This window comes from Oncorhynchus nerka, linkage group LG12, assembly GCF_034236695.1.
Source record: "Oncorhynchus nerka isolate Pitt River linkage group LG12, Oner_Uvic_2.0, whole genome shotgun sequence".
Classification (NCBI taxonomy): Eukaryota; Metazoa; Chordata; class Actinopteri; order Salmoniformes; family Salmonidae; genus Oncorhynchus; species Oncorhynchus nerka.
In genome coordinates, this window is record NC_088407.1 from 36,617,448 (window position 1) to 36,761,626 (window position 144,179).

A 144,179-nucleotide genomic window follows, 5' to 3' on the forward strand; every position below is an offset into this window, starting at 1 on the left:
ATCTTGTGAAGGCGGGCTGAATTCTGTCAGTGTATTCTTTTATCAGCATGTCTACAGATTCTCCCTTTTCCCTGTTTTTGTTTGCTTGGAAATGTTGATACTGGAATATGGGGAAATCCCCAACAATATGGGGATTGTGGCTCAGATGCACAAGGCACTTTTCTCTCCAGAATGCATTCTCTCCCGCCATTTTTACATTTGACATTTAAGTCATTTAGCAGACGCTCTTATCCAGAGCGACTTACAAATTGGTGCATTCACCTTATGACATCCAGTGGAACAGTAGTGCATCTAAATCTTTTAAGGGGGTGAGAGGGATTACTTTATCCTATCCTAGGTATTCCTTAAAGAGGTGGGGTTTCAGGTGTCTCCGGAAGGTGGTGATTGACTCCGCTGTCCTGGCGTCATGAGGGAGTTTGTTCCACCATTGGGGGGCCAGAGCAGCGAACAGTTTTGACTGGGCTGAGCGGGAACTGTACTTCCTCAGTGGTAGGGAGGCGAGCAGGCCAGAGGTGGATGAACGCAGTGCCCTTGTTTGGGTGTAGGGCCTGATCAGAGCCTGGAGGTACTGAGGTGCCGTTCCCCTCACAGCTCCGTAGGCAAGCACCATGGTCTTGTAGCGGATGCGAGCTTCAACTGGAAGCCAGTGGAGAGAGCGGAGGAGCGGGGTGACGTGAGAGAACTTGGGAAGGTTGAACACCAGACGGGCTGCAGCGTTCTGGATGAGTTGTAGGGTTTAATGGCACAGGCAGGAGCCCAGCCAACAGCGAGTTGCAGTAATCCAGACGGGAGATGACAAGTGCCTGGATTAGGACCTGCGCCGCTTCCTGTGTGAGGCAGGGTCGTACTCTGCGGATGTTGTAGAGCATGAACCTACAGGAACAGGCCACCGCCTTAATGTTAGTTGAGAACGACAGGGTGTTGTCCAGGATCACGCCAAGGTTCTTAGCGCTCTGGGAGGAGGACACAATGGAGTTGTCAACCGTGATGGCGAGATCATGGAACGGGCAGTCCTTCCCCGGGAGGAAGAGCAGCTCCGTCTTGCCGAGGTTCAGCTTGAGGTGGTGATCCGTCATCCACACTGATATGTCTGCCAGACATGCAGAGATGCGATTCGCCACCTGGTCATCAGAAGGGGGAAAGGAGAAGATTAATTGTGTGTCGTCTGCATAGCAATGATAGGAGAGACCATGTGAGGTTATGACAGAGCCAAGTGACTTGGTGTATAGCGAGAATAGGAGCGGGCCTAGAACAGAGCCCTGGGGGACACCAGTGGTGAGAGCACGTGGTGTGGAGACGGATTCTCGCCACGCCACCTGGTAGGAGCGACCTGTCAGGTAGGACGCAATCCAAGCGTGGGCCGCGCCGGAGATGCCCAACTCGGAGAGGGTGGAGAGGAGGATCTGATGGTTCACAGTATCGAAGGCAGCCGATAGGTCTAGAAGGATGAGAGCAGAGGAGAGAGAGTTAGCTTTAGCAGTGCGGAGCGCCTCTGTGATACAGAGAAGAGCAGTCTCAGTTGAATGACTAGTCTTGAAACCTGACTGATTTGGATCAAGAAGGTCATTCTGAGAGAGATAGCGGGAGAGCTGGCCAAGGACGGCACGTTCAAGAGTTTTGGAGAGAAAAGAAAGAAGGGATACTGGTCTGTAGTTGTTGACATCGGAGGGATCGAGTGTAGGTTTTTTCAGAAGGGGTGCAACTCTCGCTCTCTTGAAGACGGAAGGGACGTAGCCAGCGGTCAGGGATGAGTTGATGAGCGAGGTGAGGTAAGGGAGAAGGTCTCCATTTCGTGGGTATTCATTGTTTCCCTTTATTGTGTGTATTTTTTGCTGTGTCTATCAATTCCCCATTACATATATCACCAGTAGTAGCCTACATTTGTCTGTAATTCCTATCATTTGTAATCTCGAATTGTGATGTCTATTTCCGCTCCTCCTCTCTGGTGCTCGTTGTCGCCAGTTGTCTCATCATTACGCACACCTGCCACCATCATTACGCGCACCTGCGCCTCATGACACTCACCTGGACTCCATCACCTTCCTGATTACCTCCCTTATATCTGTCACTCCTTATGGTTATTTCCACAGGTGTTATTGACTCAGTTTCTGTATCATGTCTGTTTTGTGGTTCTTGGCGCTGTACTTGCTTTCTGACTCCCAGTGTACACGTTACAGAATAATGCCTCACCAAGGGGAAGCAACAGGGGAAGCAACAGGGATTTATTTTTACTGGTGACGTCGGGGTCCGAGAGCAGCTGCCAAAGCAACCGGGGATGCCTCAGCTGGCTCGACAGGTTATCATGCCTCGGTTGGCTCGTCAGTCTTCCATTGCCTAAGCTCTCGGCGATGCCTCAGCTGACTCGACAGGTTCTTACCTCCCCCTATATCTGTCACTCCCTTTGGTTCTGTCCTCAGGTGTTGTTGACTGTTTCATGTCTGTCCGCTTGTCTTGTTTTGTTCTATTGATTTAATTTGCAGTCCTGTACTTGCTTCCCGACTCCCAGCGTACACGTTACACCAGAGTTTGTTTGGTTAATGCATTCAAAATTGTATTATTAGTCATTTACTGTTCTCATTGTCAGCTTGGACATGTGTTTTGCAAAACTCACAACCTATGCTACACTTTTTTATTACATTCATGAGTTTTAATTTATTGATTTGTCTTTTGTTTGAAATGCTCCTGTCAATTTTGAGTAAGGATGCACACCTGATTGTGCATATAGAAGTAAGACTAGTCTACTTGGCTGGCACACAAATGTAGTTCTATAAATGTGCCCAGTTGGGGATGTCTGATTGCTTTGACTCTCCACCACTAATGAATGAGCTGTGGAGCTTCTCCATGTAATATTTCTTCACCTCAAACAGCAAGTAAACAAACTGTTTTTAGACTCAATTCAGAATGATAGTTCCTCAATGTATAGTATTTGAACAATAATTCCAGCTCTCTTTTTGATAACCACTCAGCATGAAAGCGAAAAATGTAATGCTCTGATCCAGTGGAAACTAAATAAAATAACTGATTCATTCGTATCCCTTGCATAAATAGCCTACAAATAGCCTGGTGTGGGAAACTGAGGGCCCAGAATATTTTATACAACGTTGCTAGTGTGAAGTTCGCGTGAATGTAGCCAATGTGATTTTAAAGGATATTTTTGACCTGCAGGCTGCAATGTTTGTGTTGGCTTTATGTAGGCTATTTTTAGATGGCAAAAGTTACTATTAGATTTGTATAATTTGACTATAGATTAACCACAGACAATGATTTTGAGACTATAAATTAAACTTCCACAAATGTGCATATGAAAATCATAACTAGGGCAGATTGGTAGAAATTGTAAGCTAAATTGGCACTCCAAATGGAGAAGGTTGCTGACCGCTGGTGTAGGCTATTACAGGCAACTTCAGGAGCTTAATGGCAGAAGGCTCTTGATCTCTTGCTCTCTCGAGTCATTTGTGTCTTAATCAAACAGCGTGCTTAAAGCATCAGACTAGGTCAGTACATATAACCTAGTTGATCTTATTAAAACAGGGTTTGTCTATGGAAAAATACATGTTTAAAAATTGACCAATTGATATTTGGTCAACGAGATGTTTTTTGTTGTTGCCAGAGACAGCCCTAGTAGAAATGCAGGAAATTATATTTAGATGCCCAAAACAATTCTGAGGACCCCCAGGCCCACTGCCAGGTTATGCCCCCCCCACCCCACCCCACCCCACTTCTAAAACCGAAGTTGCGCCACTGATTCCTCCGGCTCCCGAGTAGCGCAGCGGTCTAAGGCATTGTTTCTTAGTGCTAGAGGCATCACTACAGACACTGGTTTGATTCCAGGCTTTATCACAACCGGCCATGATTGGGAGTCCCATAGGGAATTGGCTCAGCGTTGTCCGGGTTTGGCCATCATTGCAAATAAGAATTTGTTCTTAACCGACTTGCCTGGTTAGATAAAATAACATCACTTCAATACTTATATAAGCTATTCCAAAAACTATGGCAAACTACCAGCTTTTTCTTATAAGAGAATCATATCATCTGATGTTCAGTAGATGGCGACATTGTAAAGGAAACTATTCACCCTATGAGTGAGTATTCTGCAAAGGTCTCTGATCAGTCATAAATCACTAACTGTCCACAGAGGAAAACCATATGTATTATAATAAGTAGTCTTACAAATACAACAAAAACGCCAAGAAAGTATTTACAACACCAGGTTATATTACAGTTGTCATGAAGGAAACAATGATACTCAAGATTGGTGGTAGAGACGCACTGAGCAGTTTGTTTACAATCACTTTAAGCGGTCATCAAAATGTAACATTTTTGATTTCACTCAGTGGTTTAGTTGCCCAGTTAGCAGAAATCATACCAATAAAAATAAAATAAATAAAAAATCCAGGGTGGAAAGAATCAGTCATTACTTATCAAACATTATCAGATATGAAATGTCAAAAGGCTGACACATTTAGCTCTTTGATAAGCAGCACCATTTACTTACAACTGTCTGCTGTGGAAATACTGTGTCATAAAGTACAACTTTTTCAGCATAGCATCATTCAGGAGGATGCATTGAAATTACATTTACTCAAGTGGAGTCTGACGATAACTGCAATCTCTTCAAAGTTATTTTGGCCTAGGGTTGGGTGGGGTCCACACAAATCTTCTGACCGGTTGTCTTCAGAGTTGCGCTGTGCGTAGGACCACATCGGAGAGCATGAAGAAACAGTTATGTTAAGTCAAACGTTCACAAAAGGAAGAATGTGGAAAACAAAACTGTAAAGATGCTGTAAAACAAAGTGTGTGGTGAGTAAATTATGCACATCAATGAAGCTTACATAACCTCCAGGAAGTTGCAGGTTGGAGATGTGTACACTACAACATCGGAGATTAATTTAGCTATTCTTCCCTGCTCATTCTTGGCGCGCAGACATTCCCTGCATGAGACCGAAACAGAGACACCTGATAAAATGTCCATTTATACATTCTTCCAGTAATGATTAGGTAACTTAGTTATTCTAGCACGAAAACAAGGACAAACATTTAGTTTAGTCCATGTTATCGATAGTGTAGGTAGGTGTAGAATGGCTTGTTTGGGTAACAGCTACAGTGGAAGTCGGAAGTTTACATACACGTATGTTGGAGTCATTAAAACTTGTTTTTCAACCACTCCACAAATGTCTCATTAACAAACTATAGTTTTGGCAAGTCGGTTAGGACATCTACTTTGTGCATGACAAGTAATATTTCTAGCAATTGTTTACAGACAGATTATTTTACTTATATCACAATTCCAGTGGGTCAGACGTTTACATACACTAAGTTCACTGTGCCTTTAAACTGCTTGGAAAATTCCAGAAAATTATGTCATGGCTTTAGAAGTTTCTGAAAGGCTAATTGACATATTTTGAGTCAATTGGAGGTGTACATGTGGATGTATTTCAAGGCCTTCCTTCAAACTCAGTGCCTCTTTGTTTGACATCATGGGAAAATCAAAAGAAATCAGCCAAGACCTCAGAAAAAAAATCGTAGACCTCCACAAGTCTGGTTCATCCTTGGGAGCAATTTCCAAACGCCTGTAGGTACCACGTTCATCTGTACAAACAATAGTACACAAGTATAAACACCATGGGACCACGCAGCCGTCAAACCGCTCAGGAAGGAGACGCGTTCTGTCTCCTAGAGATGAACGTACTTTGGTGCGAAAAGTGCAAATCAATCCCAGAACAACAGCAAAGGACCTTGTGTAGATGCTGGAGGAAACAGGTACAAAAGTATCTATATCCACAGTAAAAACTAGTCCTATATCGACACATCCTGAAAGGCCGCTCAGTAAGGAAGAAGCCACTGCTCCAAAACCGCCATAAAAATGCCAGATTATGGTTTGCCAAATATCACTTCGGCACGTTTCACGTGTAAGTGGTGTATTTTCTAAAACTTAGTACCAAAGTCTAAACTGATAACACTTGTAATGCCCTCTGTTCAGGACCTTTGATTGAGCATTGAGCAGTTGAACACATCTTTAACCCCTGAGTCATTCATACACAAGTTTTACACGAAATACAATGAGAACATTTCACTTTAGTCACCAATACATCAGATAATGATAGTTAAAAGTACTAAAGTGAGCCTAACACTTAATCCAATAGCAAAAAAAGATATGATATACTACTCAAAACGGATATTTTTGAAGTGTTGATAGAAGGAATAATAGAGGGCAAATACCATTTTCCAAATAGTATTTAGCTATGTACCAGTATGAACTCTACCAAGACAGCTTCTCAGACTGGCAGGAGCTGATGGGGGCGTGGCTCAAGGAAGTCTTCTGGATGCTCTCGGGATGTTGACACCTGGTGGAAATATGTCGAAGAACTAAATCTGGTCCACACTTGCACAACAACAAACATCAGCACACCACAGCACAGCACGACACTGAACCCTGACAAGTGCAAGGTCCTATCAGGGACCTTCACAGGAAATCTACCACACCATCCTAGGAGGATACTTCAGTTATACTGAGGCACTTAAGACCCTGTCCCTAACACGGCTTCAAGACGGACACAACTCTGCACTGACTTTGCCTCCTAAAATCTAAATTCAGACTAGCTACCCCCTGCCCAATTCACAGTGACACGCAGGAACACCCGCAGCCAAAACAAACTGACTCGACTAAGTCTAGAACTGAACGGTACATTAGGTCACCAATCCCATGAGTTCCTTTAGGACAGCAGGACATTATCGATTTAAAGACTTGTACTCTTATTGTTTGTATTTTGTTGCTCTTAACCATCAATATTTTATATGCTAATGGTTTTCAGTTTGTATTGACTGCTATAAATGTAACTTTAAAAAACTTGAAAAAGGACACATTTTTTCAAGTTTACTGTAAACCAATTGTATGTTTGTATCCAATGTAAAGTTTGAAGCATGTTGAAAAAAACGTACAATTTCAGTGTCCTTATACAGTGCATACTGTTCGTAGAAAAAAATAATCTGATATAGGTTTTATTGTGGCAGTTATCAAACTATACACTCTTTGGCCAGTTAATTAGATACAGAACCCTGTTCACAAAAATGGTTAGCTCCTACAGACAGTGAGTAAGGCAGACAGGCATCAAGTTACTGTTCGATTGAACATTAGAATGGACTTAACCAGTGACCTATCTCAGAAATGGACGGCCTTCGGAGCTTTTCACGCACAACAGTAGGATTTACCGAGAATGGTGCGACAAACAGAAAAACATCCAGTCAGTGGCAGTCCTGTGGGGGAAAACAGCTCACAGGCAATAATGGCGCAGCACAACAGTGGTGAAAATTGCAACAAAGTGATTGAAAAAAAACTGCAATAAAACTGTAATACCAAGACTATTTAGGATAGATCAGGTAGACTTTTTTTGACCTGAGATATTATCAGGGTCCCTGTGGCCAGTAAAGACAGACCCATCCCTTATTCTCTCTGATTGACTCTATAGCTAAAATGACACTGATGATCGAAGATCTATTTGAGTTAATAAGAATAGAAAACAGCTTATATGGCTATGCCATTGCCAGCCCTGTGCCCACAAATGTGGGCTTCACTAAATGTGTGGTTTGACCTAAATAAACATTACAGGATTTCATAGATATGAGGTTACATACTATGATGGATATAACAAGAAAATCAAATGACATCCAACATGCTGTATAAAAAAACAAGCCATACAAAATGGTAAGATTGATCAAGAGCCTGTTGTCTCAGTATTGTTCATACATGCTAAATGTTTGTGAGAGAAGAAAAAGTCAAAGCTTATAAAGAAAAGTGATACAATGTATAGAGTTAAATTATGAAAATCCAACAAAAGGGCTACCAAGAAAAACATCCAAAGGGTCTTCCTCAGAGTGAACTAACAATTGCACTTAGCTCCTATTTATAGCCTAGTGGGACACACAATGTAAAAAATAAAAATAATGTGTAGTTCAAGGTAAGGGCTTTTATAATTGAGTTGCCTTGATTTTTAAAAATCTCTGTGCCATCCTTTCAGACACTTAAATATCCCCTATGTATGTACTTTATTTTAACATGGCCTATTGATCATTGCCTATTGAACATGGCATACACATAGGATTTCCAAGATGGCGTAGCAGTCAGACATCTTTGTCTTGTCTCGTCCCATGTATATATTTTTATCTCTTTTCCTTCACATTCTTTTTAATATTTATCCTTAAACCTCAACTTCAAAATAATCTCCTGCAACCCGCCTCACCCAATGTGGTGTGGATTTTGTTTTTTCCCCCTAAAGTATTTCTATTTAACTCCAAACTGGAATACATCAACTGAAGCTAGCTAGCTAACCGCTATCAGTCAGCTAACCTTTAGCTCAGAAAGCTCTCGTCAGTTCGTACAACACGTTTCAAACCAAACCCGAACTATTTTTCTCTCCATATCCCCGGATTCCAACCTCAAACTCTGAACCTTTTCATTTGGATCATGGCAGCTAGCTAACCGCAACCCGGGTTGACTACTCCTGGCTAACGTTTCCGTCCCAGTACAAGCACCAACTAGCCTGGAGCTAGCCAATGCTAGACCCATCTCCCGGCTAGGGCTCCTGGGCTACTCCTGATGCCCACTCCATATCCGGTCCCCTTCTTTTGCCGGTACGGGGCATGGAATCCCGCCGATCCTTCACGACTGGCATACCGCCATAATCTGCCCAAGGATTCCAACAGGCCCCTCAGGCGCGACGTCCCCTGAAGGCCCATTCTGCTAATTGGACTGTTAGCTGATCCATCGGCGAGTTTCTTGGACCACTATACCCATTTTGCCACTTGGACTTGGACCCCTCTGCTACTTGGAACCCTACTAATTTCACGACTGGTCTATCAACGTCACCGCACAAGGAGGCAAAAACAGACTTTCCCCCATCACGACGTCCCTCTAAGGCTCTTATGCTAGCTTGCTAGCCCCGGCCTGCTAACTGCTAGCTTGCTAGCCCCGGCCTGCTAACTGTCTGAATCGCTGTGTCCCCAGCCAGCCGAACCACTCACTGGATCCATACGATCACTTGGCGATGCATGCCTCTCCCAAATATCAATACGCCTTGTCCATTACTGACCTGGTTAGTGATTACTCTCTCATTTCACTGTAGAGCCTCTAGCCCTGCTCAATATGTCTTAACCAACCATGTTGTTCCACCTCCCACATATGCGATGACATCACCTCGTTTAAACGTCTCTAGAGACTATATCTCTCTCTTCATTACTCAATGCCTAGGTTTACCTCCAATGTCCTCTCCTCCTACCATGCCTTTGTCTGTACATTATGCCTTGAATCTATGCTATCGTGCCCAGAAACCTGCTCCCTTTGCTCTGTTCCAAACGTGCTAGACGGCCAGTTCCTATAGCCTTTAGCCGTACCCTTATCCTACTTCTCCTCTGTTCCTCTGGTGATGTAGAGGCTAATCCAGGACCTGCAGTGCCTAGCTCCACTCCTACTCCCCAGGTGCTCTCATTTGTTGACTTCTGTAACCGTAAAAGCCTTGGTTTCATGCATGTTAACATTAGAAGACTACTCCTTAAGTTTGCTTTATTCACTGCTTTAGCACACTCTGCCAACCCAGATGTCTTAGCCATGTTTGAATCCTGGCTTAAGAAAACCACCAAAAACCCTGAAATTTCCATCTCTAACATTTTCTGCCAAGATAGAACTGCCAAAGGGGGCGGTGTTGCAATCTACTGCAGAGTTCTGTCTTATTATCCAGGTCTTTACCAAAACAAACGTCTCTCACCGTTGCCGCTTGCTATAGACCACCCTCTGCCCCCAGCTGTGCCCTGGACACCATATGTGAATTGATTGCTCCCCATCTATCTTCTGAGCTCATGCTGCTAGGTGACCTAAACTGGGACATGCTTAACACCCCGGCCATCCTACAATCTATGCTTGATGCCCTCAATCTCACACAAATGATCAATTAGCCTACCAGGTACAACCCCAAATCCGTAAACACGGGCACCCTCATAGATATCATCCTAACTAACTCGCCCTCCAAATACAACTCTGCTGTTTTCAACAAAGATCTCAGCCTCATTGCCTGCATCCGTAATGGACCTGCGGTCAAACGACAACCCCTCATCACTGTCCAACGCTCCCTAAAACACTTCAGCGAACAGGTCTTTCTAATCGACCTGGCCGGGGTATCCTGGAATGACATTGACCTCATCCCGTCAGTAGAGGATGGCTGGTTATTCTTTAAAAGTACCTTCCTCACCATCTTAAATAAGCACGCTCCATTTAAAAAATGTAGAACTAGGAATAGATATAGCCCTTGGTTCACTACAGACCTGTCTATCCTTGACTAGCACAAAAACATCCTGGCGTTCTGCATTAGCATAGAATAGCCCCCGTGATATGCAACTTTTCAGGGATGTTAGGAACCAAAATAAACTGGCAGTTAGGAAAGCTAAGGCTAGCTTTTTCAAACAGAAATTTGCATCCTGTAGTACAAACTCAAAAAAGTTCTGGGACACTAAAGTCCATGGAGAATAAGAACACCTGCACCCAGCTGCCTAGTAAACACTGTCACTACTGATAAATCCACAATAATTGAGAATTTCAAAAAGCATTTTTCTATGGCTGGCCGTGCTTTCCACCTGGCTACCCCTACCCCGGTCAACAGCCCTGCGCTCCCCACATAACTCGCCCAAACCTTCCCCACTTCTCCTTCACCCAAATCCAGATAGCTGATGTTCTGAAAGAGCTGCAAAATCTGGACCCCTACAAAACAGCCGGGCTAGACAATCTGGACCCTCTCTTTCTAAAATGATCTGCTGAAATTATTGCAACCCCTATTACTAGCCTGTTCAACCTCTCTTTCATATCGTCTGAGATTCCCATAGGTTGGAAAGCTGCCACGGTCATCCCCCTCTTCAAAAGGGGGAGACACTCTAGACCCAAACTGCTACAGACCTAGATCGATTCTACCCTGCCTTTCTAAGGTATTTGAAAGCCAAGATAACAAACAGATTACCAATGATTTCGAATCTCACCGTACCTTTCCACTATGCAATCTGGTTTCAGAGCTGATCATGGGTGCAACTCAGCCACGCTCAAGGTCCTAAACAATATCATAACCGCCATCGATAAGGGACATTACTGTGCAGCCGTATTCATCGACCTGGTTAAGGCTTTCGACTCTGTTAATTACAACATTCTTATTGGCAAACTGAACAGCCTTGGTTTCTCAAATGATTGCCTCGCTTGGTTCACCAACTACTTCTCTGATAGAGTTCAGTGTGTCAAATCGGAGGGCCTGTTGTCCGGACCTCTGGCAGTCTCTATGGGGCTGCCACAGAGTTCAATTCTTGGGCTGACTCTCTTCTCTGTATACATCAATGATGTCACTCTTGCTGCTGGTGATTCTTTGATCAACCTCTACGCAGACGACACCATTCTGTATACATCTGGCCCTTCGTTGGACACTGTGTTAACTAACCTCCAGATTAGCTTCAAAGCCATACAACATTCCTTCCGTGGCCTCCAACTGCTTTTAACCTGTTACTCCTACCCCCTACTTTTTCGAACATTCTGTTAAAAATCGCGCAACATTTCAGCGCCCTGCTACTCATGCCAGGAATATAGTATATGCATATGATTAGTATGTGTGGATAGAAAACACTCAGACGTTTATAAACCTGGTTAAATCACGGATGTGACTATAACAGAACGTGCGTTTCATCGAAAAGTGCAGGAAAATCTGATCACTGAAAATGGAAAAATATATCCATGCGCCACTTCAACCAATTGATAAAGGTGAACCACATTTAATGGGGCCGAGGTTGCAATACCTACAGCTTCCACACGATGTCAACAGTCTTGTCATTTGCCTACTTTTTGTTTCTTGGTCAAACAGACGCAAGGCAACGCCTTTCTTCCGGTCTCCGACCGGATATTTTGGTTGAGATTTACCCGGACATTATTTCCAGACGTACAGCTAGAGAATATACATCGCCTCGTGATCAATTTGATCGCTTATTAACGTTTACTAATACCTAAAGTTGCATTACAAAAGTATTTCGAAGTGTTTTGTGAAAGTTTATCGTCAACTTTTTTAATTAAAAAAAAATGACGTTACGTTATGAAACGCTATTTTTTTCCTTGATCACACAGTCTTCATAGATCGATATCTAGGCTATATATGGACCGGTTTAATCGGAAAAAAAGACCCAATAGTGATGTTTATGGGACATCTAGGAGTGCCAACAAAAAAGATGGTCAAAGGTAATGAATGTTTTATATTTATTTGTGCGTTTTGTGTAGCGCCGACTATGCTAATTATTTTGTTTACGTCCCCTGCGGGTCTTTTGGGGTGTTACATGCTATCAGATAATAGCTTCTCATGCTTTCGCCGAAAAGCATTTTAAAAATCTGACTTGTTGCCTGGATTCACAACGAGTGTAGCTTTAATTCACTACCCTGCATGTGTACTTTAATGAACGTTTGAGTTTTAACTAGTACTATTAGCATTTAGCGTAGCGCATTTGCATTTCCAGATGTCTAGATGGGACGCCTGCGTGTCAGGTAGGAGCAAGAGGTTAAATGCAAGTAAAACTAAATGCATGCTTTTCAACTGATCGCTGCCCACACCTGCCCAGCCGTCCAGCATCACTACTCTGGACGGTTCTGACTTAGAATATGTGGACAACTACAAATACCTAGGTGTCTGGTTAGACTGTAAACTCTCCTTCCAGACTCACATTAAACATCTCCGAATCTAGAATTGGCTTCCTATTTCACAAACAAAGCATCCATCACTCTACCAACATACCCTCGTAAAACTGACCATCCTACCGATCCTCGACGATGTCATTTACAAAATAGCCTCCAACACTCTACTCAACAATTTGGATGCAGTCTATCACAGTGCCACCCGTTTTGTCACCAAAGCCCCATATACTACCCACCACTGAGACCTGTCTGCTTTCGTTGGCTGGCCCTCGCTTCATACTCGTCGACAAACCCACTGGCTCCAGGTCATCTACAAGTCTCTGCTAGGTAAAGGCCTGCCTTATCTCAGCTCACTGGTCACAATAGCAACACCCACCTGTAGCACACGCTCCAGCAGGTATATCTCACTGGTCACCCCCAAAGCCAATTCTTCCTTTGGCCACCTATCCTTCCAGTTCTCTGCTGCCAATGACTGGAACGAACTGCAAAAATCTCTGAAGCTGGAGACTCTTACCTCCCTCACTAGCTTTAAGCACCATCTCTCAGATCACTGCACCTGTACATAGCTCATCTGTAAATAGCCCATCCAATCTACCTCATCCCTCAACTGTATTTATTTATCTTGCTCCTTTGCACCCCAGTATCTCAACTTGCACATTCATCTTCTGCACATCCTACCATTCCAGTGTTTAATTGCTATATTGTAATTAATTTGCCACCATAGTCTATTTATTGCCTTACTTCTCTTATCCTACCTCATTTGCACATGCTGTATATAGATTTTTGTACTGTATTAGTGATTGTGTGTTTGTTTATTCCATGTGTAACTCTGTTGTTGTATGTGTCGAACTGCTTTGCTTTATCTTGGCCAGGTCGCAGTTGCAAATGAGAACTTGTTCTCAACTAGCCTACCTGGTTAAATAAAGGGGGAATATATATATATACACTGCTCAAAAAAATAAAGGGAACACTAAAATAACACATCTTAGATCTGAATGAATGAAATATTCTTATTAAATACTTTTTTCTTTACATAGTTGAATGTGCTGACAACAAAATCACACAGAAATTATCAATGGAAATCAAATTTATCAACCCATGGAGGTCTGGATTTGGAGTCACACTCAAAATTAAAGTGAAAACCACACTACAGGCTGATCCAACTTTGATGTAATGTCCTTAAAACAAGTCAAAATGAAGCTCAGTAGTGTGTATGGCCTCCACGTGCCTTTATGACCTCCCTACAATGCCTGGGCATGCTCCTGATGAGGTGGCGGATGGTGTCCTGAGGGATCTCCTCCCAGACCTGGACTAAAGCATCCTCCAACTCCTGGACAGTCTGTGGTGCAACGTAGCGTTGGTGGATGGAGCGAGACATGATGTCCCAGATGTGCTCAATTGGATTCAGGTCTGGGGAACGGGCGGGCCAGTCCATAGCATCAATGCCTTCCTCTTGCAGGAACTGCTGACACACTCCAGCCACATGAGGTCTAGCATTGTCTGGCATTAGGAGGAACCCAGGGCCATCCGCACTAGCATATGGTCTCACAAGGGGTCTGAGGGATCCTTACCCGGTACCTAATGGCAGTCAGGCTACCTCTGGCGAGCACATGGAGGGCTGTGCGGCCCCCTAAAGAAATGCCACCCCACACCATGACTGACCCACCGCCAAACCGGTCACGTCTGTCACATGTGCTCAGTGTGAACCTGCTTTCATCTGTGAAGAGCACAGGGCGCCAGTGGCGAATTTGCCAATCTTGGTGTTCTCTGGCAAATGCCAAACGTCCTGCACGGTGTTGGGCTGTAAGCACAACCCCCACCTGTGGACGTCGGGCCCTCATACCACCCTCATGGAGTCTGTTTCTGACCGTTTGAGCAGACACATGCACATTTGTGGCCTGCTGGAGGTCATTATGCAGGGCTCTGGCAGTGCTCCTCCTTGCACAAAGGCGGAGGTAGCGGTCCTGCTGCTGGGTTGTTGCCCTCATCCACGTCTCCTGATGTACTGGCCTGTCTCCTGGTAGCGCCTCCATGCTCTGGACACTACGCTGACAGACACAGCAAACCTTCTTGCCACAGCTTGCATTGATGTGCCATCCTGGATGAGCTGCACTACCTGAGCCACTTGTGTGGGTTGTAGACTCCGTCTCATGCTACCACTAGAGTGAAAGCACCGCCAGCATTCAAAAGTGACCAAAACATCAGCCAGGAAGCATAGGAACTGAGAAGTGGTCTGTAGTCACCACCTGCAGAACCACTCCTTTATTGGGGGTGTCTTGCTAATTGCCTATAATTTCCACCTGTTGTCTATTCCATTTGCACAACAGCGTGTGAAATGTATTGTCAATCAGTGTTGCTTCCTAAGTGGACAGTTTGATTTCACAGAAGTGTGATTGCCTTGGAGTTACATTGTGTTGTTTAAGTGTTCCCTTTATTTTTTTGATCAGTGTATTTTTTAATCAACTAGGCACCTGATTTGTCTTCTTATTGTGTGCTAAATTGCAATTTATTTACCTTGAATCGTGATATTTGCATTTTTACCATGTTGTGTCTCAGAAGGCCACTAGGCTATAAATATAAGTGCAATTGTCAGGTTGCCTTGAGGAAGATGTCAGCTTGATGTCAAAATGTCAGTCACCTGTACTCATCCTGAACAACGGACTAAAGAACAAGAAATTAATCAGACTTTTTGTGTTAAGAGCGGCAACTATTTTCTGCCTCGAATTAGGCTTTTTAAAGTTGTTCTTGGTAAGCCCTTTTGTTGAGTTATACAACATATATTTACATTTAAGTCATTTAGCAGACGCTCTTATCCAGAGCGACTTACAAATTGGTGCGTTCACCTTAAGACATCCAGTGGAACAGCCACTTTACAATATTGCATCTAAATCTTTTAAGGGGGGGTGAGAAGGATTACTTTATCCTATCCTAGGTATTCCTGAAAGAGGTGGGGTTTCAGGTGTCTCCGGAAGGTGGTGATTGACTCCGCTGTCCTGGCGTCGTGAGGGAGTTTGTTCCACCATTGGGGGGCCAGAGCAGCGAACAGTTTTGACTGGGCTGCGCGGGAACTGTACTTCCTCAGTGGTAGGGAGGCGAGCAGGCCAGAGGTGGATGAACGCAGTGCCCTTGTTTGGGTGTAGGGCCTGATCAGAGCCTGGAGGTACTGAGGTGCCGTTCCCCTCACAGCTCCGTAGGCAAGCACCATGGTCTTGTAGCGGATGCGAGCTTCAACTGGAAGCCAGTGGAGAGAGCGGAGGAGCGGGGTGACGTGAGAGAACTTGGGAAGGTTGAACACCAGACGGGCTGCGGCGTTCTGGATGAGTTGTAGGGGTTTAATGGCACAGGCAGGGAGCCCAGCCAACAGCGAGTTGCAGTAATCCAGACGGGAGATGACAAGTGCCTGGATTAGGACCTGCGCCGCTTCCTGTGTGAGGCAGGGTCGTACTCTGCGGATGTTGTAGAGCATGAACCTACAAGAACGGGCCACCGCCTTGATGTTAGTTGAGAACGACAGGGTGTTGTCCAGGATCACGCCAAGGTTCTTAGCGCTATTTCATGTTCATAACATGTTCATTACATGTGTCATACATCTAAGTGATTATCATGATTGCTAGCATATAATTTAAAACTTTTTGTCACTACATGTCAAAGTAAATCAGTTATTCTAAGCAGAGCTGACAATGAAGTAGGTGCCGGAGTTTATACATGTTCCGATTTTAGACTTCTTACAGCGAAGTGGAATCTACTCTCATCGATGGCCTTCATGATCCTGTCAATCAAAGGCTCATCTGGATTGGCACAAATGGTTTTTGTGTTTGATCAACCTGGAAAAGAGACAATATCAAAATAAATATCACTACTGTAGGTGTAGTGTGTGTGTGTGTAAAATATGTATGACAAGGAAACTTATTTTAGGCTACATACATGACCCCCTTATGAGTGCAGTCAGATCTGGTCATTTCATATACCACAATTAATTGTTTGGGGATTCTTCTTTGGTAATACTGGAAACAGCATTCATCAGGAACATTTCCATCTGTATAAAAAAGACAATCTGTCAGTTTCCTATACTTTTTCTAACATACTATAAGTCAACATGGAATATTTCACTTCAGCTCATAATGCAACAATTTCCCAAAACAAAACAAAAAAAAGCAATTTTGGACTCACCAATGTAGACATGTTCGAATATATGCAACTTAAAAGTTTAATATCACAAAATTTCAGCCCGAAAGCTTTTGGACATCAGAGCAATATTGAGGGAATCCTATTTGACTCACATGATAGGTAAGATATACAAAGCCTTGCAGATTGTCATTTAAATAGGCTCTCTCTTAGAAGAAAATAACTAATCTAGGAACAAGATCGAGGGAAATGACTCTTAAGAGACAAAATTCACAAATTCTACAGCACAACAGCAGAGTCAGGTCTTAAGTGTAAAACAAATCAATAATTCATGGCTTCTGGGAGCGCAATAAAGTCATAAAAGTAATGGGTGGAGTTAGAAATGTGGCTGTCAGAAGTTTGATTAAAGGTAAACTTACATTGTCAATCAAATAAAATTTTATTAGTCACATGCTGTCACGCCCTGACCTTAGTTATCTTAGTTTTCTTTATTATTTTGGTTAGGTCAGGGGGTGACATGGGTGGTTTGTTTGTTTTTGTATTGTCTAGTTTTTTTGGTATGTCTAGGGGTTTTTAATAGTCTAGGTGTTTATATGTCTATGGTTGCCTGGATTGGTTCTCAATCAGAGGCAGCTTTTTATTCGTCGTCTCTGATTGGGAACCATATTTAGGTATCCATATTCCTTGGTTTATCTGTGGGTTATTGTCTTTGTATAGTTGCCTGTGTCAGCACTAGTGTTTATAGCTTCGCGTTCGTTTTATTGTTTTGTTAGTTTGTTTAAGTATTCTTCGTTTAATAAAGAGGAATGTATTCTCATCCCTCTGTGCCTTGGTCTCCTCGTTATGACGAACGTGACACATGCGCCAGGTGTAGACCAACAGGTCTTACAGTGAAATGCTTACTTACGAACCCCTAACCAACAGTGCAGTTTAAAAAAATAAGGATAAGAATAAGAGATAAAATGTACAGAGTCAATGTGCAGGGGCACCGGTTAGTTGAGGTAGTATGTACATGTAGGTAGAATTATTAAAGTGACTATACATCGATGACAACAGAGAGTGGCAGTGGTGTGGAGGGGCAATGCAAATAGTCTGTGTAGCCATTTGACTAGATGTTCAGGAGTCTTCTGGGGCTTGGGGGATAGAAGCTGTTAGAAGACTCTTAGACCAAGACTTGGCACTCCAGGACCGCTTGCTGTGCGGTAGCAGAGAGAACAGTCTATGACTGGGGTGGCTGGAGTCTTTGACAGTTTTTAGGGCCTTCCTCTGACAACACCTGGTATAGAGGTCCTGGATGGCAGGATGCTTGGCACCAGTGATGTACTGGGCCGTTCGCACTACCCTCTGTAGTGCCTTGCGGTCGGAGGCCGAGCAGTTGCCATACCAGGCAGTGATGCTGTTGATGGTGCAGCTGTAGAACCTTTTGAGAATCTGAGGACCCATGACAAATCTTTTCAGTTTTCTGAGGGGGAATACATTTTGTCGTGCCCGCTTCACGACTGTCTTGGTGTGCTTGGACCATGTTAGTTTGTTGGTGATGTGGACACAAGTTGAAGCTATCAACTTGCTCCACTGCAGCCCCATCGATGAGAATGGGGGCGTGGATGTCCTCTTTTTCCTGTAGTCCACAATCATCTCCTTTATCTTGATCACATTGAGGGAGAGGTTGCTGTCCTGGCAGCACATGGTCAGGTCTCTAACCTCCTCCCTATAGGCTGTCTCGTTGTTGTTGATTAGGCCTACCGCCGTTGTGTCATCAGCCAATTTAATGATGGTGTTGGAGTCGTGCCTGGCCATGCAGTCATGAGTGAACAGGGAGTACAGGAGAGGGCTGAGCACGCACCCCTGAGGGGCCCCTGTGTTGAGGATCAGCTTGGCGGATGTGTTGTTACCTACGCTTACCACCTGGGGGCGGCCCGTCAGGAAGTCCAGGATCCAGTTGCAGAGGGAGGTGTTTAGTCCCAGGGTCCTTAGCTTAGCGATGAGCTTTGAGGGCACTATGGTGTTGAACGCTGAGCTGTAGTCAATGAATAGCATTCTCACATAGGTGTTCCTTTTGTCCAGTTGGGAAAGGGCGGTGTGGAGTGCAATAAAGATTGCATCATCTGTGGATCTGTTGGAGCGGTATGCACATTGGAGTGGGTCTAGGGTTTCTGGGATAATGGTGTTGATGTGAGCCATGACCAGCCTTTCAAAGAACTTCATGGCTACAGACGTGAGTGCTACGGGTCAGCAGTCATTTAGGCAGGATATCTTAGTGTTCTTGGGCACAGGCACTATGGTGGTCTGCTTAAAACATGTTGGTATTACAGACTTGGACAGGGAGAGGTTAAAAATGTCAGTGAAGACACTTGCTAGTTTGTCAGCGCATGCTCGCAGTAGACTGGTAATCCATCTGGCCCTGCGGCCTTGTGAATGTTGACCTGTCTAAAGGTCTTACTCACATCGGCTGCGGAGAGCGTGATCACACATTCTTCCAGTACAGCTGGTGCTCTCATGCATGTTTCAGTGTTATTTGCCTCAAAGCGAGCATACAAGTAGTTTCTCTCATCTGGTAGGCTCGTGTCACTGGGCAGCTCTTGGCTGTGCTTCCCTTTGTAGTCCGTAATGGTTTTGAAAGCTCTGCCACATCCGACAAGCATCAGAGCCGGTGTAGTACAACTCGATCTTAATCCTGTATTGGCGCTTTGCCTGTGTAATGGTTCGTCTGAGAGCATAGTGGGACTTCTTAGAAGCTTCCGGGTTAGAGTCCCGCTCCTTGAAAGCGGCAGCTCTAGCCTTTAGCTCAGTGTCGATGCTGCCTGTAATCCATGGCTTCTGGTTGGGGTATGTATGTACGGTCACTGTGGGAACGACGTCATCGATGCACTTATTGATGAAGCCAATGACAGATGTGGTATACTCTTCAATGCCAGTGGTGGAGTCCCGGAACATATTCCAGTCTGTGCTAGCAAAACAGTCCTGTAGCTTAGCATCTGCTTCATCTGCCCACTTTTTTATTGATCTAGTCAGTGGTGCTTCCTGCTTTAATTTTTTGCTTGTAAAATTTGCCAAATGGAGGGCGAGGGAGAGCTTTGTATGCGTCTCTGTGTGTGGAGGATAGGTGGTCCAGAGTTATTTTCCCTCTGGTTGCACATTTAACATGCTGATAGAAATTTGGTGAAACTGGTTTAAGTTTCCCTGCATAAAAGTCCCCGGCTAATAAGAGCGCCACCTCTGGGTAACAGGTTCTTGTTTGCTTATGGCGGAATACAGCTCATTCAACACTATCTTAGTGCCAACTGCTGACTGAGGTGGTATGTAAACAGCTACAAAGGATACCGATGAGAACTCTCTCGGTAGGTAGTCTACAGCTTATCATGACATACTCAACCTCAGGCAAGCAAATAGCTCGAGACTTCCTTAAATATCGTGCACCAGCTCAAATAGACAGTCTGCCACCCCTGGTCTTACCAGACGCCGCTGTTCTATCCTGCCGGTACATCGTATAACCAGCCAGCTGTATGTTGATATTGTCGTCGTTCAGCCACGACTCCCTGAAGCATAAGATGTTACAGTTTTTTATGTCCTGTTGGTAGTTTAAATCTTCCCCGTAACTCGTCGATTTTATTGTCCAAAGATTGCATGTTTGCTAGTAGAATTGAGGGAAGTGGGGGTTTATTCGATAGCCTCCAAATTCTCAGAAGGCAGCCCGCTCTCCGGTCTCTCTTTCTCCACGCAGATCACTGGGGTCGGGGCCTGTTCCCGAGGGAGCCATATATCCTCCGCCTTGGGCTCGTCAGTCTTGAAAGAAGAAAAAGGATTCTGCTAGTCCGTGGTGAGTAATCGCAGTCCTGATGTCTAGAAGTTATTTTTGGTCATAAGAGACAGTGGCGGCAACATTATGTACAAAATGAGTAAAAAAATAAGTTAAACAACGCAGATGAATATTATTTTTTTGAACTATCGGTTGGGGGCACGTAAAACGTCTGCCTTCTGCTCCAGCGCCATTAATCCGTCTATGTGCATATTTCAAGACATGGCATATGAGGGTGCTGTGGGATACCCAATGGGGTGGACCAATATTTTTTTTCAAAATCATTGAGGAAGAAAAGTATCTACTTAAAAACTGGAAATCAAATGATTCTCCATCACTACGAGAGTAGATGAATCAAATGTACTATTATTTAAATATTGAAAATGTGTGTGCTACGAAGAAAAATAGAACAGTGCAATTTGAGGCCATATGGCAGAGTGCTACACGCACTGGAAAGTTCCAAGGGATGAAGGAGGAGTGTGGTCGAGACATATGTGATATGTAATGGTTGTGGTAGGAACATGTGGGTCTGAGCAGGTATGATGTCATTGATGTTTGTTGAAATGTGTGTGTGTCGGTCTTTTGTTCATGTATGGCTGTTGTTTTATAAAAATGAATAAACCAGTTCCACTGCATTTAAAAAAAATGTTCCCCTCTAATCACGGGGACCGATTTTAGACCTGGAACACCAGGTGGGTGCAATTAATTATCAGATAAAACAGAAAAACAGCATGCTCCGGACCTTGTTGTGTTAGAGTTGAATACCCCTGCTCTACACCACCTTTGGCTATGAAGCGATTTCCTAGCGATCACTTGCTCTGCAACTATGGAAAAACAATGACAACACACACACACACAAGTAGTAGAGATAAAAGTTAACATGGGTCAGTCAAGTTAACCGGTATGAATAGATCATTTATTTAATAAAACAGTAGTTATATATAGCTCCAGTTGACCTTGCTACCCTGCCACCCAAGTCCAACTCAACAGAATACAACAGAAAAGGGTCCGTTGGACATGTCACACATTAAAACAAGAGGACATAGGTCAAACTGACAAATCAAAACAAAGCATAAAAAGCAGATTTACTACAAAAATGTTTAAAAAAATGTATTCAATCATTTAAAACGGGGGCCATTTATACTTACCAGGTTGCACTTCTGTGATATAAGGCGTGTTCACATGCTATCGGAGTTGCCGGAAGCTCTTCAAAAGCACATACACACAACAAACACACATACAAGGATCCTCGATGGTCATGCGTGAGGGACACTGATAACAGTAAATACTAAAGACAAAATAAAAATCGTAAAAACATGGGATAAATTGTCTAAACGACAGTATGAAACGACAGAGGTGAAACTGCACGAGGTGACAAGAAGGATTGTTATTTTTTATTGCAGTACTGCAGTGTTCACCGCAAAAAGGGAGCAGGGGGAATGGAGTGCATCCGTCCTCGTACAGTGATCTGAATGTCTACGTGCACAGGGGGGTGAGGAGTGATCCCCAACAGCCAAAGGGGATCACTAAATGCTTGGGGGCTCTAGAGTACGGAGCGTTCTGTACAGTACCTGCATTTGGACCTAGCCTCCAATACATTCAGAATCATCTACAGAGGAGTTATCTTTTTGGCAGGTGGTGGTGGTGGCGGCAGACATGAAAGCAGTAGTAGGAGCTGTGAACTGAACACCACACCAAAGCATCTTGTTGAACAACTCTCTCCCATTGAGCTCACACCTTGAAACCAAGGCTGGTGTGTTCCGTTAGTTTGAAACGGGGTCAATCAGAGCTCCTAACATGACTCAGGTCTTTCAGCTACATGACGAAAGGCATTATGGGAACAGGGAACATACATCGTACAATAGACCTGAGCCACTCTGCTCCTCACAAAGGAGTAAGACCTCCAATTGAGGAAGGGCATACTGAGGCCAAATAGGGATACCAGCATTTTCAATAGTAGGGACACAGAAGATCCTCAGCAATCTCTTTTCATTTCCGGAGTCTTCTATTGCACACATTGCAAAACACATTCGGTGAAGCAGCTTCAAAATCAAACCGTTACATATATTAAGATATGACACTTCAAATGAAACAAAGAAAACAGAATAACTCATTGATGACAAATGAAATGTGCAAAAAAGAAAATAACAGAAAAAAAATGCAACCAATATGCTGTGTGTGTCACACACAGCGACACAGAAGATTCTCATAATCCACCTTAGCTGTTCCAGTTTAAAACCACTTTAGTGTATGTGTAGGACATCATTAAATATCACTTCATTTATTTTTCCAAGTAGCTTATTTCCTCTTTGAAGAGGTTTGGTCAAATGTTTCTTTAAAAAGTGAACCGTAACATTGTGGTGCCTCAAACAATACTACATACCAAAAAAAAGAGGCTATTTGTTGTATTTCTGATGAATCTTCAGAAGAATAAAATCAATTCACTACCCCCTCTTTTCAAGACGATGAACAGTTGTCCCCAAATCACAAACACCCACGGCTTCTCATTGGGATTCTTTACCTCATAGAATGGTACGGAAACAAATAAAAACAAACGAATAAACGGCAAACAAATTAAAAACACATTGAAACCAAAAAAAACAAAAAAAAACAAAGGCTAACAGTAAAAATCGCAGCTGATTTGTAGGAATGACCAATGGCAACAGAGGCTGGGAGTAGAGGTAGAAAGAGAGGAGAAAGTGAGAAAGAGGAGAGACACAGGGAGTGAAAAAGTGAGAGAAAGAGGGAGGAGAGATCAAGAGGAAAAAGAGGAACATCCGTGCAGTAGACATTTGGGAGTGTACAGTACATTCGAGAGCATCCTTCGTCTGCCCGGTTCGATTTGGGGAAGGGGTACACAGCATGTGTTGAGGGGGGATCATAATAAATCCTCGTACCCCCTTACCCCAGTCTTTTCCAGACCTCCAGTGTCTCTGCTCCATGAACCAGGTCCAGGGGGAACACAGTGGCTGGTTTTCCCCATCCGTGAGCACGCCGAGCCTGGGTAGGTCCATGCCAGGGAGGGCATGTCTATCTGGGGCCCAGAGGGCAGCTCTCACACACAGCCTGGCCTGGGCTCGTCTAGTGTTTCATATGGTCAGGTGGAGTACTGGATCGGAGAATGAGCTAGTGTCTTGTGTCGTTTTGCTCCTGATTAACTGGACTCAGCGCTTTAGGACTGGACTGTTCCACTCCTGCAAGGCCTGAAGAACCTGAGGACGCCAAAAGGAGAAACAAGGAAATATCAGTCATGTTAAGCAAGGGGCATGGAGTTCATACCATACTCAAAAGGAAGAAGGATGGCGTGACCTCATCTATTCAAATCACATAGGAAAGGGCTTCCAGGAAATTCCATCAAGCCTCATTCTTTAGAATGCTGGACATAGGCAGTGGTGCTAACCAACAAAGCACAAACCTAGAGCTGACATAAGTGTCTCTTCCCCCACCTTCCTAACTCTGTTGCGCCGCACCTGAAAAAATGTCTATTTTGAAGTCAGCTTCCTCAGAAGGCTTCTTAGCACATCCCTCCAAAAACTAAAATAAAAAAATCGAGGAAAACCAGAGATGTCCATGTCTATGTGTGTCATCTCACCTGCCCCCATTTCCTGTTCTTGCTTGTCATGTGGACGGCGTGGATGTGTGAGAAGAGCTGGTCGGGGGAGATGTGGTCAGGAAGGCGGGTGAGGAACTGGGCGTTGTGGATGAAGTCCATGCGGGTCAACACGTCTTCGTATAGGCGCAGGATGCCCAGGGCCACCCGGAACAGGAACTCGTCACCGTCGCGACAGAACACGTCCCACACCCGACACGCCAGGTCCAACGGCAGCGACTTACTGTACAGGGTGAAGATCCTATAGATAGATAGAAAGATAGATACTTTATTTGGTTCCACCTTTCCATATTGAAGCATTGAGGTACAAAAGGTATCATACAGACAGAGGCCTGCCGTTATTTTCACACCCAAACACATTCACGCAAACACACCAAGCATACGCTGACGAGCACAAAACCACACACAGTCCAATGCCCAAAAATATAACAATGAGCAAGAAGAGAGAGTGAGAAAGAGAATGCAGATAAGGACAATGGCATTTGAACAGACAAGGCTCTGTAAATCAGAAAATTCTCAAACTATCTACGGATTAAATGCATTTTCCTGGGGCGCTTTTGGTTTGTATGGGATTTATTGACATGGTACAATAGCTTTATGTGCAGTGCTTCTCTCTGGACTTCCACCTCCCCCTCATCTCTTAATCTGTGTATAAGCAACTGATGTGAAAACTGGCAGCTGAGTGGTGAGAGCACGGGGTGGGAGAGGAGACCACCAGTAAAGCCACTCACACGTCCGGTCTTCTCAGTACACAATAACACATTCTAAAGGGCAAATATTACACAGAGAAAAAAAAGTACCTACAAAACGTGCCAATCTTTTAATCAATATCTTTTTTCACATTCGTAAATGGTGGGTGATCTTTCATTTCATTTATGTGGCACAAAAATACAGATTGTACACATATTTTACATGAGCCAAAAGGACTAAGAGAGAAAAGGAGAGGGAGAAAGAGATGGGGGTCTGACTTACCAGTCAATTAAATAAATATCGGGGGTCAAGTTGTTTTCCTTGAAATGTACAAACAGCTTTGGTAGGTTTTCTTCAAAGAACACTTCAAATGCTGCAAAGTACTTCAACATCTGAGGAGGTAGAAGCAAGAAGAAACAACAGAGTCAGATAGACCACATAGCCCGGCTCTAGGAGCTATGACTCAGACAAATGTAATAACGTCGCTACCGTTGCCAACAGGGTGCTAAGTGCTATGGTTGCAGTGGTGTATTGTACAAATCAGTGCTAACAAAGTGTGCAGGCTTTTGTTCCAGTCCAGAACAAACACCAAATTCAACTAACTGTGTGTGTGTGTGTGTGTGTGTGTCTCACAAAACTGTACTCACAAGGCTGTGGTCCACTCTGAAGAAGGCCATCTGACAGGGCTTGTTCAGCAGGTTGGCGAAAGCTATGAAGGCATCCGGCGTGTCCAGGTTGAGGATCAGCACCGCCGCGATGAACGACATGCCCTGCACCTGAACCCCCAGGGAGGAACAGGTGTTAGTGACTATGTTACGTATATGTTCATCGTGCTACATTGCTGTAGCTATGTTGATATACTGTATCTCAGGACTGTGTACTCAAAAATGAACACACGAGATAGTGTGTTAGTGATGTTTACGGTTATGGCAGTGTGTTGGTGACATTTTATGTTAAGTGTTAGTGGTGGTGTTCATGACTGGTGTTAGGAGCCTTACTACGAGGACTAGTCATAATGAGAAGGGGGAAAAGGAGATTATCTAATACTTAACCCGAACTCTCCATCTATCCTAAGGCCTGACATATGGGGTCAGTCCAGGGCTGTATAGTACAAAGCAGGATCAATGAGTTAGCCAGCTAACTTTCAGAAAGAACCAGAACTAACTGTTGATTTTCTGGTTCAATAAGAAAACTAAAGATCTGTACGTTTTTGGTTGTTGAGTCAATTAGACCATGTCCATTTCAAGGTTATTTCAGAATACTTAGGACAGAGGCTAACTCATTGATCTTGCATTATATAATACTCCTCCAGACGTCAAGATACATTTCTCTGTAAACACACTGTGTGCCGTTTCTGAGCATGGGTGTGGTGCAGCCACAGTAAACATGTCTAGAGTAGGGTATACTGACTTCGAGGCTTTGACCACATACTGTCAACTCGTTTCATTAGACTCAAAAGGCAATAACAAACGAGCTGAAAAGTGGGTTTAGTAATCTGATAGTTCTAACGTGTGGAAGGTTCCCGGGAGCATGATGACGAATTCAACCAAACGAGATCGAAACAGTTAGGTCAGTGCGGCAGTGGAATACACAGATGTAAGCACATGAACATACACACAGAGAGAAAGGGCCAGGTGTGGTGGGCAAATATCACAGAAAGGTTAGACTAATCTTGTTGGCGCGATGGAGGCCTGCTGCTGGTCTCTCAGACTCTACATATACTGGCTGTTCCGTTGAGCAGAGCGAGGCTGTCCCCCAAATAACAACCCCTTCGCTATATAGTGCACTACCTTTAACCAGGGTGCATAGGGCTCTAATTAAAAGTATTGCACTATATAGAGAATAAGGTACCATTTGGGACAAACCCCTAGGCTAACGTATGACTCACTGACACTTTGTTCATAGCCTAAGATAGTGCTTTTCTATGACCTTACACAATAGGACTGAGATAGAAGGAACGGTTTCTGATTAACCCCTTATTGTGTGGGGGCCCTTGTGCTTCTGACGAAAAGGCATTAAATACTGAGACACTTCGCATACACACAAAGGCACAATCAGGAATTCATAAAGTGTGTGTGTGTGTACTTACATAGCCAACGTCTGGCCTATAGCAGGTGTATGCTCCCAGGATGCTGTGCAGCATGTCGTAGTATGGCCCTCCCTGTCCAAACACAAGAGGAATTTTAACACCTTAAATTCCTTTAGACTATCTGCTAATTACCATTGAAAACAACAGAAGGAATACTAGGGTGTCTTCTCTGACATTTTCAATCTCGCCTTGTCCCAGTTTGTAATCCCAACATATTTCAAGCAGACCACCATCGTCCCTGTTCCCAAGAGCTCCAAGGTAACCTGTCTAAATGACTATCACCTTGTATCACCCACGTCTGTAATTATGAAGTGCTTTGAAAGGCTGGTCATGACACACATCAACACCATCATCCCAGACACCCTCGACTCATCCCAATTCACATAGAGCCCCAACAGATCCACATATGATGCTATTTCAATTGCACTTCATACTGCGCTCTCCCACCTGGACAAGAGGGGAAATAACTGAGAATGCTGTTCATAGACTACAGCTCAGCGTTCAACGCCATAGTCCCCTCTAAACTCATCACTAAGCTGGGGACCCTGGGACTGAACACCTCTCTCTCTAACTGGATCATGGACTCGCCTGACTGGACGACCCAAGGTAGTGAGGGTAGGCAACAACACCTCTGCTACGCTGACCATCAACACAGGGGCCCCTCAAGGGTATGTGCTTAGTCCCCTCCTGTACTCCCTGTTCACCCACGACAGAGTGGCCACGCACGACTCCAACAAGTTCTGACGACAACGGTGGTAGAACTATTCACAGACTTCGATGAGAAAACCTACAGGGAGTTGGTCAGAGATATGGCAGTGTGGTTCCATGACAACAACCTCCCTCTCAACGCCAGTAAGACAGGATAAAGAGGGCAGAGCATGCCCCGATCCACATCGACGGGGCTGTAGTGGAGCGGGTCGAATGCTTGAAGTTCCTCGGCGTCCACGTCACTAAGGAATTAACATGGTCCACACACACCCACACAGTCGTAAAGAGCGCACGACAGTGTCTCCTCCCCCTCAGGTGAGCAGCTTGACTGGCTGCGTCATTGCTTGGTATGGCAAATGCACCACCAATGACCGCAAAGCACTACAGAGAGTGATGCGGACGGCCCAGTACATCACTGGAGCCGAGCTCCCCGCCATCTAGGACCTCTATATCAGGTGATGTCAGAGAAAGGGACGAAAAATGACCAAAGACTCCAGCCACCCAACCCATACTGTTCAATCTGCTTTCGTCTGGCAAACAGTACATCAGCTCTCTGACCAACAGGCTTAAAGACAGCTTCTACCCCTGAGCTAAATAGTTAATTAATGGTTACCCAGATTATCTGCACTGACTCTATGCACACTCACAATACTATATATACACACACTATATACACACACTCCCACAAAACCCACACACATTCACTACACATACGCACACACGCATACCGACAACACATGCACACCAATTCATTTAATTTCATCTACTGAATAAAGTGCTCATCTATAGAGTTCATATATTATTATTAAATAAACCGTTGTGGTGGTTGTTCTGCCACTGACCTGTTGGAAGATACAGAGGTGTGGGAAGGTTCTGGAGATGTCCAGTTTAATCAGCTCCAGACTGGCCTCTCTGTCCGCCAGGGACGAACTTGCATCTACACATGCGCACAGACAGACAGACACACAGACAGAGACAGCCATGAAGGATAGAAGAACGTGTTAGAAACACACTGAATGATTCAACAATCACACGTTTCTTTTAGCCAACTCTCAAGTTCTGTAACCTTCTGTAGGCTATATATAGAATCAATGTGAGTCCGATTGAAATCCTCCACCATTTGTAAGACAGGTCAAACTTTTCCAATAGCACTTTAGAAAAAGGGGATAAAGAAATGAAAGTAGTATATTTTTCATCTCTCTACCTTGTACTCCCAATAAATCAAATCAATCACTACCTTCAGTCTCTGGTTCAGTGGGTGCTGCAGTAGGCATAGATTTCCACTTCTCCCTTGCCCTGGCCAGACAGATGTTAAACAGCTCTGTGAACAAATAGAATACATCACAACTTTATTACACATACACAGACGTTCGCACACACACACAAAATAAAACCTGCCCTTGAGCCAATTACCATTGGAGTAAATCACAGACGGGGACTACGCCAATGACAGTAATCCTATCAAAAGCCTTCTTTTGCAGCACATCAAGCCTGAATACATTCTCAAGGTCTTCTCTCCATTATCAAAGACCTATGCAGTGTCTCAATGGCGCTGTGCTTATCTACTGACCTTCTCCTAGACCTGGCGTTGTCCTCTAGTGAGGAGTAATTGAATCTGTGTAATGAGATATTTCTACATAATAGACCAAGGCCATTTTGGACACAGACCAGGCCTCATTCACAACCCTGAATCACCTTGTGATGACGTTAGCAAAGTTGTAGTCGGCTCTTTATGGAAGAACAGGAGACTTCACAGACCGATATCGTCTCTGCATTATGAACCCTAACTAGCACCAGCCATGCGTCGCCCACACGGCCATGGATAGATCGAGACTGTGGAACAGCGGCGAGAAACTCAGATGGACACTTCCGAATGAAATCCTCATGATTTTTCTTTCTTTCTGTAGAACTCTGGCGGGAAGGCCAACGAGTCGTAACTTGCCGGTTTGTACACAATAAATAAGCGTTCCTATCAACTTCCACTGTCCTCTGAGAGTGTCTGAATCTGTAGTACACCTCTGATTATTTGCCAGAGCAAATAGATGAACGCATTCATATTCTGTTGAGGTATACATGTAGATCAATGGCCCTTGGTTTCAGCGCTGGGCTGAATTTGAGAAAACATTTTAGTGCCCCCCCCCATCTTGACGGTGTAGGGAAATGTTTGCATTTTTAAAGTTAATTTCCTGCAATTCTATGCATTTTGCCATGCATGGCTAATGTGTTTTTTTGCACAAACAAACAGCAAAATCAATACGGCTAAATGCCTTTTATTTTGGTAAATTGTTAGTTCTCAAAGAACATCTTATAAAAATTAAATATATATATCTAGATATCGATATGTTTTATACTTACTTTTAAAATGAGGTTTTAGACATTTAGGTTTACACAAAAATTGTTTTTCCATCCCAAAAATTCATTACAAAAACACTGTTTGGACATAAATAACGCTTTGACAGCCCGCCCAAGAATAAATTTTAAAAAAAGGAAAAATCCATGTGAGTAGACATAAGAGGGAGAGACAGGTTGATTAGGATGCCATGTAGCTCAGCTCAAGACTGGCCTTATCTGCAAGTCCCTCAGGGCTTTCACCTCAGTAGTGAAAATGTGTGAGAAAGAGTGCACACACACACAGCAAGTCTGTGTGGAGGTATTAATATGAAGATCCCAGTGAAGGTGAAGGCCACAAATTTGCGTGTGTGTGTGTGTGAGAGAGAGAGAGAGTGTGACGTGCATGTCCAGCTGAGTCAGTGACCTCATTGGGATGCAGTTCGTTCTCGTATCAGGAGAGCATTCAGCCGTGTACCTTCACTCTTCAATCTATCTTTGGCATTGTAATTGAATACCAAAGACAAATTGTACATTTTTAAGACCCCTGTGTGTGTCACACTGACACATGATCCCATTAGGTTTGGTTTGCCACAACCAAAATGGGCCACCGGAGGGGGTGGTTTTTCCAATGACTCACGCTGAAAAGAAGACCTCCGGTATTATTATTATAGTTTTTTTCCTTTATTTAACTAGGCAAGTCAGTTAAGAACAAATTCTTATTCAGGCCTACAGTGAGAGGTGTGTCTTACCGTGGGTGATGTTGAGCTCGTTGCCCACCGCCAGGCTCCAGACCTTGCCCCTGACACTTGGGGGCACGCCCTGCCACCAGAGCTCCCTGACCCGCCGAGACGTACACATGGCACTCCAGTTGGGCAGAATCTCCTGGTTCCAAGTCTGGGCGGCGTTGCCGATGCTCTCCTCCAGCTTGCACCTGTCCTCCAGTTGCTTCCTCCTCTTCTGGGCCTCCTTGAGCTCTACAGAGGGAGGGAAGAGAGCGTGTTAGACAACCATATAATAGAAATATGTGGTCCTCTGTAGCTCAATTGGTACAACATGGTGCTTGCAATGCCAGGATAATTGGTCTGATTCCCGGGACCATCCATATGTAAAAAATAATAATATATTGCACGCAAGACAGTAAGTCACATTGGATAGGTACATCAGCTTTATACTATACATTCGAATTATGATATTACCATATACAGTTGAAGTCGGAAGTTTACATACATCATTTTGCCACAACTTTGGAAGTATGCTTGGGGTCATTGTCCATTTGGAAGACCCATTTGCGACCAAGCTATAACTGCATGACTGATGTCTTGAGATGTTGCTTCAATATATCCACATAATTTTCCTCCCTCATGATGCCATCTATTTTGTGAAGTGCACCAGTCCCTCCTGCAGCAAAGCACCCCCAAAACATGATGCTGCCACCCCCGTGATTCACGGTTGGGATGGTGTTCTTCGGCTTGCAAGCGTCCCCCCTTTTCCTCTAAACATAATGGTCATGCCCAAACAGTTCTATTTTTGTTTCATCAGACCAGAGGATATTTCTCCAAAAGTATGATCTTTGTCCCCATGTGCAGTTGCAAACCGTAGTCTGGCATTTTGTACGGCGGTTTTTGAGCAGTGGCTTCTTCCCTGCTGAGAGGCCTTTCAGGTTATGTCGATATAGGACTCGTTTTACTGCGGATATAGATACTTTTGTACCGGTTTCTTCCAGCATCTTCTCAAGGTCCTTTGCTGTTGTTCTGGGATTGATTAGCACTTTTCGCACCAAAGTACGTTCATCTCTTGGAGACAGTACGCGTCTCCTTCCTGAGCGGTATGACGGCTGCGTGTTCCCATGGTGTTAATACTTGCATACTATTGTTTGTACAGATGAACGTGGTAACTTCAGGTGTTTGGAAATTGCTCCCAAGGATGAACCAGACTTGTGGAGGTCTACAATTTGTTTTCTGAGGTCTTGGCTGCTTTGTTTTGATTTTCCCATGATGTCAAGCAAAGAGGCACTGAGTTTGAAGGTAGGCCTTGAAATACATCCACAGATACACCCCCAATTGACTCAAATTATGTCAATTAGCCTATCAGAAGCTTCTAAAGCCATGACAATTTTCTGGAATTTTCCAAGCTGTTTAAAGGCACAGTGAACTTACTGTATGTAAACTTCTGACCCACTGGAATTGTAATACATTGAATAATAAGTTAAATAATCTCTCTATAAACATTTGTGGAGTGGTTGAAAAACGAGTTTTAATGACCTATGTAAACATCCGACTTCAACGAAGAATTAGTGCATTCGGAAAGTATTCAGACCCCTTCCTTTTTTCCACATTTTGTTACATTACAGCCTTATTCTAAAATGATTCCCCCCCCTCCCCCCTCATCAATCTACACACAATACCCCTTAATAACAAAGCCAAAAAAAAAAGGTACCAAAACATTTCTGCAGCATTGAAGGTCCCCAAGAACACAGTGGCCTCCATTTTTAAATTGAAGAAGTTTGGAACCACCAAGACTTTTCCTAGAGCTGCCCGCCTGGCAAAACTGAGCAATCGGGTGAGAAGGACCTTGGTCAGGGAGGTGACTAAGAACCCGATGGTCACTCTGACAGAGCTCCAGAGCTCCTCTGTGGAAATGGGAGAACTTTCCATAAGGACAACCATCTCTTCAGCACTCCACCAATCAGGCCTTTATGGTAGAGTGGCCAGACGGAAGCCACTCCTCAGTAAAAAGCACATCACCGCCCGCTTGAAGTTTGCCGAAGGAGCCTAAAGGACTCTGACAATGAGAAAAAAGATTCTCTGGTCTGATGAAACCAAGATTGAACTCTTTGTCCTGAATGCCAAGCGTTATGTCTGGAGGAAACTTGGCACCACCCCTATGGTGAAGCATGGTGGTGGCAACATCATGCTGTGGGGATGTTTTTCAGCGGCAGGGACTGGGAGACTAGTCAGAGAGATCCTTGATGAAAACATGCTCAAGAGCGCTCAGGACCTCAGACTGGGGAGAAGGTTTACCTTCCAACAGGACAACGACCCTAAGCACACAGCCAAGACAACGCAGGAGTGGACAAGTCTCAATGTCGTTGAGTGGCCCAGTTTTTGCTTTATCATTATAGGGTATTGTGTGTAGATTGATGAGGGAAAAACGGTTTCATCCTTTTTAGAATTAGGCTGTAACGTAACAAAATGTGGAAAAAGTAAAGTGGTCTGACTACGTTCCGAATGCACCGTATGTCACCATTATATACTGTAGTATCCTTATAAGAACGCTGATATGTAAGGATGTCATGGTTGAAAACAGTATAGTGGGATCCCATCTAGTCAGTTTTCACAATGGACAGTAGCTATAATAAAAGTATTTAAGGCTGCGCTTACACAGGCAGCCCAATTCTGATTATTTTCCACAAATCAGATCAGCTAATTTTACCAGTAATTGGGCAAAATATCAGAATTGGCTGCCTGTGTAAACTAAAAAGATGGACAGTTAGAAACACATTCCATTTATTTTGACTATGAGTGGTCAAGACAGAAAGAAAGAAGGATTTTTAAGAGCAATATTTTTTTTTTAAATGGTCGGATATGATCCAGATGAATACATATAAATACACACCTCTCTTCTTCGCCTGGGCCACCATCTCCTCATACTGTTGTCTGTGTTTCTGTGCCTCCTCTGCAGGCTTGGCTGGCAGGTTACTGCAACACAACACATCCCAGAGAGTGAATGTGGGTGAGTGAGTGTGAGGTTTGAACATGGTCCCTCACATTATTCATGGTGGGGTATTAGAGGAGAAGAAAGGCAATGAAAATGAGTGAGGGGGGTGGAAAGGGAGAGAGAGACAACATACTTCTACCACCATTTTGGCACAGACACCACCTTACACTTGCACCTCTAAATATTCTAGGATTACAGCCACAAACACCTTCTTTACTGAGGCGTAAAGAAAGAGAGGGGCATTAAACTTTCAGTAGCCTCTCTCTACTATCAACTGTACCTAGCCCACCTCTCATATAAGTTAGGAAACCATATGGGCTAGGCTGGTATATGTGTGAGTGTGAGAGAGAGACAGAGCCAGAGCGCTGCTAATAGGTTCTCTCTACATGGTCCTGCTGCACTGCAGTTTGAGAGAGAGAGGGGGGGGGGGGGTGTATGTAAAGGAATAGTGCTGAGCGACTAGTGCTTCTTGAGGTCGGTTTGGTTTACGTTTGATTATTACAAAATAATCTCGGTTTACAATTTAAGTTCCGAAATTTTTTCTTAAAACGGATCCGAAGAGTGAAAATCATGTTTTTCATCAAATTGGATGATATTTAGATTAAACCAATTCACAGTAGATTGACCCAAGTATTAGAAATGACTGTAGCTGGTAAATTGACAAAGTTGATCATATAGTTACTGGTCCCCTCCCCCAATGTCAAACGCTTGGATTCAGGAGACAGGCATTACTTCCGTCACTTCTGTCATTATGTAACGTCATGTAATTGTAACTAATTAAAATATGTAACGCCCAGTGCTTTACTCGGACTGAAATAGGTACTGGTACTCATTTTGGGTGCCGGCACGGTTAATATTTAGGTGCTGTAACTGTTTTGAATTGTGACCGGAATATTTTCTGTAAAACACTTGATAGTCACTATATGGTTTTTGTTCTTCCATCCCTAAACCCCCTACAGTGAGGGGGGGAAAAAAGCATTTGATCCCCTGCTGATTTTGTACATTTGCCCACTGACAAAGAAATGATCAGTCTATAATTTTAATGGTAGGTTTATTTGAACAGTGAGAGACAGAATAACAACAACAAAAATCCAGAAAAACATGTCAAAAATGTTATAAATTGACTTGCCAAAATGCATGTGGGAGACTCCCCAAACATATGGAAGAAGGCACTCTGGCCAGATGAGACTAAAATTGAGCATTTTGACCATCAAGGAAAATGCTATGTCTGGTGTAAACCCAACACCTCTCATCACCCTGAGAACACATCGGCAGGGACTTGCAAACTGGTCAGAATTTAAGGAATGATGGATGGTGCTAAATACAGGGAAATTCGTGAGGGAAACCTGTTTCAGTCTATCCAGAGACTGGGACAGAGGTTCACCTTCCAGCAGGACAAAGACCCTAAGCATACTGCTAAAGCAACACTCGAGTGGTTTAAGAGGAAACATTTAAATGTCTTGGAATGGCCGAGTCAAAGCCCAGACCTCAATCCAATTGATAATCTGTGGTATGACTTATATATTGCTGTACACCAGCAGAACCCATCACACTTGAAGGAGCTGGAGCAGTTTTGCCTTGAAGAATTGGCAAGGATCCTAGTGCCTAGATTTGCCAAGCTAATAGAGACTTACCCCAGGAGACTTGCAGCTGTAATTGCTGCAAAAGGTGGCTCTACAAAGTATTGACTTTGGTGGTGGGGGGGGGGGGGGTGGTAATAGTTATTCACACTCAAGTTCTGTTTTTTTGTGTCATTTCCTGTTTGTTTCACAATAAAACATGTTTTGCACCTTCAAAATGGTAGGCATGTTGTGTAAATAAAATGATACAAACCCCCCCCCCCCCTAAAAATCTATTTTAATTCCAGGTTGTAAGGCAACAAAATAGGAAAAATGCCAAGGGGGGTGAATACTTTCACCAGCTGCTCTATATCCTCTAGATCGTGCATTCTTTTGGCTCTTCTCTCCCTCTCCAGACAAGTAGGCGTGCAATATATTATAGTCGTTGTAGTTATTTACCACATTTTCTGCACTGAACTATGTAGAAAATTGGCCTGTTGGAAACTCCAACTCCCTACTACATTGCACAGTTCGGGCTTGGTCTGATTTCTCTCTGGAGAATGGAATTAAAATAATAGAATGAATGTAGGTCAATTAGTTGTTTTATCACCCCATATAGAACCAAATCAGTCGATTTCATCGAGAACAATCACCAGAAATCAAGCGATGTGAATCAGACGAGTTGGTCAGGTTCAAATCAACCTATCATATCGTAATTTCTGAGTGGGCGGTAATGACATTTTTCATTGTGCTGTAACTGAAACTAGAAGATCGTCTGACATCCTTTCCCTTCGCCAAAGGTACGGAACTGATTTTTTATTTTTAAGTGTTTTTACCCTGGGATAACTTGCTAATATGACCCATAGTAGGGAAGAACATGTCTTGGTTGCAATTCGATCTACAGTAAATCTAACACCACGATATGAAAAGTTGATTTGAACCTTCTGACCAACTAGTGAGTCAGGCGGCATCCCACTCTCTGATTCATATCTCTTGCTGTCTGATTATAGTTGTCGATTATATTGACTGATTTAAACCATCGGGTGGTTTAAAAACTCCGAACACATAGGAAACTGTTGAACGTGAAAAACCCAGCAGCGATGCAGTTCTTGACACAAACCGGTGCACCTTGCACCTACTACCATACCCCGTTCAAAAGGCACTTAAAATATTTTGTCTTGCCCTTTCACCCTCTGAATGGCATACATACACAATCCATGTCTCAATTGTCAATTGTCTTAATGCTTAAAAATACTACTTTAACCCGTCTGCTCCTCATCTACACTGATAGAAGTGGATTTAACAAATTACATCAATAAGGGATCATAGCTTCACCTGGACTCACCTGGTCAGTGTATATCATGGAAAGGGCAATGGTTTTGTATACTGTGTGTATGAGAAAAAGGAAAGAGAGCGACCCATCCAAGACACCCACCCTGAGGGCAGCACGACAGAGATCAGGGAGAGAGCTGAGCTGGTCTCATATTGATCATGGCTAGACAGTCAATCCCATATGTACTCAGTACAACAAAAGGGAAAAGCCATTCGGATCCATGACTCAGAAGAAACGCCGCTAACTCCTTCCTGCCTCAGTGATAAGCTGCTCTGTTCTTGGCGTGTGTGTGTGTGTGGTACTTACGCAGCGCTTGTGTGGTACTTACACGCGGTGGGTGGGTGTGTGTGTAGGTGTGAGGTACGGACACAGGGTGGTCCTCCAGTGTATACGTGTGTTTCTGTGCATACACGTGGGTGGGTGTGTGTGTGTGTGTAGGTGTGAGGTACGGACACAGGGTGGTCCTCCAGTGTATACGTGCGTGTGTGTGTGTGTGTAGGTGTGAGGTATGGACACAGGGTGGTCCTCCAGTGTATACGTGCGTGTGTGTGTGTGTCTGTGTGGTACATACGCAGGGCGGTCCTCCAGTATAAGTGCTGTGGTGGAGAGGGGTTCAAAGTCCAGATTCTTCCTCACACTCTGTCTGGGAGACGGGGGACTGTGGCCAGGTCCATCTCTGCTACTGTTAGTTTCATATTCCTAGAACAGACAAAACACACACACGCACATACTTAACACACATGTACGGTGGAATATCATGTGTCATGAGAGAAACTGGTTTTATTTGCCAAGATCGTATCTGCCACTTTTAGTTTCATAGTCCTTTAGACAAAAAACGCATGCACGCTCACAAAAAAACACAAATATTCAAAAGGTACAATGAAATATAAAATCAGACGCTTGGGTTTATTCACCCGATTGAACAAACAGGAAAGTCTAATTGAAATCTAATGGCTCAGTAGTTGTTCAGTTGTGTCATATTACTTGTTATAAGTCAGATATCACGCTCAACCTCAATGGGATTGGTATGCAGATCCGTGGTCTGGTAAAATGACATGTCTGAGACCTGAGGGCCTCAGAACCAACTCAAAACTAGAAGCATCTTCTTAAAACCAATATAGAGCAGAGTAGAGTCTGGTGAAGGACAAAAGCTAGCTGTCTGACATTTACTTTCCTCTAAAGACCTTTATTTTGTCTCTCGGTCCATTCACACACACACACACTTATTTTTCTTCCACACCCCCCTGCTAGAAGCGTGACTACAGCCCTTTGGCCCTTAGCGGCACCTATCTAATGAGTGTTTCCCCGTCACGCCTCCTGCGCAGCTCAGAGTGGGGCGCGAGACATCCTGACCATTAGACCTCCAGCCATGGGAGCATTTAAACACGGACAGGGTATTCCTTCGGGAAATATTTGAATATACCAGACATTTAAGAAATTGACCGGACCCATATGCATTGGTTGTGTAACATGATTAGGGCGTCCACCCACGGTTCACAGAATGACAGAAATCACATTTAGCTTATGGCAACTCATCTTAACAGAAAATGCAACACGGATACAACGGCGTGCTCCATTCTTATTGAATTCCGATGAACAATGAGTTTAGCCTGCTACATACTCTGGCACCTCCCTCCTGTCAGCATTGGTCTGGACATGACAGACTGTGGCCAATACGCATAGGGTATCACCTACACTTTGACATGTAGGCTAATTCATTATGTATTTACATACACTTATGTTTTTCTTAACACAACAGCTAGCGTTTTTCTGTTTTCAAATCAATTTGACTAGCAGATTAGGCACCTCTTGAAGGCCAAATGGCCCTGCCCCTAAAATCCCGAAATACCAGGCCTGATCAGACGTAGTTTTTTATTGGTCTGTTTGTCAGTGTCAGCAGAGTAGGCTACCTTGTCATTTTTGTCGTATTAAAAAAGATTCTGCTAATGTCTCCAGCCATATAAAGTGTAGTAGAATTGAAGGAAGTGTGTTTAAAATGCCAACATTTTCCTGTGCAAAGGAGAAGAAACATAGGCCTATAGCCTACTCTAAGCCACTACGCGCTGCACTGAACACTTTTTTGCCTATCTAATAAATCACTTTAGAAATAGAAGGCTATGTTACATAAGTCTGCAAATACAAGGATGGAATTCTTTATTATACAGGTGCATTTATATGGTGAAAATTGTAAAAATTAGCTTCCCTAAACTTGTTAGAGTAACTGCCCACATTCACTTTTCCTCAGCCAACCAGACGAGTAAAGAACAGCAAAATGTCAATCTACTATCCCCCATAGGAGAAAAGCTGACCTATTCTATTGGTCAGCATGTCTTTCTGTGCGAGAAAGTAATAGCCTATTCCAAACAGACTCTGGAATCCCAAATTCATTCAACCAGTAAGCCTAGGCTAAATCCCATTTTTTTTGGTAAGCTATGAGGCTCATGCAACAGATCAGAACATTTAGCATACAATATTGATACACTTAAGTCTTCACATTATAAGCGCAGCAATGCACACGAGGCAGTAGCCTACGCACAAATGTTTGTTAATGATGCAATTAGCGGCAAAACACAATTTGTGACAGATTAAAATATCTGTTAGAAATTGAGAAAGACGGTGGCTCTAAATATTGAACAACTAGCATGGGTCGCTAATATGACTAGGAGATTGTGCATTTGGCTACTGTACAATGAGAAAGTTGATTTGAAAAAGGCTACTGGCTTCAATGGCATATGGAGGTCTTCGTAAAATAATTGCCTGCATGTTTGGTTAGATTTTGGCTGGGCTACTTCGAAGAAAGGTAAGACATAATATAATGAGGTAAAACCTTCAGGTTTCAAACAATTAAATATATGTTTTCAAAATGCATACTGCCTCCAGCTCATTGCAAAGTGGTGTGTGATGCCCTGAAGCTTGCATAGCTGCCTATGCACTTGAATGACAAGCAGTTGGAGAATTCCAAGCAGTTGGAGTTGTCCGTGGACACTTAAGGAACAGCAATGTTGAGTTTGTTTAAAGGACAGGAGACACATATTACTGTTTCTTTGTTGGTATACACGTCTCAATTATGGGTTTGCATCTGCATGTTATATAAAATAAATGATTGAGAATAAATTATTTTGGAAAGATAATGTGATCTTAGTCTTCTAAATGAGAATCTTTTTCATAGTAACTTAGGATCAGTCGGTGGCCACGCACCCGTGAGCACAGACATTACACGGCATCCTGGAACGCCCCCTTTTTTACTCCAGTATAAAACCCACTTCTGACAAAATTTACATTAGACCAGAAAACATGGAAGCTGTCGCTACATGTTAAAATGGTTGTTAACTCTACCAAAGAACGTGGAGATCATCTCCACGCAGAAATAGGTAAGAAATCTACAAACTAAAAACCAATTATTCAGACTGCAGCTGTTTAAATACTTTAGTCTGGTAAACGCATCCGATCTAAGAACAATGGTACTCAGAAAGATCCATTCTCTCGAACGACTGAATGGTACTTTAACGTATCCATTATAACAAAGTACAACTACGACAGACTGAGCTCTGGTGGACAAACCAGAGACTTTCTGTTAATTGACTATCCAGCAGATGGACCGGCGATTGCAGAGGGACAACAAAGGCATACACCCGACAATATGTAAATTGCCATTTCTTTTCGAATGAGTGGTTGTTCATGTTCAAAGTATGAGCATTTGCATTAGTGTAGTGCAGTCAACATGGGTCCACTGAGATTCTCGCTCTTGAGCTGGCCCCACCCCTTTCCTTTGTCTACCAAGCCGTCATATCGGCTTAGCCCACTAGGGACTTGAGTGTATCAAGTCAGTGTGTATCAAGTCAGTGTGTTTATGTAATTCTGTGATTGATTAGTTAGTAAATAAATAATTAAGTCCATTTGTTTAATCGCTGATTCTTGATGCTAGGGTTCGTGCAAATATCCAATGGTTTGCAACATTCAGGAATGACTGAGGAGGTAATAATCCATTCATATTAGACTAATCGATAAGAAAATGTCTGAAGAGTTAAATTAGGGAAATTGCAACTATAAACAACATTTTTCCGTGGTGGCCCGACTTCCTAGTTAATTACACAGAGAATTGATTTGATAATATAACAGTCTTCACATTTAATGATAGCCTGTAGTCGTAGCATGACTAATGGAAACTCTGGTGTGTGTGTGTGGCCATATAGCACAAAAGACTGCAGCCTGAGTCAACATGATCCGGTTAGCTCTGTGTTGGTACTTATAGACATAACATTGATTAGCCCAGTCATCCTGTTTCTGTAGCGTGAGGCAGCTTGATGTACAAGTACACCCCCTGGACGCTAGTCTATCACAGGGCCTTACCCACAATCTCCTTAATGCTGAGTGCCAAGTAGAGATACATCGGGGTCCCATTTTTACAGTCTTTGGTATGACTCTTTGGTATGACTCCCAACCTCTGGACAGACACTAACTACAAGGCCACTGAGTTGGTTTATCATAACCAGTATGTTTGCCATATTGAGAAGGGACACTTCATCTGTACTAAAAGGTGTTGTGTGTTGTTTAGGATGTTGGTCAGGCATTCATTATGTTGTTGGCTATACGCCTCGTCACACTCAGGCCAGCTACAAGTCTATGAATTGTTAATGAATAATTAAAACACAATTCTAGTATTCATCTGTTTGGAGAGTAACAGATTCCAATGTTTGAAGTCTCATTGTAAAGGGCCCTTCTTCAGAATGTCCCACCCCACACTGGGTAATGTGCAAAGTGGGGTAGCCTAATCTTAGTGGTCTTAAAGGAGGATGCCAGGCGTGAATGAGGGCCAGAGCCATCTGATTTAGTTCCCCTTATCACTACTGACAAAGGAGGGCCACTGCACTGGTGAGAAATTGGGAGGCGGAGTTCTCGGAGTACAGTGTCCTACAGAGACATATATAGACAGCTATATATATATATATATATATAGCTGTCTATGATACCGAATGTAATCAGATGTTCAACCAAAATCAAATTATTAGTCAAAGAGAACCTGAGTTCACAAATAACCCCAGAAACATACACTTATTTTATTTAATTAACAAAGTTAAGCAACACCCAATTCCCAGATGTGAGAAAGTAATTGCCCCCGTACACTCAATAACCGGTTGTGCCAACTTTAGCTGCAATGACAGCAACCGAATGAACGACATGGGTCCCATTATGCCTGGCGAAAACCAAACACCACATTCCACAGTAAAAACCTTACACTGTTCCAATGGACAAGATTGATGGTGGTCGTGTGATTGTTTGGGGATGCGTTGATGTCTCAGGACCTGAACGACTTGCCTTGAATTCTGCTCTGAGAATTCTAACGTCAGGCCTTCTATCTGTGAGCTGAAGCTGAGGTGCAGCAACACAATGATCCAAAACACAACATAAGGTCTACATAAAAATGCCTAAAAAGCAACAAAATTGAAAGTTTTGGAATGGCATAGTCAAAGTCCAGACCTAATCCCAATTGAGATGTTGTGGCAGGACTTGAAATGAGCGGTTCATACTTGAAAACCCACAAATGTCGCTAAAAAAGCAGCTCTGCATGTAAGAGTGGACCAAGATTCCTCAACAGCGACATGAGAGACTGATCAACAACTACAGGAAGCATTTGGTTGCAGTCATTGCAGCTGAAGGTGCCACAACCAGTTATTGAGTGTAAGGGGGCAAATAGTTTTTCACACAGGGGCATTGGGTGTTGAGTAACTTTGTTGATAAAATAAGTATCTCATTGTTGTGTTATTTGTTCACCCAGGTTCCCATTAATATTAGGTTTTGGTTTAAGATCTCTGTGCAGGGCACAGGGCTGCTCAGAGCAGGGCACAGGGCTGCTCAGAGCAGGGCACAGGGCTGCTCAGAGCACAGGGCTGCTCAGATACAGGGCTGCTCAGAAGAGGCAGTTGGTACTACACAGTGGTGACTGATTGAAAGGACACAGAAAGGGGGGTACCACTGAGAAAAGGGAGTCTCAAATCTCTCTCCATCTCTCCCTGAGTTCTGTCGGCAGCTAGGGAGGAAGCCTTGCCTGCTAGCCAGGGGATGGGGGAGAAGCCGTGAGCCTGCACTACTGAGAGAATGGGAGGAGGGGAGCGGAAGAAGGGTGGTTGATATCTGACACCTCTTCAGCGGCATTGCAGGTGCCACTAGCAAGGTGAAATGAAATTCAAGCCGTGTGAGTGAGTGAGTGAGTGAGTGAGTGAGTGAGAGAGAGAGAGAAAGAGGGGAGATCACATCCTGAAGAGCGGCGCACTATTGGCCCAGTGTAGTCTGGGTTTGGCCGGGGTAGGCCATCATTGTAAATAAGAATTTGTTCTTAATAACTGACTTGCCTAGTTAAATAAAGGTTAATTTTTTTTTTTAAAGCATTTCACCCCTACAGCTAGGATGTCATAACAGTAATCATGAAATCCTATAGGGAGACTGGCTTTAGCACTTTTAGAGGCTCAGGTGGCAACGGTATCCCAGGGATACCTGTCTCCAGGGAACATGCATCATTACGCCAAGGTTTCAGATCTATGGTTTCATTAACTTTTTCTAATTTCCTGATGATGTAAGTGGCTCTCTGTGTCTGTTTGCATGCCTGGCCATTCTGGCTGGTTCCATTTTTTTATTTATTTTTATTTCACCTTTATTTAACCAGGTAGGCTAGTTGAGAACAAGTTTTCATTTGCAACTATGACCTGGCCAAGATGAAGCATAGCAGTGGGAACAGACAACAGAAGGCACTGTGATAAACTGCATCCAGTTTGCTGAATAGAGTGTTGGAAGCTATTTTGTAGATGACATCGCCGAAGTCGAGGATCGGTAGGATAGTCAGTTTTACTAAGTTTGGCGGCGTGAGTGAAGGAGGCTTCGTTGCGGAATAGAAAGCCGACTCTAGATTTGATTTTAGATTGGATTGGATTTGATATGAGTCTGGAAGGAGAGTTTACAGTCTTAGCCAGACACCTAGGTACTTATAGATGTCCACATATTCTAGGTCGGAACCATCCAGGGTGGTGATGCTAGTCGGGCATGCGGGTGCAGGCTGCGAACGGTTGAAAAGCATGTATTTGGTTTTACTAGCGTTTAAGAGCATTTGGAGGCCACGGAAGGAGTGTTGTATGGCATTGAAGCTCGTTTGGAGGTTAGATAGCACAGTGTCCAAGGACGGGCCGGAAGTATACCGAATGGTGTCGTCTGCGTAGAGGTGGATCAGGGAATCACCCGCAGCAATAGCAACATCATTGATGTATACAGAGAAAAAGAGTCGGCCCGTGAATTTAACCCTGTAGCACCCCCATAGAGACTGCCAGAGGACCGGACAGCATGCCCTCCGATTTGACACACTGAACTCTGTCTGCAAAGTAGTTGGTGAACCAGGCAAGGCAGTCATCAGAAAAAACGAGGCTACTGAGTCTGCCGATGAGAATATGGTGATTGACAGAGTCGAAAGCCTTGGCAAGGTCGATGAAGACTGCTGCACAGTACTGTCTTTTATCGATGGCTGTTATGATATCGTTTAATACCTTGAGCGTGGCTGAGGTGCACACGTGACCTGCTCGGAAACCAGATTGCACAGCGGAGAAGGTACGGTGGGATTCGAGATGGTCAGTGACCTGTTTGTTGACTTGGCAGGATGGAAATAGGTCTGTAACAGTTTGGGTCCAGGGTGTCTCCCCCTTTGAAGAGGGGGATGACTGCGGCAGCTTTCCAATCCTTGGGGATCTCAGACGATATGAAAGAGGTTGAACAGGCTGGTAATAGGGGTTGCGACAATGGCGGCGGATAGTTTCAGAAATAGAGGGTCCAGATTGTCAAGCCCAGCTGATTTGTATGGGTCCAGGTTTTGCAGCTCTTTCAGAACATCTGCTAACTGGATTTGGGTAAAGGAGAACCTGGAGAGGCTTGGGCAAGTAGCTGTGGGGGGGCGGAGCTGTTGGCCGAGGTTGGAGTAGCCAGGAGGAAGGAATGGCCAGCCGTTGAGAAATGCTTGTTGAAGTTTTCGATAATCATGGATTTATCGGTGGTGACCGTGTTACCTAGCCTCAGTCCAGTGGGCAGTTGGGAGAAGGTGCTCTTGTTCTCCATAGACTTCACAGTGTCCCAGAACTTTTTGGAGTTAGAGCTACAGGATGCAAATTTCTGCCTGAAGAAGCTGGCCTTTGCTTTCCTGACTGACTGCGTGTATTGGTTCCTGACTTCCCTGAACAGTTGCATATCGCGGGGACTATTCGATGCTATTGCAGTCCGCCACAGGATGTTTTTGTGCTGGTCGAGGGCAGTCAGGTCTGGAGTGAACCAAGGGCTATATCTGTTCTTAGTTCTGCATTTTTTGAACGGAGCATGCTTACCTAAAATGGTGAGGAAGTTACTTTTAAAGAATGACCAGGCATCCTCAACTGACGGGATGAGGTCAATATCCTTCCAGGATACCCGGGCCAGGTCGATTAGAAAGGCCTGCTCACAGAAGTGTTTTAGGGAGCGTTTGACAGTGATGAGGGGTGGTCGTTTGACTGCGGATCCGTAGCGGATACAGGCAATGAGGCAGTGATCGCTGAGATCCTGGTTGAAGACAGCGGAGGTGTATTTGAAGGGCCAGTTGGTCAGGATGACGTCTATGAGGGTGCCCCTGTTTACAGATTTAGGGTTGTACCTGGTGGGTTCCTTGATGATTTGTGTGAGATTGAGGGCATCTAGCTTAGATTGTAGGACTGCCGGGGTGTTAAGCATATCCCAGTTTAGGTCACCTAACAGAACAAACTCTGAAGCTAGATGGGGGGGCGATCAATTCACAAATGGTGTCCAGGGCACAGCTGGGAGCTGAGGGGGGTCGGTAGCAGGCGGCAACAGTGAGAGACTTATTTCTGGAGAGAGTAATTTTTAAAATTAGTAGTTCGAACTGTTTGGGTATGGACCTGGAAAGTATGACATTACTTTGCAGGATATCTCTGCAGTAGACTGCAACTCCTCCCCCTTTGGCAGTTCTATCTTGACGGAAAATTTTATAGAATTTTTGGTGGCCTTCCTGAGCCAGGATTCAGACACGGCAAGGACTCAGTGTTCTGAGTGATGGCATTTAGAAAAGGAGAAACTAAGCAACAAGTAGGGATGCACGATATACCGGTGAACATATCGGAATCGGACGATATTAGCTAAAAATGCCAACATCGGCATCGATGTCTAGTTTAATGTGCAAAACCGATGTCAAAGCTGACGTGCATATCTACATAAACGTAGGTACAGGCCATAATGACACCACGTAAAATGTTGCGCTACATGTGAACACAGTATCCCTAACCTATCCCACAATGTCTGCTGTGTGGAGCGAGCAGTCAACAAGTCGAGCAGTCATTTGAAAGAGTAAGAACATTTCAGCGACACAACTCAAAAAGGCCAAATCCATTAAAGCAAAAATAATGGAATTCATTACCCTTGAAAGTCAACCGTTCTATGTCGTGAGTGATGTTGGCTTTCGCCGACTGGTCGAGCACTGGTACACACTACAAAGGGAGCTATTTTTCAGATGTTGCCCTACCGGTGTTACACAGTAATAGCTTCAATGCGATTAGCTTCACGACATAAATACTATGGAATGCCGTTTGGGTCTTTGTGTGTAAAAAAAAGATACAGTAGCACTGTCAAAGCTGTACAAAAAAAGTCTGCAAACAAGCAAACGTCGGCCACGAACGATGTTTACAATACCGCATTGGTAATAAAGCATAATTTGTTCAACCTCAACATCTGGGGTTGTTAGCTTTAGCTTGGTACCTAGCTAGCACCAATACAACCAGCCTGAAAATGATGACCAGTAGAAAGTGCAGTCATTTTCATTATTCTTAGCAATGATTTAGGAATCCTTGTGAGTAAGTATTAGCTAGTTTGTCACTTGTTGTTCACCAAATGAAATTGAACTTCAGTTCATGAAAATAAATAGCTAGCCAGCTACTTAACCCTGTTGCCCAAAGCTAACGTTATAAGCAGCCAGCTAGCTTCATCTGGCTAGTGAGGCTCAACCGGACATGGTTATGTGTTGTGAAGCTAGCCACAATAGTGGAATTTGCGGTTTGCCTTCAAAATAAAAGTATGCCATTGACAGTAATGAAAATGAATACAAACAGTAGAATTCTGCCATACTTTTATTTTGAAGGCTAACCGCAAGTCCACTATTGTGGCTAATCCTTATTGTGGCTAGCTTCACATAGATGGGTCTGACCACCATTAATCGAGTAAAAACTATCTTATAAATGAGGGTTATTTTAGATGACACCTAGCTATATATATATTAGTTAGCTAGCTAACTATAGCTACTGAAACAGATGTCGTTTTGCTATGTTTTTTGGGAAGAACATTGATTGCATCCATACATACATGAGCTAGCTAGCTTTTTATTTTTATGACCAGCACTGTAGGTGCGCGAAACAACTTTACCAGCATCATAGCATACGTATCGATGAATCATGAAATACAAGTGATAGCTATTACACATTGATTACACTATGTAAAAAATGTATGAACGTGTTACATGATTATGTGATGTGCAGGTCCTGATTGGTCAACAAGCTTATTTCATACGTCAAATAGTGTTATCTACTGGTCATGGTTTCTTTTATGACACTCAAAGATCCAAACGGCATTCCATAGCAAAGGCCCAAATGACGTTCCATAGAACTCTTGGTTGAGAATGAAACGACTGAACAACGAAACAGCACAGCAAGTAAGTGAAACAAACAGATTCTGATTATGTTTTACATTTACATAGGTAAATGCTGACAAAATAACGTTTTGGTCAGTGTGGTGTGTGTAACCTTTATTTAACTAGGCAAGTCAGTTAAGAACAAATTCTTATTTACAATAAAGGCCAGGACGACACTGGGCCAATTGTGCACCGCCGTATGGGACTCCCAATCATGGCCGGATGTGATAAAGCCTGGATTCGCACCAGGGACTGTAGTGACGCCTCTTACACTGAGATGCCGTGCCTTAGACCACTTCGTCTATGTGTGTGTGTTAACTATTTAACTGTACTAGAATGCCTAAAAGGCCGCAATTTTTTTATATCGGTTATTGGTATAGTTTTTTTTTTTGGCAAGGAAAATGTCGAATATCGGTATCGGCCAAAAATGTCCTATCGGTGCATCACTAGCAATAATCAAAACAGACAGTAGAGGGTCTAGTGGTTACAAGGGCTGGAAATGGATAGGGCCCTCACGATACGATACCATCAAAAGACGTAGGTTCCGATACGATATGTATTGCTATTCTCATGATTCTATAGGCATTGTGATTCGATACTGCAGTTTTATTGCAATTTGATGTTCCAAACATATTGCTCATATTGCTGCAGAGAGACAATGTAAAATGAGTTTTGATAAATCATGGAAGTAAGTGCTGAAAACATGTTAGAGAAAAAGCAGGTACAACCAACTAGCGCTAGCTAACGTTATCTAGCAAAAAAAGGAGATCAATAAAGTTATACTGTAATAGTCTACTACCACACAGGACAGAGGAATACAAATGAATGGTTTTTGTGCAACCATGAAAAATAGCACTTTTCATTGAGTTCAACATCCCCTAGGTCGAGCGCACATGCAGGCCATTTACTGCACTGGGTCAGGATTGAGCTTCCTACTCCCATGGAGAGGTTAGAGAGACTCAGAAGGTGTGTGTGTGTCAGAGTGGTCTCTGTCTGGGGGCTGTTTGCCATTTGTGAAAACCGAAAAGAGCAATCAGCCTCTCCCAAAGGAGCAGAACATCACTCCAGACCGACACCCAGGAGGTAGACAGGACCAGTCTGAGCCAAGACAGTGACAGTCAAGACACTAACAGTAAACAGCCTACCAGCAAGACAATAATAATCCTATCAAATCACAACCTAAACACACCTATCGGTGAGCTACAGCTACTGTATAAAAGAGGAGATCGTGAAATGACAGTCTTCCCTCTTTATAAACAGAGTCGAGAGAGAAAAACAACAAAATACCCTTTGTGTCAATGATGTAATGGACTGACAAAAGGGCAGACAATATTTTGACCAGCAATCACTGTCTACAACCCACAGAGCTGCATGCAGAATTGTGTTAGAGAGCTAAAATTGAGAGCTATGAACATTATAAAGCTACTGCAGAGTCGTCAAACACTGACTAAAAGAAACACGCCCATCCTTCCTCTGAAATGAATCTGCTTTATTTATCTTCAATTGGGAGAGACAAATAACAAGGAAACCCCTTGACACACTTCTTAGCAGGGAACGCAGAGACCACGCCGTCTCCCAGGCATGGCATTCCTGAGCTGCACTGAGCTGAATATTTCAGCACTTTCCACGTGTCATGCCTTCCCACGGACCACAGAGAGGGCGAATAGACAAAACACCAGAGACTTCTACAGGGGAAACATGAGTTTGCAGAAAAAGACAACGCTGTTGCATATCACAGGAAGATCGGTCAGCAGAAGCTTTAAAAAGAAACGACACACCTAAGAGAGATGAAGTCTCTTGCACACTCCATCATTCCTTGTCTTTCTACTCCATAATTTCTCCTACTGTCAGACGGGGAAAGAGACGGTAGACTGCTGCGCTCGCCCCCTCATCCTCGAGCTGACACACACACACACACACACACACACACACACACTCACCATGAGCGCTGCAGTTCCGTAAAGACACCCAGACCAACCCGGGGGGGGTTAAACTTCACAAACCGTCAGGGCTGCTCCCGTTGGCCCGGCTACAGCCCACACAGAGGACGAGGACGAAGAGGTCAGGGGGACAGCGGGCCCGCCGATGGGACACACCCCGAGCTGGAGCTGATGCATCAGCGGCAGCATGATCCTGCTCTCTCTCACTCCCCTCCCTCCTTGCTTCTCTCCTTCCCAGCACGCACAATGACGCTACACTGAGAGGCCACGCGTCAGTGCAGAACACAGAGGATCCGATCTCTTTTCAGTGTGTGCGTGTGTATCGGCAAATCAGCACTGCCATGCTCTATTGTTCACCGTCGCTGCGCTGAAAAGGAGCACACTAAATCTCCTGTGCCCAGCCAGGCACTCAAATTAATCCCAGATTAATTGATACAGGATCCATTTCTCATCCAATCCTCCTCTCTGCTATAACAATCCATCTTCTCTGCGCTCTAACAGAGATGCCTTGGGTCATGTGCTGTGTGGAGCTTTTTTCTCTCTCTGCTCTTCTCCCCCTCTCTATTTCATTCCTCCTCGCTCTCTCCCTCTCAAATTATAGCCAGTTCTCCTGTGTCCAGCAACTCTGTCTAGCCTCAGAGGAGGGCGGGCCAGGGATAAAGGGGGAACAGGGATTGGCTGACTCCCAGGTGATTGACAGCTAGATACCGGTGGGACAAGGAGGGCTATGAAACATACAGGAAATCCAGGACAATACAGAACACTCCCACTGGGAATAGTGTTTACAGTGTGAACTATATTAGTCTGAATTAACCAAAAATGTTCATGCGTGTTTAAATTGAAATCAACCACTCCTGGTTGTGAATAAATAACATTTCCTGTAGGCAACCAGTGACTGTTTCTGGGTGATGAAAATGATCACGTAGGCTTCACCGCCCCTCAGACATATTACCAAGAGAAATATCCTGACTTACAACACCGGGAAAGCTGAGAATTAGAAAAGTAGAGTTCGACAGTTGAATTACAGCCTATAGTGTGACAGTGCAATAAAGCAGAATAAATAGAGCAGTAGACGAATAAAACAGAAACTCATTAGTCCTCGTCCATGGGACATTCAGCCCACCCCCTGGCACTAGGCAGGGCTTGCCATGGCGAGACAATGGCTTCCAGGCAGGTGCTGAAAATATAGCCATCTGAGACCAGGCACCAGGGATAAGGTTACCATCGCAGGAGATGAGAATGCCTAAGGCTAGATTGGGTTAACGGGGGAGAGGCTGTCTGGGGTAGATATACAGAGCTCACCTAGCTAGCAGGAGGACTCCAGTTTCTGTCCACACCCACTGAAGGGATCGAATGGTGGATAGTGGCCTATAGTTGTAGTCAAGTGACTCTTTGGCCTCTTTAAATTGGAGGACCCCAGGTAATGATGTCACCTCATAGTTGACACGATCACAGGAGTTGGATACAATGATGGCAAATTATGATAAAACTTAAAGCAGGAAAGTGGTACAATTTCAAACCTGGGTCAACTCAGACCCACCAGCTAATAGTAAAGCTTTGTTCTTGAAGGCAAACTGTCAACCCTAGAAGTTTCTGTTTCTCAAATTAGACACTCGTATGTACTTGTCCTTTTGCTCAGTTGTGCACTGGGGCTTCCCACTCCTCTTTCTATTCTGGTTAGAGCCAGTTTGCATTGTTGTGAAGGGAGTAGTACACAGCATTGTACGAGATCTCTAGGTGGTGTGGGGGCTGTGCTTTGGCAAAGTGGATGGGGTTATATCCTGCCTGCTTGGCCCTGTCCGGGGGTATCATTAAATGGGGCCACAGTTTCTCCTGACCCCTCCTGTCTCAGCCTCGAGTATTTATGCTGCAGTAGTTTATGTGTCGGGGGGCTAGGGTCAGTCTGTTATATCTGTTATATCTGGAGTACTTCTCCTGTCTTATCCGGTGTCCTGTGTGAATTTAAGTATGCTCTCTCTAATTCTCTCTTTCTTTCTCTCTCTCGGAGGACTTGAGCCCTAGGACCATGCCTCAGGACTACCTGGCATGATGACTCCTTGCTGTCCCCAGTCCACCTGGCCGTGCTGCTGCTCCAGTTTCAACTGTTCTGCCTGCGGCTATGGAACCCTGACCTGTTCACCGGACGTGCTACCTGTCCCAGATCTGCTGTTGTCAACTCTCTAGAGACAGCAGGAGCGGTAGAGATACTCAATGATCGGCTATGAAAAGTCAACTAACATTTACTCCTGAGGTGCTGACTTGCTGCACCCTCGACAACTACTGTGATTATTTGACCCTGCTGGTCATTTATGAACATTTGATCATCTTGGCCATGTTCTGTTATAATCTCCAACCGGCACAGCCAGAAGAGGACTGGCCACCCCTCATAGCCTGTTTCCTCCCTAGGTTTCCTCCTAGGTTTTGGCCTTTCTAGCTAGTTTTTCCTAGCCACCGTGCTTCTACACCTGCATTGCTTGCTGTTTGGGGTTTTAGGCTGGGTTTTTGTACAGAACTTTGAGATATCAGCTGATGTAAGAAGGGCTATATAAATAAATTTGACTTGATTTGATGAGTTTCAGAAGAAAGTGCTTTGTTTCTGGCCATTTTGAGCCTGTAATCGAACCCACAAATGCTGATGCTCCAGATACTCAACTAGTCTAAAGGACAGTTTTATTGCTTCTTTAATGAGCACAACAGTTTTTAGCTGTGCTAACATAATTGCAAAAGGGATTTCTAATGATCAATAGCCTTTTAAAATGATAAACTTGGATTAGCTAACACAACGTGCCATTGGAACACAGGAGTGATAGTTGCTGATAATGTGCCTCTGTACGCCCATGTAGATATTCCATTGCAAATCAGCCGTTTCAAGCTACTATAGTAATTTACAACATTAATATCTACACTGTATTTCTAATCAATTTGATGTTATTTTAATGGCCAAAAGAAGTGCTTTTCTTTAAAAAAAAAAAAACGAGGAAAATTCTAAGTGACCCAACATTTTTTAACAGTAGTGAATATACAGTACCAGTCTAAAGTTTGGACACACCTACTCACTATTTTCTACATTGTAGAATAACAGTGAAGACATCAAAACTATGGAGTCATGTAGTAACAAAAAAAGTGTTAAACAATATTTTTTGAGATTCTTCAAAGTAGCCATCCTTGGCCTTGATGCCCGTTTTTCACACTCTTGGCATTCTCTCAACCAGCTTCATGAGGAAGTCACCTGGAATGCATTTCAATTAACAGGTGTGCCTTGTTAAAAGTTCATTTGTGGAATTGTCTTTCCTTCTTGTGTTTGAGCCAATCAGTTGTGTGTTGTGTGTGAGAAGGTAGGGGTGAAATACAGAAGATGGTCTTTTACAAATAGGGCTAAGTCAATATTATGGCAAGAACAGCTCAAATAAGCAAAGAGAAACAACAGTCCATCATTACTTTAGGACATGGCCAGTCAATCCGGAAAATTTCAAGAAGTTTGAAAGTTTCTTCAAGCGCAGTCGCAAAAAGTGCTATGATGAAACTGGCTCTCACAAGGACCAGGTTACCTCTGCTGCAGAGGATAAGTTAATTGGAGTTACCTGCACCTCAGATTGCAGCCCAAATAAATGTGTCAGAGTTCAAGTAACAGACACATCTCAACATCAACTGTTCAGTGGAGACTGCGTGAATCAGGCCTTCATGGTCAAATTGCTGCAAAGACACCACTACAAAAAGTACACCAATAAGAAGAGACTTGCTTGGACCAAAAAACACGAGCAATGGACATTAGACAGGTGGAAATATGTCCTTTGGTCTGGTGAGTCCGGATTTGAGATTTTTGGTTTCAACCACCAGGTCTTTGTGAGACGCAGAGTAGGTGAACGGATGATCTCCGCATGTGTGGTTTCCACTGTGAAGCATGGGGATGGAGGTGTGATAGTGGGGGGGTGCTATTCTGGTGAAACCTTCTGATTTATTTAGAATTTAAGGCACACTTAACCAGCATGGCTACAGCAGCATTCTGCAGCAATACGCCATCCCATCTGGTTTGCACTTAGTGGGACTATCATTTGTGTTTCAACAGGACAATGACCCAACACACCTCCAGGCTGTGTAAGGGCTATTTGACCAAGGAGAATGATAAATGCTGCATCAGATGACGTGGCCTCCACAATCACCCAACCTCAACCCAATTGAGATGGTTTGGGATGAGTTGGACCGCAGAGTGAAGGAAAAAGCAGCCAACAAGTGCTCAGCATACGTGGGAACTCCTTCAAGACTGTTGGAATAGCATTCCTCATGAAGCTGGTTGAGAGAAGACCAAGAGTGTGCAAAGCTGCCATCAAGGCAAAGGGTGGCTACTTTGAAGAACTCAAATATAACATATTTTGATTTTATATTACACTTTTTCTTTCCTATTTGCCATCTATTTTTAACTGACTACTTCATTATTTCATCCTATGGTGTGACAATTGAAATTTGAGAATTACATGTTTTTCACCATGAGAAAACATAAAAATCATAATGGAACATGTGGTAAGTGATCTCCACATGCCCCACTAGTAGGTTTGCAGATTTAGAAAAGGTTTGTCAAAATTAAACGTAAATATTGTAATGACCTGACTAGATCATAAATGAACAATTGTCCAGACAGAGGCTTGAGTTTGCGAATTGACGGTTTATTGAACCAACTTTACACAGGCTACTGTTTGGGCCGTAGCACACGCCAAATAGATGACAGATAACCCACAAGCCAATCGTGACCTTCTCTTGTGAAGCCCAGACGTAAGAGAGAGAGAACAAAGGCTGAACCTGGTCTTAACTTCCAATGCCCAACCCCCCTCCACGCCACTCCGCCAACCACCAGGATGCCCGGCATCAGAACATTCCAGGCATTCCCGTGATTGGCAGATAGCAGGTTGATTGACATGTCGGACCCCGCGAACACCGGGTACTGGTCAGTACAACACAACCACCTCCTAGCCTAGCACATAACACACAGCTGTCTGTGCGGGTCGCTACACAGCCCCCCCACCACAAAGTCCCTCGTCCCGAGGGAACAAACAAAGTCTCTGAAGCGACCTGGAGGTCTCCTTTGCCTGCGTGGCCGTGATGGTCGCAGAGTGCCCCTCTGGGAACCAGGGGATGATGGCAGGGATATGGGGGACAAGGAAGCGGAACGGGTAATACAGTCCGTGGTTCTGGGGAACCCACGCGGTGACACAGGGGGAGACAGGGGAGTGGGCTGTCTGGAGCCTTGTCTGCGGCACCTGAGGGTGGGTGCCTGGAGAATGTCATTGCCAGAGGGGAATTGTGGGGGTTTGGGGAGAAGAGGCCCCTCTGTATGGGGCTAACCTGTCCCGGTGCAGTGCCACCTTTCTCCCCCTGGGAGGAAGCTGCACCCGGTACACAACCTCCCCTACCCTCTCCAGGACACTGCAGGGTCCCACCCAGTGACTGTCCAACTTGGGGCATCTGCCTTTTTTTCCTTAGGGGCTGTAGACCCAGACCAGCTCCCCAGCCACAAAGTGCCTTCCCGGGTGTGCACGTCATAGTTCCTTTTCTGCCTCACACCTGCATTCACCAGCTGCTCTCTGGCGAAGGTGTGGGCTGTCTCCAGGCGGTCCTGGAGTCTCCGGGCATACTCCGGCCCCGGAGGAACATGAGGGCTATCCAGGGGCCGACCAACGCCATCTCCGCAGGGGTGCGGATCTCTCTCCCCAGCATGAGGAGGGCAGGCGTGCAGGAGGTGGAGTCTTGGACAGCGGAGCGGCATGCCATGAGGACCATAGGCAGGTGCTTGTCCCAGTCACGCTGGTGTTTGGAAGAGACGATGGCCAGCTGCTGTCCAAGCGTTTTGTTGAAGCGCTCCACAAGGCCATCACTTTGAGGATGGAGAGGAGTAGTGCGGGTCTTGTGCATACCCAGCCTCTCACACATGGTGGCGAACACACGGGACTCAAAGTTTCTGCCTTGGTCGCTGTGGATGGACTCTGCAGCTCCAAACCTGCTGAACATCCCCGCTGTCAGGGCGTCGACGATGGTCTCTGCCTCCTGGTCAGGCAGAGCATAGGCCTCGGGCCATTTTGTGAAATAGTCCATGGCCGTGAGCACCCAGCGGTTTCCACTGTCTGTGGTGGGGAACGGCCCAACTACATCCACTCCCACCCTCTCCATGGGAGCCCCCACTGGGAACTGTTGGAGCGGAGCATGAGAGCGGCCTGGGGGCCCTTTCTCGCTGTGCAGTTGTCACAGCGGCGACAAAAGTCCTCCACATCCCTCTTGTGCTACCCCAGTAGAAGCCCTGACGGAGACGGCGCAGTGTTTTTGTGACCCCAAAGTGTCCAGTCCCCACCCCCCCATGAGTACTCTGGAGCACAGCCTCCCGCAATGCTTTTGGGACCACCACCTGCCACCTCTCCTCTCCCGTAGCTGACTCCTTCCATGCCCGCTGTAGCACGCCATCAGCCAGCCGCAGTCTCTCAAACTTCGACCACAACCCTTTGGTCGCGAGTGAGAGCGCTGTCACCTCTTCCCATGGTGGCCTCACCTGCGCCTCTACCCACTGTAGCACTGGCTGTAGGTCTGTGTCCCGTCCCTGCTGCTGCCGCCATTCAGCCACGTCGACAGTCTGCAGCTCACAGCAGACAGGCCCGCTCGCCCGACACACTGTGGCACAGACACCCTCCTCTGCCCGCAGCTCTCTCTCCCGTCCCTCTCTCCGTTCACAGTGGCGGCAGCCGTCTGCAGTACAGGGCCGACGGGACATGGCGTCGGCGTTGGAGTGGCGTGCCCCTGCCCTGTGCACCACCGTGAAGTCATACGGCTGAAGCTCCTCCAACCAGCGTGCCACCTGCCCCTCTGGCTCTCTGAAAGACATGAGCCACTGGAGAGCAGAGTGGTCAGTCCTTACAGTAAAGGGCAGACCACCCAGGTAGTACTTGAAGTGTTTGCCGGAAGCCACAACAGCCAAGAGCTCCCGCCGGGTGACACAGTAGCGGCGCTCATGTTTGTCAAATGTTTTGCTGAAGTACGCCACCACTCTCTCCCCCTCTGGCCCCACCTGGGCCAGCACCCCACCCATGCCCACATTGCTCGCGTCTGTGTCCAGGATAAAGGGCAAGGTGAGGTCAGGGGGGGCGAGCAAGGGGGGCCTCGATCAGTGCACGTTTGAGGGTGTTGAACGCCTCCTCACACTCCACTGTCCAAGTGAAAGCCTTGTCCTTCGGCAGCAGGCGGTTCAGTGGAGCAGCAACGCTTGAGAAGCCCCGTACAAACCTCCTGTAGTACGAGTCCAGGCCCAGGAAGCTCTTCAGCTGACGCTGGTCGGTGGGGGTGGGCCAGTCTCTGACAGCCCCTACCTTGTCCTCCATGGTGCTGATCCCCTCCTTCCCCACTCGGTGGCCCAAGAAGGACACCTCTCTCCTCATGAAGTGGCACTTCTCGGGGTGGAGCTTCAGACCTGCGGCAGCCACCCTCTCCAGCACACGCCGTAGCGCCCCAGGGCTGACTGGAAGGAGCTGCCATGGGCCAGGATGTCATCGAGGTATACCAGACACTGCTGTCGGGGGATGCCATCCAGCACCCTGTCCATCAAACGCTCAAAAGTAGCTGGAGCGTTGCACAGGCCAAAGCACAGGACCTTGAACTGCCAGTGTCCTCTGTTAGTGGAGAACGCAGTTTTGGCTCTGGCCTCTGGGGAGAGGGGCACCTGCCAGTAGCCACTGCGGAGGTCTAGTGAGGAGAACCAGGAGGACCCCTAACCAGGTCCAGCGACTCATCGATACGTGGTATGGGGTATGAGTCCTTCCTGGTTACCTCATTCAGCCGCCTGTAGTCCGCACAGAACCTCAGCTTGCCCCCTTCTTCGGAACCATGACGACTGGCGCCGCCCAGGGGCTGTCTGAGGGCTCAATGAAGTCTGCCCGCTGCATCTCCAACACAGCCTTGTCTGCCGCCTCCTGGCGTGCCAGCGGGATACGGCGGGGACGCATCTTGATGGGTCGAGCATCACCTGTGTCGATCTCATGCTGCACCAGAAGAGTCTGACCCACCTCTTCCTCACTCAACGCAAAGCTGTCTCTGAATTCAAACAGCAACTGCCACAACCGTTCCTGCTGCTCAGGGTCAAGACCAACACAGTTCCTCCCCCATATCTCCCTCACTGCAGACAGTGTCCTCTCCTCTCCCATCTGGGGTAGCTGGGCTGGGGGGGTGCGGCCCGGGCTCACAGAGGGCTGTGTCATGGAGGTAGCTGGGGAATGTAACACACCGCCGTAGGTGACAGGGGACTGGGGAAAAGTCACACAGCTGTGGGGAGGGGGCGCAGCCATGAGTCTCTGCTGCTTTAACTGTTGGAGTAAAGGGTTTGTTGGGTTGAGTGAATGTGACATTAGGGGGGGCCATGGTGACTTCCGTCCCTCCCTGGAAGCTCAGTGTGCCCCTATTTAGGTCTAACTGGCAGCCTGTGCTCCTAAGAAAGTCCAACCCCAGGATACAAGGGTCCTGCACAGCCGCCACCCACACAGGATGACGCACAGTCCTGCCCCCTACTGTCAGAGTCATTATTCCCTTCCCTTTCATGGGTGCCAGCTCACCTGTGACTGTGCGGAGCTGCACAGTTGTAGGCTCACACTGAGTCCAACCTGGCACAATATCTGGCCTCACCAGGGTTACTGTGGACCCAGTGTCCACCAGGGCGGAGCAGGGCACCCCTCCACAGTGACAGGGACATGACAAAAGTCCCCAACACAGGTCCGGCCCACCACAACAACAGGCTCCCTCCGCTTGCCCTCGTCTGCTTCTGGGGGAAGTGGAGCCTTGCTTCCCCGTCTGTGCCGGTGGGCTCCTCCTGAAGATGATGGTGGTTGGGATAGAAAGCCAGGGGTCCGCACTACCCGGTCTATGCGGACCCCGGGCCGTTTCCCTGAGCTCTGGGGGACATGGGGCAATCTCGGCGCAGATGGCCTGGCTGGCCACAACCCCAGCAGACCCTGGGACCAGGGCTTGTGTTTCGTGCCGCCTGTAGCGACACAGCCCGAATGAGTTCTGTCATTTCGGCCACCCAAGCAGGCTTTTCCGGCTCCGGGCTGCTCTGCCCCCAGCTCGCATGGGCACAGAGGGTGTGTCTCCCTGCACCCCCACCAAAGCCCCAGCTGAAGCCCCAGCCCACACCAGCTCCCTCTCCAAAGCCATCTCCAAGGCTGTCTGCAATGACTCAGGATGAGCCAGCTGGGTCTGTATGCGCAGCTCCGTAGGGGAGAGCGCCTGTATGAACTGGTCCCGTGCTAGCTCGCTCTGCACGGAGGGGGCATGTGAGCATATGCCCGCCGAGAGAGGCTCTCAATGTCATTAGCTAGCACCCGTAGAGGCTCTCCAGGCTGCCTGCGTCTATTCCTCAGTTCGGAGCGCAGTAGCCCGGGCTGTACACACTGTCCATAGCGCCTCCTCAGTGCTCCCACTAGAGCACCATAATCATGCCTGTCCTCGGGCTAATCAATATCAAACAGGACAGAGCTTCATCCGTGAGGCATAAAGCCAACTGCAGTGCCCTTTCTTCATCCGACCACCCCCTAAAATGAGCTAACAGTTCAAACTGAGCATGAAAAGCTTCCCAATCCGCCTTACCGGAATACTTCGGGGTCTTAACAGATACGGACGCAGCCGGGAACTGGGCGCCGCCATGTTTGTTTACATCCTGAGCCCCAGATTCCTCGTCACGCCGCGTCGACGTCGCCACTTCAGTCCGCCCACCAGAATCCGCGCGAAATACACTCGACGAAGCACTCATGCCTGCTTCAGCCACCATCACTCTAACGTCCTCCCTCAAGCGGCCTCTGCGCTCCGACGCCCTGGCGATCTCCTCAGACAGAACCCCCGACGTCCATTCACACGCACCTCCTTGGCCATAATCGTCCCCTACCTCCACCTTCACTTTCGGATTCCCTCGAAGCATTTTCAATCCCCGTTCTCGCCTACGGTAGCTAGCCACATAAGTCAGCTAGCTAGCTGGCTAACTTGTATCAACGTTTTTACTTCTGACACCAATGTAATGACCTGACTAGATCATAAATGAACAATTGTCCAGACAGAGGCTTGAGTTTGCGAATTGACGGTTTATTGAACCAACTTTACACAGGCTACTGTTTGGGCCGTAGCACACGCCAAATAGATGACAGATAACCCACAAGCCAATCGTGACCTTCTCTTGTGAAGCCCAGACGTAAGAGAGAGAGAACAAAGGCTGAACCTGGTCTTAACTTCCAATGCCCAACCCCCCTCCACGCCACTCCGCCAACCACCAGGATGCCCGGCATCAGAACATTCCAGGCATTCCCGTGATTGGCAGATAGCAGGTTGATTGACATGTCGGACCCCGCGAACACCGGGTACTGGTCAGTACAACACAACCACCTCCTAGCCTAGCACATAACACACAGCTGTCTGTGCGGGTCGCTACAATATTATTCAAAAATGAGAGAACAGACACTTTGCACCATTATCAAGGAAAATAATGCCTAATTGTACTTAATTTCCACAAGGTAACACATTATTGTGAGACAGGAATGACAAAGAATGATGACACATCATTTTGATGAAAAAATTACGCATCTTAAGAATAATAATTGTCATGTCACACCAGAGGACAAATTCAACGCTCAACTGTATGAAACGGTTCATAAAATGTGGCTTAAAAAAATTAAAATAAATAGCCGACCACATACATTTCAAATATTCAGACTCAGTATCATACCACAAAAATCTATTTTTCATGCTTAAAACATCAACCACCCCCACACAAACACACGTACAAATACAGTATTCAACCCTAGAAGAAGCAAAGGAGAGATTATAGAGAGAGAGAGATATATATATACAACCTTTGACATTAGGTCAAGAGACTGGCTACTACTGTAATATGACAAGTCATATTTCAGAGTCCTCTATCACCCTCGCATGAATAGAACCAAAAAAAAGCAGCATGTGGTTTCTTTTCACCATTCACCCCACAGTGATTTGAAGCGTGAAACACACCAACAATCTCACTGCCCATAGACTGCTGAAAAAGGTACCCATCACAGTGGGAGTCCGTTCCTTCTCTTGTAGAATAGCAACGCTCAACAGTAGCCAACAACTTCACTTTAGGCCAATCAGAATGCACGAACCGCCATGTTGGGGAGTCAACAGCAGAGACAACAATTTTTTTTTTAAGTAGGGCATTTTCTCAGTAACATCCACAGATGAGCCAGTCACTCTTCATATGCAATGTTGGCTATGGAATGGTACAGATACAATTCACACAACACTAAAATACTTCAAGCTAGCTAAACACTGTTAGCTAGATAAAGAAAAATAAAGCTTATAACACGCATCTTATTATTTAAAATGAACTGCGCATTCTGCAGGCCCAGGCATGGAGCAAAGCTGGCGAGACCCTATGTCAGAGAAGTGTTTTTGGGACCACATCGTGTCCATTGTCCTGCTAATAGCCCTTGTGAAAACATGTTTTCAAAAGGCCTCCAGGGACAACAGAGAAGTTCCTTACTTTTCCCCCCTTCCACTTGTCTCTTCCATTTATTCCCATAGGAATTCATTAGGGTTTGCATTGCAAATGAGGGAATAAACTGGGTTGCAACTAAAAATGTAGTTCAAATAAACATCTGCATGTTTGCCTGGCACGGATTGTGACTCCATCTCGTTCCTTGCCCTCTTCAACTCAGCCAATGCCGCCTGACTCTCCCCAATGACTTGACTCTCCGCTAATAATTACATTTAGGGATTGGAGAATTCTAAATTAATATCTGAGTGGCATTTTTCGTTAGATACTCATACAGATCAGGAAAGCCCTAAGGGGCATTTATATCATTATAACGCAGGGTTAATAATAATAACTTTGTAAATAAGGATGCATTATGAAAGGACAATGACATGCGCAAAAGACGGTGGTATATATTTTTATTTATCACAATTTCCTTTAACTAATTTTGGCCTTTAATGCAGGGCCGACAGACAAGTTGTTTACTTTTTCTTTACTGAAATTGCAACCAACTTTCTATGTCTTGTTTACGTTAAAAAAAGGAACGATATTCTGGAGATGATTTCGTTTCAAATAACCGAAAGTGAGCGATTGTAATCTGAAAGGGGAAAAGGCCATTCTTGAACATGGGTTCAGACATTCTTACTAATTTGTTAATAAAGCCAGTTTGTCATTTAGAATGATTGATCTGTTTTTAGCGTGACAGAAATCAAAAGCCCACCGTGCCTATTTTTCAAAAACCTTCAGTCCACATGTCAAGTGAAATTCCCCCACCCTATTTACCCACGTTCTCTCTTAACTCCAGGACCACTGACAGTTTGTTGCCTGATGCAGGACTATAGTGCCAGAGGAGAGAGACTCAGATTGAAAATGCCTCCATTAATTGCTACAGTTTAGACTACCAACTACCGATAGATCAACTCCCCCTTGTGATTGTGTGGTGCAATGACAGAATGCCACCATCTACCACAAACAGTAGCAACATAAGCTCGTAACTTTTAAAGGATGTACTGACATGTGTAAATGATAGATGCAAAACACACGCGCAGACTACATGTTAATATTTAAATGTATGTACACTCTTTTGTCTGCAATGTATTTTTCGTTTTGTGTCGGACCCCAGTAAGACTAGCTGTCGCCATTGGCGCCGGATAATGGGGATCCTATAAAATACAAATAAAAAAACATGACCCGGAGTCTTGCTTATAAGTACGTCATTAATTTGAACATTATTCCAATGTTGGCCTCTCTGATCCAATTATGATCGAAGAAATTGTTTTAAATTGTGATGTGATATATTTTTTTTACTTGTCCATTTGGACAACTTATATCTACAGTGGGGCAAAAAAGTATTTCGTCAGCCACCAATTGTGCATGTTCTCCCACTTAAAAAGATGAGGCCTGTAATTTTCATCATAAGTACACTTCAACTATGACAGACAAAATGAGAAGAAAAAAAGTCGGATTTTTAATGAATTTATTTGCAAATTATGGTGGAAAATAAGTATTTGGTCAATAACAAAAGTTTATCTCAATACTTTATTATATACCCTTTGTTGGCAATGACAGAGGTCAAATGTTTTCTGTAGGTTTTCACACACTGTTGCTGGTATTTTGGCCCATTCCTCCATGCAGATCTCCTCTAGAGCAGTGATGCTTTGGGGCTGTTGCTGGGCAACACAGACTTTCAACTCCCTCCAAAGATTTTCTATGGGGTTGAGATCTGGAGACTGGCTAGGCCACTCCGGGACCTTGAAATGCTTCTTACGAAGCCACTCCTTCGTTGCCTGGGCGGTGTGTTTGGGAGCATTGTCATGCTGAAAGACCCAGCCACGTTTCATCTTAAATGCCCTTGCTGATGGAAGGAGGTTTTCACTCAATCTCACGATACATGGCCCCATTCATTCTTTCCTTTACACGGATCAGTCATCCTGGTCCCTTTTCAGAAAAACAGCCCTAAAGCATGATGTGTCCACCCCCATGCTTCACAGTAGGTATGGTGTTCTTTGGATGCAACTCAGTGGCGTAGTGTGTTACTGATGGTAGGCTTTGTTACTTTGGTCCCAGCTCTCTGCAGGTCATTCACTAGGTCCCCCCCGTGTGGTTCTGGGATTTTTGCTCACCGTTTTTGTGATCATTTTGACCCCACGGGTCTGTCATAGTTAAAGTGTACCTATATCTCTCATCTTTTTAAGTGGGAGAACTTGCACAATTGGTGGCTGACTAAATACTTTTTTGCCCCACTGTATATATTTCTGGTCCGCCAATTATTTTTACTTGTCCCGGACTAGAGGACAAGCGTTAATGTTGAGCAGTGTGGTCTGTTTTCTCTATCTGTGTGTGTGTGTGTGTGTGTGTGTGTGTGTGTGTGCTCATGCGTACCTTCTGTATTTTCTGGGGGGGTTTCACTGAGCACTCTCTAGGGAGGACTTTCCCAAACAGCTTCCACCCCGGGTCTTTCTGCTCCACTGGCCGAGTGTCCTTCACTTTCTTGACAAACAGACTCCTGAGAGAGTGAGGGAGCAAGAGAGGGAAGACAGAGGGGAAGAGAGAGAATAGTGAGGGACAGAGAAAGAGAGAGTGAGAACATGTAAATTAAGACATTAAAACCCAGAGCCAAAGCTGAACACACACTGGCTCCCTCCACTAAGTCACCCGAGGCGGAGAACAGCGACAATACAAAGGCTGGCTGGCGTGTGTCCATGAGATAAGCGCACAAGCGGAATTCACAGATTTAAACACAAAGCCACACCACAAGCAAGTTGGCAGTTAAAGAACCAACAATGTGAAAAGTGGAGCAGGCCAGGCCAGGGACAGAGCACTGGGCTACACTTCAATTTAAAATACCACCTTGACATAAAGTAGGCTAGAAAGAGCACAGCGAAGAATCTAATAATCAATGGGTTTGGCATTAAAGATGGAATCTGCATTAGGGGAAGCAGCGCCTCTGTCCGTTCCAGCACCTTTGTTATTGTTTTTATTTTGTAGACTAAACGGAGGTGAGGTGCGTCAAGCAGCATGGTTACAAATAATTATATTATATACAATTATATCCTCTAGTATATTCTGCTGTTCTATCGTGCGCATCGTGTTTGTTGTTTGCAGTAACTTATTTGCTGCTGTAATATCCCAATTAACGTGGCAGTTTCACCATTGAGTTCAGCTTTAAAGCAAACTGTACCGCCATTGACTCGGTTATTGTTATCTTTATTGTGTTATTACATTTTTTTTAATAACTTTAGTGTATTTAGTAAATCTTTTCTTAACTCCATTGTTGGTTATTAAGGGCTTGTAAAGTAAGCATTTCACAGTGTTGGACTCCGGGAGTAAACTTTGAACATTGCTATACTCAGAAGTATAGGAACATTAGTTCCAAGGGAGACATGAGGGGTGGAGCCATAATGAAGCTTGGGAGGAGCTGAGTGCAGGGAACACGATCGCATGTGGCGGTACTGATAAGGGGAGGAACCGTTTTAAGGCCCATTCAGCTCCCTGCCCATCAATAATGATGCAATGTTTAGAGATAAGGAGGAGACTCCACCCAAGGCGGGGTATGAATACTACAACGGGGGAAACCGTGTCTGTGTCTGAATCACAGCTGTATCGACCAATTGGGAAGAAGTAAACTTGGTTAATCTTCTCTAGTGTCTGTGGGTTAATTACTCAGCACATGATACAAATAAAATGTGATTTCATCGCTGTACGTGAAACAGGGATCAACATTACTGGTTAACCGTTTACTGAAAACGTGTCTTATTCAATAGAGGAAACGTTTTCACATGTTCCATTGGACAACAGTTTGTAGTACCAATTAGACAATGTAGGCTAACACAGGGACAGTCAGAACAGTATGTTTAGCTTGGGCGGATGATGTTTAGAACAGAATGCAAATGGACATAATAATGAACATGGCCATCTCTTTCAGATAGGGATACTGCATTCATTTCTCCATCAAGACAGGCTATGGTGCAGGATTCACAAAGAGACAATGGACGGCTTCAATTAAAAACTTGAATAGAGAGTGAAAAAGCATGAATAAAACATCTGATAAACGAGCCAACTTCCTCAACGTTACGAGAGGTGACGTAACGGGCAGATACATTTAATGACGCTAGCCAGCTCATTTCCTGCTTTCCAGTGGAGTAAGCGTGTCTTTTTTACTACTAGCCTAAGTGCTACGCAATCCATAAGGTTACTATTGGTTACGGAAGCTGAACCTTTCGAATCAATGGATTTACAGAGTGCAAAACAATTCAGGATAAGACACCACGGCACAGGATATTTATTGGCTTATCTCATGACTTTTTGTTGTTGACACAATTCCTTTTAAAAAAGGGAAAATGTGTGAATATTTTGAAAGTTACTATGAGCATAAATGGCCACCGCAAAGGGTAAATGTAACAATCTCACTGGATTACAGAATCCTAAATCCACTACCTATACAGTATGAAGCTTCTTGACTGTGGGAAAATAACGTTAGGCCACCTTACAGTACATTTTAACACAAAGCATATGCCTTTTTGGAACCCAATTGACCACACAGTGAAAAACAGTATACTACCTGCCTACTGACCAACAGCTCCCTAATACCTGCTCCCTGACACTCACGCAGAGCAACAAACACACACACAGCTGGCAACTGTTGTGTACGTATTATTGAATTAAAACCACAGAGTGAGTTACACCAGAATCTCAACAGAGAGAGACTCTGGAGGATACAAGTCAGTGGTCAGAGAGGGACTGCTGTTTGACATGACCCATTATGACCCATATCCCTTGACCCACTCACCCCCCCATGGAACCCATCTCGAATTCCTTCAAAAACACAGGATAGTAGATTGACTGAGATACAGGACCGAGGCTTGCATCTTCGCATTGAAAAACGTGTCCCTACTTTTACAGGCTATCCAAGTGTCTAAGGGTGTGTACACTTGTGCCTGCGTAATGGTTGCTTGGACCAAAAAGACAAAGACCAGAAACTAACCAATGAGTTGTTAGTCTGGGCTTCTACGGGCTCTGCTTCAAAGTACCCTGTCGAGATACTGCACGAGACAAACAGAACTCAAAGCCTGAAAGCCAGTTCAAAGTAACCGACAATGACACTCAGATCTCCTTCATGGGAAATAAAATAAGTGGCAGAGGGGCCTGCTATTTCTCAGAAGGCAGGAGGGGGGGGGGGGGGGCATTGAAGTGGATGATGTGAGGAAAAACTGAGAGGAATAGAGGCAAAGACAGAGATTACCATTGGCACCAGTCATTTTGAGTCTCAAAACTGTAACTCAAAACTATTAGGCTAAATCTCAGAAACAATCTACAATGAGAAAGGGGAAATATCTGAAAGTGTGTCTATAAAAGCTAGCCTGGCCAACCAGATCGACCACTGCAGTTGCCAGTCGCCATTGTCCGACCTCACAGTCTAGTGAGGTAGCCAGGCTATATAGAAGCTCCAGGGCAGCGCCTGAATCTGAACATTCTTCGCCTTCGAGAAATAGGTCAAACTCCGGTAGTCCCAGTAAAGGTCCCATGATCATTATCTGTGATCTGCCTGACCTTTTCTGATGACCATTCTGGGTCCAGTGAGCCCACCCAGTTGCACTATTGGTGCATGGTGACACGACATGGACACTGTGTAACCTGCATCTAATAGACCCATCATTGCGGCCTACAAAAGGATGTAGTAACTTGAGCCGAATATATAAGCCTAGCCTCTGGTACTTGACCTTAGATTAATCCTCTCAATGGCTTACAACGTGTTGACAAATGCGTTACATAATCAAAACAAGTTCCAGAGGTTCAGACTGCACCTTTGCTAACCTTTAAAGATGAATAAAACATGCATATCTAGAGAAAGACCGGCGAGGGGCAAATGTATAACCAGTACGCACAAAATCTTCCTTAAATCCGATTTTGCCTTATATGACATATTGGCGCCAATGGTTTTGGGCCTAAACGAGAAACGTTTCGTGTTGAGTCTATCAAACCACCAAAAGTGTACGCACAGCAGGGATCGAGAATATTGGACCATTGGTATGCATACTATTAAAATTGTCAACACATTAAAATGAATAGAGGACCCGTAACGGAGACGGGTCGGCTGGGAACTGTGGGGAGGTGGGCGTTAGGGCTGAGTGTTCCCCGCAGATGGTGGTTTCAGAGCTACGTAACCATGTCCCATTTCCAGGAAAATAATTACACAACCCTCTGTACTTTCGCTCGCAAGAGTTAATCCTTTGTGACTCTTCCAACCTTTCCACCCTTCATTAAAAGCAAGACTCGGCAAAATGACGTTGCCACGAGCAGCAGCGAAGATACTGAGACGAGCAAGATACTGTGTGAGAGCAAAGTCTTGCATCGGTGCGCGTGCAACGGGTTCGTTTCACGCGGCTCACAGCGTGTTAGCTGAGTTGAGAACCGCACATCAACACTTTTAGTTGTTGCAGAAATTGACCGACTACGCTGTTTCATTTCGGCATCTATGTCATATCGCCGTCTACCTTTAAAATGTCAGGAAGGTAAACATGAAAGATGTGTCGCCTAACAGTAACGTGCACTAGGGGCTGTGTAAATGGAAAAACTTGGTTGGTGGTGGGTCTCTCACATCAAACAAAGATCAGTATGCCTGCTGGTTCTCAAAACACAGGGACAATAAAAAGCCTAGTGCCCGGGCCAGAACATGAATCATGTTAGTATGTGTGTTTATGGCTGCAGCGGTGTTTCTAATTAGCAATCTCAGGCTCTGAGGCAAAGTCCACGATGTTATGGTTCTGACAAGAAGCCAAACTTGAGAAGGCCCTCCTGTCAATTTGGCAAATATGGAAATATTTCAATTGAAACATTGCAATGCAGTGAACGAGCAATGACATGCGTTCTTCAAAAGTGATTTTGACGATGGGAGTGAAAAATGATAACTTGAATTTTAGGAAGCAGTTTTTCATGAGACGTTGACAACGTATGGTGCAACTCAATGCAAACGTACTCTGTGTACCACTCCTCTCCGATCCCTCTTTAACCTCGGTCCCCGTCTCCCACCAGGCTCTCCCTCCATCCCTCTGGAGGTAGTGCAAACCCGGGATGAAAGCACAGGGAAGTGGGTGTGCACTATAGCACTGTATCAGTAGCCCAGGTCTGGCATGTAAATATTACATTTACTTACGGAACACCAGGCCCCGCAGACATTACTATGACGCTGTTAAGTAACGATTTGTCAGAGAAGAATATTGTTGGGTCAAAAATAAATATTACAATATACAGCCGGACAGGCACATCATTTTTTTTTTTACAAAAATAATGCAAAAACAGAAACATTGCCTGCAATGCTGAATCTAGATTAGAAAGTAGCTTGAAGAGCTGTGGACAGGTCGTTATTGTAAAATAACATTTGTTCTCAATGACTTATCTACCTACCTACCTAAAGGGAAAATTAATCAATAACTGAAGAGAACTAAGCACTATAAACACGGTCTTAAACAGCAGTAACTTCCGCTGTGATAAAGGAACTTGAATGGGGAAGTTCAGGGGTGCAGGGGGCACAGCTGGGCACTGACTGAAACCGTCACAGAGCAAAGTTAGCTAAGTTTGCTAATCTTTCCTATTAGCTAAAACGCAAGGTTTTGACTATAACCTATTTTTCCTTTTTCCTATTAGCTTACCACAAGGAAACTACGGATTCACACTTGGTTGGTTGTAATCATTTGCTTTAGTAAACATTACAATAAATAGTCTGATGTGGAGGGGCAGATTCTACATGATTTCCTGTACTCAGTATTCACACGTGAATAATGTAGGCCCAGTGAATAATGTAAAAAGTTTCAGAAAAGTTTAAAAAAGCAGACAAATCCCCAAAGTGTGTACCAGAACTGCTTTAAACACAACAAAACACATGACCGTCACAACAGAGAGCAGTAAGAGAATATTCAGAACTTCAAGTACTTGTTCCCCTTTCCAGGCTGTGTGTCATAATGACACCTGGTACACACAATCACACACTTTGCCTAAACGGAAAACCCTCCAGGCCTCATAACCCCTCACATGGCAGAGTGTTCTTTTTGTGTCAAGCGGGAAACAACAGACTAGTACCCAGGCTAACATTCCAGTCCCTGTATTCCTCGTCATATGCCACACACACACACACACTACACTCCCAGTGTCATGTTTAGCATATCACACAAGGAGTGGAATGCTAGCAGAAATGGACTCGTATCCAGGCTAGGAAAACAAATGGGTAGAAAACAGAAATATAGCCCCAAGAGAACTTCGAAGTGATGGTTTGGTTTTTCTAAAGCCAGTGTATACTACACACTGAAGGAGGTCAGAATAGCCCTCTCGTACACACAGACCTGTCAATGAAGAGGACAGTGAAGGGGCAGTCATCCTGTCTGTGTGCCAGTGCAAAACCACAACAATTTCTCCACTGTCCAGAGAGAGAAATTCTTCAGATCCTGAGTAAGAGCAGTCTGTTCGCTCTCAGAATCCCAGAGAAACTCCTTAGTATGAAGTAGAGCCTCTCATTCAGTCAAGCCTGAAGTCCATAGTTGTATTCAGTAGGATAAAAGAGAAAAGTTTTTTTTTTTTAAGGGATAGAGACACCCACAGCTGAGAGGTAACCCTGTGTTCTGTGTCATTCAGAGATGCTAACCACAGCCCACTCTACTACCAACACCGCGTAAGAATGAAGGAGTTTGACTGAGAAAAGGGGAGGGGAAAGAGAGAGAATGTATGTGTGTAGACAGAGAAAGTGAGAGTGTGTTAAGTGCAGAAAGAGGATGTGTAACCACACACACACGAGAGAGAGAGCGAGAGAGCAGAGTAATTGATTGGAGGGAGCAGCAGAGAAAAGTGGTTGGCCCCAGTGCCTACAACACGTGTGTAAACTTGAATAAACTTTGACACAGAGCGCATGCTGTTGTCACCACAGTGCGCTGATCAAACACTGGTTTGGCAAGCTAGTTTGAAAGTAGTGTTAGTCGTGATAGGAAGGCAACTCAGAGCTGAGGAAAACAAGCGGCAGTGCAAGTAGGGGAATTTGTGTACGCAAAGGTGAAAATAACCAACCACCTGCACTAAAACAGCTCAGCTGTGATCGAGAGAGATGTAAAACCAGCCGTTAAAACTCTTTGTTGAACTTTTGAAAACAGCTTCATAAACTTCAGAGTGGGTTATGGTAATTCCGTCAATGGCCATAGTCCCAGACATGTATTCACTATTTTAAAATAGGCCTAAAGCTTCAGACACACCAAGAATATTCAACCTTTTTGATGTGCACATAGCACAGATAATATGCCGATCAGCCTCATTAAAATACTCCAGGCCACAACTGGAGGTATAGGGGGCAGCATTTTCACTTTTGGATAAATAGCGTGCCAAATTTCAACTTTGTGCTACTCATGCCAAGAATATAAAATATATGCATATTAGGATAGAAAACACTGAAGTTTCTAAAACTGTTTGAATCATGTCTGTGAGTGTAACAGAACTTATGTAGCAGGCAAAACCCAGAGGACTAACCGTTCAGATTAGATTTTTTCAGGTCTCCGTCTGTTCACTGATTTCTCATTGGCAAACGATATTTCTTAGGAACTTGTTTTCAGTTCCTACCGCTTCCACTGGATGTCACAAGTCTTTGGAATTTGTTTGAGGTTATTCATTTGTGCAATGAAGAAATAGGGCCATCCTGGAAAAGGGTAACGCTGTTGAGAGTTGGCCAAGACTCTCGTCCTCTATTGAAAACAGAAAGACCGGTCTTCAATTTGATCGATTATTAACGTTTAAAAATACCTAAAGTTGTATTACAAAAGTAGTTTGAAATATTTTGGCAAAGTTTACAGGCAACATTTGAAATATTTTGTGGTGACGTTGCGCATTTTAAAAGCTGTTTGTTTCTGGATCAAACGCGTCAAATAAATTGACATTTTGGATATATATGGACGGAATTAATCGAACAAAAGGACCAATTGTGATGTTTATGGGACATATTGGAGTGCCAACAAAAGAAGCTCATCAAATGTAAGGGATGTTTTATATTTTATTTCTGCGTTTCGTGTAGCGCATGCAGGGTTGAAATATTCTACCCTCTTTGTTTACTGTTGTGCTATCATCAGATAATAGCTTCTTATGCTTTTGCCGAAAAGCTTTTTAAAATCTGACATGTTGGCTGGATTCACAACGAGTGTAGCTTTAATTTAGTATCTTACATGTGTGATTTAATGAAAGTTAGATTTTTATATAAATTTATTTGAATTTGCCGCGCTGCATTTTCCCTGGTTTTTGGCCAAGTGGGACGCACGCGTCCCCTATACCATAAGGAGTTAAGCGAGGTTTGGCTTGTGCCTGCTGTAGACAGCCAATGTTAGCTAACTATCAAGCTGTGCTACTGTTGCTAGCTAGAATTTGTAGTAAGCCCTTGTTGATACCAAATGATGGTGAATAAAACGAAGATGCCCCGGTTTGCAAAAAAAAAAAAAAAAGTTCCGATCTGCTTATATGGGGTGGCTCTCCCATAGGCACCAATGTATTAGCAGCTGGGTCTAGTCTGCTTCGTTCATTGACTGTAATGTAACCCCCCAAAAATTAGGGAGAGCGATGTCTCGCTTCCTCTTCCGTCTGACACTAGCCAGATGGCCACAACTAGATAACTAGCGTAGCTAGCAACATTATATAATTAGATTACAATAGATTTGTTTTTGAATGAAGCAGCTGCCTCTTTAGCTCCAAAGAGTCAGTGGAGTAGTTAGCCTGATAATTTCTTTATTTCAACTTTATTTAACCAGGTAGGCCAGTTGAGAACAAGTTCTCATATACAACTGCGACCTGGCCAAGATAAAGCAAAGGAGTGCGACACAAACGACACATGGAATAAACATACATACAGTCAATAACACAATAGAAAAAAGTCTATGTACAATGTGTGCAAATAAGGTAAGATAAGGCAATAAATAGTCCATAGTGGCGAAATAATTACAATTTATTAATTCAAACACTAGAGTGATAGATGTGCAGAAGATGAATGTGCAAGTAGAGATACTGGGGTGCAAAGGAGCAAAATAAATGACGGTATGGGGACGAGGTAGTTGGATGGGCTGTTTACAGATGGGCTATGTACAGGCTCAACAATCTGTAAGCTGCTCTGACAGCTGATGCTTAAAGTTAGTGAAGGAGATATAAGTCTCCAACTTCAGTGATTTTCACAATTCGTTCCAGTCATTGGCAGCAGAGAACTGGAAGGAAAGGCGGCCAAAGGAAGAATTGGCTTGGGGGCGCCCAGTGAGATATACCTGCTGGAGAGCGTGCTACGAGTGGGTGCTGCTATGGTGACCAGTGAGCTGAGAAAAGGCGGGGCTTTACTTAGCAGAGACTTGTAGATAACCTGTAGCCAGTGGGTTTGGCGACGAGTGTGAAGCGAGGGCCAACCAACGAGAGCATACAGGTCACAGTGGTGGGTAGTGTATGAGGCTTTGGCGACAAATCTGATGGCACTGTGATAAGACTGCATCCAATTTGTTGAGTAGAGTGTTGGAGGCTATTTTGTAAATGACATCGCCGAAGTAAAGGATTGTCAGGATAGTCAGTTTTACGAGGGTATGTTTGGCAGCATGAGTGACGGATGCTATGTTGCGAAATAGGAAGCCGATTCTAGATTTAATTTTGAATTGGAGATGCTTAACGTGAGTCTGGAAGGAGAGTTTACAGTCTAACCAGGCACCTAGGTATTTGTAGTTGTCCACATATTCGAAGTCAGAACCGTCCAGAGTAGTGAAGCTGGACGTGCGGGCAGCGATCGGTTGAAGAGCATGCATTTAGTTTTACTTGCATTTAAGAGCAGTTGGAGGCCACGGAAGGAGAGTTGTATGGCATTGAAGCTCATCTGGAAAGTTGTTTACACAGTGTCCAAAGAAGGCCCAGATGTATACAGAATGGTGTTGTCTGTGTAGAAGTGGATCAGAGAGTCACCAGCAGCAAGAGCGACATCATTGATGTATACAGAGAAGAGAGTCGGCCAGAGAATTGAACCTCGTGGCACCCCCATAGAGACTGCCAGAGGTCCGGACAACAGGCCCTCCGATTTGACACACTGAAGTCTGTCTGAGAAGTAGTTGGTGAACTAGGTGAGGCAATCATTTGAGAAACCAAGGCTGTTGAGTCTGCCGATAAGAATGTGGCGATTGACATCATAGTCAGTCTTTTGATAAAGTGAGGTAGGATAGCTAACGTTAGCGCAGCTACCTCATTAAAATGTACTTGGGTCGTAGATCATGCGTGTGTATTGTCTAGATACTGCTGGTTATGTAACATTACCATTTGATAATGCTAGCGAGGCAAGCTAACCAGCTACAGGCTAGCCATGTTGTGCTAACTGGCAAATGGTGATGCTAACCGTTTAGCTAACATTATAGTGCCTTCAGAAAGTATTCACACCCCTTTACTGTAACAAACATTTTAAAATTCATTAACATTGCGATTGTGTCACTTAACTACAGAATACACCATTTCAGTGGAATTTTGTGTGTGGATTAAAAATAAATTAAAAGCTGAAATGTCTTGACTCAATAAGTATTCAACCCCTTTGTTATGGCAAGCCTAAATACGTTCAGGATATATATTTTAAAAAGTGTGCTTATCAAATCAAATTCCGTGTTCAATAAGTGGTTAACATGATTTTCTTCATAACTACCCAATCTCTGTACCCCACACATTGTAATCGTAAGGTCCCTAAATTGAGTAGTGAATTTCAAGCACAGATTCAACCACAAAGACCAGGGAATTTTTTCCAATGCCTCACAAAGAAGGGCACCGATGCGGAATATCCCTTTGAGCATGGTGAAGTTATTAATTAGGCTTTGGATGGTGTATCAATACACCCAGTCACTACAAAGATACAGGCATCCTTTCTAACTCAGTTGCCGGAACAGAAGGAAACTTGCTCAGGGATTTCACCATGGGGCTATTGGTGATTTTAAAACAGTTAGAGTTTAATGGTTGTGATATGAGAAAACGGAGGATGGATCAACAACATTGTAGATAGTCCACAATACTAAATGACAGAGTGAAAAGAAGGAAGTCCGTACAGAATAAAAATATTCCAAAACATGCATCCTGTTTGCAACAAGGCACTAAAGTAACACTGCAAAAGATGTGTCAAAGAAAGTAACTTTACGTCCTAAATAAAAAGCGTTTGGGGCAAATCCAACACAACACGTCCCGGAGTACCACTCTTCACATGTTCAAGCATTGTGGTGGCTGCCTGTTATGTTATGGGTATGCTTGTCATCGGCAAGGACTAGGCAATTTTTGGTGATAAAAATTGACTGAATACAGCTACATGCACAGGAAAAAATCCTAGAGGAAATCCTGGTTCAGTCTGCTTTCCAAGTGACAAATTCACCTTTCAGCAGGACAACGACCTAAAACACAAGGCCAAATCTATACTGGAGTTGCTTCCCAAGATGACGTTGAATGTACCCGAGTGGGCTAGTTACACTTTTGACTGAAATCGGCTTGAAAATCTATGGCAAGACATGAAAATGGTTATCTAGCAATGATAAACAATCAACTTGACAGAGCTTGAAGAATGACAAAAAACAATAAAATGGGCAGACATTGTACAATTCAGGTCTGCCTTTGCAGACCTTTATCTCTTAGAGATAAAATATTGACTCCGTGTGTACACTTAATGTAAATGAGATTTCTGTATTTAATACATTCGCAAACATTTCTAAAAACATTTTCACTTTATCATTATGGGATATTGTGTGTGCTATTTAAAAAAATAAAAAATGGTCCATTATGGGATATCGTTTTTTAAATGAATGTTGCGTTGTTGGCGGTAGGTGCAATTTATTTAGAAGCCCTGCACACCGGATAGGGAAAGTGTTCCCATTTCGAACCATTTAATTTGCCTGAAAATACAAACTCCACCTACCCGGACGGACCTGGAGATCTGTGGCTCAATTGAGTGCGCCTGCTGCGCTGGTCAATCGGATTGCGCCAATCACCGTGCCTATAGCTTCCACAACCCCGGCCACAGCAAAAGTTTGATACTAGCCTACGTGATATTTAATAACTTCTATAAAACCATGACCAGAGAGAAACTGTCAAAGAATACAGCAAAGAGCTGTTTTTATGAGCGAGTTCAAGTCTTATTCAGCACGGTTTAACACTGTTTTTATTAAACTATTTTTTAAAAACATGGAAGGGCTTCTCTCTACTTCCACTCGCACTGCAGCTGCAATGAACGAGTAGCAAAGTGTATCGACAGCCCTGCGTTTTTATTATTATTAACAGCTCATCAGGTCTATTTTAATATTTCTAATACCTCTGGTCATAGGAACAACATGAATTTGTGCACGAGGCGGATGAGGTGCGACTCAAGTTTCGCAATCAGGTGGAAGACTGTCCCCTCTCTCTGGTCAGTCGCACCGGATGAAAAGGTGAGACTAAGTCCCTACGCTGAGACTAATGCCGTGTTCAAAACAACTGGGAACTCTGATATCTCAAACTTCTGACTTCAGTGCATTCAAGACAACTAGGAACTCTGGGGGGGGGGGGGAAATGTGGTCCGACGGGGAACATTTTTTATGTTGACCGGTCATCCAACTCAGAATTCAAAGTTGGAAACTGTATCATCTTTCTAGAGCTCCGAGCTGAAGATCACTGATGTCATGATTTGACCACACTTGTCTTGAAACCACCATGACCATCAGATGCAGGTACTATTTGTCCAGTAAAAGCTGTGACTCGCAAGTGCTACACCAGCTGATCTATTTTGTTATCAAATTTTGAGTTTGGAAAAATGATATGGTCTAAGATTGGCTCTATAGCCAATATGATTACTGCACAAACCTAATTCCAACCGAACTGTTTTTATTAGGGCAATGTTACATTTTTTAGAGCTCATGTTTAAAAAGAAAAATCTAAAACGGTAGGTCTCAGCTTGATTCTTGACTGCAAAAGTGATTTTGATTTGGAAAAAGGTTGGTGACCACTGGTCTAGATACTGTTGGTTATGTAACTATCATTTGATAATGCTAGCAAGCCAATCTCATCCAATCTGGAGCTAAAGTTAGTCTACATCTGTAGAGCATAGAATAAGGGGTTTCCACTAGTTACCACAGCCACAAAGTCTGGCTATATCATATACATTCATGAAAACAAAAATTTGCTTTTTGGTCTTAATTTAAGGTTAGGGTTAGGTAAAGTTACCAGTTAGGTTTAAAATCACATTTTAGGAAGATACATTGCAGAAATAGGCAGGTTGATGCCTTGGTAACTAGTGACAACCTAAAATTTGATTCAGAGTTACTGCCCTGATGACACAAATGGCTTCATCAACAGTAATGTGTGTGATGAAATGTTGCATTAAAAAACACCCAGTTTGATAAACTAGTAGGTTAATTACCAAACCAAGCACATACAAGTAGTAGAGTCAATGTGGTTGTGCAGAGCATTTTCAAAAAAAGCTTTGCCCTTTCTTTATAACAAAATGCAATTTACCACTTGGCTGTCTATTATATCACCCTTTCACAGGCCATTCCAGTCAACACCACCTCATAACATAAGTATATTGTTTGAGGGTTGCCTGCTGCAGTTGTTCGAGAGATGTCCACTTTGCAGCCGAACATGCACCATAGAGAAGCCCAGCAAGGCAGCATTCATCACGCAGACATACCCTCGCTGTGAGCATTCCTATGAATGGAACAGGAAGGACACTTTAAATCAGGTTGGTGACATTGGACATGGTCAAAAAGGTAAAAACATTGGAGTTCAATCATGTTGTAAGCAACAACAAAAAAGTGTTAAATTGAAATGGTTTGGGATGAGTCAGGCCACAGAGTGAAGGAAAAGCAGCCAACAAAGTGATCAGCAAATGTGGGAACTCGTTCAAGACTGTTGGAAAAGCATTCAAGGTGAAGCTGGTTGAGAGAATACCAAGAGTGTGCAAAGCTGTCATCAAGGCAAAGGGTGGCTATTTGAAGAATCATAAATATATTTTGATTTGTTTAACACTTTTTTTCGGTTACTACATGATTCCATGTGTTATTTCATAGTTTTGATGTCATCACTATTATTCTACAATGTAGAAAATAGTCAGAATAAAGAAAAACCCTTGAATGAGTCAGGGTTCTAAAACCTTTGACCGGTAGTATGTTTGAAAAGATTGAATCCATCGAGTCCGTGGAACCTGGGACTCACCAGGCAGAGCGAGGAACGGAGGGTGGTGGCAGGGAAAATTCAGCCATCTTAGTCACCAAATGTTAAGTTTGAAGGACAGAAGTGACCACCGGTGTCAGAGATAACTGGTTAAGTCTGTGTGACAGCGTGGAGAGACAGCTGACCGGAGGGAATAGACCCCCACGGGGGCTGTCATGGGCTAGCTACCCATGTTGGCAGTCTACGACACTGCTTCAGTATGTTGGAGACACCCACTAAGAGCTACTGAAAGTCAACAAAGGAACATACCCCTAGAGCCTGCGAGAGCTGGGGCGCAAGATGGCTCAACGACTGATCACACGGCTACGGACCCAGGAACGGAAACGACTACGAGTAGGAACACAGCACATGAGACAACCATAACAGCAGCAGGACACACACTTCAGGTGTGCAGCTGTGGTTGGGAGAGAGTAACATCGGCAAGGGGGTTAAGGATCCATCAAGGGAGGAAAAGGTGCTTGGGAGAGCAGAGACAGGGACCTCGCATTGACCATTACTTCTTACGAAGCAGCCAGTCGAATCAGTCGAATGAAGCACAGCGACGGGACGCAAACCAAAGTTCGCAGAGCATCAGCACCCCTGTAATGGAGGAGGATAACACAAGCACAGAAATGCCGGTGGTTGAACTCACGCAACCACAGAGACCTCTAAAAGAGGAAAAGATCAAAGGTCACAGACCGAGTGTGAAGTGGCCCAAAGCTGTTGAAAAGAGAGAGTGGGAAACAAATCAACAACGACCTGACAAAAATCTTGGAACAACAGGTAGGAACAGCAGAGAAAAAGCTTGAAAGGATAGGAGACATTATCTACCACTACGGAGAAGAGCGCTTGGGGACCTTCAATGCTGCAAAAAAAACAAGTGGTACCCTTCCCCAGATAAATCCTGTCTCGGAGCGCTACGGACAATTCCTTCGACCTCATGGCTTAGTTTTTGCTCTGACAACTGTGAGACCTAATATAGACAGATGTGTGCCTTACAAAATCATGTCCAATCAATTGAAATTACCACAGGTGGACTCCAATCAAGCTGTAAAAACATCAAGGATGATTAATGGAAACAGCATGCACCAGAGCTCAATTTCGAGTCTCATAGCAATGGGTCTGAATACTTAAGTAAATAAGGTATGTTTTTTAAAATTTGTAATACATTTGCAAAAATTTTGAAAAACTCTTTGTCATGTGGGTATTGTGTGTAGATTGATGCTCTTCCTCCCGGGGAAGGACTGCCCATTCCATGATCTCGCCATCACGGTTGACAACTCCATTGTGTCCTCCTCCCAGAGCGCTAAGAACCTTGGCGTGATCCTGGACAACACCCTGTCGTTCTCAACTAACATCAAGGCGGTGGCCCGTTCTTGTAGGTTCATGCTCTACAACATCCGCAGAGTACGACCCTGCCTCACACAGGAAGCAGCGCAGGTCCTAATCCAGGCACTTGTCATCTCCCGTCTGGATTACTGCAACTCGCTGTTGGCTGGGCTCCCTGCCTGTGCCATTAAACCCTTACAACTCATCCAGAACGCCGCAGCCCGTCTGGTGTTCAACCTTCCCAAGTTCTCTCACGTCACCCCGCTCCTCCGCTCTCTCCACTGGCTTCCAGTTGAAGCTCGCATCCGCTACAAGACCATGGTGCTTGCCTACGGAGCTGTGAGGGGAACGGCACCTCAGTACCTCCAGGCTCTGATCAGGCCCTACACCCAAACAAGGGCACTGCGTTCATCCACCTCTGGCCTGCTCGCCTCCTTACCACTGAGGAAGTACAGTTCCTGCGCAGCCCAGTCAAAACTGTTCGCTGCTCTGGCCCCCCAATGGTGGAACAAACTCCCTCACGACGCCAGGACAGCGGAGTCAATCACCACCTTCCGGAGACACCTGAAACCCCACCTCTTTCAGGAATACCTAGGATAGGATAAAGTAATCCTTCTCACCCCCCTTAAAATATTTAGATGCACTATTGTAAAGTGGCTGTTCCACTGGATGTCTTAAGGTGAACGCACCAATTTGTAAGTCGCTCTGGATAAGAGCGTCTGCTAAATGACTTAAATGTAAATGTAATGATGAGAAAAAAATATTTAATCCATTTTAGAATAAGGCTGTGATGTAACAATGTGGAAAAAGTGAAGGTGTCTGAATACTTACTTTTAGAATTCATGAGATAGATGTCCTACCCTACCGCTCTCAGATAATAAATTAAATGCAGTATTAGACTTATACTTAGCCAATTAATGATTGGTTATGCATAATAAGCGTCTAACTTACAGCCTCTGTCTCTTGCGCAATACGCACACACCTGTGCTCCGCTGGCCTCCTTAAAAACGCTCCTTAGCTCTTGGAGTCCCATGTAAGACAAGCTATACTATAAAAGCTTGCTGGACGTTATTTTTTTTTTTGCATTTCTTATACCGATACACTATTCAAAGAGGGACGCAAGCTCTTGTTTGCTGATAACTCACGGGTAGTTTGAAAGAGGAGCAAACGTGTGATTGCGGTAGGCTAATGAAGTTATTTATGCAGACCCAAAAGCATTCAATCTTCGTGAAGAGAAGTGAAAACTTCAGCATCTAATTCTAGTCCTATATCATTCAAGGATGTCATTAGAATGATGAAGCTAAGGACAACAAAACTTAAATGAATTAACTGTTGAAAGCGAGGAAGGAATGAAGCAACAGAGAGAAAGGAGGCAGGCTAAAAACATTAGGGGATGCGTCAGTCTACTAATGATACAATAGGCCTTGTTATATCTCAAAATGAATATCAAATTCGCTCGGCTATACTCGTAACTTTGTAGGCCGGCATGTTAGGGCTGGGCAATATGGCCAAAAAATCATATCACAGTATACAAAAATGTTTTGAGATGGTATGATGTTATTTGACAGTATTTTATGTTTTTGAATCATAAAAGTACTAAATTAGCTTCAAATCAACATTTTATTGGTCACATACACATAGTTAGCAGATGTTAATGCGAGTGTAGTGAAATGCTTGTAAGAAATAATACATTTAAAAAAATACACGGCATACTTTCCTAAGGACTCAAAGCGAGGCAACCATTTATTTATACTATATCTCGACACATTGATGAAAATAGTAATGGCCTCTAAACCGCCAAGCTGCATACTGGACCCTATTCCAACTAAACCAAACTACTGAAAGAGCTGCTTCCTGTGCTTGGCCCTCCTATGTTGAACATAATAAATGCCTCCCTAAAAGTGGCAGCAATAAAGCCTCTTGATAAAGCCAAACCTTGACAGTTTTTTTTTTTTTAAATACATATATATATATATATCTCCCATTCCTCTCAAATAAATTGAAAAAGCAACTCACTGCCTTCCTGAAGTCAAACAACGTATACAAAATGTTTCAGTCTGGTTTTAGACCCCATCATAGCACTGAGACCTCACTCGTGACGGTGGTAAATTACCTTTTAAATTGTGTCAGATCAAGGCACTGCATCTGTCCTTCGTGCTCCTAGACCTTAGTGCTGCTTTGATACCATCGATCACCGCATTCTTTTGGAGAGATTGGAAACCCAAATTGGTCTACACGGACAAGTTCTGGCCTGGTTTAGATCTTATCTCTCAGAAAAATATCAGTTTGTCTCGGTGGATGGTTTGTCCTCTGACAAATCAACTGTAAGTTCCGGTGTTCCTCAATGTTCCGTTTTCGGACCTCTATTGTTTTCACTATATATTAAATCAAAATATAATGTTAACTTTCACTGCTACGCGGACGATACACAGCTGTACATTTCGATGAAACATGGTGAAGCCACAAAATTGCGCTCCCTGGAAAACATAAGGAATTGGATGGCGGCAAATGTTTTAATTTTAAACTCGGACAAAACAGAGATGCTAGGTCTAGGTCCCAAGAAACAATCTTCTCCAGTTTCAACTGTTCTGCCTGCGGCTATGGAACCCTGACCTGTTCACCGGACGTGCTACCTTGTCCCATACCTGCTGTTCTCGACTCTCTACCGCACCTGCTGTTTCGAACTCTGAATGATCCGCAATGAAAAGCCAACTGGCATTTACTCCTGAGGTGCTGACCTGTTGCACCCTCTACAACCACTGTGATTATTATTATTTGACACTTCTGGTCATCTGTGAACGTTTGAACATCTTGGCCATGTACTGTTATAATCTCCACCCGGCACAACCAGAAGAGGACGCCACCCCTCATAGCCTGGTTCCTCTCTAGGGTTCTGGCTTTCTAGGGAGTTTTTCCTAGTCACCGTGCTTCTACATCTGCATCGCTTGCTGTTTGGGGTTTTAGGCTGGGTTTCTGTATAGCACGTTCACATAGGCTGATGTAAAAAGGGCTTTATAAATACATTTGATGGATCTCTGTCGGCGCCAGGTGTGTATGAGTAGTGCGTGACCCTACATTTACATTTAAGTCATTTAGCAGACGCTCTTATCCAGAGCGACTTACAAATTGGTGCATTCACCTTATGACATCCAGTGGAACAGTAGTGTATCTAAATCTTTTAAGGGGGTGGGGGGTGAGAGGGATTACTTTATCCTATCCTACCCTAGGGTGGCAACACAAACAGTAAGTAATTTTAATGGGTCTTTCTCCATTTTTATTGTCAAATACTTTTTGGTTGAATTGGTACATTTCTCATTTGCGATCATTTCCAGACTGCCACGTAGAGCGGCACGTTATGGGCAAACAATCTAGGCCTTATTTTTCACCAAATGTTACAATTGTGATTTGACTTGCGATTTAGAGTAAAACATTTGGGTGAACTGTTGGAATCATGGAAATATAATGATTATTCAAATTCTTTAGTTAGAATATAATAGCGGCCATTTTGAATAGTGTTGTTTGACATGACAACAAATGAAAATGCCAGGGAGGAGTTATTGTGACAGGGTAGGAACCAAAGTGTTGGTCAGTGTTTCCTAGGGGGCCCTATAATCTTTGGCTACATGTAATTTTCTCTTAGCTATTTCACATAGCTAACATTTTTGCTTAGCGCATTCCTCTTTGATTTAGAAGATACTGTTGCACAAACATGCTGATTTAGGTCTACACCACCACTGGTATTATCACACTATATAGCTAATAACGTTTGCTCTGACTCAGTACATTCATTAGCTAGTTAGCTAACTAGTGATTAGCATTAAAAGGCGAGCAAGATTTAGGCCAAACTTGCTGAGAAAAGACAAACTAGCTGTTGGCAGATGTAAGAAACACAAACTAATAGTGTAATTATAGACCACTAGTGGATTTATACTAAGAAGCCAAGTGAAAACAACGTTGTTGCATGTGCTGCATTGACCATGCAGACTGAACGCAAGTGTCTCTTGGTCAAGGAACAACAAATGCGCTCCTTGACTGATTGACATGGGATGGGGCTAGGCATGTGTGGAAAGGGGCATGGAGAGAGAGAGGGAGAGAAAGCAGACTGAAGTAGTGAAGTAAACTATAAAAATGGAGGTATTACATTTAACAAACCGAACATTTAAATACCGGTTTAGAAGGTAAAGTAAAAACCCAAACCAGTCCGCGCATAAATACCGGTATATCGTAAAATACGGTATATCGCCCGGTTTTATGGGTTGAACGATGTATTATATGGACTGTAATTATGCACAATACAGTAATACGGTCCACACTCAAAAAGATTAGCCTACTGAAGCTAGTTGAATTCATTTACCCAAGAGAGCATATAGCGAGCTACATCAACAGGCTTTTCTGTTTTACCTACTGTAATGTGCTGTAGCCGATATCATACACTACATGGCCAATAGTATGTGGACAACCATTCAAGGTAGTGAATTTGGCTTTTTCAGCCACACCAGTTGCTGAAAGGTCTATAAAATCAAGCATACAGCCATGCAATACTGAAGAACTCAGTGATTTTCAACATGGTACTGTCATAGGATGCAACCTTTACAACAAGTCAGTTCGTCAAATATCTGCCCTGCTAGAGATGGTTTGTCGAGATCGGTGTGGAAGAACTTGACTGGCCTGCACAGAGCCCTGACCTCAACCCCATCAAACACTTTTGGGATGAATTGGAACACCGACTGCGAGCCAGGCCTAAACGCCCAACATCAGTGCCGGACCACACTAATGCTCGAGGCTGAATGGAAGTCCCCGCAGCAATGTTCTAACATCTAGTGGAAAGCCTTCCCAGAAGAGTGCAGGCTGTTATAACAGCAAAGGGGAGGTGGCCTACTCCATATTAATGACCATGATTGTCCACATACTTTTGTAGTGTATATGTACTGGATAACGGCACAAACATTTGGGCTTGGAATCATTTAAATGTCTTTCATAAAGGGCTCATGAAACATATTAAATGGATGGCTCATCAGGCTCATTTAGTATCCAGACATAGGCCTATTTCTATGCTTTATAATGCTTTGAATGACACTTCCAGATTTGCCGAGAAATACCGTGTTACCCGGCAGAAAAGTGATTTAATCTCGGGATGGAACATTTGTAAGACACCAGCAAAATATTCAACCCTAAACGAAACAGGAATAGTGTATTTCACTATAGGCTGTTAAAGACCTGTAAATGTGGCTCATTTGGCCAATAACCCTTGTTAATTGATGGTGCTGGCTGCGTGGGCGGACGCCCTAATGGGTTACGCACCCAAATGCATATGGATGACCAGTACATTCCTCAAATATCCAATTAAAATCTCAGAAACCCTGGTGTGTATATGCACTTTTTGTGTGTCTCTGTGTCAAAAGATGGTATCACAGGATGAGGTGTGAGAAGGTTTGGGTTTTACTACAGAGGAAACTACACTGCTCAAAAAAATAAAGGGAACACTTAAACAATACAATATAACTCCAAGTCAATCACACTTCTGTGAAATCAAACTGTCCACTTAGGAAGCAACACTGATTGACAATAAATGTCACATGCTGTTGTGCAAATGGAATAGACAACAGGTGGAAATTATAGGCATTTACCAAGACACCCCCAATAAAGGAGTGGTTCTGCAGGTGGTGACCACAGACCTCTTCTCAGTTCCTATGCTTCCTGGCTGATGTTTTGGTCACTTTTGAATGCTGGCGGTGCTTTCACTCTAGTGGTAGCATAAGACGGAGTCTACAACCCACACAAATGGCTCAGGTAGTGCAGCTCATCCAGGATGGCACGTCAATGCGAGCTGTGGCAAGAAGGTTTGCTGTGTCTGTCAGCGTAGTGTCCAGAGCATGGAGGCGCTACCAGGAAACAGGCCAGTACATCAGGAGACGTGGAGTAGGCCGCAGGAGGGCAACAACCCAGCAGCAGGACCGCTACCTCCGCCTTTGTGCAAGGAGGAGCAGGAGGAGCACTGCCAGAGCCCTGCAAAATGACCTCCAGCAGGCCACAAATGTGCATGTGTCGGCTCAAACGGTCAGAAACAGACTCCATGAGGGTGGTATGAGGTCCCGACGTCCACAGGTGGGGGTTGTGCTTACAGCCCAACATAGTGCAGGACGTTTGGTATTTATAAGAGAACACCAAGATTGGCAAATTCACCACTGGCGCCCTGTGCTCTTCACAGATGAAAGCAGGTTCACACTGAGCACATGTGACAGACGTGACAGAGTCTGGAGACACCGTGGAAAACGTTCTGCTGCCTGCAACATCCTCCAGCATGACCGGTTTGGAGGTGGGTCAGTCATGGTGTGGGGTGGAATTTCTTTGCGGGGCCGCACAGCCCTCCATGTGCTCGCCAGAGGTAGCCTGAAAGCCATTAGGTACCGAGATGAGATCCTCAGACCCCTTGTGAGACCATATGCTGGTGCGGTTGGCCCTGGGTTCCTCCTAATGCAAGACCTCATGTGGCTGGAGTGTGTCAGCAGTTCCTGCAAGAGGAAGGCATTGATGCTATGGACTGGCCCGCCCGTTCCCCAGACCTGAATCCAATTGAGCACATCTGGGACATCATGTCTCGCTCCATCCACCAACGCCACGTTGCACCACAGAGTTGGCGGATGCTTTAGTCCAGGTCTGGGAGGAGATCCCTCAGGAGACCATCCGCCACCTCATCAGGAGCATGCCCAGGCGTTGTAGGGAGGTCATACAGGCACGTGGAGGCCACACACACTACTGAGCCTCATTTAGACTTGTTTTAAGGACATTACATCAAAGTTGGAGAAGCCTGTAGTGTGGTTTTCCACTTTAATTTTGAGTGTGACTCCAAATCCAGACCTCCATGGATTGATACATTTGATTTCCATTGATCATTTTTGTGTGATTTTGCTGTTAGCACATTCAACTATGTAAAGAAAAAAGGAGTTAATAAGAAATTTTCATTCATTCAGATCTAGGATGTTATTTTAGTGTTCCCTTTATTTTTTAGAGCAGTGTTTAATTTCCCATCTAAGCTCCCGAAATACACGAAGCCAAAACATACACACTCAGACCGTCCAACCCTGTCCAACTTTTTAGAGTACCAGACACACAAGGCAAATTGGAGCTTCAACTTGTGTGCATAGCACGTGCCGAAGTGGGGTCCCCCCGCACTGTTTGAGTCTGTTCACAATTATAGAATTGTACCAAATCAAGTCTATAGAAGGTTGGAATACTTTATTGACAGTGTTCTATTCAGGAATGGAACTTTGAGGCACGTGTACTCTGCTTTTTTTGGGGTTCGGGGTTACTGCTGCTCTGTCTGTTTCCCGCAGTCTCCTCACTCATCATCTGACATAGCTTTACTGACTAGCTGCAATAACAATGGTTTGCAAAATTGCCTGCTAATATTCTTATTGCATAGGACCGATTGTATGCTTACTTTTTTTCATGAGCACATGTGCTTAGACAACCATTATGAATCACACCTGGTTCAGTTCAATCCTCTAAAAAGGTATTTACAAAACAAATAAAATAGTCGTACTGATAAGTCCAGAACATATCAAATAAATGTTTTGTGGAATTAGCAGAGATAATTATCTATAACGTTTTTCTTAGCAAATGCCCCCCAAGTCTCTATAGTAAAGGAACGCTTGTCACCTCTCAAACAGGGCAAATCACTTGGGCCAGCTCACAAGTATTGGTTTATTGACACGGTTCCTAATCAACACTAAAACAAACACAAATAAAGCTTAAGCAGGCTACCACAAATGGAATCTGAACGCTGTTCACTAGAAGAGTCCGGTGTTTCAGTCTATGTGAAAGGTGCCTATTGTATTTCTTTGCAGCGCATACATCATTTCAGATTTTCAAAATTTATCATCTGAAATCTTGTGCAAAGACATTTTAGAAGCAGTACCTCTATAGCCAACACTAGACACTTATTCATTCTTCATCACGCAGTCTTCTAAACCCCCGACTCCGTTTAATGCCAAGATGTTTATATTTATTTTTGATTGATTGAGATATATATATATATATATATATATAAATGCTTTGTGTAACGTGGATCATAATTACTGTTACAGTCTATCAAGTTGCGTGATCCTCGTAATGTTACGTGGAAAATACAACTAATGGGACGCAGAATTAAAATGTATACACTCGAACAAATGCGACCAGTTATTTTTCGTATTTGCATTTAATTTCTTTCAAAAGCAAACGCGAGTGAACTGCTGGCACTTTAGAGCCCACTGAATGTCCATCTTATGTTGGAAAAGGGATTTGTCCATGTGTTTACGTACAGCAGACAGTCGGGGAAACTCAGCATCACAACAAACCGGAGGGGCAGACACCGGGTATCTACGTCGAATAATGATGTATTAAATCGCCATGTCCGTTGACACAAACTCCGTACATGTCTGTGTGTTGCTGCAGCTCGAGAGTCGGGATGTTAGATTTACTCAGTGGATTTATTTTTTATTACAATGTTGTAAAAATATACACATTCAAAATAAAAATCAGGCCCTATTTATTTCTGCGTACTTTTAAGTCGAATCTAGTACCTGGACAGAGAATTGCGTAGTTGGTACGCAAAATGCGTGCATGTTGGCAGGTCTGCACACTTCGTTCATCCAAGCCCTGGTGAGTGTTTGTGGACAGATAGACTGCACACACGAGCAACTACACCCACTCAAACATAACTGGTGACTGTTTGATTACCGAGATTGTGCAAGGGTACCAATAAGGATACTGGGGATATAGGCTAGCCAGGGAGCTACATGTGAAACACCCCTGGCCTAGACTATACTGTACACAGGGCAGGCAAGTTGACGGAACCCGACTCTGCGTGTGTCGAGAGGTGTGAGTGAGCTTTTTGAAGTTAGGACAGCAAGTTTGAGCAATGTTTTTCAATAATGTGGTATAGCTGTACAGAAAATATGGGGCATGTGTTTACTGTAAGCACTGAATCTTACGTATATCTGCCATGTGTAACTGAAATTTCTTATAATAACAGTGCACTATGTCAATGGGGGATTTGCATTGAAAATTGGTTTACACACACTGTCAAGATCACATAGTGATAACCTTCACTGTGTAGACAGATTTAATCTTACCGGTTGAAGAAGCTAGCCAGTGGCCCCAGCATCTTGGGCTTGCCCTCATCCTCTGCCCCCGGACCCATGTGTCTCCGCCGCGGACTCCGCAGACCCCCGCCGATATCACCGCCTGGCGATAACGACAGCGCCACGTCTGAGAAGTGGGCGCTCCCGCCATTGTCAGTCTCCATGGTGACGATGGCGCTGGAGTCGGAGGTGACCATGAAGTCCAGGATGTCCTCGTTCGACGCCGACAGCGTGGCAGAGAGCTCCGTGCTCAGACTCGACACGCTGCACACCGAGATGTCATCGCTGCGGTTCAGGGCTCTGCCTCCCACGCCACTCATCCCCATCGCGATGACTCCCACACCAGCGCTGGACCTGGGGGCGGGGCTGAAGAGGCGCACCAAGTCGTAGCTGCTGCGGGGGAAGGTGGAGGACTTGCGGAGGCCAGCGCTGTCTCCAGACTGGTCCAGAGAGAGAGTAGCGGGGCCCTGGTCGTGGTGGTTCGACCCCAGGGTAAAGCCACTCTCTCCTGGGTGTGGGTGGGCGTGGATGTGCTCAGGGTGGTTGATCTCCAGGGTGGGGATGCCAGAGTCCTGGGAGGCCAGGCTGTTGCAGTCCTGGTCATCATGGCCCCACTGGGGGCTGCCGTAGTGCTCGGCAGAGGCCTTATAACTGGGCAGGGAGTGCTGGGTGAGGGGGGGCTTGTTGTGCTCATGGTGGTTGTGGAGGTCTGGGCTTACTTGTGCTGTGGAAATGGGGTCTATGCTGACCATGACATTCATCATTATGGTTCCTCCAGCAGCATCTGGAACGAACAAGGAATTAATTGAAACATAGCTGTTATAGGGACGAGAGTCTCCTACTAGTGATAATGTCATATAGTAGAGTGATGGTTGTCTGGATGGCCTCTAAATGGCCAGGTACAAATGTTTTCGCAAAAATACATTTAAAAATGTTCATATTGTCCTTCGGCGTGACGTTTTTCAAACAACATTAGCATACAGTTTAATTCATTGGACCAACTTTGATTTGACAGGTCAGCAGAGCAAGAAAGTCATGCTCCGTAACCTAACTACTGAGGAAAAGTAGGGCTAGGACAGAGATTAGGTTCTCTGCTGACAAATCACTGACTCAGAACCCACCTCCCCATTGGCCAGGCCATCAAATAGCAGTAACAATGGAGCAGAAACATACAGGGAAGTGAAAGAGGATCCGGACAGTAACCAGGCTGAAACTGAAACCCAAAAGCAGCCTGAAATCTGAACGGACCTCCTGTACTGTGTTCCTGCCTGGACTGCAATAAATAAGCGAAGACTGTACATCGGAGTCCAGGCTACAAGGGGTCCTACTGTTCCCCCCCATTTCATAATTCAGGGGAATCGGAATTAGAAGATGAGGGAAATTACATTAATTGGGAGAAATTGCTTTGAAAGTGCTTTAAAAAAATGTATTGGATTGACAAGCTTCTAAAACCCTATTTTCTACTGCAGTAAAACTAAAAGTACATTGTAAAGCGGCAGAGTACCGTCAGTGTCATTGTGTGGATCTGAAGGAAACTGTGACAAAAGATCTCAGTTCCCACAAGTTTAACGTCTCCTGAGCAGAACTGGAAGAGACACTATGCTGCCGCCGGGTGTGTGTGTGTGTGTGCGTGTGGAGGGGGGAAATAGATATACTGCCCCTGGCACAATACTTGTCACCAAGTGCTACAAGAAAAAGGGTACAACATAGTATGAGAAAATAAAGATTATCTGGCAAAAACAATAGGCTACTGGCTGTACATATGATTGAGAACTAAATACAATTCCTTAATAATAGCAGTTTCCCACTGACTAAACTGACCTAAAGCCTCGGTCAGCTTTAACCTGATCAAGAGTTTGTCATGTGAGTCTCAGTTGGACTTGGCCCCAAGACAGGCTGGAAACAAGGAGCGGGGAGAGACAGAAGAAAGTAGAGTGAGATAGTGACAACCTGTCTGTCTGAGCTAATGAAGCACATGCTTCTTTTAATATCTAAACCTCACACCTGGCAGAAAGAAAATGAATCAATGTTGTCATGGCAAGGGATGTTATCACTTATCATGATAATGGTTCGTCTCCCAGCCTGGCATTCACAGAGTCGGTAAATCATTTTTATAGGAATTAAAATAACATGTTAAGCGTAATCTGTATTTGGTAAGAAGCTGAAATGACACTGCATTTTGTCTTCATCTCCTCACAGTAGTATTTTTGTTAAGATGTCATGCGTATGCCAATTTCTACTCCTGGCCGGTATGTGAATGATTGCCATAGTTCCTGAAAGTAGTACAAGCCTAGTCTGTTTCCTGTGTTTGGTTTGGTGTCGCGGGAAGACATGGACACATTCCACATTGCATAGAGAAGAACACTATCAGCGACTAGGCTACACAAACAACAATGCTTAAGATAATTAAGACTAGATGCTACACTTCCTCTCTGTGATATATTAAGCACCTCTACTAGAGAGAAAGAGAGAGAACAAAATGGTGTAATAAAACATACCAACGTAAAAGGGATTCCGTGTAAGCATAAATACAGCCAACGCGACTGAACTGAAGGTGACAATGCTGGACACAGACTGAAGACTGAGTGGAGCTGAATGAGTCTAGGCCTGCTCACTTTGACAAGTGTGAATCCTGCATCACACCACTCAACACACCCTGAACACACATACCTAGTGCAAAATTGCATTGTTCTCATTATTGCTGGAGATGTAATGAATAGAGACTAGAAAGACGTGTTGCCTTACAGTGGTGTGTATTCATGGATGCCAGTGGATATCCCCAAAATATTTGACCAATAAAATAATATATACAGTACCAGTCAAAAGATTGTAAACAACTACTCATTCAAGGGGGTTTTCTTTATTTTGACTATTTTCTACATTGTAGAATTAGTAAAGACATCAAAACTATGAAATAACACATATGGAATCATGTAGTAACCAAAAGTGGTAATCAAATCAAAATATATTTTACATTTGAGATGCTTCATAGTAGCCACCCTTTGCCTTGATGACAGCTTTACACACTTGGCATTCTCTCAACCAGCTTCACCTGGAATGCTTTTCCAACAGTCTTGAAGGAGTTCCCACATTTGCTGAGCACTTGTTGGCTGCTTTTCCTTCACTCTGCAGTCCAACTCATCCCAAACCATCTCAATTGGGTTGCGTTCGGGTGATTGTGGAAGCCAGGTCATCTGACGCAGCACTCCATCACTCTCCCTCTTGGTCAAATAGCCCTTACACAGCCTGGAGATCTGTTTGGTCATTGTCCTGTTGAAAAACAAATGATAGTCCCACTAAGCGCAAACCAGAAGGGATGGCGTATCACTGAAGAATGCTGTGCTATTATTTAATTCTAAATAAATAATTGACAGTGTCACCACACCTTCTACTCCATGCTTCACGGCGGGAACCACACATGCGTAGATCATCTGTTGACCTACTCTGCGTCTCACAAAGATACAGTGGTTGGAACCAAAAATCTCATTCAGACCAAAGGACAGATTTCCCCGGTCTAATGTCCATTGCTCGTGTTTCTTGGCCCAAGCAAGTCTCTTCTTATTGGTGACCTTTAGTAGTGGTTTCTTTGCAGCAATTCGACCATGAAGGCCTGATTCACACAGTCTCCTCTGAGATGAGATGTGTCTGTTACTTTTTTTATTTTATTTTTTATTTCACCTTTATTTAACCAGGTAAGCAAGTTGAGAACAAGTTCTCATTTACAATTGCGACCTGGCCAAGATAAAGCAAAGCAGTTCGACACATACAACGACACAGAGTTACACATGGAGTAAAACAAACATACAGTCAATAATACAGTAAAAAAAACAAGTCTATATACAATGTGAGCAAATTAGGTGAGAAGGGAGGTAAAGGCAAAAAAGGCCATGGTGGCAAAGTAAATACAATATAGCAAGTAAAACACTGGAATGGTAGTTTTGCAATGGAAGAATGTGCAAAGTAGAAATAAAAATAATGGGGTGCAAAGGAGCAAAATAAATAAATAAATTAAATACAGTTGGGAAAGAGGTAGTTGTTTGGGCTAAATTATAGGTGGGCTATGTACAGGTGCAGTAATCTGTAAGATGCTCTGACAGTTGGTGCTTAAAGCTAGTGAGGGAGATAAGTGTTTCCAATTTAAGAGATTTTTGTAGTTCGTTCCAGTCATTGGCAGCAGAGAACTGGAAGGAGAGGCGGCCAAAGAAATAATTGGTTTTGGGGTGACTAGAGAGATATACCTGCTGGAGCGTGTGCTACAGGTGGGAGATGCTATGGTGACCAGCGAGCTGAGATAAGGGGGACTTTACCTAGCAGGGTCTTGTAGATGACATGGAGCCAGTGGGTTTGGCGACGAGTATGAAGCGAGGGCCAGCCAACGAGAGCGTACAGGTCGCAATGGTGGGTGGTATATGGGGCTTTGGTGACAAAACGGATAGCACTGTGATAGACTGCATCCAATTTGTTGAGTAGGGTATTGGAGGCTATTTTGTAAATGACATCGCCAAAGTCGAGGATTGGTAGGATGGTCAATTTTACAAGGGTATGTTTGGCAGCATGTGTGAAGGATGCTTTGTTGCGAAATAGGAAGCCAATTCTAGATTTAACTTTGGATTGGAGATGTTTGATATGGGTCTGGAAGGAGAGTTTACAGTCTAACCAGACACCTAAGTATTTGTAGTTGTCCACGTATTCTAAGTCAGAGCCGTCCAGAGTAGTGATGTTGGACAGGCGGGTAGGTGCAGGTAGCGATCGGTTGAAGAGCATGCATTTAGTTTTACTTGTATTTAAGAGCAATTGGAGGCCACGGAAGGAGAGTTGTATGGCATTGAAGCTTGCCTGGAGGGTTGTTAACACAGTGTCCAAAGAAGGGCCGGAAGTATACAGAATGGTGTCGTCTGCGTAGAGGTGGATCAGAGACTCACCAGCAGCAAGAGCGACCTCATTGATGTATACAGAGAAGAGAGTCGGTCCAAGAATTGAACCCTGTGGCACCCCATAGAGACTGCCAGAGGTCCGGACAGCAGACCCTCCGATTTGACACACTGAACTCTATCAGAGAAGTAGTTGGTGAACCAGGCGAGGCAATCATTTGAGAAACCAAGGCTGTCGAGTCTGCCGATGAGGATGTGGTGGTTGACAGAGTCGAAAGCCTTGGCCAGATCAATGAATACGGCTGCACAGTAATGTTTCTTATCGATGGCGGTTAAGATATCGTTTAGGACCTTGAGCGTGGCTGAGGTGCACCCATGACCAGCTCTGAAACCAGATTGCATAGCAGAGAAGGTATGGTGAGATTCGAAATGGTCGGTAATCTGTTTGTTGACTTGGCTTTCAAGACCTGAGAAAGGCATGGTAGGATAGATATAGGTCTGTAGCAGTTTGGGTCAAGAGTGTCCCCCCTTTGAAGAGGGGGATGACCGCAGCTGCTTTCCAATCTTTGGGAATCTCAGATGACACGAAAGAGAGGTTGAACAGGCTAGTAATAGGGGTGGCAACAATTTCGGCAGATAATTTTAGAAAGAAAGGGTCCAGATTGTCTAGCCCGGCTGATTTGTAGGGGTCCAGATTTTTCAGCTCTTTCAGAACTTCAGCTGAATGGATTTGGGAGAAGGAGAAATGGGGAAGGCTTGGGCGAGTTGCTGTTGGGGGTGCAGTGCTGTTGACCGGGGTAGGAGTTGCCAGGTGGAAAGCATGGCCAGCCGTAGAAAAATGCTTATTGAAATTCTCAATTATGGTGGATTTATCAGTGGTGACAGTGTTTCCTATCTTCAGTGCAGTGGGCAGCTGGGAGGAGGTGTTCTTATTCTCCATGGACTTTACAGTGTCCCAGAACTTTTTAGAGTTAGTGTTGCAGGAAGCAAATTTCTGCTTGAAAAAGCTAGCCTTGGCTTTTCTAACTGCCTGTGTATAACGGTTTCTAGCTTCCCTGAACAGCTGCATATCACGGGGCTGTTCGATGCTAATGCAGAACGCCATAGGATGTTTTTGTGTTGGTTAAGGGCAGTCAGGTCTGGGGAGAACCAAGGGCTATATCTGTTCCTGGTTCTAATTTTCTTGAATGGGGCATGTTTATTTAAGATTGTTAGGAAGGCATTTTTAAAAATATCCAGGCATCCTCTACTGATGGGATGAGATCAATATCCTTCCAGGACACCCCGGCCAGGTCGATTAGAAAGGCCTGCTCGCTGAAGTGTTTCAGGGAGCGTTTTACAGTGATGAGTGGAGGTCGTTTGACCGCTGACCCATTACGGATGCAGGCAATGAGGCAGTGATCGCTGAGATCTTGGTTGAAGACAGCAGAGGTGTATTTAGAGGGGAAGTTGGTTAGGATGATATCTATGAGGGTGCCCGTGTTTAAGGCTTTGGGGGGGTACCTGGTAGGTTCATTGATAATTTGTGTGAGATTGAGGGCATCAAGTTTAGATTGTAGGATGGCTGGGGTGTTAAGCATGTTCCAGTTTAGGTCGCCTAGCAGCACGAGCTCTGAAGATAGATGGGGGCAATCAGTTCACATATGGTGTCCAGAGCACAGCTGGGGGCAGAGGGTGGTCTATAGCAGGCGGCAACGGTGAGAGACTTGTTTTTAGAGAGGTGGATTTTTAAAAGTAGAAGTTCAAATTGTTTGGGTACAGACCTGGATAGTAGGACAGAACTCTGCAGGCTATCTTTGCAGTAGATTGCAACACCGCCCCCTTTGGCAGTTCTATCTTGTCTGAAAATGTTGTAGTTTGGAATTAAAATTTCTGAATTTTTGGTGGTCTTCCTAAGCCAGGATTCAGACACAGCTAGAACATCCGGGTTGGCAGAGTGTGCTAAAGCAGTGAAAAGAACAAACTTAGGGAGGAGGCTTCTAATGTTAACATGCATGAAACCAAGGCTATTACGGTTACAGAAGTCATCAAAAGAGAGCTCCTGGGGAATAGGAGTGGAGCTAGGCACTGCAGGGCCTGGATTCACCTCTACATCGCCAGAGGAACATAGGAGGAGAAGAATAAGGGTACGGCTAAAAGCAATAAGAATTGGTCGTCTAGAACGTCTGGAACAGAGAGTAAAAGGAGGTTTCTGGGGGCGATAAAATAGCATCAAGGTATAATGTACAGACAAAGGTATGGTAGGATGTGAATACAGTGGAGGTAAACCTAGGTATTGAGTGATGAAGAGAGAGATATTGTCTCTAGAAACATCATTGAAACCAGGAGATGTCATTGCATGTGTGGGTGGTGGAACTAATAAGTTGGATAAGGTATAGTGAGCAGGACTAGAGGCTCTACAGTGAAATAAGCCAATAAACACTAACCAGAACAGCAATGGACAAGACATATTGACATTAAGGAGAGGCATCCTTAGTCGAGTGATCAAAAGGGTCCAGGGAGTGGAGAGGTTGGTTTGGGGGGTCACGGCGATTTAGACAGCTAGCCAGGACATCGGTAGCAAGCTAGCATAGGATGGAGGTCTGTTGTTAGCCACCTCTTGCGTTCCGTCAGTAGATTAGTGGAGTTCCGTGTTGTAGAGGGGATTAGTCCAAATCACACAACAATAAAAAAATAAAAACAATAGATATAGTTATAGAGGCCCAAGAAGAAACATAATAATAATAAAAATAAATAAATTGTCCGATTGTCTATTCTGAGAGCAGCCGGTAAGACAGCTAACGGTTAGCAGGCCGCAGATGGGCATTCAGGTAACGTCGCGACGGAGGAGCCAGCCGGATCTCCTTCGGGTAGATAACGTCGGCAGTCCAGTTGTGAAGGCCCGGTGGGGCTCCGCGTAGGCAGTAAAACGGGTCCGGATAGGTGACTGCAGCCCAGGAGTGATTGACGGAGCTCAGGAGTGATTGACGGAGCTGGCTAGCTCCGGAGTAATTGATGTTTGCTCCGGAATCGACGAAAGCAGATAGACACACGGATAGCAGCCAGCTAGCTGTGAGATCCGGGAGTGAATGTCCAGAGAGCAGTTGAAATCCAGGGACATGGAGAGAAAAATCGGTCCGGTATGTTCCGTTCCGAGCCGCGCTGCGCCGTACAAAACTGGCGATAGATTTTCGAGTTAAAGGATAGCTGATGACCACAAACCGTGGTTAGCTGAATACTAACGAGTTGCCAGTAAAGAAGCTAACTAGCTTCTGATTAGCTTCTGGCTAGCTCCTGGCTAGCTTCTGGCTAGCTTCTGGCTAGCTTCTTGGAGTTTCCGGCTAGCTTCTGGCTAGCATCTTGGAGGATTGCAGATTTGATTGCAGATTTGAGGTAAATAATACGTATTTATACATATCAATTGGTGAGGCAGGTTGCAGGAGAGTGTATTGAAGATGAGTTGATGGAAAATAAAAATAAAATGTATGTGAAAAAAGTTGTAAATATATATATATATACACGACACGACAAGACGAGGACAAAAGACGTCTGAACTGCTATGCCATCTCATCTACTTGAACTCTGGGAAGCATTTATTTGGGCTGCAATTTCTGAGGCTGGTAACTAATGAACTTATCCTCTGCAGCAGAGGTAACTCTGGGTCTTCTTTCCTCATGAGAGCCAGTTTCATCATAGTGCTTGATGGTTTTTGAGACTGCACTTGAAGAAACTTTCAAAGTTCTTGAAATGTTCCATAGTGACTGACCTTCATGTCTTAAAGTAAAGATGGACTGTCGTGTCTTTTTGCTTATTTGAGCTGTTCTTGCCATAATTTGGACTTGGTCCTTTGCCAAATCGGGCCATTTTCTGTATACCACACCTACCTTCTCACAACAGAACTGATTGGCTCAAACGCATTTAGATGTAAATAAATTCCACAAATTAACTTTTAACAAGGCACACCTGTTAATTGAAATGCATTCCAGGTGACTTCCTCAAAGCTGGTTAAGAGAATACCAAAAGTGTGTAAAGCTGTCTTCAAGGCAAAGTGTGGCTACTTTCTTGGGTTTCTACATGATTCCATGTGTTATTTCATAGTTCTGATGTCTTCACTATTATTCTACTATGTAGAAACTAGTACAAATAAAATAAAAATCCTGGAATGAGTAAGTGTGTCCAAACTTTTGACTGGTACTGTATATATAAAATAATGTATCTTCTGTCTCTGTGTTTTTATATTTTCAGTAAATTCGCCAGCGGCTGAATCTCAGTGGATAAATAATCAGAGTGAGGCAAACAGCGCCCCTCTGTCGCAATATGTGTAGCCTATGTATCATATGCTGTCTGGACTGAAATAGTATGACATGCTGCTGCCATTGCATTTGATTGATGTCAGCAAGCATTTGGCCTCCCTTGATAAAACAATTATAAAGAAATTGCCAATCAGCGTTGAACGGAGCTTAACTTTGGGTTGTCCTGGTTCAGCAAAACACCCCCCAAGGGTGGCTAGTTTGGATTTGGCTTCACACCAATCAAATTTTAAGCAAAATGTCATTTTTGTTTCTCGTCTGCTTGTGTTGATGTCCTAAGCCATGGATGGAGATGGGGATTTAGCTCTTGGTTTTGACTTAATTCTCTGTACAGGCCAATGATTATGACACCAGTTCTGATCTAACCATTAATGAATGTTGTGCCATTGGCCTGAGACGATTGAAGTTCAATACATAGCCTAGCCCTTTTTGGCTCACATTAACTAGCTAGCTAACTTAGCTGGTTCATTGTTGCCCATGCGATGAAGTTAGGCTACTGAGCTAAAATGCTTGCTAGCTTACGACAACGAAAACTAAAAACGTACAGTATGACAGAGCCATAGACAGTTGGCCAACACAAAAGAGGATGGCATTAGCATTCAACTAGTCCTCAAGTCGGGAAAGTAAAAAAAAAAAAAAAAAATCACCTCTGCACGCATGCTAGCACACACACAGAAATCAGTACCATGTACAGCGACACGATATTTAGCAACACTGATTGGGCTAAATTGTTTTCAGTATCTTTAAGTTTGTTTTCAGTGTATTAAACTAAGTGTAGACTTGATTTGATGATGTTTAAAATCTTTAAGTTGAAATGGTGCTGAAAGTGCAGTACTCCTGTTGTCTTTGTGTGCTGACTTGTGATAACTGTGGTTCTTGTTAATAAACTGTTGAAAACATGAACTTGCTAGACCATGTTGCAGGTCATATAACTCTTTGTTACATGAAATATGTTCTTTGTGGAGTTCACCGGACAGATGTTGGTCTCCAGTTGTGATGAAACAAACATGTGTAGTTGAATTTATTCCGCCATTGTGTGACTTATTTTTGTTGTCACGGCCTTATTGGATATCACGCTGGCATATGAACGAATGGGTTATAGAGCCAACAACGCTTATGTATAGACTGTCACTAGGGGAAAACACAATTAGGTTCTTCCAACCACAATGTATTAAGTTCAATACATCACCATTGAGTGGCAATCACTATGAATTTCTAATCATTTGCAATTGCACTTTCATTGCCAGTGCATTGTGCCATAGGCAATTATGTCATTATGAATAAATAGGCTACTGATTTGCATATCACCCCACCTGTTGCTCCAGCTCCACTACTAGCCTCAATCAAAATGCCAAAAACGACAGTCTACCTACCACTTCCTCTCCGGTTGTTGGTCCCCTCCGTGGAATGTGCCATGTTGATGCTACAGGTGGGCTGTCGACGGGGCAGGTTGCTGTCGGCTCCTCGATCGGACCATGATGATACGTTGCTGCAACTTACTCAACCTCACCTCCGCTCTAAGCATAGCTTGATGTTTGTTTACAGAGGAAAGTGTCTGTTATTAAGTACGCTTTTAGGACTCATTGACTGACACACACACACACGTATCATTCAGCCGTGATAGGTAAAAGTACGAGCCGTACGAATGTGTCATTTTGGTGGCTTAAAAAGTGCCACAAATGCCAATCATGTCAACTTGGCAAACGACTCGTTCACGCGAATGCCAACGTCTCAAATGATACGCTGCGTCAGTTCAATACGCTTCCGTTTTCCATTATTAAAGCCGATAGTGTTGCTCAAACGTTACAACAGAGCATTAAAGAACTACACAATCTGGATTGGTTTATATTCTATGAAAAGACACTAGGTAAGTTTATCCGGTCTTTGTAATAACATACCTGTCTCGGTGCTTCCGCAGCCATTTTAAAATAAACTTACCGAATTGAGCGCAATGTAATCGAGCCAAGAAAACGTCTGCGTCGATGACTTCACCTGTCAGCCGCCAAGGCGTGAATAATCGTCTCATTGTCTCCATCCAATGTCACCATCACTAACAGGACAAGTTTCTCAAAAGTGGTCAACTTGTCCAGGAACCTTATGGTAAATTGAGTCCTTGTTAGAATGACAATGAAAACAGATGGTGTTCTGTGCATTTATATTGTGACAGTTAGCTGCTATTCTGTATTGGACATAATGCAATGTGGGGTTTTCGATTATTTTCACTCAGTCTCCACATATGCAGAATTTAAAGTCACTCACTTTCCTATGACCAAATAATGTATAAAGTGTATATTTCAGTCCAGCAATTCAAGAGCAAATAAAAGTAGTTGCAATATATTTGACCATAGACGGACGACAAGGCTGTACCATTTATTAGGACTATTGTATCTGTATGTAGCAGATCGTATCTGCCCTCTGGTTTCAATGTGGAGCCAGGAAGGAGACTAATTTCTGCAGAATACTGCCTTCAGTGTAAATATACACTTTCTCAAGATATCAAATTCTCTATATTGATATTCTCTACAACTATTATGCCCATTAATTGTAACACTGAACTAATGGCAAGGCATCCTGTACAGTGACATGGTGCAAATAAGACATGAACAGAACCTGAGGTGATTTGGTTTATACCTTTATTAGATGTTTAAAAAAACTCCAATGAAAAAAATAATTTACTCGGGGTGTACATGAAATTAAAACAATTACAACCACTTGACACAGTTGGAAGAAGGATGAGGGAGTAAGGTGAAGGATGAGGGAGTAAGGTATGGGATGAGCTGGGATGGGAGGGTGTCATCTAGTGGAAATGAAGAGACAAGGAAAACTGGTTTTCAGTGCTGGATATGCTGTTCTTCAGACCACAGTACAATCAAAACTCAATTTGTTAAACCTTTTCAATGTAGTTTCAAATGCATACTCTCACTTGATGCATTTTCTCAAACTTTTTTCTTCTCAATATATAAACAATACCTTACCATGGAAGAACATAAAAAGGAAAATACATGGGAGTTTGAAGGAAATGCATCTATTTAAGTGCTTTGTGACTCAGTCTCATATCCACACTCACCATTTTTCTATTTTTATTATCACTTCTTTAACCTCCCCTGTACTTATTTTATATAATTAAAACCAGTTTTATTTATTCAACTTAAAGAGATGGTGTGATGTTGGCATGCTGCTTTTATTTGAAAGACACTCCATAACGGTTGGGTTTTTATTTTTTCAGCTCTCCCCCACTCAAAAATAACTTTTCATGCTAAATTAAGTGAATTTCCTCCACATACGCTTAAATGTTTAAGTTTACATGCGCCAAGATATTGCATATGACAGAGGGCCATGAAAAGGTCATCCTCACATTACTTATGTAATCTCAAATTGCTCGGTCAGCTTCAAAAGTTAGCTCTAAAACTAAGTGCTGTACAATTAACTGTACAAATCTTGGGATTAATAAACACCTGTCAATTTTTTGCTCAAATAAAGTTTCAGTACTAAATTAATGCTTTAATGAAAGTACTGATGCACTGCCACATACTTGTTTTCCACCTACTTTAAAAACAAATGTTTAGTATTTAAGTATTCCTGAGTGACTGACAACTGTCTAAATAAAATAAAGAATTGAAAGCAGCCAGAAATTTTCTGAGCAGTCTTTCATTCACGTGAAGAACATACTTTATTGTATGGGGCAGGCACTGAGGCCCTGGCAAATTGAAACAGTTTGCTATTGACTTTGCCCGTTTGTGCACATGTTGTTGGCAGACATATTTTGGACTGCGCAACGAATGCATCACAAGAATACATGGGGGCATGGTAACAAACATTCCTAAGTCTTCTGAGGGCGAAAATATTCACCCAGTTCTTGCCCCCCCAAAAATGGTATATGGACTAATATTTTGAAAGGGAAGGAAACAAAAACCTGAAATAACCCCCTGCAGGGATATAAAGATATGCACAATGCATTTAGTCTAAAGATGTGATTTAATAGTCAATGCACAGGCCACAAAAACAATCAATCCAACATCTTAGGGCCTCAAATTAAACTTAGTTTGTGTACTTGCACTTAGAGGGTTTGGGGCACAAATATATTTTGCATTTCTCTTGGTAAAGATCTAGCACACAATGTCATTTTGAACCAATGTCTGTACGTGTTCAATGCAGACACACACGTACGCACACATAAAAAAGTGAGACATTTTTGTATACTGGCTACTGTATACCAAAAATGAAAGTAAAACACCCCTCTAAATAAAAATGTAATATTTTCGTACTTCGGTGGAATGATGTAATTTTTGGTTGATCACCTTTTCCTCTGTTTTATATTACACTTTTCAGTTAAGTAGTGTCAGCATACATTTTTTATTTATTGCCTTTAATATCCTGCTTCTGCTGTAGACCTTACAGTCCAATGAGCATAGTGATACTATATTCTTGTAATACAGTCTGAATTTGTTGCCACCTGATAACAATATTTAAATCAAATACCTGTAACTATTTACTTGAATTGTTATTACAGGCCAGTTAACTTACTAGTTAAAATAAAAACTTACTAGTTCTTAAAATAAAAACCAAGCCCACATAAAGTGAGAACCATCAGCAGTCAATTATTTTGCTTTTCTTTTTTTCTCTCCAAAATATCCTTCCACTCTGCCTCAACAAACAAAACTACAGGATCTACAGATCACGGCCACAATATCGATATTGCAACAGTAATTCATAGCACCAATTGTTTGTACTATGGAGTTGATTTTGATTGCACCAAATCGGTGCCTCTGTAGAGGATGACTAATTAAATATTTTTGCAAAGAGCCATTACTCCCCAAATTGAACTCAAACGTGCTTTTTTTTCTTGTTGCATTGAACATCAGTTTTGAAATATTTTTATTTTTTGGGAAGTTTTGTACTTTTTTTTGACTCACAAACCATACTACCTACATCTACTACTAAGGTTCTGAAAAACTGACAACCACCCTTCTAAATCATACTAATTTAGAGCAACTTTGCACACTTCTGGGGGGGATCTTTGATACAGATTTTTCAGAGGAAAGATGCACACATTCTTTCTCTTTCCACATTCAGAAAGGCACCCATGCAACCAAAATAAACTATTATTGCACAACTCAAAAATCGCCACATTCCTCCTTCACTTTCTGAATGATAGGGGTGGAGAAAGAAAAAGAGGATGCTATCGCGGTGCTTTCATACAACGTTATGAAGAGCGACATCACAGTCAATTCATGGAAATTGTAGCAGTTACACTAGTAAAGAAGGAATGAGACTGGTAGGACAGGCACAACCATTTGGACACCACAACTACCAGTATCCAAGTTTAAAAGCAAAAAGAAAGCTGGAAAAACCGATGGAAGGAAAAACAAGATAGTCCCTTATATCTAACTGTGACTAATGAAAGATTATTAATGTCTGGAAAAATCAACTAAAGCAAATCTATGTATGCATGTATTCAGATATTGCATCACAAAGACATGTAGAACTTTTTTTTTTTTTTTTTTTTCATATGTTCACTCTTTTGTTGTGGTTGTTGATTACATACGATTCAAGTTAGTAAATGAAAATCAGCAGGGTTGGGATGTGGTGAGGGGTTCCTCTGTCCAGAAGCCTTTGGTTTCCCGGTCCTGAGGTCTCCCCTATATCTGCTAGTAGAGGTGCAGTCAAACGAGAAGAGGTTATATCCTCTCGACAATAGGCTTACACTCCACAGAGCTAGTTATCAGATGTTGCTGCTCCCTGCAGGAATAAAGACATTGGGTGAGAAAGATGGCCTCCAGTACAGTGAGCTTGTGCTCAGGGTATTTGTTAATTTAGCCTCAGCTTAAAGCAAAACAGAAACATTTTGTATTTGATCACTAGATTAAAATGTGTTAACTGGAACATGTTTCAAGATTGTGTCACTGGGGGGGGGGGGGGGGGTAGAGAGCACTGGTGTTGGCCTGGCTGACAGGTATGTCTATTCTAAAGCACTCTGAACAGCTGACACCTATAGGAATGAATATGCTGGCTGTGAATGCTGATGACTTGCAACTAAAATACACATTTTAATATTTGTAATTCAGTTTAAACTAAGTAGTTGCATATAAAATGACCAATTCATGACCCATCTGCATCTGTCAGGACAAAAAAAAAAAATCTAAAGCTTCCAAATTTAAAGCAATAAAAATGAAGTAATCCCAGCCATAGGCCCAATATATATTTACCCTAACTCTGATTGATCATACCTGTACACTGAGATCCGGGGAAAAGGGGGGAACAGAGTGTGTTCTGCCACCAGCACTCATCTTGCTGGCTGCCAGTTCCTCCCTGTCCACTAATATTTAATAGAGGGAACTAAAAAGAAGAAAGGCAAGGTATTAGTCTAACGCAGGGGAAACTGTTTCATTGTAAAAATTTAAAGTCTCTTCTGATCCAACCCATCTAGACATTCTTATAAGATTCTTACCTCATGCAAATCTTCAATGAAGTCATAGGTTTTCCCATATGTGGGACACTGACCAGCCGCTGCACATTTGCAGGCTTCCTTCTCTCTGCAAGATTCTTCCTTCTGAATCTGATTGACTGGGACGTCCATCCGTCCACTTGCCATCAATGTTGCTGCTCCTGCTGCGGCTGCCATTTCGCAGTCTAAGCAAATCTCTTGCTCAGCGATTGGCAGAAGGGTGCTAGAGCCCTCCTGAGAATCCAGTGAGGTCTGGGCACTCTTCTCCATGCCAGACTTCTTCAATCTGGGCAGGAACTTACCAGATTCCAGTTCTGACTTCCCGTAGCAGGGGCCCTCGTTTTCTGCGTCCTCCTCTAGCGGTTTGAGGTCTGCCTGAGGGTCATCGAAGACATCTGGCAGGGCCAGGAATGGAACAGTCTTCTCTTCTTTCTCAGAATCAGCCTCCGACTCACTCCCTCCACCGGGCGACAGCTCTGAGGCGGATATGGGTCGGAAGTGAGTCCTGGGGGAGATGCGGATGGCCCTGTACTGGGTGGTCTGGTTGATGCCGTATAGCCGTGGGTGGAAAGCGTTGTTCTCAGAGTCCGAGCACAATATAGACTTGGGCTTGAACCCCGGGCTGAACGAAGCCATGTCCTCAGGCTCGAAGGAGCATTCTACGTGGAGGACTTGAGAGAACTGATTGTTCAGATCGAAGGACGCAAATGGGTTGTCGAGTCCTGGCTCCTCGCCTTGGAAGCCTGCACAGGATCCGAGTAAATCTTCATGGAAGATTAAAGAAAATCCCTTATTCAAACCTTCCCCACCTCCTTTAGTAGCCTGGTCGCTCTGCCCGAAGGAGACCAGGGGCCTCCAGAAGGGCTTATGGCCAGGGGCAAAGCAGCTGCCCGTATTCATGAACACGTCTGTACCAGCAATGGTGACCACGTCTGAGGCAGAGGCGGCAGCAGCGGCACACTGTAGCAGGCTGCCTCTCGCGTCGCCAGGCGGCACCACAGCCCAGTCCTGATCACCACTGAACGTCTTCAGCTCTCCGTACACTCCTCCCAGGATGAACGATGTGTTGTCTTTCTCAGGGTTCACGTCCCAGGGCTTGGACGGCGTCATGTAATCCCCGGAAGCATTAATCTTCGAGAGTTTGTTTTTGGCCAGGAGGGCCTGCTCTTCATTCTTGCCTTCCCACAGGTGGTACTCAGAGTGCTGCACTGCCTTCTTCAGAGGCCCCTGGATGGGACCAACTTCCTTTACCTGCACGTCAAGACAACCGCAGTGGTAGCTGCTCGACTCTTTGGAGAACAAGCCTTCGCCTGGCTTCTCTTCTCCTAGTGATAGTTCAGGATCTCCATCTCCGATAGCTGTCCAAATGTCCTTTATTATCCCTGAGCTGTAGTTGTCACACTGTTGGTTTGTGTCATGCGAAAACATGCCAGCATCATACTGTTCTAACGCTATCCCACAAATGGACTCCAATTTAGATTTCTTTGCGAAGGTCGGATTGGACACTGTGCCAACATTGGCCTCATCGCACTGACGACCGGTGTCTTCTTGTAAAAAGTCCAGGATTTCTTCCTCTAGGTATGTACCAGAGATGGGGAGGATTATACAATTAATCTCTTCATTGCCAATTAGAGCGGACTCCTCTGTATGAACATTTATTTGCTCATTGTCTGAACGCGTCTCTTCCGAATGTGACCATGGACTGCAGGTTCGGGTTGAAAGGTTTGAACAATGTTCAGTTTCATCGAAGGCACTATTTTTGGTCCAAATTAGCAAACGAGACTGCTTGTTACAATGTGGTTCTAGACAGCTACTTGAATCTGTGTTGTTTTCTTGACCAACGGTGAGTGAATCGCAGGGAAAAGAAAGAGTGGGGCTATCGTACTGGAGCTCAAAAAGAGAGAAGCAGGAGTTGTTCAGACCAGACGCTTCGCTCGTGGCTTCTGGGAGATGAGGCTCCTCCAGGTTTCCAGGCAGAGTACTGATGGTGAATGTAACACCGTCCAAAGCGGGGGAGAGCTGAACGGGTGAGTCCCCTACAAAGCTTTCTCCATCTTGATCTTCAGAGCTAGAGGATGAACAACATCCCCAGATCTGAGCCATGTTTTCCAAATCCTGCATGAAGAACCCATCAGCTGCCAAAGTTTCCTGACAGTCCACCCTTATTGCACTTTCCCCTTGCAGCTCAAGGCCATCTAACACTAAACAACATTCTGTCTCAAAGTCTCTTTGTTCTTCGCTCTTCTGTCGAATCATGCTCAAGATCCGACTCTCTTGTACTGAGTCTGAGGCACTAGGATCCAATATGGATTGATAAATATCGACTTCATAGAAGTGAGTGAATTCAGACAGATGGTCATCATCTAAATCTCTACTATCCTCAGGCGGAGGGAAGCTTGAGGTCCCATTGAGGTCGTTAGCCTCCTCATTTGAGTCGCCTGGCACCTCAACAAAGTGCCCATCCACAAAGGTTCCCGCTGCCAGATACGCCCTCTGGAAGCTTGCGTTGGCAATGTAGATGCCTTGCATTCTCTCAGACAGCCTTTCAAAGTTAGCGGACATAGTCGAGTCGTCTGGAGAGTCCACCTTACTCCGGTACTTTGTTTCCAGTTTGCTCTTTCTGCTACTGAAAGGTACAAAATACTCTGTGATGGGCTCTGTGTACCACAGGGGCTCTTCCATGTACTCCTTTTTGTTGCTGGCCTCAGCTCCGGACTCCTTTGCGTCCCCCCAACCTGGATATTTTCGAAGCTCCTTCAGCGGCCTGTTCCCCTTTTTGTAGAGCTGTGTTTGCCTTGCAGAGCATCCAGTGGTGGTGCTGCTGCTGCCGCCTCCAGCGTTCCTGCGCCCCTCTTTGTCAATGGCCTGCAGAGCCAGTTTCACTTGTCCTCTGTTGTGCCCCCGCTTACTCCTGCTGCCCGCCTCCTTGGACTTGTGCCTGATTCTGACTGCTTTCCTGCTGGAGATTTTGGAATCGCCTGGGTTCCCGCTGGAGCTCGAGCCAGCCTCGCTAGAGCCAGAGGACCAGGAGCGAGGCCGATACTTGCACTCTGACCTGTGCCTCGCCTGCCTCTTGCTGTGAACGGCAGCTCGGTCCTCCGCTGTTGCGCCACCATGGTATCGGTTCTCTTTCTCCTTCTTGCTGCGTCGCTGTTGGGCTCTCTCGCTGGTTGGGTTAGTGGTAGTGCTGCATGCCTCAGGGGTTCTCTCATTTGCAGCTTCACCATCGCTGTTGCAATCTTTTGGGGAGGAGGTGTCAGTGCTGGTCTGCGGGGCTGCAGAGGATGATGAGCCAGAGTAAGCGCTGGCTTTAGCTTTGTTCCACACCGTCATGATCTCTTGGAGACAAACAGATCCCTCTGACAAAGGAGGAAAGGCTTCATAATACCTGCAACAACGAGAGAAAATGTTGTCAATTAAGAAATAATAAAATGAATGAGCACATGTTTAATGGGCATAAAACTAAATCAACTAGTTCTGCCAGCTACTCAGGACAGTATTATTGTGGTTATGGGTAAAAAATAAAAATAAAAACATACATTTCCACCTGGTCCTTTGAGGAAGAGGACTCAACTTGTTCAGGAGACTGAGATCCATAAGATTTGTTGAGCGGTTTTTCTTCTGTGAAGAATTATAAGCAATATGATAAGAAGTGTCATCATTGAAGTGTTTTTATATTTACTAGGGCATACAATTGTATAAACCCAAGATACAAACCTTTCTGTTTGTTTTGGATGTCCTTGAGTTTGGAGCAAAGCTCCTCGACCAGGCTCTCAATTCCAGAGTTCTGTGGGGAAATAATTAGGGAGAATATGTAACATCTAGCAAATAATCAATTGAAGAGAATGAATATTAATAAAACATTTGCATCAGACCATTCATAAAGTGATGGGATGTATCCATCAATAACACTTAGGGGTTTGAACATATGCTTTTTTCAAAGGCAAACTTTGACCCCCATTGTAACACTGACTAGAGGGTATTAACATAGGGCTGACAGAAGTCTAACCAGCTGACTGTCGGCACGGGCATGCTCTACCATGACCGTGTTAAATCAGTGTTTCCATTAGCGGCGGCTGACGGCTAATCACGGTTACACACACAGATTTTCAACCGGCTACATTTTTCAGATTAACTAGACTACTTTTCGTTTTTATTTTTTATTTTTACCTTTATTTAACTAGGCAAGTCAGTTAAGAACAAATTCTTATTTTCAATGACGGCCTAGGAACAGTGGGTTAACTGCATAGGGGCAGAACGACAGATTTTGTACCTTGTCAGTTCGGGGGTTTGAACTTGCAACCGTTCGGTTACTAGTCCAATGCTCTAACCACTAGGCTACCCTGCCGAACAATTTAAAAGTTTCAATTCGATAGGTTTGTCGAGCCCTCTCCAACTAGAATGAACGATTTGCATATTCTAGCGATCTATTGATAGGATAGGCGCCTGTCAGTCACAAAGCGAGCGATGACTGGGAAACGCAGCAGAGACAAAGCGAGAGTTTTCACTCTCGCCAAAATAAACCCAATGTGTTTCTATGAGCTTATTTTGGATCTAAGCATGTCGCCTCCCGCTTTGGGACAACAACTCCATTTTTAAAGCGGAGACATGAGCATCTCGTCATTTTGTACAGATATCTGGTTGCAGTCGAATTTCTTTACGCAGAGGAGGGAGAGAAAGCATGATTACATTTACATTTAAGTCATTTAGCAGACGCTCTTATCCAGAGCGACTTACAAATTGGTGCATTCACCTTATGACCTCCAGTGGAACAGTAGTGCATCTAAATCTTTTCAGGGGAGGGGGTGAGAGGGATTACTTTATCCTATCCTAGGTATTCCTTAAAGAGGTGGGGTTTCAGGTGTCTAGGTGGTGATGTCGTGAGGGAGTTTGTTCCACCATTGGGGGGCCAGAGATGCTCGTGAATTGGCACGTCCCATGTAATGTAAGTGGTAACGAGGAGTCAAAATCCAAAAGCCTAATTATTGTTCTAACATTTTATTAATTTTCTTTCAAATAGCCAGCCACGTGGAGTTGTGGTGCCAAGTAGGCAATTTATTGTTTGTTGATTTGACAACTGAACAGCAAGTGTTGACTAGTTTATAAAAAGGTGTCAAACTGACTGAATAAGGTCGTTCTCCTATATCCCTTTGCCATTCATATATCATACAACGTGGTTATATGTCCATGGTATTAGTCCACGGGATACGTAAACCAAAGGATTTCCTTTCCTAAAATGTTGGGGCTTGCCAGACAGTGACGCTAAAGTGAGTGACTCATATTCGTCAGTCTGAGTGTAGCCTACCGAATCGCATCGGTGGGGGGGGGATCCTTCATTTGTCTTCCTAAATTGCATAGGCTACTGATAGGCCTTGGCTTTTTGGCAATTATCTGCTGATAAATTATGAAGCTGGTAACTCATCACTGCAGGAACAATAGGTAGTGGAGAGACTCATTTTATAATTAGGGCCCTCACAGAAACCAGGCATTAAAACGGAATTCAACAATATTCAAAAGTGCATTAACTGTAATAGGGAATCAACTAAATGTATTAATTTGCAAAAGTTTATCATACGACATGAACAAAATGCGTTAGTGATTCGCATTTCTTGCAACCTCTGTGTGCAGTACTCAAGTCTGCCACTTTGTGAAGCTGTTAGCGATGATGCTAATGAAAAGTCTTCTGGTTGATGGGAAGGCTTTCCCAAAAACCCTTTCAATTAAAGCTGCAATATGTAACTTTTTGGGTGATCTGACCAAATTCAGATGGAAATGTGAGTTACAGATCTGTCACTCATTGAAAGCAAGTCTATAAGAAGCGGTAGATCAGTTTTATTTCTATGCTTACCATTCTTAAATTTTGTTTTTGTATACCAGCTTCAAAAAGCATAAAATACAATATTTTTGGTTAAACAGCCTATTGCTAAGTGTGCGCTTGAATTAAAGGGGAACTAATTTTTTTCTATTTTTTTATCACAATTTTGCAGATTTACCCAGACCTCAAACATGGTCTACAGGGTGGGAAATTAAACACCTGCTGAACATTAGCCACAATGTATATTTCACCAGACAAGTTGGCGGGTGGTCACTCAGCATTTGGGAACTATTTTTGTTTCAATCCAAAACTCAAATGTATAAATTGGTCAAATTGACATGAAAGGCTGGTAGAAGACAGAGAATATCATCTCTGACAGACACTGCGATGCAGTGCCCTCGACCACTGCGCCACCCGGGACGCACTGTTGATTCCTTGATGTTTAGTTGTACAACAGTTTCTGTTTTACTATGGTTTCAAATTATTTAATTTAACACAGTTAAAAAGACAGGTCACAAATTAAATTGAGCAATATGCACCATTACTTCTTACGAGTAACACATATGTTTTAGTTTAAAGTGTAATGTTCTCTTACTTAGAAAATAGTCCTGATCATATCGGCCTAGACAATATCCAAAACTAACATCACAGTGAATTCATACATTTTCAGTCATTTAAAGTTGTATACAGTGGGGCAAAAAAGTATTTAGTCAGCCAGCAATTGTGCAAGTTCTCCCACTTAAAGATGATAGAGGCCTGTAATTTTCATCATAGGTACACTTCAACTATGACAGACAAAATGAGGAAAATAAATCCAGAAAATCACATTGTAGGATTTTTTATGAATTTATTTGCAAATTATGGTGGAAAATAAGTATTTGGTCAATAACAAAAGTTTCTCAATACTTTGTTATATACCCTTTGTTGGCAATGACAGAGGTCAAACGTTTTCTGTAAGTCTTCACAAGGTTTTCACACACTGTTGCTGGTATTTTGGCCCATTCCTCCATGCAGATCTCCTCTAGAGCAGTGATGTTTTGGGGCTGTTGCTGGGCAACACGGACTTCCAACTCCCTCCAAAGATTTTCTATACGGTTGAGATCTGGAGACTGGCTAGGCCACTCCAGGACCTTGAAATGCTTCTTATGAAGCCACTCCTTCGTTGCCCGGGCGGTGTGTTTGGGATCATTGTCATGCTGAAAGACCCAGCCATGTTTCATCTTCAATACCCTTGCTGATGGAAGGAGGTTTTCACTCAAAATCTCACGATACATGGCCCCATTCATTCTTTCCTTTACACGGATCAGTCATCCTGGTCCCTTTGCAGAAAAACAGCCCCAAAGCATGATGTTTCCACCCCCATGCTTTACAGTAGGTATGGTGTTCTTTGGATGCAACTCAGCATTCTTTGTCCTCCAAACACGACGAGTTGAGTTTACCAAAAAGTTATATTTTGGTTTCATCTGACCATATGACGTTCTCCCAATCTTCTTCTGGATCATCCAAATGCTCTCTAGCAAACTTCAGACAGGCCTGGACATGTACTGGCTTAAGCAGGGGGACACATCTGGCACTGCAGGATTTGAGTCCCTGGCGGCGTAGTGTGTTACTGATGGTAGGCTTCGTTACTTTGGTCCCAGCTCCTTGCAGGTCATTCACTAGGTCGTGTGGTTCTGGGAATTTTGCTCACCGTTCTTGTGATAATTTTGACCCCACGGGGTGAGATCTTGCGTGGAGCCCCAGATAGAGGGAGATTATCAGTGGTCTTGTATGTCTTCCATTTCCTAATAATTGCTCCCACAGTTGATCTCTTCAAACCAAGCTGCTTACCTATTGCAGATTCAGTCTTCCCAGCCTGGTGCAGGTCTACAATTTTGTTTCTGGTGTCCTTTGACAGCTCTTTGGTCTTGGCCATAGTAGAGTTTGGAGTGTGACTGTTTTGAGGTTGTGGACAGGTGTCTTTTATACTGATAACAAGTTCAAACAGGTGCCATTAATACAGGTAACGAGTGGAGGACAGAGGAGCCTCTTAAAGAAGAAGTTACAGGTCTGTGAGAGCCAGAAATCTTGCTTGTAGGTGACCAAATACTTATTTTCACCATAATTTGCAAATAAATTCATTAAAAAATCCTACAATGTGATTTTCTGGATTTATTTTCCTAATTTTGTCTGTCATAGTTGAAGTGTACCTATGATGAAAATTACAGGCCTCTCATCTTTAAGTGGGAGAACTTGCACAATTTGTGGCTGACTAAATACTTTTTGCCCCACCACACACACACACACGTTCTGAAAGGCCCCAAGTCTGCAACACCACTAAGCAAGCAGCACCATGAAGACCAAGGAGCTCTCCAAACAAGTCACAAATTTGTGGAGAATTACAACAAAATATCCAAACCTTTGAACATCCCATAGAGCACCATTTAAATCCATTATTTAAAAAATTGAAATAATTTGGCACCACAACAAACCTGCCAAAAGAGGGCCACCTTCCAAAATTCACAGACCAGGCAAGGAGGGCATTAATCAGAGGCAACAAAGAGACCAAAGATAACCCTGAAGGAGCTGCAAAGCTCCACAGCGGAATTTGGAGTATCTGTCCATAGGACCACTTTAAGCTGTACATTCCACAGAGCTGGGCTTTATGGAAGAGTGGCCAATAAAAGCCATTGCTTAACAGAAAAAAAATAAGCAAATACTTTGTGTTCGCCAAAAGGTGTGTGGGAGACTCCCCAAACATATGGAAGAAGGTACTCAGATGAGACTAAAATTGAGCTTTTTGGCCATCAAGGAAAACGCTATGTCTGACGCAAACCCAACACCTCGCATCACCCCGAGAACATCATCCCCACAGTGAAGCATGGTGGTGCAAGCATCATGCTGTGACAATGTTTTCATCAGCAGGGAGTGGGAAACTGGTCAGAATTGAAGGAATGATGGATGGCGCTAAATACAGGGAAATTCTCGAGGGAAACCTGTTTCAGTCTTCCAGAGATTTGAGACTGGGACGGAGGTTCACCTTACAGCAGGACAATGACCCTAAGCATACTGCTAAAGCAACACTCGAGTGGTTTAAGGAGAAACATTTAAATGTCTTGGAATGGCCTAGTCAAAGCCCAGACCTCAATCCAATTGAGAATCTGTGGTATGACTTAAAGATTGCTGTACACCAGCATAACCCATCCAACTTGATGGATCTGGAGCAGTTTTGCCTTGAAGAATTGGCAAAAACCCAGTGGATAGTTGTGCCAAGCTTAGAGAGACATACCAAGAGACTTGCAGCTGTAATTGCTGAAAAAGGGGTCAATACAAAGTATTGACTTTGGGGGGGTGAATAGTTATCCACACTCAAGTTCAGTTGTCGTCTTATTTCTTGTTTGTTTCACAATTAAAACTATTTTGATCATCAAAGTGGAAGGCATGTTGTGTAAATCAAATGATACAAACACCAACAATCCTTTTTAATTCCAGGTTGTAAGAAAACAAAATAGGAAAAATATCAAGGGGGCTGAATACTTTCACAAGGCACTGTAGTTATATCTTTCTACACAATATCATAACACATTTTTCCAGTCGGAGGTAAACTCAACAAAGGATTCAATTATTTTGCTGCGTATTTCAGATGGAATCAAGGCATGATAATGTACCAGAGGCCACCAGAATAGAGCTCCTGCAACAACAAAAAAATCCAACCCGGGGGTGCCGGTACCTGGCCGGCTACTTTTTCTATTTGGATGGCTACTCTATGTACTTGTGTAAAACACTGGTTAAATTTAGCTAAGAGAAAAATATTGCGAGAGAATGACTAAGCATAGCCCAAACAACCACCTGTCTTTCCATCAAAACACTTACAAAATATCAGGCATTAGACAAAGTTCTGACACCTACTTCTTCCTTATACCTATTGATTCGCTGAACAAAGATGAAGTGATCTGTTATGCTGTAAAAAAAAAAAAAAAGTCCTGCAACGATCAGGTCTATAAAAAGAAAGCCATGTCAAAATGCCTCAAAAGACCAGTAGGCAATAGACACCATCATAAAAGCAACTGCATTCGGTGAGGACTGCTATATATTGAGGGCCGGATTAGTCAAAAATGTTTTACATTTACACACTCTTTCTCGCACTCTTTCTGACAGAAAGTGACATTCCTTACCATGACGCCCAGTAAAAAAAAAGCTAAGTTTCTCCCCTGGTCCTGTGTTTCCTCTTGCATCATTGTGTTAATGCCGGTCAGCTGACAGGCAACACGCACACACTCTGCTCTCTGTGCTGCAATCCTGTGCAGCATGTGCTGGTTTAAAAAAGACTGCAGAGTCCAGTCCCCAGAGAGCAGCACACTCCTCCTCTACCTTGCAGACCCTTCCCCCTATACGCCCTCCAGCTCTATCCCGTCCCTCACAAGCTCGCTCTACTACGGGCTGCTTTTGATACTATACTACTGCCAACCAACCGCGAAGGAAAATGTCAGACATTTTTGGGGGGTAATTATGCTTGGAAAAAGGGCACAGACAGAATATAATGCAGGTTTATTAAACTGTGCACTCACTTACATGCATTGACACCTCTGCAACGTCACACAACATTATCTCAATACTGAGTGTAACAGTGTAAGTGCATATGGGAGTCTTTCACTGGTTCACAGTTCTTCACTTTGCTGACCTCAAACCAACATTGCCAGTAAACACTCATTACATCACACTGGCTGTGAAAATCCTGGAGAGCAATCACAAAATAAGGCTGGTCAGTCTTATTCTAAAATGGATTTTTAAAATATCCTCAATCTACACATAATACCACAATGTTGTTTCCATTGATCATCCTTGAGATGTTTCTGGACTCCAATTAAGTTGTACTTGTGGTATATTCAATTGATTGGACATGATTTGGAATGGCACACACCTGTCTATATAAAGGTCCCACAGTTAACAGTGCATGTCAGAGCAAAAACCAAGCCATAAGGTCTAAGAAATTGTCTGTAGAGCTCTGAGACAGGATTGTCGAGGCACAGATCTGGGGAAGGGTACCAAAACATTTCTGCAGTATTGAAGGTCCCGAAGAACAGTGGCCTCCATCATTCTTAATTGGAAGACGTTTGGAACCGATAGTCACTCTGAAGGAGCTCCAGAGTTCCTCTGTGGAGATGCAGAACCTTCTAGAAGGACAACCATCTCTGCAGCACTCCACCAATCAGGCCTTTATGGTAGAGTGGCCAGACGGAAGCTACTCCTCAGTAAAAAAGACAACAGTCTGCTGTGAGTTTGCCAAAAGGCACCTAAAAATACTCTCAGACCATGAAACAAGATTCTCTGGTCTGATGAAACCAAGATTCAACTCTTTGGCCTGAATGCCAAGCAGAACGTCTAGAAGAAACCTGGCACCATCCCTACAGTGAAGCATGGTGGCAGCATCACGCTGTGGGGATGTTTTTCAGCGGCAGGGACTGGGAGACTAGTCAGGAGAGGGAAAGATTAACAGAGCAACGTACAGAGATCCTTGATGAAAACCTGGTCCAGAGCACTCAGGACCGCAGACTGGGGTGTAGGTTCACCTTTCAAAAGAACAACCCTAAGCACACAGCCAAGACAAAGCAGGAGTAGCTTCGGGACAAGTCTCTGAATGTCCTTGAGTGGCCCAGCCAGAGCCCAGACTTATAAAACAATTTCTAGAGTGTTGGAAGGTTCCAAGGGTACAGTGGTCTCAAGCATTTGGAAATTGAAACTACCCAGAGCTGGCCATCCAACCAAACTGAGCGACCAGCCGAGAAGGACCTTGGTCAGGGAAGTGACCAAGAACCCAATGGCCACTCTGACAGAACTACAGAGTTTGTTGGCTGAGATGGTAGAACCTGCCAGAAGGACAGTTTATAGCACTTCACCAATCTGGGCTTTATGGGAGAGTGGCCAGATGGAAGCCACTCCTGAGAAAAAGGCACAACATAACAAAAAGTGGAATAAGTCAAGGGGTATGAATACTTTCTGCAGGCACTGTACATGCTTCTGCCATTCTTCAATGACTCAACATATTCAGCTTTGTAGCTTACAAGCTGGTGTGCCAAAATAACCACAGAACTGCAGTTCTAATTATCATTATATGCAACTGCTCCTGAATATTCAAGCTTCAAAGAGTCAAAGTGAAATATATCATTTCAATTTCTCAGGAGTGCATGAGCAATGCTGTGAGTAGACTATGCATACAAAAACATGGGGTGAAGAGATGTGGCGACACTGGAGTGAACGGCACTTACTTCATCAGATGCTGAACGCAGACATTGCACAGCGGCTTGCTTCTTTATCTCCTCCAGACTTAGGTCCGTCCCTCCTCCTTTCTTCTTACTCTTGCCCCATTTCTTCCCAGTTCCCTTCTCCCAGACCAAGATGTCATTTTCCTGCACACACAATTCCTCCACATCAGTCATTTAAAGGGACAGCTCATCTAAATAGGAAAATGAAATGCAAATTTTAGAACATTGTAAATGTAAGAAATACAAGACTGCTTTAAATCAATAGGTTCACTTACAATCACCTGACTCATAATGAATACGAAACAGAACCCTCTTCTTCATTGGCTATGTGTATATTTAGTTTAGTAGGATCCCCATTAGCTACTGCACATGCAGCAGCCACTCTTCCTGGGCTCCACATAAAATTTTAAATACATGACAAAGTACAGAACGTACTGCATTAAATTTAAAAAAGAGATATATTGGACAGACGCCAAGAGACAAAAATACTATTTACACACTTCATATATACATATTCATATGTACAGTATATATGAATATGGCCCATCTACTGTTGCTAGCCCCAATTCAGACTTGTGCTCTGATATCTGCTTCACTGATTGCTGCTCTCGTAAAAGCCTTGGTTTTCTGCACGTCAACACTAGAAGCTTATTACCTATAAAATGGATCAATTGAAAGTGTGGGTTCACAGCTACTATCCAGATGTGTTTGTCATTACTGAGACGTGGTTAAGGAAGAGTGTTTTGAATACTAATGTTAACCTTTCTGGTTATACCTTTGTTTTTGGCAAGACAGCTCTTCCAAAGGTGGGGGAGTGGCAATCTTTACCAAGGATCACCTTCAGTGCTCAGTTGTTTCCACCTAGTCTGTCCCTAAACAATTTGATTTGCTGGTTTTAAGCATAAAATTTTAAAAAACTTTCCAATAGTTCTTTGTTGTCTGTTGCTGGGTGCTTATAGTCTTCCATCAGCACCGGCCTGTACCCTACCTGCCCTAAGCTCTCTCCTGGCCCCATACACTAAGTCTGAATTTGTCCTGCTAGGTGACCTAAACTGGGACATGCTTAAACCACCTGACCAAGTCCTAAAGCAATGAGACTCCCTAAATATTTCTCAGATTATTACCATTTCCAAAAGATATGACTCCAAACACCCAGAAAAGGCTACTCACCTCAATGTTATCCTCACAAATAATCCTGATCGGTTTCAGTCTGGTGTTTTCTGTAATGACCTTAGTGATCACTGTTTTACAGCCTGTAACGGCTGCTCAGTGAAACGACATGTCCTGATTTGTCATAGATGCTTGCTAAAAAAAACGAGCAAGCCTTGTAAATTGGTATAGAATCAGCTTGATGCCCTCTGTCGAAGATGCTTGGACCTTCTTTTTTTGATATTTTCAGTGGTAACAAACACGCACCCATAAAGAAAATTAGAATTAAAAACAGGTGATCTTGCAGAGTTACTCCACCTCAAGATCTGCATTTGGCGAAAGGCTTGGCACACACATACTCAGGCTGACTGGCTCTCATTCAGGCAAAAGAAAAATAAGTGCACTCAGGTTATCCAGAAGGCCAAAGTTGGTTACTTTAAGGAGCAGTTCTCTCTCTGTGGGTCGAACCCCAAGATATTCTGGAAAACTGTTAAAGACCTGGAGAATAAACCCTCTTCCTCACAGCTGCCCATGTTCCTTAATGTTGAGGATGTGGTTGTTACTGACAAGAACATGGCTGAGCTCTTTAATCACCACTTCATTATGTCAGGATTCCTATTTGACTCAGCCATGCCTCCTTGCCCGCCCAACATTTCCTCATCTCCAACCCGTTCCATTGTGACCATCCCCTCTTTTTTCCCCTGCCGTGCTACAAAGTTTCTCCCTGCAGGCGGTCACCGAGTCAGAGGTACTAAAAAAGCTCCTGAAAATTGACCCCCAAAAAACATCTGGGTCAGATGGTTTAGACCCTTTCTTCTTTAAGGTTGCTGCCCCTATCATTGCCAAGCCTTTCAGACCTGGTCTCTCCTTTCTGGGAAGGCAGCCACAGTGCATTCTTTATTTTAAAAGGGGGAGATCAAGCTGATCCAAACTGTTATAGGCATATTTCTATTTTGCCCTGTTTATCAAAAGTGTTGGAAAAACGTGTCAATCAGCTTACTGGCTTTCTTGATGTCTATAGTATTCTCTCTGGTATGCAATCTGGTTTTCCGCTCAGGTTATGGATGTGTCACTGCAATCTTAAAAGGTCCTCAATGATGTCACCATTGCCCTTGATTCTAAGCAATGTTGTGATGCTATTTTTATTGACTTGGCCAAAGCTTTTGATACGGTAGACCATTCCATTCTTGTGAGCTGGCTAAGGAGTAATGGTGTCGGAGGGGTCTTTGGACCGGTGTGCTAACTACCTCTCTAAGAGTGCAGTGTATAAAGTCAGAACATCTGCGGTCTCTGCCACTGCCTGTCACCAAGGGAGTACACCAAGGCTCGATCCTAGGCCCCACGCTGTTCTCAATTTACATCAACATAGCTCAGGCAGTAGGAAGCTCTCTCATCCATTTATATGCAGATGATCGTCTTGTACTTTGTTAAATATCTCTACAACAAGCCCTCTCTACTCTTAACCTTGTTCTGAACACCTCCAAAACAAAGGTCATGTGGTTTGGTAAGAAGAATGCCCCTCTCCCCACCGGTGTCATTACTACCGCCAAGGGTTTAGAGCAGGCCTGGGCAATTATTTTCCATGGAGGGCCACATTAGAATATATTTTTGCCATCGCGGTCCAGAATCATATTACAGGATTATACATAATGTGAATGACTTGACAGATATCTACTGTAAATCACATCCAGATGTGCAATTTATTTTACTTTAACATCCACAGAAATAAACCATATCCATGTTCTCCTTTTGGTAGGTATTTTCATTATTAAACATGCAATGAACTACACGGAGGGAAAAGTACACTGTGCATTCAGCACCACGGACAGAACTCTTGTTAACGGGTATGCACAAAAACATAGGAAAGAGTGAGCTCAACATTACATTTAAACTACTCAATCAGTGTGAGGAGTGAAGTCTCTGATGGGCATTGACTAGAGCAGTGAAGTCAGGTATAGTTTCTGACATCGCTATGCGCAGGATTGCTGAGAGTCAGTAAGAGAATCTTTGTCTTGACTTGTTATATTTCATCACTGAAAATGTCTGTTCACATACATGGGTTGACCCAAACAGTACACACATCTGAGCATGACTCCTAATCTTTGGAAAGTTTTGTTCATCGAGAGATGCATAGAACCTCAGTGACATTGTTTTCCAATCACTGCATCAGACTGAAGATCGATAAGCTTAAATTGCAGGTCAGTGGGAGCGTTATCCACATTGAAGGTGAAAGGAGAGGAAACAAACAGCATGTCATTTTCCAACACTTTGAAATCCTCAAAACGATGAGAACACTCCCTGTTCAAAGCATACAGCAGCGATGTATACTTCTCCCACTGGTCATCTGATAGGGAACAGCCTAGTAGTGGAAGGTGGGTGAGATTGTTGGCTTCTACTTGGCAGGTCAGGGGGAGTAATTTTCCCTTGAAGGCTTTGACAAGGCTGTACATCTGATGTGCAAAAGGCCCTTCCCTTGTAGTTTGGAATCCAGTTCATTCATGGAGGGCCATGATGTCCACGGTGAAGGCAGAATCATCCAACCATTCTTTCTCGCAGTTGAGGGAAATCCACATTTTACTTTCATTTGCAAAAACTCAGTAATCTCCGACTTCAGGTCCCACACCCTTTTAAGCACCTTCCCCAAACTCAGCCATCTCACGTTTGTGTGGTAGGGGAGATCTGCATGACCCGACTGTCTCTTCCAACAATGAGACAAACTGTCTGTGGTTTAAAGATTTCGCTCTTATGAGGTTTACCATTTTATTGGCTGTATCCACAACATGGCTCATTTTCAGGACACATTTACAGAGCACCTGATGAATAATGCAATGCAGGAAAATAATTGTCTGATCTGGGTTCAGCTCAGCTACTTGAGCTTATATCCTTTTCAAAAGGCCAAAGTTTTTTCCTGTCAAGTTTGGGCACCCATCAGTGGTCACACTGGATAACTTTTCAAAACTCAGTCCCAGCTTTGCCACACACTTATTAACCTCCTCCAATAAATCTTTCCCTGTGGTTGTGCTCTTCATTGACTGCACTGAAGCAAGCTCCTCTGTAATTTCAAAGTCTGGGATTACGCCTTGTAAGAATATCAACAAATGCGCAGTGTCACATCCATCACTGCTCTCATCCAGGGCCAAGGAGAAATAGGTGAAATCCTTTACCTTGTCTTTCAACTGTTGTTCCATATCCCCTCGTTGTCCTCAACACGCTGTGTCACTATTATTCTTGACAGGGAAACATTTTCAAAACAGCTCTTTGTCGTGGCAAAATATTGCTGCAGAGTCAATTAAACATTATTTAATGAATTCGCTCTCAGTGAATGGCTTATGTTTTACAATTTTGTAGGATAGTACATAGCTAGCTCTCGCAATTCCATCGTTTGCTGAATGCAGTTTTGTGAAAAGTCCTTGCTGCTTCTGCAACTGAGAAAGCAACTCTTTCGATGCACTTGCCCTCTGCTCAGAAGACATATTCCTATATTTCTCTGCATTAGAGGTCGACTGATTATGATTTTTCAACGCCGATACAGATTGTAGGACCAAAAAAAGCAGATACCGATTAAATAGGCCGAATTTTATATATATATTTATATTTATAATAATGACAACTACAACAATACTGAATGAACACTTATTTTAACTTAACCTTTTTGGGATAGGGGGCAGCATTTTCACTTTTAACACAGATCTTCAATATTCCCAGTTAAGAAGTTTTAGTTATAGGACTATTTCTCTCTATACCATTTGAATATTGGATGTTCTTATGGGCACTTTAGTATTGCCAGCCTAATCTCGGGAGTTGATAGGCTTGAAGTCATAAATAGCGCTGTGCTTCAAGCATTTCTAAGAGCTGCTGGCAAACGCAGGACAGTGATGTTTGAATGAATGCTTACGAGCCTGCTGCCGCCTACCACCGCTCAGACTGCTCTATCATATAATAGACTTAATTATAATATATCAAAACATACAAATAGGTCATTAATATGGTCAAATCCAGAAAATATCATTTAATAAACAAAATGTTTATTTTTTCACTAAAATACGGAACCGTTCCATATTTTATCGAACGGGTGGCATCCCTAAGTCTAAATATTGCTGTTACATTGCACAACCTTCAATGTTATGTCATAAATATGTACAATTCTGGCAAATTAATTACAGCCTTTATTAGGAAGAAATGGTCTTCACACAGTTCGCAACGAGCCAGGTGGCCCAAACTGCTGCATATACCCTGACTCGAAGAGAAGTAACACAATTTCCCTAGTTAAAATTACCTGTTAACATGAATTTATTTTAACTAAATATGCAGGTTTTTAAAAAATATACAGTTGAAGTCGGATGTTTACATACACTTAGGTCGGAGTCATTGAAACTCGCTTTTCAACCACTCCATAAATTTCTTGTTAACAGACTATAGTTTTGGCAAGTCGGTTAGGACATATTTTGTGAATGACAAGTAACTTTTCCAACAATTGTTTACAGACACTATAGTTCAATGTATCAAAATTCCAGTGGGTCAGAAGTTCACATGCACTAAGTTGACTGTGCCTTTAACTTTTTATGGCTGCAGGGGCCGTATTGAGTAGCTTGGATGAAAAGGTGCCCATTGTAAACGGCCAGCTCCTCAGTCTCAGTTGCTAATATATGCATATTATTATTAGCATTGGATAGAAAACATTCTGAAGTTTCTAAAACTGTTTGAATTATGTCTGTGAGTATAACAGAACTCATATTGCAGGCAAAAACCTGAGAAATTCCACTTCCTGTTTGGATTTTGTCTGGGGGTGGCAGATTTTCAACCTAGCTCTCATTGAAATTAGTGAGATATGGATGAGTTTTCACTTCCTACGCCTTCCACTAGATGTCAACAGTCAATAGAACTCTGTCTGATGACTCTAATGTGAAGGGAGGCTCGAATGAGACAGGAAATAGTCACCACTGCCATGAGTTGACCATGCTTTCACTATGCGCATTCACAAGGGAAGGACCTGCGTTCCACCGGTCTTTTGAAGTCATTCTAATTCTCCGGTTGGAACGTTATTCAAGATGTATGTAAATAACATTCTAAAGATTGATTCAGTACATCGGTTGACATGTTTCTGACTGTTACGGAACTTTTGGACATTTCGTCACGTTATAGTGGACACGCTTTGACTTTGGAATTGTTTACCAAACGCGCTAACCAAAGTAGCTAATTGGACATAAATAACGGACATTATTGAACAAATCAAGCATTTATTGTGGACCTGGGATTCCTAGGACTGCATTCTGATGAAGTTCATCAAAGGTAAGGAAACATTTATCATGTATTTTCTGGGTTCTGTTGACTCCAACATGGAGGCTAATTTTTCTATTGTTCCGAGTTTCTTTTTCTGCAAAGTTTTTTTGAAATCCGACACAGCGGTTGCATTAAAGGAGAGGTATATCTATAATTCCATGTGTATAACTTGTATTTCTGTTGAATGATGTGGCTATGCAAAATCACTGGATGTTTTTGGAACTAGTGAATGGAATGCTCCAATGTAAACTCAGATTTTCTGATATAAATATGAACTTTATCAAACAAAACATGCATGTATTGTGTAACATGAAGTCCTATGAGTGTCATCTGATGAAGATTATCAAAGGTTATCAAAGGTTAGTGATTCATTTTATCTATGTGCTTTTTCTCTCTCTCTCTCTCTCTTTGGCTGGTAAAATTGGCTGTGTATTTTAGTGAGTTGTTGGTGAGCTAACATAATAGTTTGTGGTGCTTTCCCCGTAAATCCTATTTGAAATCGGACACTGTGGTGGGATTAACAACAAGACTACCTTGAAAACGATATAAGACACATGTATGTTTGAGGAATTTTAATTATGAGATTTCTGTTCTTTTGAATATGGCGCCCTGTACTATCACTGGTTGTTGTTATATCACTCCCGGTAACGGGATCTCAGCCATAACAAGTTAAACCGCTTGGAAAATTCCAGAAAATTGTCATGGCGTTATAGAAGCTTCCGATAGGCTAATTTACATAATTTAAGTCAATTGGAGGTTTACCTGTGGATGTATTTCAAGGCCGACCTTCAAACTCAGTGCCTCTTTGCTTGACATCATGGGAAAAAACATAAAGATAAATCAGCCAAGACCTCAGAAAACAAAAAGTAGACCTCCACAAGTCTGGTTCATCCTTGGGAGCAATTTCCAAAAGCCTGAAGGTACCATGTTCATCTGTACAAACAATAGTACGCAAGTATAAACAACATGGGACCACGCAGCCATCATACCGCTCAGGAAGGAGACGCGTTCTGTCTCCTAGAGATGAACGTACTTTGGTGCGAAAAGTGCAAATCAATCCCAGAACAGCAGCAAAGGACCTTGTGAAGATGCTGGAGGAAACCGGTATCAAAGTATCTATATCCACAGTAAAAACGAGTCCTATATCGACATAACCTGAAAGGCCACTCAGCAAGGAAGAAGCTACTGCTTCAAAACCACCATACAAAAGCCAGAATATGGTTTGCAACTGCACATGGGGACAAATATCATACTTTTTGGAGAAATGTTCTCTGATCTGATGAAACAAAAATGTAATTGTTTGGCCATAATGACCATCATTAAGTTTGGGGGGAAAAGGGGGAGGTTTGCAAGCCGAAGAACACCATCCCAACCATGAAGCACTGGGGTGGCAGCATCATGTTGTGGGGGGGCTTTGCTGCAGGAGGGACTAGTGCACTTCACAAAATAGATGGCATCATGAGGCAGGAAAATTACGTGGATATATTGAAGAAACATCTCAAGACATCAGTCAGGAAGTTAAAGCTTGGTCGCAAATGGGTCTTCCAAATAGATAATGACCCCAAGCATACTTCCAAAGTTGTAGCAAAATGGCTTAAGGACAACAAGTCAAGGTATTGAAGTGGCCATCACAAAGCCCTGAACTCAATCCTATAGAAAATGTGTGGGCAAAACATAAAAAGCGAGTGCAAGCAAGGAGGCCTAGAAACCTGATTCAAGTACACCAGCTCTGTCAGGAGGAATGGGCCAAAATTCACCCAACTTATTGTGGGAAGCTTGTGGAAGGCTACCCGAACCATTTGACCCAAGTTAAACAATTTAAAGGCAACGCTACCAAATACTAATTGGGTGTATGTAAAAGCTGGAATAAAAATAACTTTACTATTATTCTTATATTTCATTCTTAAAATAAAGTGGTGATCCTAACTGATCCAAGACAGGGAATCTTTACTAGGATTAAGTGTCAGGAATTGTGAAAAACTGAGTTTAAATGTATTTGGCAAAGGTGTATGCAAACTTCTGACTTCAACTGTACTTGTGTATTGATTTTAAGAAAGGCATTGATGTTTATGGATAGGTACATTAGTGCAATGACAGTGCTTTTTTTTCTCCGCGAATGAGCTTGTTAAATCACCCGTTTGGCGAAGTAGGCTGTGATTCGAAAAATTAACAGGCACCGCATTGATTATTTGCAACGCAGGACAAGGTAGTTAAACTAGTAATATCATCAACCGTGTGTAGTTAACTAGTGATTGTTAAAATTGATTGTTTTTTATAAGATAAGTTTAACGCTAGCTAGCAACTTACCTTGGCTCCTTGCTGCACTCGTGTAACTGGTGGTCAACCTGCCACGCAGTCTCCTCGTGGAGTGCAATCGACCATAATCGGTATCCAAAAATACCGATTGTGAAAATCGGCCATGCCGATTAATTGGTCGACCTCGATGCTTAGTTTGAAGTGTCGGGACAAGTTGTAGTCTTTCAAGACAGCAATGCCCTCCTTGCACACAGCTTTCCCTGATATATTTCGATGTCCACTCTTACTGGAACACCCTACATTCGTTGTCTACTTTCCACATCTTTGAAAAACTAGCTATTTGTAACTGACGTGTGTGTCAGCCTCAGTCACTGTCTGTCCTCGTGCCGTTGTTATTTATGCGTGCCTTCAAAAAGAAATGTCCCGCAAGCGGTGGGCGTTACATCATTACACAATGGTGGGTATTCATTGAGCTTTTAATTTGAATAACAAATATATGTTTTTTCTAAACTTTATCGCAAATTATTTTATCTGAGCATGATTCCGCGGGCCACTTTGAATCAGGTCACGGGCCGCATATGGTCCCCGGGCCGGCCTTTGCCCAGGCATGGTTTAGAGCTCGAGGTAGTCACCTCATACAAGGACTCGGGAGTATGGCTAGACGGTACACTGTCCTTCTCTCAACGCATATCAAAGCTGCAGGCTAAAAGTTGAATATAGACTTGGTCTCCTCTGTAGTAAATCACTTCTCTTTCACCCCAGCTGCCAAACTAACCCTGATTCAGATGACCAGTCTACCCACGCTAGACTACAGAGACGTAATTTATAGATCGGCAGGTAAGGGTGCTCTCAAGGGGCTAGATGTTCTTTAACATTCGGCCATCAGATTTGCCACCAATGCTCCTTATAGGACACATCACTGCACTCTATACTACTCTGTAAACTGGTTCTCTGTATACTTGTCACAAGACCCACTGGTTGATGTTCATTTATAAAAACCCTCTTATGCCTCACTCCCCCCTATCTGAGATATCTATTGCAGCCCCCATCCTCCACATACAACACAACAACCGTTCTGCTAGTCACATTGTGTTAAAGGTCCCCTAAGCACACCCATCTCTGAGTCACTCCTCTTTTCAGTTCACTGCAGCTAGCGAGTAGAACGAGCTGCAAAAAGAAAAAAAAAACTGTCCATGTTTGAGTCATTGAATGAAGATAACTCAAACTGGACCGTTATCTTCATTCAAAGACTCAAACATGGACACTCTTTCTGACAGTTGTGGCTGTTTCGCGTGATGCATTGTTGTCTATACTTTTTTGCCGTTTGTGCCATTGTCTGTACCTAACAATATTTGTACCATGTTTGTGCAGCTACCATGTGTCACTACCGTGTTGTTGTCATGTGATGCTACTGTGCTGTGTGTCTTTGGTCTCTCTTTATGTAGTGTTTTGGTGTCTCTTGTCATGTGCGTTTTGTCCTGCATTCTTAATCCCAGCCCCCCTCCCCTCAGGCATCCTATTGCCTCTTGGTAGGGAGTCATTGTAAATAAATTTGTTCTTAACAGTTTAATTACTACCAGACATCAATATGGTACAGTTGATCTGTGTCAAAACCGCATATAAAAAAATAAGACATAGGCTACCTCTCCCAATCTTCACAACAAATTTGTCAATATGACTTGACCATGATAACTGACTATCCAATGCTAGGAGTTCAACTTCTTCAACGGTTTAGGGCTAAGAGAATGCTTTGAACCAAATACAATTGTTTTTGTATTTCAGAACAGTTTATTACCCATTCTGACACTAACTAACTCCTTGCCAAGAGTCTGTGCGCTCACTGGCTGTAGGTGCTGATGTATGCTGATGATTGCACACTACACATTGTCATTTTAGCTTCTTCTAAGACAAGTGACAAATCATTTGTAAAAACAGAGAAGATTAACTTGACTTTTTCCACATTTTGTTAAGTTAGCCTTATTCTAAAATGGATTAAATAGTATTTTCCACCCTCAATCGACACACAATACCCCATAATGACAAAGCAAAAACAGGTTGACATTGACAATTTATTAAATTTTAAAAATTGAAATATCCAATTGAAATAAGTATTCAGACCCTTTACTCAGGACTTTGTTGAAGTACCTTTGGCAGCGATTACAGCCTCGAGTCTCCTTGGGTCTGATGCCCACAAGCTTGGCACACCTGTATTTGTGAGTTTCTCCCATTCTTCTCTGCAGATCCTCTCAAGCTGTGTCAGGTTGGATGGGGAGCGTTGCTGCACAGCTATTTTCAAGTCTCTCCAAAGTTGTTAGATCGGGTTCAAGTCCAGGCTCTGGCTGGACCACTCAAGGACATTCAGAGACTTGTCCCGAAGTCACTCCTGTGTTTTCTTGACTGTGTGCTTAGGGTTGTTATCCAGTCCCTGCCGCTGAAAAACATCCCCACAGCATGATGCTGTAACCACGCTTCACCATACGGATGGTACCAGGTTTCCTCCAGACGTGATGCTTGGCATTTAGGCCAAAGAGTTCAATCTTGGTTTCATCAGACCAGAGAATCTTGTCTCTCATGGTCTGAGAGTCCTTTAGGTGCCTTTTGGCAAATTCCAAGCGGGCTGTCATGTGCCTTTTACTGAGGAGTGGCTTCCGTCTGGCCACTCTACTGTAAAAAGGCAAGATTGGTGGAGTGCTGCAGAGATGGTTGTCTTTTTGGAAGGTTCTGCCATCTCACAGACAAACTCTGTCAGAATGACCATTGGGTTCTTGGTCACCTCCCTGACCAAGGCTCTTCTCCCCCGATTGCTCAGTTTGGCCGGGCAGCCAGCTCTAGGAAGAGTCTTAGTGGTTACAAACGTCTTACATTTAAGAATGATGGAAGCCACTGTGTTCTTGGGGACCTTCAATGCTGCAGACATTTTTTGGTACCCTTCCCTAGATCATTATGGGGTATTGTGTGTAGATTGATCAAATAGTTTTTCCCCCTCATCAATTTTAGAATAAGGCTGTAACATAACGTAGAAAAAGGGAAGGGGTCTGAATACTTTCCAAATGCACTGTATCCGATGTTAGAGAAGCTCCCATTGAAGAATACTCAGTTCTACTGGATAATTAAATCTCCAACCATGTGATGGCAGGTGATGTAAAGCCATATCAAGTGAGTTTTTTTTCAACAACATCAAAGGCTGCACTGAAATCTAAAAATACAGCTTTTGGCCAATCAGTCATCGGAGTCACTGCAGTACAAGTTGAAAGTCAGTAGAAAAATAGCATTGTATTTGTTCAAAACAATTTTCTCCATCAGTTTACTGAGAACAGGCAGCAAACAGGTTGGGCGGCTGTTAGAGCCAGCAAAGAGTGTTTTACTATTTTTAGGTAGCTATAGCTATTACTATAGCTTCCTTCCATGCCTATGGATACACACAGTCCTTTAGGCTTTTGATAAAGACACGGCAAATAGGGGTGGCAATACAGTCTGCTACCATTCTCAATAGTTTGCCTATCTAGGTTGTCTATACCTGGTGGCTTATTATTGTCGATGGATAACAATAGTTTTTACACACAAACTTGACCAAATTCAAACGCCAATCCTTCCATGATATTTGAATATTGAAGATCTAATAATGAGAGTTCACTGTTCAATGTAATTTCACTTCCCAGTTTGTCCTCTTTACCAGTGAAAGTAATTGAAATTGTCTAGTTTCCGGAGAGGAAGGAAACCGATCTGGGATTTCACTAGGAGGCCAATAGTGATTTTAAAACAGTTAAGAGTTTAATGGCTGTGATATGAGAACTGAGGATGGATAAACATTGTAGTTACTTCGCAATATAAGCCTAAATGACAAAGTAAAACTAAGGAAGCCTGTACAGAATATGCACCCTGTTTGCAATAAGGCACTAAAGTAAAATGTAAAAATGTGGCAAAGAAATGTACTTTATGTCCTAAATCAAAAGTCTTATGTTTGGGGCAAATCCAACAACACATCACTGAGTACCACTTCATATTTTCAAGCATGATGGTGGCTGCATCATTTTTTGGGTATGCTTGTCATCAGCAAGGACTAGGGAGTTTTGCACAAATCCTTGAGGAAAACATGGTTCAGTCTGCTTTCTAAACAGACACTGGGAGCAAATTAACCTTTCAGCAGGACAATAACCTAAAACATGGCCAAATCTACACTGGAGTTTCTTACCAAAATAGTTAATGTTCCGGAGTGGTCTAGTTACAGTTTTTTCTGAAATCGGCTTGAAAATCTATGTCAAGATTTGAATGGGTTGTCTAGCAATGATCAACAAACAACTTGACAGAGCTTGAAGAATAAAATAAAGTGCTCATGTTGTACAATCCAAATGTGCAAAGCGCTTATAGGAATTATCCAGAAAGACTCATAGCTGTAATCGCTGTCAAAAGGTGCTTCTACAGAGTATTGACCCAGGGGTATAAATTAGATACACAACATTGCCAACTGTTTGAGATTAGGCCTGGCTCGCAGTTGGCATTCCAATTCATCCCAAAGGTGTTCGATGGGGTTGAAGTCACAGCTCTGTGCAGGTCATTCGTTCTTCCACACAGATCTTGACAAACCATTTCTGTATGGACCTTGCTTTGTGCACAGGGGAATTTCCATGCTGAAACAGGAAAGGGCCTTCCCCAAACTGTTGCAAGCACAGAACCGTCTAGAATGTAATTGATGCTGTAGTGTTAAGATTTCCCGTCAATGGAACTCAAGAGCCATGAGAAACAGCCCCAGACCATTATTCCTCCTCCACCAATCTTTACAGTTGGCACCATGCATTCAGGTAGGTAGCGCTCTCCTGGCATCTACCAAACCCAGATTCGTCCATCAGACTGCCAGATGATGACGCGTGATTAATCACTCCAGAGAATGCGTTTCCACTGCTCCAGAGTCCAATGGCAGCGAGCTTTACACCACTCCAGCCGACGCTTGGCATTGGGTATGGTGATCTTAGGCTTGTGTGCGGCTACTCAGCCATGGAAAGCCATTTCATTGAGCTCCAGACAAACAGTTGTTGTGCTGACGTTGCTTCCAGAGGCAGTGTTGCATCCGAGGACAAACGCTTCAGCACTCGGCGGTCCCATTCGCAGCTTGTGTGACATACCACTTTGCGGCTGAGCAATTGTTGCTCCTAGACGTTTCCACTTCACAATAACAGCACTTACAGTTGACAGGGGTAGCTCTAGCAGGGCAGAAGTTTGACCTTACTTGTTGGAAATTGGCATCCTATGACAGTTCCACGTTGAAAGTCACTGAGCTCTTCAGTAAAGGCCATTCTACTGCCAATGTTTGTCTATGGAGATTGCAATGGCTGTGTGCTTAATTTATACACCGGTCAGCAACAGGTATGGCGGAAATAGCCAAATCCACTCATGTGAAAGGGTCTCCAAACGTTTGTATATATAGGTGTATCTATTTAATTTAATACATTTCTAAAAACATGTTTTCACTTTGTCATTATGGTGTACTGTGTGTAGTTGGGCAAAATAAATAATTATATTTAATCCATTTTGAATTCAGGCTGTAACAAAAATGTGGAATAGGGGTGGCTTTCCTTGTTATCATCTCTGATTCAGAGGGGTTGGGTTAAATGTGGAAGACATTTTGGTTGAATGGATTCAGTTGTGCAACTGACTAGGTATCCCTTTTCCCTTATTTTCCAAATGTTATGATCACTATAACTTATATTGCTTTAAACAAGTGGGGGAACTAGAGACAATCATGTTTAACAAGACATTGTTACTGCTGGAAACCCACCTGATCCTGCAGGTCGTAACTGTCGTGCAGGAGCAGGCTGAGGACGTAGCGGGTGTAGATCATGGCATCAATTCCGCACTTCTCCAGCTCCTGGCCCAGCCAGCTCTGCACTGGGCCCAGCGAGTGGAGCAGGGACATCTCAGAGGTGGGCAGGGGGCCAACTGGGGGGTGGGGGCGTGAGAAGCTTACAGGAGCAGGACCGTCGCTCACTGGACGCATGGGAATCTTTAGGTGTTGACCATTCTGAGGTGAAGCGGCATTGTGACAGGTGGATGTGGAGAGGCAGTAGTGGGGCGGTGCGGAGAGAGGGCAGTAGAGCCTATCTGGAAGGGGGGATTTACTCCAGCAGGACGAACAAGAGGAGTCTACTTGCAGAGACATGTAGGGGGCTGTTTTTTTAATGTTTTATTGCCTTGAGCAAGTAGGGATATTTTACTCGTCAGGCATAGCTTTAACTGATGAAAGCGATCAGCTGCTTGGCAAAACACTTGACGTGTTTGCGCATCAATCGGAGGGGATCATGTTGGGCTGCGGCTTACTCCACCGGCACAACCTAAAAGAGGAAACAGACTTGCGTCACTTCTCTGGGTTGCATTTAAATGTTTCACAAGGTGTGTTCTGTTAAACTATGATATAGGCCCTAGACTTAGAAGACTTACAAAGAACACAAAGCAGTTTCTCACAACATACTTCAAAATAAAATGGCTTGTTGACCTTCAATTATTGGTTACTACAGGCCTCATCTCCCACCCTGCCCAAGTGCATATCTACAGGCAGTCTCTCCCCACAGATGGTTTTTAAAAGAGCAACTGCTCCTAAAAACAAACTTGTCATTTAGAAAATAGTCTGTGGCATCAATATGAGTCTGCAACATTTATTATACTGTCAAAATTGACTACAGTGTAAAACGGATCATTTTGGTCATAAAGTCAGTCTTGTCCTTAACTGAGTTGTGAGACTTATGGTCGTGACGTCATCACAACGTAAATTATGGGTGGGTTTGGTTTCAATCCTGCCCACATGACAACAGCACACAAGAAATAATTCATTTGTGCAACTGCACTCAACCTGATCATAATGCCCTATGGGGCTAGATAGAGACCATCAGTAAATTACACACATGGGACAATATGTTCACTCCAAATGTCAGTGGCTTAACTTCAAACCAACTATAACATTTTAGAAATGCATAAAAAAAAAAAGTGAAAGCATGTAATGAGTGGCCTAAAAAATAAAAAGTCTGCAACATTTTGACAGCCCCCATCTTGCCCCACTAATTGGTTAAAGTCTTCCCAGCTGCGAACACACACAAACACACAAATAAATCAACTTGCGTTTGAATCCAGTCATGGCAGCTAGCATTTATTAAAAGAACCAAATATAAAACAAGTCCCAATCAAGAAGTTCAGACACCCTTTACAATGTGTTCCACTAGCGCCAGCTTCCGGCTGACCAACCGGTTACACGAAATTTGAGGTTACGGTAATTGGCCAGGCCAATGTACACAGGGGGTCATAAAAAGGGAGATCACAATTCTGTTTGTACACTTGTTTACATGGATATGATTCTTAATAAAAACCTATTTGAAACAAGCCATTACAATTCGTTATTATCAAGGCACTTCATTATTATTCAAGGTATTAAGTAAATATTTAACAAACGCCATGTTGGAGAAGATTTGTCATATTTTTGTAATGACAACATTAACAGAGTCAAAATTAAGATATGCCTACCTTGTCGTTGGCTTTTCTGCATTACATTATTTTAAGCAGATCCTATTTCGACGCACAAAACCATTCAAACGAAGTCCGATGGGTTTTCTCCCACGTTTATATTGTATAATGTCAAGACCTGCTGCTGCGGTCATTCGATCATTCTTCAAAGCAAGGATGCTGTAATGTGAGAAATAATGTAGCCTAAGGTACTGAAAATAGGCCTTTTACAAGATTAAATCATGACAGGAGCATTTGATTCATATTTAAACAAATTGAGTCCAGAAAGATTCCTAAAGTAGCCTGTCTGAATGAACATACAGTTGATGTCGGAAATGTACATACACCTTAGCCAAGTACATTTAAACTCAGTTTCACAATTCCTGACATTTAATCCTAGTAAAAATTCCCTGTCTTAGGTAAGTTAGGATCCACTTTATTTTAAGAATGTGAAATGTCAGAATAATAGTAGAGTGAATTATTTATTTCAGATTTTATTTCTTTCATCACATTCCCAGTGGGTCAGAAGTTTACATGCTACCAAATACAAATTGAGTGTATTGCCTTTAAATTGTTTAACTTGGGTCAAACGTTTTTTGGTAGCCTTCCACAAGCTTCCAAAAATAAGTCGAGTGAATTTTGGCCCATTCCTCCTGACAGAGCTGGTGTAACTGAGACAGGTTTGTAGGCCTCCTTGCTCGCATACGCTTTTTCAGTTCTGCACACAAATGTTCTATAGGATTGAGGTCAGGGCTTTGGGATGGCCACTCCAATACCTTGACTTTGCTGTCCTTATTAAGTCATTTTGACACAACTTTGGAAGTATGCTTGGGGTCATTGTCTATTTGGAAGGCCCATTTGCAACCAAGCTTTAACTTCCTGACTGATGTCTTGAGCTGTTGCTTCAATATATCCACATAATTTTCCTTCCTCCTGATGCCATCTATTTTGTGAAGTGCACCAGTCCCTCCTGCAGCAAAGCCTCCCCTTTTTTCCTCAATCAATACACAAAGTATATATTTTTAAATCTGCATATTTAGCTAAATGTAATCCAGGTTAGCAGGCAATATTAACCAGGTGAAATTGTGTCACTTCTCTTGCGTTCATTGCACGCAGAGTCCGTGTATATGCAACCGTTTGGGCCGCCTAATTTGCCCGAATTTGACGTAATTATGAAATAACATTGAAGGTTGTGCAATGTAACAGGAATATTTAGATTTAGGGATGCCATCCGTTAGATAAAATACAGAAAGGTTCCGTATTTCACTGAAAGAATAAACATCTGTTTTCGAGATGATAGTTTCCAGATTCGACCATATTAATGACCTAAGGCTCGTATGTGTGTTATTATGTTATAATTAAGTCTATGATTTGATAGAGCAGTCTGACTGAGCGGTGGTAGGTACCAGCAGGCTCGTAAGCATTCATTCAAACAGCACTTTTGTGCGTTTTGCCAGCAGCTCTTCGCTGTGCTTCAAGCATTGAGCAGTTTATGACTTCAAGCCTATCAACTCCAGAGATTAGGCTGGTGTAACCGATGTGAACTGGCTAGCTAGTTAGCGGGGTGCGTGCTAATAGCGTTTCAAACGTCACTCGCTCTGAGACTTGGAGTGGTTGTTCCCCTTGCTCTACATGGGTAACGCTGCTTCGAGGGTGGCTGTTATCAATTATTGGAGGACCAAAAACACGATACCGATTAAATCGGCATATTTATTTGTAATAATGACAATTACAACAATACTGAATGAACACTTATTTTAACTTAATATAATACATAAATAAAATCAATTTAGCCTCGAATAAATAATGGTTTAAATAATGCAAAAACAAAGTGTTGGAGAAGAAAGTAAAAGTGCAATATGTGCCATGTAAGAAAGCTAACGTTTAAGTTCCTTGCTCAGAACATATGAAAGCTGCTGGTTCCTTTTAACATGAATCTTCAATATTCCCAAGTAAGAAGTTTTAGGTTGTAGTTATTATAGGACTATTTCCCTATATACCATTTGTATTTTATTAACCTTTGACTATTGGATGTTCTTATAGGCACTTTAGTATTTCCAGTGTAACAGTATAGCTTCTGTCCCTCTCCCCGGTCCTCCCTGGGCTCAAACCAGAAACACAACGACAACAGCCACCCTCGAAGCAGCGTTACCCATGCAGAGCAAGGGAAACAACCACAGGCTCAGAGTGAGTGACGTTTGAAACGCTATTAGCTCGCGCTAACTAGCCAGCCATTTCACTTCGGTTACACCAGCCTCATCTCAGGAGTTGATAGGCTTGAAGTCATAAACAGTGCAATGCTTGATGCACAACGAAGAGCTGCAGGCAAAACGCACAAAAGTGCTGTTTGAATGAATGTTTACACGCCTGCTTCTGCCTACCACTGCTCAGTAAGATTATACACAACGCAGGACACGCTAGATAATATCTAGTAATATCATCAACCATGTGTAGTTAACTAGTGATTATGATTGATTGTTTTTTATAAGATAAGACTAGCTAGCAACTTACCTTGGCTTACTGCATTCGCGTAACAGGCAGTCTCCTTGTGGAGTGCAACAAGAGGCAGGTCGTTATTGGTTGGACTAGTTAACTGTAAGGTTGTAAGATTGGCTCCCCCGAGCTGACAATGTGAAAATCTGTCATTCTGCCCCTGAAGGAGGCAGTTAACCCACTGTTCCTAGGCCGTCATTGAAAATAAGAATTTGTTCTTAACTGACTTGCCTAGTTAAATAAAGATTAAATAAAAGGAGTAAAAAAAAATTTAAAGAAAAAAAGTTTTAAATCTGCAAAATTTTCGGCCATTCCGATTAATCGGTCGACCTCTAACACACACACACCAAAAAGTTATTTTGTTGTCATTTACGTATGCCCCCATTACCAGTAAATCATCATCAAAACCTGTTTCTTTCACTTGCTGTGCTGTTTTGTTGTTCAGTCGTCTCATTCTCAACCAGGATTTCTATGGAACGCCGTTTGGGTCTTTGACGTATAAAATAACACAATTTGACATGTCAAATAAGGTTGTTGACCAATCAGGACCTGAATATGACCGCACGTCACAATTTAACACGTTCAAAAAAAAAATTACGTAGTTATTACACTATCACTCTTATTTCATATGTCACAAGGATTCATTGATACGTATGCTATGATGCTGGTAAAGCTGTCACGCGCACCTACAGCACTGGTCATAAAAATAAAAATAAACCTAGCTAGCTCATGGATGCAAACAATGTTCTTCCCCAAAAACATAGCAAAACGACATAATCCGTTTCAGTAGCTATTGTTAGCTAGCTAACTATAGCTAAGTGTCATCATCTAAAATAACCCTAATTTCTAAGACAGTTATTATTTGATTAATGGTGGCCGGACCCATCTATGTAAAGCTTGCCACAATCAGGATTAGCCACAATAGTGGACATTGCGGTTCTACTAATGTTTTTATTAGGGAATATTTACCCATCCAACAAACAAAACAGGATATTATTTCAAGAGATTAAGAGTCGTGTATTTCAGGATATCTAAATTATCTTAGATAATTAATTAAAATCTCCAACTAATGTGATGATTGACAGATATGCCCCTCCTAATAGATCCAATATTGTTAATCCTGAGTTTAATAATCTATGTCTGGAGAAGGAAAATAACCTCACTCAATGTCAACAAAACAAAAGGAGATGATCGTGGACTTCAGGAAACGGCAGAGGGAGCAGCACCCCCATCTACATTTACGGGACAGTAGTGGAAAGGGTGGAAAGTTAAAAGTTCCTCGGCGTACACATCACGGACAAACTGAAATGGTCCACCCACACAGACAGCGTGGTGAAGAAGGGGCAGCAGCGCCTCTTCAACCTCAGGAGGCTGAAGAAATTCAGCTTTTCACCAAAAACACTCAAACTTTTACAGATGCACAATTGAGAGCGCATCACCGGGTGCAAACTACCTGCCCTCCAGGACACCCACACCACCTGATATCACAGGAAAGACAAAAATATCAAGGATAACAACCACCCAAGCCACTGCCTGTTCACCCCACTATCATCCAGAAGGTGAGGTCAGTACAGGTGCATCAAAGCGGGGACCGAGAGAATGAAAAACAGCTTCTATCTCAAGGCCATCAGACTGTTAAACAGCCATCATTTAGTGGCTGCTGCCAACATACTGACTCAACTCTAGCCACTTTAATAATGGAAAAATTGATGTAATCAATTTATCACGAGCCACTTTATATAATGTTTTCATACCCTACATTACTCATCTCATATGTAGTGGGGAGAACAAGTATTTGATAACCTGCAAAATCGGCAGCGTTTCCTACTTACAAAGCATGTAGAGGTCTGTCATTTTTATCATAGGTACACTTCAACTGTGAGACGGAATCTAAAACAAAAATCCAGAAAATCACATTGTATGATTAAGTAATTAATTAGCATTTTATTGCATGACATAAGTATTTGATCACCTACCAACCAGTAAGAATTCCGGCTCTTACAGACCTGTTAGTTTTTCTTTAACTTCTTCGAGATAGGGGGCTCTTTTAATTTTTGGATAAAAAACGTTCCCGTTTTAAACAAGATATTTTGTCACGAAAAGATGCTCGACTATGCATGTAATTGACAGCTTTGGAAAGAAAAAAACTCTGACGTTTCCTACTTACATGCTTTGTAAGTAGGAAAACCTGCAAAATCGGCAGTGTATCAAATACTTGTTCTTCCCACTGTATATACTGTACTCTATACCATCTACTGCATCTTGCCTATGCCGTTCGGGAATCACTCATTCATATATTTGTATGTACATATTCTTATTCATTCCTTTACACTTGTGTGTATAAGGTAGTTGTGAAATTGTTAGGTTATATAACTTGTTAGATATTACTGCATGGTCGGAACTAGAAGCACAAGCATTTCGCTACTCTCGCATTAACATCTGCTAATTATGTGTATGTGACAAATAAATGTGATTGTTTGTGTCGCACTGCTTTGTTTTATCTTGGCCAGGTCGCAGTTGTTCTCAACTAGCTTACCTGGTTAAATAAAAGTGATGTCTTGATTCATCAGGTCTGGCAGTAATCAGGCCTGGGCGTGGCTAGTGAAATTCAACTCAGCTTTCCAAAAAATGTGATTAACCACAGTAAATTCACAATTTAACAGGGGGTGCAATTACTTTGTCACATAGGGCCATGAAGGTTCGGATAGCTTTTTCCCTTAATAAATAAAATGATCACTTAACCGAAGTAAACACAAAATGCAGTTTATCTTGGTGTAATATTAAAATGTGTTTGATCTGAAACATTGTGTGAAAAATTTGCAAAAAATATGAAATCACAAAGGGGGCAAATACTTTTTCACAGCACTGTATATGTAATAATATTTTACTAGTATTGGACTTAATAGACAACAATGAGCACATTATGGAAGATAGCTTTATTTTATTTGTAGACTTACAAGGCTTTTGATACAGTTTAACATTTTCTTTTTGAAACTTCGATTTTTTTTTTGTTTTTAGTCAATATTTTCAAATTGTAATTAAGACACTTTACAAGAATTGTAACAGCGCTGTTAAAGTATCCCATGGAACTTCAGAGATTTGACATTAGACGCGGAATTAAACAAGGACGCCCAATTTCTCCTTTCTTATTGGTCACACAAGTTATCGCACTTCATATCAATAAGGATAGTTTTAGGGGTATTCAAATACAAGATAAAATGTTCACAATTGGCTGACGACATTTTTTTTTTAAAGATCATAAAGTTATTGAGTGTATTAATGCCTTCTCACATGTACCTGATTTATCTCAATATTAGGACGTGAATTATTTGCATTGAAAAGATGTGACTTAAACTCAGTATGTAATATCCCTGTAAAATGATCACATATCTTGGTATTATCTTGGTATTAAAGTTAACAAATGTCAGATAGAAAGGGCCAACTGAAATTTCTCTCCTATTGTAGACAATTGGAAAGAAATTTAACTCCTCGTTATTAAGAGATATTTCTTAATCTGGACATGTACTTCAGTCAAAATCTGAAGGTCAGTCCAGATTAGTTTATACCTCCCTTGCCTTGGATGTTCCTCTGTCAGTAACTAAAATGGTTGAAACTACATTACTTAACTTCATATGGAGGAAAAAAAACAAATTATTTAAGAAAAGCGATAATATGTAGTACCCAAAATGAGAGAGGGTTGAATGCTCTGGATTTTAAAACCTCTTAATATCATCTTTCAGATTAAAGGGATACAAAACTATTTAAGAAATACATTTTACATTTGGAATATAATCCCTAATTTAATATTCCAACAAATTGGTGGTAGAACTCTCACTCAAATGCAACTTTGATGTGGGTAAGATCCCTATTAAGCTTGCTAACTTTCATAAACAAGTACTTCTAACTTGAAACCTCATGTACAAAACATAATTTTCCGCCACATTGATATACTATCTGGAAAAATAAAAACATAAAATACAAAAAAACAAGTCTTTGTTTTTCCAGAACTGGTTTGACAACAGCATTATCTGTTATCGGTTAAAGGGGTGGCAGGGTAGCCTAGCGGTTAGAGCGTTGGACTAGTAACCAGAAGGTTGCAAGTTCAAAACCCCGAGCTGACAAGGTACAAATCTGTCGTTCTGCCCCTGAACAGGCAGTTAACCCACTGTTCCTAGTCATTGAAAATAAGAATTTGTTCATGCCTAGTTAAAAAGGTTAAAAAAAATGGAATGATGGACAAGTATATGATTATCCAGAATTCATGAGAACACACAATGTTACATTCACTCCTGATGAGTTTCAAATCGTTTTAGAGCTGCCCCTAAAGGTGATATTCTTCTTTTGGGAGAATATAACAATAATAAGTGAAAATGTTGAGGATTTTCCATAAAACGAAGTGGGAGGAGAACAAACCCTTCACATTATTTAAGATCAAATTTAAAATTCTACTTTGAAATTATCACTAAATGAAAAAACTAAAAAAGCTATACGCACCATAAAACTTTGACATTTCAAATGCATCTTGATATGTAATACCCCTGTCTGTTAGGTTTATGTACTCTTGTTTGTATATTTCTGTATTTGTTTTGTTCATAATAATAAAATGTAAAAAATAAAACATCTTGCTCTGAACAGCACAGCCGATCTAACGTTGGGCATGCACTATAGATTCTACGTCACTGTTATCCTATGGTTTGTTGATGTCAATCTAGCTAGCGAACAAATGACAGGAGACACAGTGTCTGGCTGGCTGGCTTCAGCAAACTTCCTTGACACTAAAAGGTGCCTGGCTAGCTAACTAACGGTAGCCATGGATTCTTCTACATGATAGCTAGCTAGCTTAGTTAGCAAATGTTCACATTAACCAATGGGGGATAGTAAGTCAGCTGATAATCATAAAACTAGCTAGCGATATAGGACTTTTCTTACGAGGTAGCCATTTCATTAGATACTAACAAAGCTAGCCAACCCTAGCTAGACGCACCATACACATTCGACTAGCCAGGGCTATAGCAAACGTTCAAAATTTCCCTAGCATTAGATAGCCACAAAGTTTGTAGCTAGCAGAAAATTACGGTAACACGTTTCCTTGAAAGGAGCAAATGTTAACTTGTCCAATGTTTGACAGCCAGTGGCCGTCCATTCGCTCAAATGGCGACCGCTAGCTAGCTAGTTAACGGAACTAACCTAGGATACTTAACGTAGCTACAGTAACGTTAGCGAAGGTAGCTAGTTAGCTTTCCACATCCAGTAATAAACGCCTATAGATGATTGATCTACTGCTTAGGGAACTGATTGGGGTAACGGTAGTATTTAGAATTGTATTTGAATGACATTGTCACTGTAAACTTGACGCAGTTCTCGCTAACAGTAGGCGTGTGGGCAGATGACCGTTGACTGCTGCTATGGTGGAATTACAGAACGCGGTTTCCCATTTAACGCCATTGTACTCAAGTCACTTCCCTAAAGTTAAACGATATGACAACATTAGTAATCCATACCATTTCGGGAATTTAGTGTGGGGAAGGGGCCAACATTGGAACTGAGTAGTCCCATCAAAACACTGCAAAGTAACAGTACAACATTCCGACAAAAAAAAACTGTTGTGAAACGACAGAGGAGGAGCGGCTGACTGACCTAACCCGGACCTGAGACGTTTAAAAAAAAAAATACATGCGCCACGAATTCTCACTATGTAACGTAACTTGAAATATATTGCGCTTTTTAGTAAACATTATTATTAAGATATTGTTTCCTTACCTGCCGTTACTTGAAGTAAAGAGGAGAAGAGGGGGAGTGGTTACTTCTCTCCCGCTGCGTTCCGAGCTCGCGCTCCGGAATCCTCTGCAGTAGCATCACTTATCATGGACGCCAAACCGCAACCGCGACAGCGCTGTTTTCAATGCCGATATTTCGACATTACATGAATCTGACGACATTACGGCTCTGACGCGAAGGCCCTCCCCCTCTGAGCAATGGCTCCTTTTGATCCAACATGTCGTGCATATAGGGACAGTTTCATACCAAAAGCTTCCGCCCCATCAGTCTCCAGGCAACAAGGCGAACCTCTACCATCCTACAACCAGTAGGATTTATTCATCCACTCACGATTGCATCAGAATGGCAAATAGTACGTCTCTCAAAATGTGAGTTTATAAGCAGTGGTGTAAAGTGCTTAAGTAAAAACATTTTGATGTACTATTTAAGTAGTTTTGGGGGATATCTGTACTTTACTATTTATATTTTTTACAACTTTTACTTTTACTTCACTACAATCCTAAAGCAAATAATGTACTATTTACTCCATGCATTCTCCCTGACACCCAAAAGTACTCGTTACATTTTGACAGGAAAATGGTCCAATTCACGCACGTATCAAGAGAACATCCCCGTTCATGATGTGGCGGACTCACTAGACACAAATGCTTTGTTGTGTGTTGGAGTGTGCTCCCTGGCTATCCGACAAAAACAATTAAATAGTGCAGTCTGTTTTGCTTACTATGAGAATTTTTTAATGGTTTATACTTTTACTTTTGAAACTTCTTATATTTAAAATCAATACTTTTATATTTTTACCCAAGTAGTATTTTACTGGGTGACTTTCACTTTTACTTGAGTCATTTTCTATTAAGGTATCTTTACTTTTACACAAGTATGACAATTGAGTACTTTTTCCACCACTGGAAATAAGCCAATATCCAAAGTGACAAATTAATCCACTGCTTTTGGTGGTATTTGTAAAACTTGGCATCCTGAACACTAATTTAGAGGTGCAACTCAATTGCCTTGAAGTTAAAACTAGGCCTAGTTGTGCTTATATTTTCTTATTTTTTTAACAAATCAAAAGTAATTGTGTTGCGAATCTCATTCTCATTGTTTTTTTTGTTTTTTGTTAAATTATATAATAAAACATGGCCTAAATTCATTGTCCTTGAAGAGGGCACGGCAGAGCCGCTTCTCCCCCACCTCAAAGCACTACAGAGGGTAGTGCGGACTTCCCAATACATCACTGGGGCCGAGCTCCCTGTCATCCAGGACCTCTATATCAGGCGGTTTCAGAGGAAGAGCCATGGGTGTAAAGTACTGAAGTAGGATATTCAAGTATTTTTACATAAGTCATTTTTGGGGATATCTGTACTTTACTTTACAATTTCTATTTTTGACTACTTTTACTTCACTACATTCTTTTAAAAAATGATGTACTTTTTACTTCATACATTTTCCCTGACACCCAAAAGTACTCATTACATTTTGAATGCTTAGCAGGACAGGAAAATGGTCTAACTCACACACTTATCAAGAGAACATCCCTGGTCATCCCTACTGCCTCTGATCTGGCGGACTCCCTAAATTGTGTTGGAGCACGCCCCTAGCTATCCGTAAATAAAAATTAAAAACAAGAAGCGGTGCCATCTGGTTTGCTTAATATAAGGAATTTGAAATGATTTAATCTTTTACTTTTGATGCTTACGTATATTTTAGCAGTAACATTTACTTTTGATACGCTTTTGATATATTTAAAACCAAATACTTTTGGACTTTTACTCAAGTAAGATTTTACTGGGTGACTCACTTTTACTTGAGTCATTTTCTATAGTATCTTTACTTTTACTCAAGTACGACAATTGGGTACTTTTTCCACCACTGGGAAGAGACATTTTTTCAGACTTCAGCCACCCAAGCCATAGTATACTGTTCACTCTACCCGGCCAGCACATAACGTTCTGAGAACCCAATGTTTCTTAGAACTTTGTGAGAGAGGGGTTGTCCTATGGTTATTTATTTTGCGTATAACTTTCCCACAATTTTCAGGGAATGGTGCAGGGTAGTTGCTAGGCTTTGGAACCTTCTCAGCACATTTAAGGAACTTTACAAAAAGCATTATTACTTTAACAGAACATTTCCGAAAAAATGTGAGAACAGAGTTACATTTCAATTACATTTTGGCAATGTTCTAGGAATGTTCTCCAACAATCTCAAATAGTTCAGAGAATGTTAAGAAACAACATTCATCTGTGGGAATTTCAGTACTTCAGCATACTGTACAGGTTTCCTCATGGTTCCATTTACATTTATGTTCTCAAATTTGTCTTAAGAAACAATCCAATTTTATTGTCACATGCGCCGAATACAAACAGGTGTAGTAGACCTTACCGTGAAATGGATTATCTACACGTACTGAGCAGCTCATGTTAAAGACAGAAGCGTACTACAGTACATGGCAGACCAATCCAAACTCATCTCTAGGCATGTCCAGCCCGTCCATTATCTCAGCCAATCATGGCTTCACTGTACAAATATAAAGACTCAAAACACCATGATTGTGTAGTGAAACCATGAAAAGTAGTGCACCAAAAGCTGAGATCTGGTGTTTGGATGATGTTTGAATGGAAACCCCAATGTATGTGTTATGATACACAGAAAGTGTTTAAAACAGAATAGAAGTACTCTGAAACAAATCAAATCTATTTGTATTTGTCACATACTCCTGTAACAGTATAGCTTCCCCTACCTGGGCTCGAACCAGGGACTCTCTGCACACATCGACAACAGCAACCCTCGAAGCATCGTTACCCATCGCTCCACAAAAGCCACGGCCCTTGCAGAGCAAGGGGAACAACTACTTCAAGGTCTCAGTGCGAGTGAAGTCACCAATTGAAATGCTATTAGCGAGCACACCGCTAACTAGCTAGCCATTTCACATCGGTTACACTCCGAATATAACAGGTGTAGACCTTACCATGAAATGCTGGCAACCAACAGTTAAGAAAATATTTAACTAAATAAACTAAAGTCATTTAAAAAAAATAAAAAAGTAACACAATAAAATAACAATAATATACAATATACAGGGGGTACCGGTACTGAGTCAATGTGAGGGGGTACAGGTTAGATGAGGTAATATTTGTATATGTAGGTAGGGGTAAAGTGACTATGCATAGATAATAAACAGCGAGTAGCAGCAGTGTAAAAACAAAGTGTGTGTGTGGGGGGGGGTCAATGTAAATAGTCCGGGTGGCCATTTGATTAATTGTTCAGCAGTCTTATGACTTGGGGGTAGAGGCTGTTAAGGAACGGTTCAGAGAGAACAGTCTATGACTTGGGTGATTAGAGTCTTTGACAATTCTTTGGGCCTTCTTCTGATACGCCTAGTATATAGGTCCTGGATGGCAGGAAGAATGGCCCCAGTGATGTACTGGGCCATATGCACTACCCTCTTTAGTGCCTTATGATCGGATGCCGAGCAGTTGCCATACCAGGTGGTGATGCAACCGATCAGGATGCTCTCGATTGTGCAGCTATATAACTTTTTGATGATCTGGGGACCAATGCCAAATCTTTACAGTCTACTGAAGGTGAAACAATGTTGTTGTGCCCTCTTCACGACTGTCTTGGTGTGTTTGGACCATGGATCGTTTGTTAGTGATGTGGACACCATGGAACTTGAAACTCTCAACCCGCTCCACTTCAGCCCCTTCGATATTAATGGGGGCCTGTTTGGCCCTCCTTTTCCTATAGTCCACGATCAGCTCCTTTGTCTTGCTCACATTGAGGGAGAGGTTGTTGTCCTGAAACCACGCTGCCAGGTCTCTGACCTTCTCCCTATAGGCTGTCTCATCGTTGTTGGTGACACTGTTGTGTCATCAGCAAACTTAATGATGGTGTTGGAGTCGTGCTTGGCCATGCAGTCATGGGTGAACAGGGAGTACAGGAGGGAACTAAGCACGCACCCAAGGGGCCTCAGTGTTGAGGATCAGCGTGGCAGATGTGTTGTTGCATACCCTTACCACCTGGGGGTGGCCTGTCAGGAAGTCCAGGATCCCGTTGCAGAGGGAGGTGTTTAGTCCCAGGGTCCTTAGCTTAGTGATGATATTTGAAGGCACTATGGTGTTGAACGCTGAGCTGTAGTCAATGAACAGCATTCTCACATAGGTGTTCTTTTTGTCCAAATGGGAAAGGGCAGTGTGGAGTGCGATTGATATTGCGGATCTGTTGGGCGGTATGCGAATTGGAGTGGGTCTAGGGTTTCTGGGATGATGGTGTTGATGTGTGCCATGACCAGCCTTTCAAAGGACTTCATGGCTATTGACATGAGTGCTACGGGGCGGTAGTCATTTAGGTAGGTTACCTTGGCTTTCTTGGGCACAGGGACTATGGTGGTCTGCTTGAAACATGTAGGTATTACATACTCGGTCAGGGAGAGGTTGAAAATGTCAGTGAAGACACTTGCTAGTTGGGCCGGCCATGCTCTGAGCACAAGTCCTCTTAATCCGTCTTGGGAATGTTGACTTGTTTAAAGGTCTTGCTCAATTCGGCTATGGAGAGCCGACTGTGATCACACAGTCGTCTGGAACAGCTGGTGCTCTCATGCATGCTTCAGTGTTGCTTGCCTCGAAGCGAGCATAACAGGT

General features: G+C 43.3%; 2 protein-coding genes across 3 annotated transcripts; both read right to left on the reverse strand.

Annotated features, from left to right (window-relative positions):
- Positions 1-21,509: 21,509 nt before the first annotated feature.
- Positions 21,510-98,535, reverse strand: LOC115138207 (TBC1 domain family member 14-like). Of its 2 annotated transcripts, XM_029674809.2 has the most exons (14): positions 98,501-98,531; positions 97,976-98,129; positions 87,434-88,226; positions 63,189-63,312; positions 37,224-37,351; positions 33,659-33,741; positions 30,793-31,017; positions 28,950-29,033; positions 28,555-28,649; positions 27,005-27,076; positions 25,563-25,691; positions 25,198-25,307; positions 24,208-24,466; positions 21,510-23,827 (listed from the first exon to the last, which is right to left on the reverse strand). In XM_029674809.2, exons 2-14 carry the CDS (start codon positions 98,016-98,018, stop codon positions 23,780-23,782), a joined length of 2,193 nt encoding a protein of 730 aa, XP_029530669.2. In that variant the 5' UTR covers positions 98,019-98,129; positions 98,501-98,531; the 3' UTR covers positions 21,510-23,779. The 2 variants fall into 2 exon arrangements, with proteins under 2 accessions (XP_029530669.2, XP_064881630.1); XM_065025558.1 differs by having other exon boundaries at positions 97,976-98,535.
- A 683-nt stretch (positions 98,536-99,218) lies between these two features.
- Positions 99,219-139,659, reverse strand: LOC115138208 (uncharacterized protein KIAA0232-like). Its single transcript, XM_029674812.2, has 8 exons — positions 139,528-139,659; positions 129,563-130,115; positions 115,108-115,248; positions 106,765-106,834; positions 106,587-106,668; positions 103,051-106,435; positions 102,830-102,938; positions 99,219-102,341 (listed from the first exon to the last, which is right to left on the reverse strand). Exons 2-8 carry the CDS (start codon positions 129,941-129,943, stop codon positions 102,325-102,327), a joined length of 4,185 nt encoding a protein of 1,394 aa, XP_029530672.2. The 5' UTR covers positions 129,944-130,115; positions 139,528-139,659; the 3' UTR covers positions 99,219-102,324.
- Between the last annotated feature and the right edge of the window lie 4,520 nt (positions 139,660-144,179).

Bases quoted from the DNA above. Each gene is read 5' to 3' on its own strand.
- LOC115138207 (XM_065025558.1), bottom strand. From the start codon at position 98,018: ATGGCACATTCCACGGAGGGGACCAACAACCGGAGAGGAAGTG. The intron at 63,313-87,433 runs GTAAGATTAAAT...TCACTCTCTCAG, and splicing joins CTGGCTAGCTTCTTCAACCG to GAGTCTGTTTGTCAAGAAAG. The intron at 24,467-25,197 runs GTAAGTCAGACC...ATCTATCTATAG, and splicing joins GATATTTATTTAATTGACTG to GATCTTCACCCTGTACAGTA.
- LOC115138208 (XM_029674812.2), bottom strand. From the start codon at position 129,943: ATGTCTCTGCAAGTAGACTCCTCTTGTTCGTCCTGCTGGAGTAAATCC. The intron at 115,249-129,562 runs GTGGGTTTCCAG...TTGTGTGTGCAG, and splicing joins GTTACGACCTGCAGGATCAG to GAAAATGACATCTTGGTCTG. The intron at 106,436-106,586 runs GTATGTTTTTAT...TCGTTGTTGCAG, and splicing joins TCAAAGGACCAGGTGGAAAT to GTATTATGAAGCCTTTCCTC.